This window comes from Oreochromis aureus, linkage group 10 (assembly GCF_013358895.1).
Source record: "Oreochromis aureus strain Israel breed Guangdong linkage group 10, ZZ_aureus, whole genome shotgun sequence".
In the NCBI taxonomy this organism is placed as follows: domain Eukaryota; kingdom Metazoa; phylum Chordata; class Actinopteri; order Cichliformes; family Cichlidae; genus Oreochromis; species Oreochromis aureus.
Window position 1 is genome coordinate 8,114,086 of NC_052951.1, and position 132,394 is coordinate 8,246,479.

At 39.7% G+C, this 132,394-nt stretch overlaps 9 protein-coding genes and 1 long non-coding RNA gene across 18 annotated transcripts in view; 7 read left to right on the forward strand and 3 right to left on the reverse strand.

The window, feature by feature from the left end:
- The first annotated feature begins 12,184 nt into the window (after positions 1 to 12,184).
- On the forward strand, positions 12,185 to 16,381 carry znhit3 (zinc finger, HIT-type containing 3). The gene is made up of 5 exons (XM_031741602.2): positions 12,185 to 13,718; positions 14,380 to 14,411; positions 14,525 to 14,590; positions 15,053 to 15,130; positions 15,251 to 16,381. Exons 1-5 carry the CDS (start codon positions 13,651 to 13,653, stop codon positions 15,442 to 15,444), a joined length of 438 nt encoding a protein of 145 aa, XP_031597462.1. The 5' UTR covers positions 12,185 to 13,650; the 3' UTR covers positions 15,445 to 16,381.
- On the reverse strand, positions 16,112 to 32,103 carry LOC116321695 (unconventional myosin-XIX). 3 transcript variants are annotated; one of them, XM_039618655.1, is made up of 24 exons: positions 31,606 to 32,102; positions 30,295 to 30,442; positions 29,128 to 29,276; positions 28,750 to 28,863; positions 25,969 to 26,101; positions 25,813 to 25,882; positions 25,620 to 25,722; positions 25,410 to 25,506; positions 25,205 to 25,281; positions 24,556 to 24,646; positions 24,251 to 24,416; positions 23,955 to 24,028; positions 23,748 to 23,869; positions 23,211 to 23,324; positions 22,295 to 22,471; positions 22,053 to 22,190; positions 21,838 to 21,945; positions 21,654 to 21,724; positions 21,494 to 21,567; positions 20,138 to 20,280; positions 18,754 to 18,883; positions 18,378 to 18,463; positions 17,942 to 18,265; positions 16,112 to 17,862 (listed from the first exon to the last, which is right to left on the reverse strand). In XM_039618655.1, exons 1-24 carry the CDS (start codon positions 31,663 to 31,665, stop codon positions 17,749 to 17,751), a joined length of 2,883 nt encoding a protein of 960 aa, XP_039474589.1. In that variant the 5' UTR covers positions 31,666 to 32,102; the 3' UTR covers positions 16,112 to 17,748. The 3 variants fall into 3 exon arrangements, with proteins under 3 accessions (XP_039474589.1, XP_039474588.1, XP_039474590.1); XM_039618654.1 differs by having other exon boundaries at positions 16,112 to 18,265; positions 31,606 to 32,103; XM_039618656.1 differs by lacking the exons at positions 16,112 to 17,862; positions 17,942 to 18,265; positions 18,378 to 18,463; positions 18,754 to 18,883 and having other exon boundaries at positions 20,149 to 20,280; positions 21,258 to 21,567; positions 31,606 to 32,103.
- Positions 32,104 to 32,291: 188 nt separating this feature from the next.
- pigw (phosphatidylinositol glycan anchor biosynthesis, class W) lies at positions 32,292 to 37,969 on the forward strand. The gene is made up of 2 exons (XM_039618659.1): positions 32,292 to 32,418; positions 36,216 to 37,969. Exon 2 carries the CDS (start codon positions 36,219 to 36,221, stop codon positions 37,683 to 37,685), a length of 1,467 nt encoding a protein of 488 aa, XP_039474593.1. The 5' UTR covers positions 32,292 to 32,418; positions 36,216 to 36,218; the 3' UTR covers positions 37,686 to 37,969.
- Positions 32,293 to 45,694, forward strand: ggnbp2 (gametogenetin binding protein 2). 3 transcript variants are annotated; one of them, XM_039618657.1, is made up of 14 exons: positions 32,293 to 32,418; positions 39,182 to 39,289; positions 39,481 to 39,561; positions 39,685 to 39,938; positions 40,173 to 40,271; positions 41,801 to 41,914; positions 42,026 to 42,235; positions 42,334 to 42,508; positions 42,595 to 42,783; positions 42,868 to 43,000; positions 43,126 to 43,251; positions 43,331 to 43,479; positions 43,584 to 43,796; positions 44,923 to 45,694. In XM_039618657.1, exons 2-14 carry the CDS (start codon positions 39,197 to 39,199, stop codon positions 45,124 to 45,126), a joined length of 2,040 nt encoding a protein of 679 aa, XP_039474591.1. In that variant the 5' UTR covers positions 32,293 to 32,418; positions 39,182 to 39,196; the 3' UTR covers positions 45,127 to 45,694. The 3 variants fall into 3 exon arrangements, with proteins under 3 accessions (XP_039474591.1, XP_031597467.1, XP_039474592.1); XM_031741607.2 differs by lacking the exon at positions 32,293 to 32,418 and adding an exon at positions 38,257 to 38,382; XM_039618658.1 differs by lacking the exon at positions 32,293 to 32,418 and adding an exon at positions 38,430 to 38,449.
- Positions 45,695 to 45,917: 223 nt separating this feature from the next.
- On the forward strand, positions 45,918 to 69,794 carry dhrs11a (dehydrogenase/reductase 11a). 2 transcript variants are annotated; one of them, XM_031741601.2, is made up of 7 exons: positions 45,918 to 46,298; positions 66,182 to 66,391; positions 67,162 to 67,256; positions 67,762 to 67,891; positions 68,501 to 68,593; positions 68,683 to 68,748; positions 68,830 to 69,794. In XM_031741601.2, the coding sequence occupies exons 1-7, from the start codon at positions 46,167 to 46,169 to the stop codon at positions 68,869 to 68,871; spliced, it is 768 nt and encodes a 255-aa protein (XP_031597461.1). In that variant the 5' UTR covers positions 45,918 to 46,166; the 3' UTR covers positions 68,872 to 69,794. The 2 variants fall into 2 exon arrangements, with proteins under 2 accessions (XP_031597461.1, XP_039474608.1); XM_039618674.1 differs by lacking the exon at positions 45,918 to 46,298 and adding an exon at positions 53,306 to 53,359.
- Positions 69,795 to 69,873: 79 nt separating this feature from the next.
- Positions 69,874 to 77,533, reverse strand: si:ch211-283g2.1 (sodium- and chloride-dependent GABA transporter ine). Its single transcript, XM_031741604.2, has 13 exons — positions 77,343 to 77,533; positions 76,791 to 76,925; positions 76,505 to 76,709; positions 74,221 to 74,353; positions 74,003 to 74,137; positions 73,773 to 73,876; positions 73,569 to 73,693; positions 72,523 to 72,635; positions 72,295 to 72,435; positions 72,092 to 72,191; positions 71,780 to 71,880; positions 71,507 to 71,674; positions 69,874 to 70,547 (listed from the first exon to the last, which is right to left on the reverse strand). Exons 1-13 carry the CDS (start codon positions 77,515 to 77,517, stop codon positions 70,395 to 70,397), a joined length of 1,788 nt encoding a protein of 595 aa, XP_031597464.2. The 5' UTR covers positions 77,518 to 77,533; the 3' UTR covers positions 69,874 to 70,394.
- Positions 77,534 to 81,473: 3,940 nt separating this feature from the next.
- On the forward strand, positions 81,474 to 103,819 carry LOC116321690 (flotillin-2a). 2 transcript variants are annotated; one of them, XM_039618873.1, is made up of 11 exons: positions 81,474 to 81,683; positions 85,134 to 85,215; positions 88,105 to 88,195; positions 96,258 to 96,381; positions 96,586 to 96,704; positions 96,837 to 96,950; positions 97,082 to 97,201; positions 97,284 to 97,498; positions 98,273 to 98,456; positions 99,062 to 99,211; positions 100,625 to 103,819. In XM_039618873.1, exons 1-11 carry the CDS (start codon positions 81,635 to 81,637, stop codon positions 100,673 to 100,675), a joined length of 1,299 nt encoding a protein of 432 aa, XP_039474807.1. In that variant the 5' UTR covers positions 81,474 to 81,634; the 3' UTR covers positions 100,676 to 103,819. The 2 variants fall into 2 exon arrangements, with proteins under 2 accessions (XP_039474807.1, XP_031597458.1); XM_031741598.2 differs by lacking the exon at positions 88,105 to 88,195 and adding an exon at positions 88,699 to 88,789 and having other exon boundaries at positions 81,475 to 81,683.
- Positions 103,820 to 108,922: 5,103 nt separating this feature from the next.
- LOC120442309 lies at positions 108,923 to 110,454 on the forward strand. The gene is made up of 2 exons (XR_005614660.1): positions 108,923 to 109,947; positions 110,070 to 110,454. It is a non-coding gene; the product is annotated as an uncharacterized LOC120442309 (long non-coding RNA).
- A 926-nt stretch (positions 110,455 to 111,380) lies between these two features.
- On the reverse strand, positions 111,381 to 120,955 carry eral1 (Era-like 12S mitochondrial rRNA chaperone 1). Of its 2 annotated transcripts, none has more exons than XM_031741609.2 (11): positions 120,719 to 120,955; positions 117,089 to 117,247; positions 116,788 to 116,915; positions 116,622 to 116,699; positions 116,484 to 116,530; positions 116,330 to 116,391; positions 116,081 to 116,193; positions 114,062 to 114,358; positions 113,810 to 113,959; positions 113,292 to 113,372; positions 111,381 to 111,818 (listed from the first exon to the last, which is right to left on the reverse strand). In XM_031741609.2, the coding sequence occupies exons 1-11, from the start codon at positions 120,822 to 120,824 to the stop codon at positions 111,696 to 111,698; spliced, it is 1,344 nt and encodes a 447-aa protein (XP_031597469.1). In that variant the 5' UTR covers positions 120,825 to 120,955; the 3' UTR covers positions 111,381 to 111,695. The 2 variants fall into 2 exon arrangements, with proteins under 2 accessions (XP_031597469.1, XP_031597468.1); XM_031741608.2 differs by lacking the exon at positions 120,719 to 120,955 and adding an exon at positions 119,638 to 119,828.
- A 4,644-nt stretch (positions 120,956 to 125,599) lies between these two features.
- fam222ba (family with sequence similarity 222 member Ba) overlaps positions 125,600 to 132,394 on the forward strand; it is a 36,238-nt gene continuing 29,443 nt past the window's right edge. Inside the window, exon 1 of one of the 2 annotated variants that reach the window (XM_031741614.2) lies at positions 125,600 to 125,739. The gene's annotated coding sequence lies outside the window, so the exon portion shown is untranslated. The other variant, XM_039618346.1, reaches the window with a different exon arrangement.

Sequence of the window (132,394 nt, forward strand, 5' to 3'; positions counted from 1 at the left end):
CAGAATGCCGAATCAGAAAGGAGCGAAAAGGGGACTGGAATGTTCCAAGTCTAAGATAGCGCCTGAGAATGCTAACGAGGAGAGTGCTACGCCCAGCAACGTGCTAATGGATAGCTTCCATAACTACGCAGCTACTGCGGTGGCACTCACGTTAGCCGAAGGAGAAATGGATGAGTTCCCACCTCTCCCTGTTACACCTCTTAAATCGCCAGCTCCGAAGAAGGTGATGTACAAACGCAGCAGCTCTGACCCAGTTGATGTAAATCAGATAATTTCTCGTCTGTCGGCACTAATAAACACCAGGTCTGATAACATTGAGAGCATAGTTAGAGAGAACTCGAACATGGTGAAAGAGAATACGCTCCAGATTGAGGGTCTCAAAAAGACGATTGATTTTGTGTGCACGGAAATGAAAGATATGAAGGGGAAAGTTTGCGACCTGGAAAAAAAAGTAACTAAAGAAGAAGGTCGAGTGGACAACTGCCAACAGAGAATATCTGAGTTGGAAAGATATTCCAGGAGGTGGAATCTCAGACTACATGGAGTCAAGGAGGCTGAGAAAGAAGACGTAAGGGGAAAGGTGATTGAGATATGCCAGTCTGTTCTGCCAGAGCAAAATCATAGGCTGCCTGACGTCATAGACACCGTACACTGACTCGGAGCCAAGCGACAAGGTAGCACCAGACCTAGAGGCATCATCGTGCAGTTCACTTCCCGAATCTACAGAGATGCTGTATGGAAAGCAGCCAAAACATCCTCCTACCTGCAGGACAATCATTTGAGGTTCGCTGAAGACCTGTCCAGGAAGGACAGAGAACGTCGTGACAAACTGTGGCCGATGATAGACAAAGCCCGTAAGGAGGGTAAGCCGGCTTATTTCGTGGGAGGCCGAGGATTCATCGGTGGATCAGAAGTTTTCCCTCCTTCATAGAGACGCTCATTCAGTCTTCGAAATGGCATTTCTGTAAGCTTGTTTACATGGTGAACTTGATATTCTCACCCTCAGGTTAAAGTTTTATTTTGTGTTGAAGAGTGTGTTTATCTATAAAAAGCTATATTCAAACCATAGCAGATAGTTAAATACTATATTTTTATAAGCTTAGTCACTCAGGGTTTTTACTGTTCTATTACCTAAATTGTGCAGCACCCGGTCCCCTTATTCTATAGATCTATTCTTAGCTGTAGAAGTTTAGAACTTACTTTTTCTCTTTATCTTTTTTCTAATAACTTTGTCTTTTTCATTTGTTTCTCTTAATACCAGGGGGTTAAGACAAACATGTAACTGCAAAGCTTTGTTTTTGTTTGCCAAACAATTTAAAACAGATTTTTGCTTTTTCCAAGAGAGTCATTCCACATCTGCTGATACAAATTTTTGGAAATCACAATGGGGTAATGAAGTCTGGTTGTCCCATGGCTCTGAGCGTTCTGCTGGAGTTGCCATGCTTAAAAATTCTTTTTCTGGGGATGTGTTACATTCTGACTGTGACAGCTTAGGACACTACCTCTGCTCAATAATCAGACACAATAACAGTACTTTCATTGCAGTAAATATATATGGTTACAATAATAAAACTGAAAATGATAAATTACTTGACTCCTTAGAAGAAAGAATTAATTTCTGGCTCTCCAAATACCCAAATTCAGTCCTCTTAATTGGTGGAGACTTTAACATCGCTTTAGACAATGCGGTTGATAGGTGGCCTCCAGGGCAGCAGTCTTCATACAGTGCAAACTTAAAAAATTTTATGGGAAAATTTAATGTTGTGGATATTTGGAGAGAAAAATTTCCAGATGATAGACTTTTTACTTGGAGCAATAAGACAGGATCCAGGCAATCACGTATTGACTTTTGGCTTGTTTCTGACTGTATTGATAAAGATAATATTACCATTAATATACTTGCCACCCCCCTCACTGATCATAGAGCAATTCACATTAACGTCCAAATGTTTACACTGGATAATATACCTCATAAATTCTCTTATTGGAAGTTAAATAATTCTTTACTAAAAGATAAAATGGTTAACATGCAGATTAATAAATTAATTGTTTATTATTGTAATAAAGCTAACAGAGAGAAGTCCTTTTGTACCAATTGGGAACTTTTTAAATTTGAAGCATGCAAATTCTTGAGAAGATATGGGAGTCAAATTACTAAATTAAGGAAAGCTGAAGAACAAGAAGTGATAAGCAAAATTGCCTCTTATTACCAGAAGTCCCCAGAAGAAATCTCAGATGAAGATAAATTAAGTTTACTAGAACTTCAAAATAAATTGGACGGTTTATATCGACGCAAGGCTGAGGGTGCTTTTGTAAGATCCAGGAAGAGGTGGCTGGAGGAGGGCGAACAAAATTCTGCTTACTTTTTCAGGCTTGAAAAATACAGATCAAAAATAAACTCTATTCATCAACTAAATATTAATGGCATTGTCTCTGACAATCCTAGAGAAATTTCACATTTCTGTGCCGAATTTTATTCTAAACTATATAACTCAAAATATAATGATGTTGTCTCAACGCGACTTTTCAATAATATTAAAAACCTAAAAACTATTGTTGTGGAAGATAGGAGTTATTGTGACAGCCCTCTGACTGTCGAGGAAGTCTGTAATTCCATTTCTGCACTTAAGGCCAATAAATCTCCCGGCACAGATGGTTTGACTGCAGAGTTTTATAAATCATTTTCTAATCTCCTGGCTCCGTTTTTACTGCAGGTTTTCACAGAAAGTATAGAGAATAACACCCTCCCTCCTACTCTTACTCAAGGTCTCATAACACTTATTCCAAAACCAAACAAAGACTTACTTTTTATTGATAATTGGAGACCCATCTCCCTGCTCAATAATGACTGTAAGATTATGGCTTTAATACTTGCTAACAGAATTAAAGAGGTCTTGGACACAATTATCGATGAGACACAATCAGGCTTTATGAGAAATAGACACATTTCTAATAACATTAGACTGGTTTTGGATTTACTTGATTACTCTGATTTGGTACCTGACAATAGCTTCATTCTCTTCCTGGATTTTTATAAGGCTTTTGATACAATTGAACATCAATTTATTTTCCACTCTTTGGAAAAATTTGGCTTTGGAGAATTTTTCTGTAAAGCTGTCAAAACCTTATACACAAATGGCAATAGTTCTATTAAAATGATTAACGGCTCCACCCCGAGATTTGACCTGAAACGTGGTATTCGCCAAGGATGTCCTATTTCACCATATTTATTTTTACTTTGTACACAAATTCTTGCAACTAATATTTCAAACAGTGTTGTACAAGGAATCACCATAGCTGATAAGGAGCTCGTCATCAGCCAGTTAGCCGATGACACCACACTCTTCTTGAAGATTGCAAACCAAATCCCTCCAGCCCTTAGTGTGATTAGTGATTTCTCTGAGGCCTCTGGTTTATGCCTAAATCTAAAAAAGTGTGAGTTACTACCAATTAAAGGCTGCCCTGCAAATACTATCTGTAATATTTCTGTTAAACAAGAAATCACATACTTGGGACTGTTAATATCCAAAGACCAAAAATCAAGATGCTCTTCAAACTTCACTCCAATTATACAGAAAACCCTATAAAAGTTCAACCAGTGGCTGCAAAGGGACTTGTCTTTGAAAGGTAGTGTTAATTACTAAAGCTGAAGGGATATCCCGATTAACATATGCTGCTCTCTCCTTACATCTGGATAAGAAAATTAGTAAAGATATTGACTGTATGCTCTTTAATTTTATATGGAAAAACCGTACGCATTATATTAGAAAAACTGTTGTGATGAATAAGTACGAGTCAGGTGGGCTTAACGTCTTAGACTTTTCTACTTTAAATAACACTTTCAAAATTAATTGGGCTAAACATTTTCTTAAAAACCCTACCTCTATCTGGAACTTTATACCATATCATATTTTCTCTCGTTTTGATGGCTTTAATTTTATTTTAAATTGTAATTACAATGTTGAGAAACTCCCTGTAAAACTTTCATCCTTCCATAAGCAAGTCCTCTTAGCGTGGACCCTCATTTATAAACACAACTTCCCACCACACAAATACCTTATCTGGAACAACAGAGACATTTTATTTAAAAATAAATCACTTTTCCTGGAAACTTGGGTCCAAAATGGGATCCTATTGGTGGCTCAGCTGGTTAATAAAGAGGGACAACTTCTTACTTACAACGACTTTATTGCACTATATAATTTTCCAATCAGTGTTCAGGAATTCTCAATGGTGCTTGGTGCCATACCCTCAGGGACTTTAATGTTATATAAAAACACTGACAGCTGAATATCTACCTCACTCACACCATATTTCTCTCATTTTTTTAAGGATGTGGAAATGTACATACAATCAATGTCAGACTCCACCAACAAAAAGGCTCTCAAAACAATATATATCTGTGAATTTTTGCGTGTATTCATATAATTATTACTTTTTTCTTTTTACCCCTGGTCTTGTGTGTTCATGTTCTGTTCTTTTGTATACTTCATCTGTTCGCATGTTGTATACTCATTGTTTGTTAAATAAAGTTCTTTATTTAAAAAAAAAAATATATATATATAGATATAGATATATATCTATAGATAGATAGATAGATAGATAGATAGATAGATAGATATTTGAATGATATGGTTAGCGCCCAGTTAGCTCCTAGCAATTCTCAACAGCTCTGCCTCCTTTTCGACTACCAGGACATTTAAACTATGGATAATCCGTATTCAAACAAATTCATGTTTTTCTCCTCAACAGAGAGTGTTCCCCGATTGAACAACAGCGCCGTAAAATAAGAAGAATGGCGCCTAATTACAGAGTTAATAATTTGTAATATGTCACGTGAAGATTCAGCAGCCAAATGAAGTGTTTACTGACAATTGACAGTGATAGCGGACACCATCATCACTATTCCAACAATCCTCTCCACACAGACAAGCATAAAGACACTCGACTATCAATAAATCAAAATTAACACACGTTTGTAATGACGCTAATTCAGTTTACAATAGGGTTCATTCGCTCGGTCAGCAGGTGGCAGTATCCTCGAACACTGGGGAGTAAACTGCCATCAAACGAACAGCAGAAGAAGAAAACCCCTGCACATGCGCAGTAAGGATCGGGGAGTCCTGATCCGTCACTGGTCGTGTCCAAATTCATGGGCTGCATCCTCTTTTTTTTTTTTTTCCTCCTTTAAACTTTATTTATCACATTTTACACATACAGTCAAGTAAAACAGGAATCACATAAAGTATAACAATACGGTATTACAATGAGGAACAAAAAAAGTGACAGGAACAGTGAAACAAAAGTGAGTACAAAAAGTAAAGTAAATTAAGGGGAACACAAATAAACAAAAGTTTGCAAGAGCCAAAACCAAGTTAGCAGTTTCAAATGGTTACAGATGTTAACAGTCTTGAGAGCCTTAGTGTTTTTTGATGAGGAGATTGTCCTTATATATTGTGCAAGCTCCATTTTTAATACAAGAAGTTCAGGCTTTCTGCCGAGGACTTTGCTTTTGTGTATGTGAAATTTTGCCAAAAATAAAACCAAATTTATAAAGAAGAAAGCATCATTGTCCTTGTCTTTAAAATTATAATAGCCAAAGATAACATCCTTATAGTATAGTTGAAAATTAGGGAGAACAGAGTCAGTAATAAACTTGTGGAAGTCCTTCCAGAATTTACATGTAAATTTACATGCCCAAAACAAATGAGAAACTGTTTCAGGTTGCTCTTGACAGAAGGTACAATTTACATTTATTTTAGCCACAAATTTGGACAAATATTGTTTGGTGGGGTAAAACCTATGAATCAACTTAAAGGAAATCTCTTTAATTTTGTTCGTTAAGAAAAACCTTTGTGGTAAAGTCCACACTTTTTTCCATTCAATATCTGTTACAAAATTGGCCCAATAAAATATGACTGATGGAACAGAGACCATTGCATCCTGAAAGAGAGATCTTATTCTGGTATTTATAGACTTATGAGAGGAAAAGCAAACATTGCCAAGGGAAGAATGTAATACATCCGGGGGAGTGATCTGTAGTCGAGCACTGTGGGAGCTTCTGAGTAACATGGACAGACCAGATGGGATGGCATCGAACACTATTGAGAATTCTTTAGGCGTTATCGGTACATTGTATCTCCTGAGGAATTCAGAGTAATTATATAGGAGTCCATCTTCTTTATATAACTGACTAACCAAGATTATTCCATTATTAAACCAGTTATTTAAAAAAAGCATTTTATTTTTATAAATAATATTGCAGTTATTCCAAATAAAACAGTTTTGTGGAGAGAAATTGTGTTTGTAAATCAGTGCCCATGCCAAAAGAATTTGTTGATGAAAGTGAGAAAGTTTCAGTGGTATTTTTGGAATACTATAATTGCAGAGCAGTAGGAAGTTAAGGCCGCCTAAATTAGAGAAGACATGATGTGAGATAAAGTTCCAGATAGAAGTGGGATTTTTTAAATACTTTTAATCCAGTTTACTTTAAAGGTGTTGTTAAGAGCACCAAAATCAATAAAATTTATACCTCCTTTATCATATGAATTTAAAGCTACTGATTTACGCAAGTAGTGAGTTTTATTTTTCCATAAAAAATTGTATAATAATTTGTTAATTGACTTACAGGTTGTATTATCAACATGTAGTGACTGGGCAGCATAGGTTAGACGGGAGATGCCTTCAGCCTTCGATAGCAGAACTCTTCCCTTCAACGACAGGTCTCGCTGTAGCCAATGATTAAAGATTTTTTGGGATTTATCTATAATAGGAGCGAAGTTTGTGGAACATCTGGATTGCTCATTTTTTATAATTTGAATTCCAAGGTATCTTACTGAGTTTCTTACAGGTATTCCATGAATTGAAGTTGCTAAACAACTTTTAACTGGTAGAAGTTCACATTTATGCAGGTTGAGTGAAAGCCCGGAAGCTTTAGAGAATGGCTGTATATTGTTAATGGCCACTGAAACTTGCGAGGCGTCTCTGAGGAAGAGAGCTGTATCGTCTGCCAGCTGACTTATGAGTATTTCTCTGTTAGCAATGACCAGGCCTTTTAAAGAACTGAGTTTAATGTGTGAATTAAGGAGTTGCACAGAAAGAAGGAATAAATATACGGATAGGGGGCAACCCTGCCTCACTCCACGCTTTAGAGAGAATCTTGGGGAAGTACCAGTGGCAAGCTTCATGGAGCTGTTACTATTGGAATACAGTGTCCGAACGGCATTACAGAAGGATTGACCAAACCCAAATTTATTTAAAACAGTAAAAATAAACTCATGCTCTAAGGAGTCAAACGCCTTGTAAAAGTCCAAAAAAAGAATAAGACTATCATCCTGTACAAGTTCTGGGTAATCTATTATGTCTAAAATTAATCTTATGTTGTTTGAGATATGACGATTCTGCATGAAACCAGACTGACTCTCATCAATAACTTTATCTAATACAGGTTTCATTCTATTAGCCAGAATTTGTGCCAATGTCTTATAATCATTATTCAGTAAAGAGATTGGTCGCCAATTGTCTAAGAGCAAAGGATCCTTTCCTGGTTTTGGAATGAGGGTGATCAAACCTTGACATAAAGTGGGAGGGAGTGCACCTCTATCCATACTTTCCTTAAAAACTTCTAAAAGAAATGGGGCTAAACTGTCAGCGAACTGTTTGTAAAACTCAGCAGTAAGGCCGTCAGTTCCAGGTGATTTGTTAATCTTTAGATGTTTTATAGCATCTGCAACCTCGATCAAAGAAATTGATCTGTCGCAAAGCTGACTATCCTCCTCATTCAGCTGAGTAATTTTGTCTAAAGAATTAAAAAAAAAGTCAGACAAGCTTCAGGGCAATTACTAGAAGAATAAAGTTTGCAATAAAAGTTTGAACAATATTTTGCTATGGTATCCTTATCATTAGAAATTGTCCCATTAATATTTAGTTGTAGGATGGAGTTGGTGTTAGATTGATGCTTTTCAAGTCTGAAAAAATAGGCTGAATTCTGCTCTCCTTCTTCGAGCCATTTTCTGCGAGACCGAATAAATGCTCCGTCAGCTTTGCGTTTGTAAATCTCATCTAACCTATGCTGCAAGTCAACCAGTTCTATCTTATCAGATTCACTGAGAGTGTCTATTGGTTTGGAAGTAAGGCATGTGATCTTTTGTATCACTTGCGTCTCATCAGATCTTCTTTTTTTTACCAAATCACTCCTATATTTTCTAAAGAATTTTCCAATTTCATATTTCAAAAGTTCCCAGTTGCTACAAAATGTATTATCTGTGAGAGCTTTATTCCAATAAAGTTTAATGAATCTCTGAACTTCACAAATCACTTCTTTATGCTCAAGAATGGTACTATTTAGCTTCCAGTAAGAGGTTTTAGTGATTAGGGAGGATGACAACGGGATTGATAAGCTAACCATTCTGTGGTCTGAGAGTGGTGTAGGATAAATATCTGTTTTAACTTTTTCTAAATCTTTTGAGATAAGCCAATAATCGATACGTGAGTGCCTGGTTTGAGTCTTATTACACCATGTGTAAGCTATCTGAGATGAATGAGAATCCCTCCAAGAATCGACTAAGTTAAATCTTTGTGCAAACAGTCTTATGAATGAGTTAGAGTCTGAACGTCTAGAAGGCCATCGGTCCAAATAGCTGTTAAACACTGTATTAAAGTCTCCACCAAAAATAATAAAAGAATTGGGATATTTAGATAACCAGCGCAGTAGGCGCTCCTCCAACCTATCAAAATATAGTTTATTCTCCCTCTGACAGTTAAAACCATACACATTGACTAAAATATAGATAGACTGAGCAGCCTCAACTATTAGAAAAATGTAATGACCATCTTTATCTATGTCAGAATTCAAGATTTTACCATTAAATCTTCCTTTAAGTATGCAAACACCAGCAGCACGCTCTGTACCATGGGACATCCACAGATCATCTCCCCATTGCGATCTCCAAAATGTTTTTTCTTGTTCTGTTGAATAGCCTTACGTTTAACATTGTTTCTTAAACCTCTTGCATTTAAAGAAATAACAGACAGAGACATAAGGATAGTAACAAAAATTAAAAGTGACAAATAAGAAAAACCTTAGACCAAGTAAATGAAGAAAAGTTGAATTGGGAACCTGGTCACTTAAGAGAGTCCTATATAAGATGAGAACTGCAACCCCTGAGTAAGGAAATTGTGAACTTGAATAATAATAAGAATACAATAGCCTAAAACAATAAAACCAATGTGGTAAAAAAATAAATAAAATAAAATAAATAAACGTTTCACATATGGGCATTGAAAGGGAGCTTATTAGAAATTTACTTGCTCCATTTAAATAACTAATTATTCAAAAAGGAATAAAAAAATAAATAAAAAGAAGCTTATTTAGCTTGCTCATAATAATTACAGCAAAAGTATTGCAGCCAAACTCAAGACCAATAAACTTACAACAAATAAACTGTATCAGTTTAACTCTGATCGTTTTATGAGTCCAACAACAAAAACAAACAAACAAACAAACAAACAAACAAACAAACAAACAAACAAACAAAAAAAGAACGGCAGTGAAACCAAGTTAATCTTAAGATACTTCAGTTTTCACCTCAAAATACCTTGGATCACATTATAGGGGTGGAAAAATCTCTTTTCCCTCCACGAATGCAAACGTAAATAAAGTCTCTGTTCACTGTGTGTAATATATATTTTAAGAAAGGCCAGGTTCGCAGAGCTCAGCGATACGTGACTGCTCAGAGCGCCATCTTGGCTCCTCATCCATGGGCTGCATCCTCCTGAGGCCACATTTGTAGACCGATTACGTCACAGTGACGCGCCGAAGGCTGTCCAAATTCGTAGACTCCTCCGAATGCAGCCGACAAATGCGTCCTCCTTTTCCCCGAATTTGAAGGATGGGTCGGGTGTGTCCTTCGTGGCCCACCATATCCCAGAATTCATAGCACGGCCCAGCCAAACTCCAGTTTCCGGCAATGGCGGCCGCTACTAAGTTTTAAAATTATTTTTATTAATCTTTCTGGGTCACAAAATAAACTTTTAACATATTTTCAGGCGAGAATCTAGCTGTGTAAACTTCAAATATCTGCTCGGTTTATCAAGGTATTGCATATTTGCAAAAGTGCTAAGACGTTTTCGGAGACGTCTGTTACCCACCAGCTTGATAGCTAACCGAGAGCTCGAGGGTCACTGAAGCCGCCGAGAACGGCACAACTCCCGGCACATCATTTTCAGATCACCGCAGACTTTCGCTACTCAGGTTAAACGTAATATATAAGTCACTTAGACAACCTAAAAAGGATATTGTTTGGCTTTTTTCAGTGTTTTATTTGTTTGTGAGTAAATCGGTTTGGCTGAGATTAAAGATATTAGATTAGATTAGATAAAATAAAACTTTATTAATCCCCGGGGTGGTTTTCACACAGCTGAATAAACGTCAAACAGAAAACTGATTAAACAGAAGTGTGAGATGGTCGAGAATTTATGCCAGTGTCCTGTTATATTTTACATAGCAAGGAGCAGACGGCTGAGTTTATTCAACTCCACCGAGACAGAGGTGACGTTAATCAGGAGGCTAGACCGTCCAATTTCACAGCCGTTTACTTCCGGCCTACCCGACCTTCTGAGGACCCGGCCCACGTAGACCGCGAAGGCCGGGTCCTCAGGAGGATGCAGCCCATGAATTTGGACATGACCACTATCTTTTTATTTTTTTGTTGTTGTCTACATTATATTAAATGTTTCATTATCGGAAACATTTTAAGAGATACGTATTATTCTTAACATCATAACAGATACTCTGACCCGTAACTATCGTAAAACGCTTCGACCGGAAGTAGACACCTTTCGCGCATGCGGGTACAGTGTTTTGATTTTGTTGCCATTCGTACCCACAATGCAATGCGCGAAAGTCACGTGGTCTGTCAATCTCTGTTGCTGCTGGCTTCCTGCCTGAAATCAAACTGGCGGATGCCGTAAAATGGCTCATGGTGCTGCGATGTTGCTAAATTTCACAGAAATGTGTTTACAATTGAAACCCGGAAATATCTATATAAAGCATATTTAAATTATCTCAAACGTGTCTAGCAAAACTGTTTGCGGAATGTAAATGTCGCGGGCTAAACGTTGATTCATCCTGAACTACCTCGCTAGCGCTCCCTTTGAAAACGAAAGTCCAGAAAGGGGGTGTTCCCTCTAAATTTACAAACTCTGGTATGTCCGTGCGCTCGCCTCAAAAACAGAAGGAAGTGGAACAGCCGTGGTCACATGACTGCATGTATATAAACACGGCGTGACATCATATGTTTACTCGCTGCAAGAAACTGTCTGCCAAGAAGTGCTGCTCTTTGTGTCCAAATGGCGACAGATATTGAAAGATTGGTCTCTTTCGAGGAGGCCTACTACGATCAGTACGACTACTACAATCTGCTAGAGTATTCGGCCCACGCTGGCGGAAAAGGAAGATCCAAGAGGGAAATCGAGCTGAACACAAACCGCCATTGCCCTGCAGGGCACGAGAGGAAGATTGCAGAAAAATATCACAATAGCCAAATGAAACGCAGGAGAACCAAGAGCTCGTCATCGTGATGGCTTTTTTCTGCGATGTTTACAGGTAGCTATGGATTGGTGTCGTCTGAACGTTGTTTATGTTGAACGGTTGTGATAGAAAAACAATCCTGCCTGGAATTTGTACAGCCCAGCCAACGACGCCATGGCAAAACAGTTCACACCCATAGAGGAGCGACAACACCTGCCTTTGTAGCAGCAGTCAGGAGATCGCGATCCGTCCTTGAAAAAGGCGGAGTAAGTGATATTGTGCATTGTGGCCTTCAGAATGGACTGAGCGTCCCCACAGCTCAGGCTAGCATTGGAGGAAAAAACATGTTATCATTTGTCAATAACTAGATCAGTTAATTTCTCTTTAGCGCTATTTTTGGCTGCTTTGAGTTTTCGGGCTGTTTGTCTGTCAAAACAAAAATTAAAATATGCGGGGCTTTTTGATATGTCATAGAACAAACTGCTCATGTATAAATAAAAAATACCTGTTGCGCCAGCCTGCCTTCTTTTTTCCCCTACACATTAAAAAATTATATATCAGCAAACCTAAATTTAAAAGGGAAACATTAAGTTTGTTCTTTGTTTTACTAAACAATGTATTTATGTTTCTTTTTTTTGTAATTCTCCACACAGATTTCGGATTTCTGATGTTGACCATGGCCAAGTGTCTCTGCCTTCTTGATCCAATGACTGGAGTGCTGTGACACCGGGAACGTGCCCATCAGTCACGAGGCAGCCCTCCATTCCATAGGTTTCCCTGTAACAAGACCCCCCTCCCCTCAAGTTACAGCTGTGCAAGAATAGTTTGTGTTAAGCTATGTAGGTCAGTGAATTGTGTGCTTGAAAGCTAAATGTATAAATATGTATATCCATTGTGGGTGCAGGAGATATGCTGATTTTAAATCAAATAAAAAGTTGATGGTAATTAAAGTCAACAGGAGTGTTTAGTAACTTCGGTGTCATGTTTTCATTTGAAACATGGTTTGATTTCCAAGGCTCTGTTTCTTCTCCTGATCAGTTGAACCAAATCTTCCTGTTCTATACACAGGAAGAGTGGCTGGGGGCCTGCTGCAGTGCTTATTTGTATATCAGAACGCCAAAAGGACATGGTACATGGACATATCATATCATAGAAGGGGAGTATAATTTGCAGAGCAAAGACATTTGGCTGGTGCTTCTCTATTTAAGGTTTTTCTTAAATGCTTTTTATTAACAGGCGTTTTTTGCTTTATAACATAATAACAATGGATCCATAAAATAAAATCATAATTGAACATATTAGGGATTAAGGAAAATACACAACAGTCTGCTGTTTTTCAGATAAAATCTCTTATCAATAGAAGTAAAACTTTTTATCTAAATAAATGTATTAATATAAATAAAAAAATATCTGTATACAATTCACATACCAAATTTGAAGTTCTTTCTCAAATAAGGATGTTGAAACAGGTGGTTGGTTACTATGGAGACATCTTCAGTACCCAAAAATAGTTTACATAAGTAGGTTTCCTGTGGCGGCATGCCATCCTTTTATTATATCACAAGTGTGTGTAGCCCACAGTATACATTACATGTATATCATAAATTTTTAAATGCATTTTTATGATTTGGGGATTTTACTCAGCAGACACACATCTGGTCCCATCTTTGCTTGGCTTATAAAGCACTATCTACCTGGGCAATTGGAAGCTGTTGAGTGTCCATCAATAATAGCCTTTGCTTTAGTTCAGCTCGTAGACACCAATTGCTGTTGGGATTGCGGATAAACATTTTACTATAATGATCCCATAGTATTTGCGTGCGTGTGTGCGCGCGCAATCAAATCAGAATGTGTATCCGCAGCGGAAATTTGTTTGAGTTGCTCTAAATATGAAACGAAGACAGATTAAAAATGGACCTGGAGACGCGCGATATTTACCGGGCGTCTTTGGATTTTATTTTGTACTTTGTTTCTACCGGAAAGTCAAATTAACATGTGATGCTTTTATTTTGAAGGAACAACTAAACAACCGGAATAGCGTCATTTTTTGGTACCTACCACTCATTTACCACACGCTAACAGACTGTTTTCCCTCATAATTTATTCTTTCTCCCTCAAAAATGCAGTTATGCAGTGTGTGCAGCGAACGGACTCCAAAATACCGATGTCCAGCCTGCAAAATAAGATAGTAAGTAAACTTTAACTGAATGTTTGCTAGCGGGCTAACCTATAGTTAGCATTTGTTTTGCTGAGCTACGAATACCACAGATAAACTTTCAGGAACAAAGACTACAGTAGTCAGTTCTTTCATCTGATTTTCTGTAATTAGAAAGAAAAGCTAATAAGCAGCTTGTCTACCGAAAGAATGAGAGGTACATTACTTTTGTGACGTTGAACTTCACTGAATAACTCGATTCTTGTTAATCCGGTTAATAAAAATCAAATATATTTGTATTCACAGATTGTCATTTAACAAAATGTGTGTGACGTTAACCTAGCAGTAAGAAAAACATTGTTTTTACTAATACTGTGTACACCACATGGGACGGTAACCCACTCAGGTCAAATAGTGCTAGTGCAGTTTTTCTTCTTTGTGCTGTACCGCCGGTTGACAAAAGACAAACTGGCGACATTGCTGCCACCTGCTGGCATGGTGTTTGTCACAATCTGTGATTGGCATCGACATTACCCGCTCGTTGTCATGTTCCCGTTGATTGTTTGACTCTAGAGTGCGTTTTAAGTTTGTAATAAATGCAGATGCGTGTTTAGAATAATCACATGTGAAATGTGTTAAACAGTGTTGAGGACTTCGATATGCTTGATCCTTATGAGTGTTTTGGCTCTTACAGTTGTTCACTTGGCTGTTACAAGAAGCATAAAGGTAAATTAGCTTGTTCTAAAATTTTCATTCACTTGTTTACATGAGCTGTGGCTTTACTCCAAAGAAATGTTTCTTATCATATCAATAACAATTTTTTCTTTTCCTGTTCACAGATACCTGCCTTCCTGTTGACAAGCCTGCCCCTTCAAATCCTGAAACAAAGGCTGCTGTGGGCACAGGTACAGTTACATTCCTCTCATCAGCACTGGGGTTATATGGTCTGTTTACTAAATAAGTAATATTACAGCTGCATTTAAAAGAAACATGTTTGGAGTATTACATGATTTTGCCCTCATCAAAAGGGTAATATGCTTTTTCTTGAGCACCGTTTTAGATTTCAGTGCAATTAATCTTATTCATTTAGTCAGAGTTGTGAAATAATACCGTATTTAGAGGTTATGATCTGAATTTAAAAAATATTTACATTACAGTGACCACAGCACAGACACAGGCATACAATCATTTGGGGAAGATGAATTTATACATTTGTCATAAATATTTGTCCTAAAGTTTCCAAATAGTTTCTTTTAAGCATAGCTTCACTAAATGAAATCATGCTACGGTCTGTGACAGTACTCCTGTCGGCATTACGAGTAAACCTAACACCTAAAAAGAATTTCCCTTTTTTGATGTCTTTGCAGAGCCTTGGAGTGTCGACGATCTTCTGCATGAAGATGACATCACTGACAAAGTTCCTCTGCAGAGGCTCCAGATGTTAGGTATTGCTCCAGCACCCCTTCTTCACTTTTTGTACTTGAAATTAAAAGTTTCATGCAACAGCAATGGCATGTTAACACAAAGTAGTGTGTGAGAGTGACTGCTGTTTTCTTTATCTCCAGGCCAGTCAAAAGAGCTAAAGGACCTGCTCTGTAACCCTCATCTGAGGCAGTTATTGTGCTCTATAGATGGTGCAGAGCGTAAAGAGGATGCAATGAAATCAGCCATGCAGGAGCCGCTGTTTGTGGAATTTTCTGATCAGTGCTTGAAAATTGTAGAAAATGACGCAAAATCAAGTGAAGATGCTGACTTGTAAAATCCAGCTTGCATTTTTTTAAATATATTTTTGTAGTGTTGTTGCTGCAGTTTGTGTTGTGACTTCTGAAACGACAGTATGTATATAATGTTCAAATAAAAGCCAACTTTTTCAAACTGTAAAAATTCCCAGAGTCACCACTAACAAGACTTCACATGTAAAGAGTTCAAGGGGAAAGCAATGACTGGAAATCCAAACATTTTAAAATTGACATTTATTTCAACAAAAACATTTAAACATACATACAAGTCAAGTTTGTATCCGTAGATACCGTGGTACTACTGACAGAAACAGAAGAAATAAAACGGAGTTAAAATACAAATTCCATATTATAACTTCTGATAATAACCTGGAGACGTTTACATATCCAAGTCATGAAAATGTGTGTGGGTAAAACGAAAAAAGGAAATTTCTTGAAGTTAAAGTGTAGAGTGAGAGGCTCCAATGATTTCTATGATTGTTGCTAATGTGTTTGTTCAAAGTTTAAATATCAAAGCTGATTGTGATAATATAAGAAAAATCAAGTTTGTCATACACAAACACTGTAGTGTAAAAAGACTTTGGTATATGTTAAAGTACTGCATTGCTTTAGATAAAAAATTCACACAGAGTGGTTCAGTCATATTTTGCTGACGTGCATAAGACAAAGAGCAGCGATGTAAATAAACCTGGGTTCATCCTTGTTCACATCAGTGAAGTTTCTGTTATGCAGGGTGTCTACGGCTCCTTGAAAGCTCTTCAATACTCATCAATATAAACCCTTAACGTATTAGTGTGGATGTGTCTGATGTGCTTTTACTCAAGTTACTGAGAATTTCTGGCACACTATTCCACTGTTTTTGCTGCCTCAACATAGTTAGATCATATCATATGACTTTACTATTTGTACAATAATACCCTTGTTTGCCTGTTTTCATAAAAATACTGTCGACCACCAGTGGTTCCTCTCAGTTCTATAGTAGACACACCTACAGTATCAATTTCAAAATCCTATGTCATGTTGTTCTCAAGTTTATTGCGTTGAAAAGGTTTTCAGACAACTTGCTCCGACCTTGAGGTCGAGGTCACTGACATACAAACTTGTCCAACATTTTTAGTAGACACACCTATGGTATCACCTCATTCTCCAGTTATTGCATTCACAAACTTAAATGTCCGCGCTGCCTGCCTGGTGGGGTGATGACGGTACACCATCAGCCTTTAGCTGCTCAGGGGCAATAATAAAAAGGCTAATGATTAACTAATTTTAATGGTGTTTAAAACAACTGCCTCAAAAATATAAAAATCCCTGAAGCCTCAGGCCAGCAAAGTGTAAATATGCAGGATCAATCTGTTGATTACACTGCTGGACACCCTGAAGATATCAGAGCCTGCTCATCAGTCAAGATAAAGATTCTGGGCTATTAAAATGGTATGAGAATGAAAATTAATAAAATACATTTTACCTGCTCATGCCTGTAGACACCCTGTCGTGTAATCTTGTTGATTACATAAGAATGTGCATGCTTTCAAAGTGCAATATTCGCTTAACATGTGCAATATTTGCTCGATTACCATTTTCCTCCCAGCAGAAACCACAAAACTAAACGTGAATCAGAAACACAAGACTGGAAAAATTAAGTCACAGATAAATAATCAGCCCAATAAATACATGTACAGCTCATATGTGGTTTGATCGTGGATTCTAAGAAAGGCACTTGTCTCGAGGCCTAATACTCTGATCATCTATCAGGAGACAAAAGCCTGCAGCCCTGGTATTTTTTTTTTCTTTAAAACCCCCCCGCCAAGATTATGCCTTAAATTTTCAGTTTTACAAAGATTTCTTTTAAAAAGAGTTAGTGTTTATCCTGCATCGTCATAATCCCATCTACACCATGTGCTGAAAGAAGAAGAAAGGGGTACGTTATCTTAAATGCAGCTGATGATTGTATCCACTCTCCTGACTCAGATTTGGAATTTTAGGTGATATATTTATATATATTTTGTCATCTCTGGGGCCGCAAGGCAAATGGAGGTGATTTTTAGCACTGCACGAGCTTACATAAACACTTCTGATAAATAATCATTATGCAAGGATGCAGGTTTTATAATTCTGTTCATCCCTGTAAGACGGGGTAAGATCAGTTTCGACCTTCGTTTAAAAAAAAAGAAAACAAAAAACAAACAAACATGGCAATTAGTGTTTTAACCTACATACACAGTGGCAGCATGAAATAATACCATGTTTCCTGTTTCCATGTTTCATGTCAGATTATGGAGAAGCAGTTGCTTCACTGCAAGTAGTGTTTTCCACTGAGGGAGCGGTTACAGAGTTTTCTCTAGCAGGATCTCATTGAACCCCGTCACGTCGCTCTTCAGGTCCGGCTGCCTGTCAGCGTAGAGAAGTGGAGATCGCTGACAGTGCAGCTTTATGGATCCCTGTGGAGAAAACAAGAAAGAGAAGATCATCTGATGAACAAAATGACAGAAAGTTTCTGGAAGGTGTTTGTGTCCTCACCTTGGGCTGAGCCCTTATGGAGGCGAGTTCCTCCGTGTACTGGTTGGTCTTCACCTGGTACTCTCCCCTCCTGGATGGCAAGTTGAGGGAGGCGATGACAGATATCATCTTCTGGAAGCCTGTGGCTGTCAAAGACACAGTCATGGACGGTGCAGAGGCTAGAGCCAGGCCCATGGGCCACCCTCGCACCGCGACGGGCTCCGGGATGATGGAGAGCTGCACTGAGCCCCGTTCCCTGACGACAGGATTCAGTGCGGGTGCATCCTCCTCCACCAGGTCCTTTGCATCGTCAAGTTCTGCTTCAGCCAAGGATTTCAAGAGTGACTGCAAGAAGATGTAAAAAAATAATAATAAGAGCAAAGTTATTTACAGATTCACACAATGAAAAAGCAGTAAAACTTAACACATGAGGTTAAGCGTTCAAATAAAATCTCACCCTCCACTTCCTCCAGGTGCTCTGGATGACTCCAGCTGCTCTGTTCCATCTTCGGACCCGATTCCTGACCAGCCAGGACCGCACCGCTGCAGGCAGTTTAAAACGAGTTACGTATTCTAAAGGTTTGTTTCTCTTGCAGAACAAGAACAAAAAATAAATAAATAAAGCACCAGCGATAATAGAACATCTGTACTGAACAGCTGAAGTAGTTATTTGTGATAGGCTCTGTCGTTAAAGGGATAAACAGCCTGAAAACAGAATGTGCAGACACCGCCAGCTGGTCACCGTTGGCCCGGCAGTCAGGTCAAAGCCTGCAGAGAACCTGTGGGAACAGGGCCACAATTTGCATTACTTCACAGGCTCATTATGAGTTCACCTGCTTGGATCAAAGTAGCAGACTGGCGATGGGTGTGTCGTCTGCGCCGCTGGTACCGCAGCCAACAGCACTGAATGGTAAAGGCGCAGTGAGACAGGATCTTCTTCCTCTGATCTTCCAGTAAATCTAGCTGTGAGACAAGTCAGACAGGTCAGTGTGCTCAAAAAGAAAAGAAAGAAAACTGGAACATTTATACCACTAACTACAGACTGCATGAGCAAACAAACAAAATACAACAAAAAAACTAGAAAAATTTGCATTTCCTGCGAAAATGCTGTGTGGATGCCTCAACCCTGAAGCTGTCTGCTGAAAAAAGCTAAAAAAGATAAAAAAAAGTTGTATGGTGGTGAAGAAACTGAAAATTCTGCTATAAAAAGGTGCAGAAGCAGAACTTTTTGCTTAAAAGTGGTGAAAAGCAAAAAATTCTACTGAAAATGGGTAAAGAAGCTGAAATTTGTACTGAAAAGAGGTGAAAAGAAATGTTGCCACGAGCAGGATTTGAACCTGGCCTCCAGATCTCAAGGGGGCTACTCATCTCACTGAGCCAAACTCATTCTCACAAAGAAAGAGGTGGAGAGACTGACAATTCTTCTGAAATTAGCAGAAGTTGTTGAAAATTGTGCTGATAAGAGGTGAAAAGGCTAAAAATTCTGCAGAAAAGAGGTGAATCAGCAGAATTTCTGCTGAAAAGAGGTAAAGAAGAAGAACACTGCAGTGAAAAGAGGTGAATCACCAGAATTTCTGCTGAAAAAATGTATAGAAGCAGAAAATTCTGCTGAAAAGAGGTTTCTGCTGAAAACACCTGAAAAAGATGGGATTTGTGCTGAAAAGGGGTGAAAAAACTCACAATTCTGCTGAAAAGGGGTGAAGAAAAAGGTGTTGGGGTGTTGAAAAGAGTTAAATAAGTTGAATTGATAACTGAAAAAATTGTTGCCATAAGCGGGATTTGAACCCGGGCCTCCCAGTCTGAGAACAGCTGCTCAGCTCACTGAGCAGCTCATCCCGGCAAGCAAAATCAGTGACCCCATGGATAATGTGGAATAAATGGGCAAAAAATATTGCATAAAAAATTCAATATCTTAAAAAGTATAGAAGTGAGGACCACCAAAAGTCATAGCAGGAAAGAGCAGAAAGGGGCAGAATTTTTTTAAGATTTGAACGGTGTAAATAACTACTCCCTCAGTTTTTGTGCTAAGTGCCAAAAAACGTACGGAAGCAACTAGAAGATGAAGAATAATAAAGATAAAGAATAAAGAGAAACAGGAAGAGGAACTCAATAGTGTGGATGCCTTTGAGGCATCCACACAATAAGAAGCTGAAGGAATTCTAAAAATAAATAAGCTTGTTTGCTTGTAATGAAACACACAGATTTTAAATGACTGACCATCACTTGTGTGAGAAAAACTTTAGTCCTCCCACAATGCACCAATGTACTGCGCTCTTCACTCAGACGGCGGTGTTTCAACGCCACACCGAGGATCTTCTCCACATGTCGCTGAGGACAAGTGTCAGCTTCCAAATCTAACACTGAAGGCAAGCACGAGTTAGATTAAGTGATGCACTACAGATATAGTAATGTTCACAGTTGTGCAGCACTCAGACTGTGAGACTGAGGTTTATCACACAGTAACAGCATGTGAGGTTAAAAAGTGTAGCGGGTGAAGAACAGCAAGGGAGCAGGAAACACATCTGAATCAACAGCACAGCTTCCATAGCTGCTGTGCTGTGAATTCAACACCAATTTTTTATCTGTTAACATGCACACGGAGAGGAACACAGAGGACATATGAACTTTTATAATAATACACAGCATGTTGCAGCATTCAGGTTGTGCATGCACGTGCTAAGAGGTTACAGACGTGACAGCAGCTCTGTAAGTCTGTTTAGGCATTTGTCCAACAGATGAATCACTAAGGCGAGCCTGCTTGCTTACTGTAAGCACATTGCTCAGCGGTTAGTACTGCTGCCTCACAGCAGGAAGCTCCTGGGTTCGAATGCATTTCTTTAAACACTCTGATCCACCTTCGGATCAGTCTGTCAAAATCCAGCTATTAAAGTGACCCACTAAGATCTGAGGAACATTAATGTCTAGATCAGGTGTTATGTCATCCACAGGTGGTTCTTTTGACCTTAATAAATCCTTGCAGTCTCACACAGCACGCAGAAATAAAAAGAAAGCACTGTGCACATTTACACAATTACACACTTTACATTTTATCACATTATTTATGATGTGGGCTGTGAAAAAAATGGCACTAAAACAAGTACAATTAATATTTGAGATCACTAAAATCCATCTAATGTCAACTCCATGCTCACACTGGACAAAAAGTTGGGAGATTTCCAAAACCATTTTTGACCATCATCCTTATACTTTACTAACTAAAAAAAGACAGCTGAACACAGCGGTGAAGCGTCAGTGAAGTGTCAGTTGAAGCATAATAACTGAGAAAAAAAATAGAGAAACATGCAAGGCAAGCTCCAACAGTCATGCATGCATTTACCTGGAAAGTTCATAAGAGGCTGCAAATTTTGTTTGTTATTTTGTTTTTAATGCACCAAGTTAAAAACGTTCCCAAGGAGAGTAGAGTACTGAGGATCACGTTTACTAAGAGGGCTACTGAAGGAAAAGCATAATAAACCAGCAGACCTAAAGAGAGGAGAAAAAAATCACTATTTTCCCCAAACATGAAACATGCCAAACTGACCAGAAATGGATTCAGCCACAAGCTGTACTCACCAACACTGTGACCCCCTGAGTTTATGTGTTTAGCGATCAGTGTGTAACGTTGCAGGAAGCTTTGGAAAGGAATCCTGTGCACCAAAAGACAAGAAGTCAACTAACATCCAGCAGAAATGAAATGGTACATTAGACTGATATAGACAAAAAAATGTTTCACCTTATTGGAAATCCAGCAGCACTAATATGGATGGTCTCCACAATCCCGCAGGCCTCTAGCTGAATGATAACCTGAAAACAATCAGCAAGGATCAAGTGAAACCTTTGCCTTTTGTTCAAACATGTCAGTGTTGTATTTGTGGTGTTAAAACACAGATTATTAAACATGCAAGTAGACTGTCTACCTCCTCCTTTTTGAAAGTCAGTGGCTTGCACTCAGGGTTTGGCTTGATGCAGCGAGTGTAGTGAGGAGTTGTGGAGTGGAGGATTTTCATCAGGGTCTCCAGTGAGTTCTACAATGAGATATTAGCAATTACCAGTGCCAGCACTAAAGCCTCCAAACCATAAAAGAGGCTGTGCCCTGATTGCCCTGATTATGAAGGGTAGAGCTGGATCCTACCTTGAACTTGGAGACCACAGTGGTTTTACCAGGCCCCTTTTTAATCTGACTCTCAGTTTCATTGTCTTTGAAGATCTGGTGAAGAAGCTGGTTGTTGGACTTTTGAAGCAGGCTAATTAGCTCTGGTGGCACTGGGTCCTATAAATAAATACATAAATAAATGAAAATCAGTATCTAAGCAGAAGTGGAGTGAAGGAATACATGGTCAGCTTATGTCTGACACAGTTAAAAGCTTTTCTCACCTTGTTTTTCTCCGCCATGCCTTCTATCTGATAGCCAACTTTGCCGGCGTAGTGGGCCACAGTGAAGTGCGGCACCTTGCTGAACTTGTCCCAGCTGATGTTAGCATTGTCACATAGCTCCTTTTCCAGACGAACTCGGAACGTTTTTGCATCCGAGGCTCGATTTAGATGACTCTCCTACAATATGTAAAAACACAAAACAAAACATGGTAACATAAATTTGCACGTTAACACTTCCTTACACAACTATGCAGACTGATTTCTTGTGTTTTTAGGATTCAGAAAAATCGTTTTCAGGAGTTTAGGTGATTATCAAAATGAGTCACACTTCTTTTGATTTTACCCCCATACTGCCTTTCAGTGAAGACCAACCGAAAGGTTATTTAGAATGCAAAATCTAGCTAATGATAGAAGGTCTGATTTTGGTGGCTTTTTACAGTCTCCTTTAAAAAAAAAATGTATTTAATTAATTAATTTATTTATTTATTTTGGAAATTCCATTTGTGTTTTGTGGTGTCTGTCAGACAAATAAAACAACAACAAAGCCCTCACATTTACAGACATCAAAGATATTAACAAGAAAGTGCCCCAGTAACATCGCCAAAAATCAGACAGTTATGTGCAAGTGACACGTCTATCATACATATCACCTTGATTTATTCAGGTAAGCTACAAAGTATAAAAGACCTCTGGTCATGAAATGTCCACAAAGGTGGTATTTTGATGGTAGTAAGTTGTATTCACTTTGCTTATCTGGCACATTTTTTCTTAAATGTCCTAGTACTAAAAGTAGACAAGAGAATAAATGGTGTAAAATTAAACCCAGCTTGGTAAAATGTTGGAATTTTGTTTTTTTCAGCTTTTTTTTGAGTCTGTACGATATTTCCTTCTGTTTGTTTCTTGATGGCCAGCATACCTCATTAAGAAGAGAGAACACACTGATGGGGCTTCCCTCTAAAAGATCGAGGCAACTTTGATTGTCTTGGTATTTCACAAAGGACCACTGCAAACCCTCTGACACATACTCCTCCTGGAAAAAGTAGTGATTAAAAAAAAAAGAAAAAAAAGAAGTTCAATATAGTCAGGCTTTCTTTGCATTAGCTGGTTTGACCAAATGCTCCCTATGAGCGCCACCTACTGTAGTCAAAGGCATTATCAGATGATGGTGATAAAAATCTATGTAGAACATACAAATTAAATAGCAAAATGAAATACTAAAATGAATGCTGCAGGAAAAACAATCTGATGATCTAGCTGCTGTTCATGTCTAATATAACAGTTCTGAAACTTTTCTCCAGATACATTTAAACATCTTATTATCCCATAGCCTAATAAAGGAGATGTTGAAATCGCTTTAGTTTGTTGACGGATCAAATCTGAAATCTGCTTAAGCACTCAAAATTGCAGCCCACTGAGAAATCTGAACAGATTATCTTCAGGAAAACAAAACTACCTGCTGAGCTCTGAGATAATGAGCCACAAAGTGCTGCTGGAGTTTCTCATTGGCGTAGTTGATGCACAGCTGCTCCAGGTTATTGGTCTGAAAACATTCAAAGCCGTACACATCTAGGATTCCTGAAGATTACAGAGGAGTTCTGTGAGCTTGGCTATAGAGCTGGAAATTCATGTTCAGCACTATCTGAGAAAGTAATGCTTTTACCTATGAAGTTGCACCACGTTGATTTATCAGCACATACGCTGTTGTTGATGAATGTAACCAGCCACTCAAATAACCTGGTGGGAAAAGTCACACACTTGTTTTCAAGCATGGAGATGCTATAATGATTGTAAACAGACAATATGTTTACTGTAAACAGAAAACAGCATGACGGTTTCACATTTAAGTCTTTGACGACAGCAGAGTCTTCCACAAACACGTTCTCACATCATCATCCATTCTAGCAACAGTTTATTACAACTTATAGAAGTTGTTGATGGTCAAATGGAAATTCTTACTGGGCGTAAATGACTTTGGCTAGACAGTCTCTCCTCACACTGCAGTCTGCCTGCGAGCACGGCTTGAGCACGCTTTGCTTCCCCGCCTTCAGAGTCCTTACTCTTAAACATGTTTGAAGCTCCTCAGTAGGAACACACAGCAGCTCAGCAGCCCTCTGCAAGAAGTCTAAAGGCAGGAGACAGATGTGGTGATGTCATGGAACTTATTACTCAATCCAACAAAAAACATGGAAATGTAACTACCTAATCATTCATTATCTGGAAATGTTTCATAACAAATGTCAAAGCAAAACAATATCCAGTACCTTTAGATTTTGCATCAAGGTGACAAGGTTGTGATTCATCTGCTGAAGAGGAGAAGCTGACATTTCCCAACTGGAGAATTCCTGCTAATATCTGTAATGTGTTACAACAACAGAGAGAGGGAAGAAAAAGAACACTGCACATAAATCACCCACGAGACCCCCCCCGCCCCAAAAAAAGTCCTACAGCAGATTTAGCCAGACTGACTCAGTGGACTGGCTTAAAAACTTTCTAATGGTCCAAACGTTAACCTGAGAGGAAGTATTAGAAACTCAGATTTTGCTTTAGAATCTCCATCTGTAGACAAGCACTTCTTAATTATAGTACAGCAAGATTATATGACCATAGCTAAGGGATGCAAACCCCAGACCACCCTCTGAGAAGCACTTAGAGCCCACTATAACGTAAGTAGCAGTAAGGAAGTGTTTATTAAAAATGCATCACATAATACTTGTCAACAACTTTTACTCCGAGGTAGAAGATCTAACAGCACTTGTTACTTGAATAATGCATTTTGGTCTGTGGCCTTCATCGAGAGCTACATTACAGACTGCACTTTAAATAACATTTTAAAACATCCAGTACATCTACCCACAATCCAGTCAACAGAGTGAATGCAAAGAATGCAGAGTAGAGGATATCCTTTCTTACCCTAAATATTTCTCCTTGCCTTTCTGCATTGATGCCCAGATGAACCATTGCTTTCACTGTCTCATGGAAACAATCCTCTATTAAAAACAAAATATATATATAAAAAGCTGTTACTAAAAAAACAAAAATGACCTGGGTCTAGAAATGAAATAAAATGTAAAAATGAGTGTAGACATGTGCCTTTTACATAAAAAGGGACACCAACCCTCAATTGTTTTCTCAGAATTTGGCAGCCAAACAAAACTTTGGTCATGTGACATCTTCCACTCTTTCCGCTGCTCATCTGTGGCCCCTCTCATCATCTGAAACATTAAATCGCTCGCTGTTCAGCTGTTCTTGTATGTTAATACTGAAAAGAATTACTACATATCTGGAGTAAAAATCTCTGAGCTGTAGTGCAGGTCTGTTCACTCGCCTGGTAAAAGATGTGGAAGTTTCTTTCATTAGCTGGTTGGCAGGCCACCCTGGTCTTCTCCAGTAAATATGTCTGTACAGTAGCCCCAACTAAGAGCTGACACCTTCAAATAAAAACGACACGTTGACAGCAAATGTGGGAAAGTAAGAGAGAACACAGAGATGATGCCACTTCAGGTAACATTTGTAAGTACCTGTCCAACTGTAGCTGAATGTACTTTCCGAAGCGACTGCTGTTGTTGTTCCGGAGTGTGCAGGCATTCCCTAAACGAAACATACGCTGATGATGATGAGCAACTGTTTACGGGATTCAGTTTTCACATTAACAGAAACACCTCTCTTTGTCTTACCAAAAGCTTCCATTACAGGGTTGGAGTCCAGCACTCTCCTCTCGATCCTCTCCACTGTGTCCTGACTCTTCACCACCGAGGAGACGGACGCCACTGTGACATAGTATTTCATCAAGCACCGAGATGTCCACGTCTACAAAGAAACAAATCATTAACAGACAAGCAGAGTTTTTTTAAGCATATATTAAAATGAGACAAAAAAACAACTTTGGGCATGGTAAAAATAATTTTAAAACAAATAGTAATAAAAATCTGTGATTGGAAAGAATGCATGAGATGTTTATGCCAGCCAAACTACTGCAGATACCGGCATACGACTTCCTGTGGGATGGTGAATTTGGGTTGTCTAGACTATAACATGTATGATGAACTGCAGTAAACAAGGAACAATATTTTTGGGGCATTAATCAAAACAGATGTCAGATTACTAAGAGCCAGATCTAATAAACAGGGTAAAAACTGTGTCATGTTGCAGTAGCAAAAAATGTGCTGATGGGAGTAGAAAGTTCTGTGGGTGACCTAACAATATGCTAAGCTGTCACTCTGTTAATGATGACTACTTACTACTTACTTTGACACCATTTTTTTTCTATTCTCCAGGCTGTGTGAGGCTGTGGGTGGGGAACTCCAGGCCTCAAGGGCTGGTGTCCTTCAGGTTTTAGCTATTACCCTGGGTCAACACACCTGAATCAAATGATTAGTTGCCAGGCCTCTGGAGAACTTCAAGACATGTTGAGGAGGTAATTTAGCCATTTAAATCAGCTATGTTGGATCAAGGACACATCTAAAACCTGCAGGACACCGGCCCTTGAGACCTGGAGTTCCCCCACCCCTGCTCTAAAGTAAGCTCAATTCAGTAAAACTCCGCTCTGCCACATTAAAATATCTGGATTACTCTATAGCAGAAATATGTGTTACACAGTTATATGACAGACTTCTACCAGTCTGTGGTAGCAAGTGCCATTGTCTGCTAGCAGGATAGGATCAGTCCCAGAGAGGCCAGCAGGATGAACAAACTGATTCACAAGGCTAGAAGCATTGTTGGCCAGAATCTGAAGGTGTTTGAGTCAGTGAGGGATAAGAGAACAAACTAATCTGCATCACGGACAATTAATCACACACTACTGAGGCAGCAGAGCTCCTTTTCCCTCAGACCAATTCAACCTCCCTGCCATAAAGAATGCTTCAGCATGTCATTTGAGTTTCCTGTGAAACTGTGCCATAACTCTTCTTTCTTTTCCTTCCATGACAGGTGAACACATCGCTCAGGCATGAGACTGCACACACATATTTCTGCATCACACATTGTTGCAGCAGTTTCTTAGATTTAAAGTGTACATATTTATGAATCCCATTTGCACTACTCTATTGAACAATTTCAGTCTCACTTTTTATTCTTCTTCAACTTAAACACATTTTTATTTTGTTTTTGTTGTTTTGTATGTAATTATTTGCCCTCTCACAGTATAAGGCCCTCACTATGCACCTGTGGCTCTTTTACCTTTACTATGTTGTTTATTTATTGTAGACTGTACCGTTTTTCTTCTTTATCCTCCCACTGTAACACAATCATTTCCCTTGTGGGATCTATAAAGTATCCATCTATTTTTTTTATTTTTGTCTTATTTACAAACTCCTTCCAATTATCTCTGCCCGGTCATTCCAAAAACCACATATGTGTGATTCATTGAAATATTCTCCTCCCAGAATTTTGTGCTCTGAAAAGGAAACTCTTGCACTCATCTGGAATAACGCCAGCTGCAAAGGTTCTTGTGTCTACACCTTTCAGTCTCAAAACTAACACTGCACCTCTTTAGTAAATCCCGACAGCAGCTTTTAAAACATCAAAAGAGGGTTTTGCCACTAAATCTGGCTCTAAGTGTCTAATCAGGTTAGTCCATATACAGTAAACTGGCTCATACTCCCACTTGAGCAGTTGATTTTTAATGGTACTGTTTAACCTAGTTTTCAAAAAAGTTGCTAAGCTAAGTAAAATATAAATAAAAACAATGTCTCTTTCCAGTAAGATTTGACCTGACAGTTTTCCATTTCACCTCAGTCCTTCTTAAACAAGCTCAGGCCAAACCAAGGTGGTGTCACTGCTCAATATTATTTGCATAACATTACAGGTTTTTTTGCACTGTACAATCTTAATTGGCATTTGTGGAAGCAACAATGAACTGTGCTCACTGTTAAAGGATTTTAGAAGTGTATGCAGTGATTTCCACCACACAACTGTGCCTGTTTTTAATGCAGTCTCCACCTGAGGGCCTGAATAGGATGGCTTTGACACTGGTTTTTATAATTGCCCCTTGCGTAGTGATTTCACTTCATTCAGTTTTATGATGAGAAACATCATTCTGAACTCAAAATTTTCTTCAGAAAGACTTAGCCTCTTTGGGGTGCTTTTAATAATTTAAAACACAAATTATGTTAATAATCTGTTACCAGCTGATCTAAGTTAACATTCAATATTTTTTGGCATCACACCACATTTCCAGACTGTCATTGCCCTTGTCCCAACATGCTGCATATATCAAATTCAAATGAGTACATCATTTGCACAAAACATTTGCCATTTTTAACATATGACAGCTTGTCATTGTACTATTTTCAGTTAACTATCGTCTATTAAGGATTTGCAATTCAAATCATGCAAAGTGCTTCTGTTTTGGACAAACCGTTGCAAAAAGTAACAACTAAGTTGACATTCTGGTTCATTATTCAGTGTAGCAGGGTTAGCTTGCACTTTAAGCTTAATGCTGTATGTGACTGGTTTACCTTTCCAGCACCGCTCTCACCACTGACCACCAAGGACTGGTTCACCGGCTCCAGCTGGCCCCGAACATTCCTGTAGGCTTCTTCTGCCACAATAAAAATATGCGGCTTGAACTCCTGCAGGCGAAAATGTCCAGATTTATTAAATGTATGGTCATACTTACTGCATGCAGAGCGCCCAATAGCTTAAAGACCTTCCAGGTGTTAATAAAAGCAGTACTTTTGAGTTTCACTGAGTAGGTCTGCATCATTGGATGGTTTGAAACCATCACTGATGGCACCACTATTCATCTTCTCCCATTATAGCACAAATCTACAGAAATATATATCTACATATGCTAGCCAAATAAAAAAAAACAAATGGGAGACTGCTTGAAATACCTGGGGCTGACGAGCATAATGATACTCCTTCATCACATCCAGAGAGTAGAGGTCTGGAATGGACTGGAAGGGGTTAAGAGCCACCAAGGTGCAGCCAGCATGGGTGTAAAACACCTTCATGCTGTACCTGCCCTGCAGGCATTTCAGCACTGCCGGGGAAAGAACAAATATCATCAGACATTAAGTGGGAAAATTTGCATTGTTACAGATGTTTACAGATGCACCTACACAATGTTTTAAAAATAATAATCTGTACTGTAATGTAGTTTCCTCAAGGTTTTTTTGACATATGATCTATAAAATAGATCAGTATGACTACACTTATATATCAAAACTTGCTTAAATAAAAAGAATGAAAACGTAAGTAAAGGTGTGTCAATGGAAAATTGTACTTAGTAGTCAGTATAATCTTTTAATGATATAAGTTTCCATATATGCTTAGAGATGTATAATCGATTGTGTAGTGATAGGATGTGTGATCTTTAGTAGGCTTTGTGTGCATTCCAGGGTGTTCTGGTATTCAAACCCACATCCTGGGAGCATGGGAGAGGTCATACCTTGTCTTATTGTTTTATGATAGGATAAACGTATCTATGTCTGTTTTAGGCTAAGTGCATTTTGTTTAGATGAACTGTTGGACTTCCAGACCAGCAGGTCTAGGGAAGTCGTTTATAAAGACCACACACACACACACACCTAAACATCCACATTCCAATGTAAGGAACAAACACCCACTGATGTATAAATAAAGACCAGGGCAGTCTCAGAGCGCGTGTCACAGAGCCCTGCTCTGTGCTGCCCTTGTATACAAGTAAAACTGTGTTTCTCCTCTCTGATTCTCAACTGAAGAAGTGCTTTAGAATACATCTCTTGACAAGGTGTAATGAAAAAGCTAAAGGTATAACACTGCATCACAACACTACATCAGCAGTCATTCACACATTAACATTTTATCAACCATGCAGATTTTATCTTGATGTGGACAAATAATACACTGCCAGCACTGCAGATCAAGATTAGGGTGCCATACAGTGGAAAACACTGCCTAAACTCAAGTTTAGTTAAGTCATTTAAATACGTCAACCAGCAGGCACAAGCATGCCCTATTACATCATTGTATTTACATTATCAAGTGATTTAAAAGATAGGGACATTAGACATGGATACCTGTCGCTGGGGTCACTGGGTTGACTTTGGTGAGGTCATCGTAAGTGTGAAGTTGGTCTTCATCAATGAGGAAGGCCTGAATTTCTCCCTCCAGTGAATCATTAAGGGACCGCTGAGGAGGATGGACTTTCTGAATTAATCCCTTCACCTGAGACAAAACACGAGACATGAGAAACATGAGAAAGCATACATTTGAACTATGCTGAAATATTACTTAACATCTCAAGTTAAGTAAATGCCAAAGGTATGAATAATGGTTAGTCATTTCCACATACAGAGTAAAGTGAAAGATAATAAACAAAATAAGGGAAAATACTTATTTTATCTATGAATATGGTTCAATTTTAGAGAACTAAAGGAATCTAGGGATATTAAATATATTAATATTCTATTTAATCATTCAATCACATCACCTTGACCTTGGCCTCCACTTTATCTTGCCATTAACTCAAGGCGTGGGCCTACAGGCTGCCCGACTGCTGTCAACAGTCTGAGGTGTGTACAGACAGGTTTAATCCAACAGCAGGTAGCCTACATCCCATCATTCTGCAAGGCTACTTTTAAACCACGTAAATAATGGCATTAATTTAATGCCCATTACTACACGACTAATTCCCTGGGCACATTGACTCATAGCAGGTAGCCTACATGAAATCGCTGTTAGAGCAATGTTTGTCTTATTAAGCTAGTTAACCTATAAAATATAATTACAAACATAACATATAGGAAGACAAATAATAATAATAATAATGATCAATAATTTGCCAATTTAGCGAATGATGTTTATATACATTACATACTTGCAACCTGGCAACTACCTACATGTAAAGCACAGTGTACAAACAACGAGCCACTGACCGGCCCGGGGCATCGCACTCTGAAATATACTTAACGCGTTCAAAAATGGCACAAAACACGTCTATTTGACCATCTCGAGTCACGTTTCACAGTGCTACCATACTTTTGTGTTATTAATGTCAACAACAACAAAAAATGCGCAGCTATTCTTTTATAAGTGTGGCTTCGTTTATGTCTTACACTGCATGCACTATTTTCATCTTCATCATCATAAACGCTGCATAACGGAAATGTTATTAAGTCTCAGGTATATGTGTATTAATAAAATACTCCAAAGAGAGTCCAAATTAGAGCCAACCAATCAAAAAATTGAGGACAGGTACAGCATCATTAATGTTCTCCTAGTCAAGTTACCTTTAATTTAATTTATTTATTTATTTAATTTACAAACCAAAAAGGCAAATCTCTTAAACAGAAAAACTGTGGACAGGTCATACTCATGTCCCAACTCACCGTTGCTCCTCCATTTCTATATCCTTCTCTAACGTCACGTCGGTCGTCCAGAGAGCTCATTGATTGACCGTTACCCTTGTGTCTCTCATAAAAGTAAGCCGAAACACTACTTTGACAAAAAGCGTTGCTTTGTACTGATTAAGTTGGTCTTTTATTCTAATTCTCAGACCTAAAATTCAATATTTCCATTACTGTAAGAAATTCGTCAAGGACAACTTTCGGCTAGCCTGCTGTCCCGCTTGTCTGTCTGACCGCCTTGCTCCCGAGCTCCCAAACCACGCATTTATTCCCGCCCTCTTCCTGTTGATTCACGGACCCAGATGTACCTGTGATCCAGCATCGGCTGGGATTTCTATGAGGAACATGTTCCCTAAAATTGGGATATTTATAACCTAGCAAGATTAATTTTTTAATGACCAGCCAATTAGATGTTATAATTGTTATAACAGTTTTCTTGTTACGTGCTCCAATATGCTTCCACAATAAGGGCCCAATAAATTACTTCTTTGCTGTCGATGACGCTAAGCCTCTTTGGTGGTGAAATCTAACATCTAACAAATCGTAAGTAAATACCTTTTTTCAATCGTTTAACTCAACATGCACATAAGTGCACCGTTATCATTGGAAGTTGCCAGAAATCCGAGTTCCCCTGAATGCGTCAAGAGAACCAATACGGAAATGAGCAAAGGCACTCTCTGTAGGTGCAGACATCATGGTTGGGTTAGTCTCCTGGCTTTCAGCAGTTGTAATTAGAAATGCTGTAAAACCGGTATATCTGTAAGCTATTTCCAGTCCGTAACAGACAAACCTTGGGTAAGTTCTTATAAACTGTACATAATCTTTGTAGCGTGTAAAGGACGTAGAGCAGGCGAGAGAAATGAATTGATATCTCGCACCGAGTAAGCACTGGTGAAATTATGTTTGTACGTTCAAATGGAAATTCATATCCAGCTGATGATCTACGTACATTGTTTTTCCCAGTACTTCGTTAAATGTCAGTGTCTACTAATAAAGGCTGCTTCGCCTGTATGTCCGTGACAACTCTGGACACGCTCGGCTTTTATTCGGAAAGTCTATCCTTATCACCGCGGTCAAGTGAGCCCTCACTTACGAAGTCACAGTCAAGCTAGCCGCCCCGCCAGCCGCACCTAAAATGTGGTTGCACTACTCTTACGTATATTACGGTACGGATGAAGACCGGCTTAGAAACGCAGTCTTTTGTGTCCTGACACTATTTTACTTCAATATCCACTCCCAGTTTTGGTTCATCTCAACTTTTCACCCCATGATCCACAGACAAAATTACTGTACGATTCAGCGAAAATTAACAATAACATTTACCCAGTACTGTACTTTTAATATCTTCAACTTTGACCTCAGATTACAGGAAAACTGTACGAGGTGACGCAGATATTTCACTGGATTCTGACTCTGGGTGACCCCCACTCTTCACCCTGTGATCCACAGCCAAATTTACTGTACGGTTTTTGAGAAAATTGATATTAAACTTTGCTCTATTTACTCTACTGTACTCTATACATTCTCATCTTTGACCTCAGATTACAGGAAAACTGTACGAGGTGCCGCAGATATCTCACTGGATTCTGACTCTAGGCAACCCCCACTCTTCACCCTGTGATCCACAGACAAATTTACTGTACGGTTTTTGAGAAAATTAATAGTGAAATTTTTCCATTTTGCTTTACTGTACTCTATATATTCCCAACTTTGACCTCAGATTACAGGAAAACTGTACGAGGTGCCGCAGATATCTCACTGGATTCTGACTCTGGGTGACCCCCACTCTTCACCCTGTGATCCACAGCCAAATTTACTGTACGGTTTTTGAGAAAAGTGATAGTAAACTTTGCACAATTTACTCTACTGTACTCTATATATTCCAATTTTTGACCTCAGATTACAGGAAAACTGTAAGAGGTGACACAGATATTTCACTGGATTCTGACTCTAGGCCATCTCCACTCTTCACCCTGTGATCCACAGACAAATTTACTGTACGGTTTTTGAGATTGCTGTGTTAACAGAGTATGACAGAGGCTAAGAAAATATACGGCCTACAATAATATCAAATTTAAACAACAAATTAAAAAATTTCCACATTTGCTGTCATTGCCATGTGTTCAGTAGAGCATTAAGTAGTCAAAAAAAAACATCTTTGAAATATCATCAGTAAAAGAAATACTCTCACTATGTAAGACATGTTAGCAAATTCAGTTAATAAATACTGTATCAAATCTATACAGATGTTTAAAGGCATAATGCAAAGCATGTTTGTTTCTTATGGCTCACAAATGTGTTTGCCTTTAACATAATTTACATTTCATTTGTACAGTTTCACAGACAAAACAATAAAATAAGTTTCCTGAACTGTTCTTCATGGCCAAGATTTTGAATCCTTTTGAGGGTGATGCATTATCCATGAAGGTGGGCAATTTGTTCATTGATCTCTGACCCTCGCTGACTCTGGCACCTCCTAATTCTGCTTCCAGCCTTGATGATTAATTTGTTCTTCCTTTTGGCATCCCTGTCACTGATGCTGTCACCAGCTGTCCACCAGTCTAATCTGCAATTCCGGTGAACCCAGAATTACCTGTATCTTTGTAATGTTTCCAAAATATACACTATATGTTGATGGGCATTGTCCCACTTTTTTTTTCCTTTACAAGTAATAATCTCTATGGTTTTAATGACAATTCATATACAGATTGTGGAGGACTTTTTATTCAACACTAAAATAGTTCCTCATCAGCAGACTGTAGTACAATTTCAGCCTACCGTTAAAAAACCCATCCAATGCAGCGTTATCAGACAAATTATGCAAATGATATGTTTGTATGTACTAGTAATCTATTTATCATTTACCATGATTCCTGCTCTGATGATTACTTTCTTCTCCTTCTGTAATTTTAATAGATAAAGGATGTTGAACATTAAGCTCCAAACAGGATGAATGAGGAAGACCACAGAGGAGAATCATGGATGTAGTGAAAGAATACATGCAGATGGTTTTTTTCATGGTCGAGAAGAGTGGGGGTCACCCAGAGTCAGAATCCAGAGAAATATCTGCGTCACCTCGTACAGTTTTCCTGTAATCTGAGGTCAAAGTTGGGAATATATAGAGTACAGTAGAGTAAATTGAGCAAAGTTTAATATCAATTTTCTCAAAAACCGTACAGTAAATTTGGCTGTGGATCACAGGGTGAAGAGTGGAGATGGCCTAGAGTCAGAATCCAGTGAAATATCTGCGGCACCTCGTACAGTTTTCCTGTAATCTGAGGTCAAAAATTGGAATATATAGAGTACAGTAGAGTAAATTGTGCAAAGTTTACTATCACTTTTCTCAAAAACTGTACAGTAAATTTGGCTGTGGATCACAGGGTGAAGAGTGGAGATGGCCTAGAGTCAGAATCCAGTGAAATATCTGTGTCACCTCTTACAGTTTTCCTGTAATCTGAGGTCAAAAATTGGAATATATAGAGTACAGTAGAGTAAATTGTGCAAAGTTTACTATCACTTTTCTCAAAAACCGTACAGTAAATTTGGCTGTGGATCACAGGGTGAAGAGTGGGGGTCACCCAGAGTCAGAATCCAGTGAAATATCTGCGTCACCTCTTACAGTTTTCCTGTAATCTGAGGTCAAAGATGAGAATATATAGAGTACGGTAGAGTAAATTGAGCAAAGTTTAATATCAATTTTCTCAAAAACCGTACAGTAAATTTGTCTGTGGATCACAGGGTGAAGAGTGGGGGTCACCCAGAGTCAGAATCCAGAGAAATATCTGCGTCACCTCGTACAGTTTTCCTGTAATCTGAGGTCAAAGTTGGGAATATATAGAGTACAGTAAAGCAAAATGGAAAAATTTCACTATTAATTTTCTCAAAAACCGTACAGTAAATTTGTCTGTGGATCACAGGGTGAAGAGTGGGGGTTGCCTAGAGTCAGAATCCAGTGAGATATCTGCGGCACCTCATACAGTTTTCCTGTAATCTGAGGTCAAAGTTGGGAATATATAGAGTACAGTAAAGAAAAATGGAAAAATTTCACTATTAATTTTCAGGAAAACCGTACAGTAAATTTGGCTGTGGATGACAGGGTGAAGAGTGGAGATGGCCTAGAGTCAGAATCCAGTGAAATATCTGTGTCACCTCTTACAGTTTATATGTAATCTGAGGTCAAAGATGAAGATATTAAAAGTACAGTACTATATATTGGGCAAATGTTATTGTTAATTTTCTCTGATTCGTACAGTAATCTTGGCTGTGGATCACAAGGGGAAAAGTGGAGATGAACCAAAACGGAGTGGATTGTGAAGTTAAATAGTGTCAGGACACAAAAGACTGCGTTTCTAAGCCAGTCGGCATCAATACCGTAATACGCGTAAGAGTAGTGCAACCACATTTTAGGTGCGGCTGGCGGGGCGGCTAGCTTGACTGTGACTTCGCAAGTGAGTGCTCACTTGACCGCAGTTCCTTATCCCAGCAAAATCAACACATAATGCTTTAATCTTCCACTGTCTGTGTTGCGTATTCAATGATTTTACCAGTAATTTTCTTTCAGCTTCTAAAATAATGAATTCAAATGTGTGCAGGCCATGGCTCAGAGGGAACTGAAGGAGGCATTTGTCAGTAATCTCAATGGGACCAGCCTGGAGGAGGTGGCCCTGGGCTCGTTCCTCTCCCCAGTGTGTGTTGTCAACAGAGGGCTCTTTTTGATACTTTACTATCAAGCCAAAGGAAAACTGCCACTACCACACGCTCTGTTTTTTCACCTGCTTCTAGACCTCTGTGCTCTCATTGTACCCCTTGTCCTGTCGTGCACTGTTCTGAGTAGCGTTCTTCACCAGGTCGCCGTGAGCCTGACCTTTTTTTCGGCTTGTGTGTTCTGCTACATCTGCCGTGGGTGCCCGAAGAACACTGTCAGCGCCTTCCTGCAGAGTCACGTTGAATTCAACCAGGTTCCCTTTGTGACTCTCTTCAGGGTGTTTGTAAATGTCAAAACAGCCATCAGCATTCTGGCTGTAGACTTCAGTGTCTTCCCAAGACGATATGCTAAAACGGAAACCTATGGCACAGGGGTTATGGACTTCGGAGTTGGAGCGTTTATCTTCGCAAATGCCCTGGTGTGCCCTGAAGCACGGAGGAGGAACATCTCAGGGTCCAAGATGAGTCACGTTGCAAAGCAGCTCCTGTCTGTCTGGCCCCTGGTTGCTCTTGGCATGGGGAGGCTAGTGAGTGTCAAAATGACCAGCTACCACGAGCATGTGACAGAATACGGCGTCCACTGGAATTTCTTCTTCACACTAGCCATCGTCAGAGTTGTGGCCTCTGTGCTTTTAGTTGTTTTACCGACCAGTCTGCTGTGGATCTTTGCCCTTCTGATCAGCGGATTTTATCAGTTCACTCTGGAGACTTCAGGGCTCAAAGCTTTTATCATTCACAACAGTGACAGAGAAAAGGACTTTCTGCACGCTAACAAAGAGGGCCTGTTCTCTATATTGGGCTATGTGGCCATCTACCTGACAGGAGTTCAGATTGGACTTTATGTGATGCAGCCACGAGCCAACGTTAGAGAGTGGCTCAGAGCACTCGTTAGCCTCTTGTTGGGAAGTTTCGCCCTGTATGCTGCTTTGCACGCATGTCAGACCCTTGTGGAACCAGTCTCTCGCCGCTTGGCCAATTTCCCTTTCTGCCTCTGGAGTGTCGCGCAGTCCTTGTTTTTCCTGTCCTGCCTCGGTTTGGCTGATATAATTCTGTTGTTTTCTAAAAGAGCATCCGGCTGTCACTTTGTTCCTTCGTCATGGAATTTGTACAAAAAGCACTACGACGGTGACAAAAAGAGCGGTGAAATAGGGAGGCTGTGCCTCATTCAAGCTGTCAGCAGGAATCAGCTGCTGTTTTTCTTGCTTGCCAATGTCATGACAGGATTGACCAACTCAGTTGTGGACACGATTAGTTGTAGCACTTATTTTTCACTGTGTCTTTTGCTGCTTTACATGTTCATAAATTGTTTTGTGATATATGTATTACATTTCTATGGAATTACAGTCAAATTCTGGTAATTCTGTGGACTGAAAAGGATTTGTGTTATTTTAAAGGTTGTTTAAATGTCTGTTACTGCTGGAGTGACATTTGGCCCCTTGAATAAAGCTCAACTCCATCACAGTTGTTTCACTGTCAAATCTGACTGTCAAAATGAGCTAAAATTATGGCCTAACCCTCAATGTAACATGCAGCTATTAACCACCTGTTTCTTTTTCTCACAGTAATGTTCTACTCAAATCTCAGTGGTTGTTCTAGTTTATACAACGAAATATGACAATAAAATCTATGCTTTGTTTAATCATTTTAAAATTATGCACTTTGTGCATTATCATCAGTCTATTCCCACCATCTTCACAAACGTATGAGCTATTTGGCTCTCGGAACATAAAACAGTTTATTCTAAAGAATCCAGTAAATTACAATGAATAAATTTATTTAAGTTTAGTTTTATGTCTGAATTGCCACGAACTATAATATGATATACTATACTCTATGATACACTAAGATTATGGTTTGTTTCAATCTACACTTACAATGTGAACGTGAATCGACTTTTTCCTGCCAACATAGTGCCCTCTGTAGGCCGCACGCTTTAAGACGTCAGCGCCTACGTGAGCAGGGCAAAGGTGAAATCAGTAATGAAGATTCCGCCACCGTAGCAGCTTCTGTCACTGTCGCAGTTGTTTATTTCTTTAAGGAGTCTTTCAGGAGAGGGTAAGTAAAATCAATAGTTAGTTGTAGTCGTGCGCCTTTATCTGCCAAGATTATAAAAATCAATAGTGTAAGTGTTGGTAAGAAAAACGGACGAAAGTGTCAGTCACCCAGCTGAACTTTATATTAGCCGTATTCACGTTTGCTAACGTTAGCTTTGTAGGGTTAGCGACGCTGACGATCAGCAAACGGATAACTTAACCAAGTTTACTCGCATCGACAGGGCGTAGGGAAACTAAAGCAACAGTGTAACATATAAAGTATTTGTTAAGCTGTCATACACTCCGTTATGAGGAGAACATTGCGTCCACAATACGCCGACTGGCTTCCTCACTTTCTAAAAGCGCTTTGGGAAATGAAATTAGCCAGCATGCTAATGATAACCTGCTACTCGCCGGTTACTGGTTTATCCTGCTCAGCGATAAGAATGCCAGCGCCAATAAATACGTCTTAATGACTGGAATTATTTTAGTCCAAACTTGTGCAAATAGATATAACGACATTAAACGCAATACAGCTCTCGTCATCTGTTGAAGCTCTCGTTTACCAGGTTGTTTTGCTAACTTGGCAGGATAAATCTAGTTCGGTACAAATCTGTATCCAAGTTTCTCTATCTGCATTTGCAGCGTTACACATGTAGTTAAATTTAGCAAATGGCTGATAATTAGCACCCTTTGCACCAGGTGATTTGTCAGATCGCTTGGTCGTGTTGTTGGCCGGTAGTAACCTGCACCAGATTAGCATTAGCTCGTTGTAGCCTGTGTTCAAATTGATCAGTGGGTTTGCTGTGTGTAATCTGCAGGTAAAACTGGAAGTCATGGCACGCCTAGTAGCAATCTGCAGGGAGGGGGAAGAGGAATACCCATTTCTGGCAAGACAGATCCCCCTGTATATCGATGAAACACTCACGGTGAGAAAGTTGTTGTTTTGTTTTTTGGTATAGCCACAGTAAAAAAAAAAAAAAGAAATGTTAATGAAGCTAGCATGTGACTGCTGTGCCGTTAAAGTGTCAAAGCAAAGAGGCAGTTTTGCCTGTGATTATGCTCATTTGATATACAGGAATACGGTTAAGCCTTACAGTTACCTCGTGTCTCTCATCAGATGGTAATGGAGTTTTCTGACAGTGTAATGGATTTTGACAGTCACGAAATAAACACTTCACACTTGAAACAGTTTTCTGAGGTGAGTTTTACTCCTTTCTTCTAAAATTAAAAAACAAAAATGCTATTACCTACACAAGCTTAGCTTAAAAGAGGTAGCTTGCCTGCTGTTATTTGCTAACAGTGGTGATTCTTTGGCTCACAGTATCACTCCAAGTTGAAGCAGCAGGACTTGAATATTGCCCTGATGGTGGCATCCAGAGAGGTGTACAGTGTACTAGCTCAGCTGGTGCCATGCGTGGGCTGCAGACGAAGTGTGGAGCGTCTCTTCTCACATCTCGTGGAATCGGGAAACCCAGCCCTGGAGCCCCTCACCGTGAAACCCACAGGCATGCTCTCTGTCACCAAGACATGTTTGGCAGATGTGAAGAAACTCTACACGCTCTTCTACGTCCATGGGTAAGCTGGAGAGAAAAATACAGTGCTTTATTACAGGTCAGAGTGTTAATCAATATAAATTTTTAACTCTTATATGTAAACGCAAGGCTTTCAGGTTTCTAGCAAGCAGTGACACTAGCTACTGCCACTTTTCCAGTTTAGTGTCAGAGATGATAGTATTGTACTCACACTAATGCTGTATTTAAAGACGTTATAATTTTTACATTTTTTATTTTATTCTATTTTTTTTAACAGGGCTAAATTGAATGACATGATTGACGCTATTCCGAAAAGTAAAAAGAACAAACGCTGCCAGTTACACTCCTTAGACACACACAAGCCGAAACCTCTAGGGTGAGTAATGCTCCTACCTTTATCTGTGTGCTCATTAACATGTTCTTTCAGATGTTGTTTTTCACAAAATGAAAGAATTAAGAGAATTGTGACGGAAGACAAAACACGGTTTTCATCTGTGTTAACATGATCAGTTATTCAGGTAAACTTGTTGAAAATGGCCCCTGTACACATTAGGAATGGGATTTGATAAGAATTTAGCAATTCCGATTCCATTATCAATATCCGTTATTGATTCCTTTCTTATCAATTCTCTTATTGATTCTCATTGGGTTCTCTTTGGCTCTCTTTTGAGAGTAACCACCAAGCAGCAACACTCATGCGAATTAATTGAATGCTGTGGGTCAAATGTTTGTACATGTTTGTTGAGGTCTTTACGCTGTTTGTTGTGATCAGTGTTGGAGTCGCACAGTGCAAGAGTAAAAGAGGGGGTTCTGTAGCAATGAGGGGAGGTGTGAAAGTACACAATTTTGTTTTGCTTTTTATATGCTGTAAGCAAAATCTTCAGCACTGTTTACCCATTAACATGATACACATTTTCAAAGGATTATGTTTGCCTCTGCAGACTCAAATCACTATTCCTCATATTACACATAACACTTTTCTTAAAAGTAATGCAGTTACTAGCTTAGCGTTAGCATGCAGTCTGTGCAGATGCTTGCAAAGAACCGAGGTGGTGTTAGCAGCATAATGTGGTTGTTTCTGTCCTGGATGCAGTTTTCCACTTTACCATTTATCTTGTCCTTTTGTGCAAATTAGAAAAAAAAATGTCCATATTCACACAACTTCGTTGCTGTTTTCCTCCTCTGACACACAACTGAAATCAGCTGATTGTAGTGCTTCAGGTTTTATTAGTGATGCTAAACCTTTGCGTGACAGTATAAGTGACATTGCATTGGTACTGTGCATATGTTGTGGCTCTGCTGAAAAAGGCAACTGATGAGTTCAGTGTTATTTACCAGCAAACTAGTTAGCAACATTTCATGTTACTGTGTTACCTGGTTACACCCATATCTTTCATTCAGTTGTGTTGTGTTGGTATTGAAGAGCTTGAAGGTGGTTGTTAAGTTTGGTCAGCAAGTTGTAGAAAACAAAACAGGCTAACTTATGCCAATCCCTCTAAAGCTGATAATAATGCTGTTATGTGAATCAAGGTATTAGCATGTTTGTCTGTAAGCCTCTCTGTTTGATATTCACGGCAGTATAGCATTTTTCATAATATGTATACTGGCAATAGAAATCAACATAGAGCATTTAGAAGCCAAAGAGCTAGAGATTTCCCTTTTATGAAGCTCACTAAAGAGAGTTAAAATAACTGGCCTCAGATATGACTCCTAATGATGATGATGAGACATGTATGTATCTGCTGTGTGTGTAAATATCCAAACTGTTATAACGTGTAATTTAAAATGACATGTCAGTATTGGATAGACTTTATCTCCACTGTTTCCAAAACATCAGTTTCTGCAGGTTTAGGAGCTGATAACTTTTCGCTGGAATGACATCGGTGCAATAACTGTATGTTACAGGGGAAGCTGGATGGATGTGTGGGAGCTGATGTCTCAGGAGTGCAGAGATGAAGTGGTACTGATTGACAGTGCCTGTCTTCTTGAGACGCTGGAGACATACTTGCGTAAACACAGGTAATCTTTAACTATCTTAACATTTATTTGTAAAATTTTCTTTTTTCCGTCGTTAAAAGGAAACTAATAGTGTGTTCCTCTTGTTTTTTTTTTTTGTCTTTATGTCCTCAGGTTTTGCACAGACTGTAAAAATAAAGTGCTGAGGGCATATAACATCTTGGTTGGGGAGGTGGACTGCAATAAAGAGAAGGGGTACTGTGCTGCGCTGTATGAGGGACTGTGCTGTTGCCCCCATGAACGCCACATCCACGTCTGCTGTGAAACCGACTTTATTGCTCATCTCCTCGGCAGGGCAGAGCCCGAGTTCGCAGGAGGATACGAGTAAGTCAGATTCAAATTCACTGTCATTTTGAATAATTTTCTACCTTTTGATAATTTCTGATTTCAATTGATTGTTATTTATTAACTTTTTCCTTAAGACGCAGAGAGAGACATGCAAAAACCATTGACATTGCACAAGAGGAAGTCCTGACCTGTCTGGGTATTCATCTCTATGAGCGGCTCCACAGAATCTGGCAGAAACTCCGAGCCGAGGAGCAGACCTGGCAGATATTGTTCCATTTGGGAATTGATGCACTACGTAAAAGTTTTGAGGTACATATGGCTACGTGTTTATCAGGTGATAAATACACTGTGGCTGTTGCAACTCTGAGGTAATGTCCCTTTCACTACATGCATAGATGGCAGTGGAGAAGATGCAGGGCATCAGCCGGTTGGAGCAGTTTGTCGAGGAGCTGTCTGAGGAGGAGAGAGCCAAAGAACTGAAGCAGGAGAAAAAGAGGCAAAAGCGAAAAAATCGACGCAAAAACAAGTGCGGATTTGATATATCTGAACAAGAGGGAGAGGACAAGGAGAAGAATCTTGATGAGGTAATCATGCTCTAATAATCTGGCTTTCCTTTTTTATTTATCTTTGTTGTTCTGCAACTACATCTCTCTTTGCATCACTCCCAGGGTTCTCTTGAGTCTGTGGAGAGCAATTGCAAGGTCTGTGGTAGCCACGATGAGGAGGATGAAGCCGGCTGTGATGAGACCATCGCCACCAATAGGAGCACTTCCTGTCGTTGCCCAGACAACACCAAACAAGGTAAAACAAAAAACAAATGCACACAGACATCAGTCCTGTATTTTTAAGGAGGGTTTTGCATAAGTAACACAGGTCTTAGTTAGTTTGAAGCTGGAAAACAGAAATGTTCTCATCCATTTCTCCAGATTTGTCAGCACACAGCAATGGAAGTGACTGCGGCTACTCCTCAAGTATGGAAGGCAGTGAGACAGGATCGCGAGAAGGCTCTGACGTCGCCTGCTCCGAGGGAATCTGCAACCACGATGAAGCTGGTCCGTTTTGAGAAGAACAAAGATTCATTTTAGGATATTGTTCATACATTTTTGCCTCACGGTTCTTTATCTTCTGAAGGAGATGACCCAAACCTTCATCACTGTGCTGAAGACAAGGAGGAGGATGGAATAGACAGCTGTGTTGACTGCTGGCCGCACTCTGAGGAAAACGAACAGTGCAAGAGTAAAAAGAAAAAAAGGAAGGGCAAGGGGTTCTGTAGCGATGAGGTGAGGCGAGAAAGTACACAGTTTTGTTTTGTTTTTTGTTTTTATATGCTGTATGTAAAATCCTTAGCACTGTTTACCCACTAACATGATGCATATTTTCACAGGCTCAGAAGGGTGAAGGTTTCATGTCAGATGGGAACACAATAGGCCACAGTCCGCCTTCAACGCACACATGTCGAACCAAAGAAATCTTTTCCACCTTATGTGGCGATACATTTGCCAGTATTGCACTACGGTTACCGTGGACTGTACATCAGAAAAACCTCAGCCTTCACATGAGGCCTGCAATGGCAAATATAAGTCTTGTAGAACTTCTGGTAAGTGAGAAATATGTTAACAGTAGAGATGTAATAACTACTACACAGGAACGTCCTCAATACCATTTTTGAGCTTTGGAGACTGGATGGTAAAAACGTACAGTCAGACAGTATGGTGTGAATAAATTATACACAAGTGCTGTGCTACAGTTGCTCAGAGCAGCACAATCTCTCTCACCCAGTGCACAAACTCTGACTGCTGCTGCTCTCCTCACTCCGATCTACAGCAAGAGCCTCTGATGAATGATCAGAGGTGCAGATGCAAAGTTTGCAACACTAATGTGAACTGCAGATTTGTTATGAGTGTTGTGAGTGAGGAGACTGTCAAGAAGATGAGCCTAGATACCTTATATTCCTGCTGCCTGACAAAATTATCACACATGCAAGTTAAAGTTAATGAATGTGTTCTGATTTCAGGTATATTTGCATAAGTTTAAAACGGAATACCGGCACAATAAATGATTATCAGTATGAATATAAAGGATTCAAGGATGGCCCAGTTAAACCTAAGCACACCTACCTTAAAAACTGGCTGGGAAGCTGGCTTGTTTTCTGCATTAAGCTACATATGAGGTTTTTAAAATTAGAATTAATACAATAATTCTGGACCGAGTCCTTCTTGAAGCATATCTTACCACTCGGCCACTATGTCTGCAGCAGCCCCACATAGTTATTCGGACATTTATTTTTAAGCTTCTGCAAGAGATGCATAACTTTAATTTCCACAAGTCACCAGGATGTAAAAGTTGCATCTACAGGACATACTTTTTCCCCAAAATAGTGGATTTATACTTGTACATCGAACACTTACAGTACCACTCATGTAATTATAGCATTCATAGTATTACAGCTTTGTATGTGGCTCACTACCAATGTCATGCAAATTTATCTTATGGATATGATTAACTGAGAAAAATAAGTTCACTTACCTAAATCTTAAATTACGGAGAGATACATCTTCAACCACCCAGTTAAAACGCTTGGTACGTTTCTCAGCTCTTGATGAGCTCTTTTTGTTACAGAGATGGGACAACAAACATCTTTAGTTATAGTCTAAAGAAGCTCACGACTCTGTTCTGGCTCTCACGTTCTCTCGTTCTCTATTCTGCTCGTGTTCCTAAAACAGGATGATTCAGAAGTGACTTCCGATGAAGAGAATTGTCTCACGCAGGATGAAATCCAGGCGTTTCTAGAAAGAAACCAGTCTTTCTACAACAACCGCCACCAGTACCGACAGCTCCTGAAAGAGAAATTCACCAACTACTGCCGTGCCACCAAGCGGAGTAAGCCAGTCTGTGGAAAGTGGTTTGCCACAACTAGTGTCAACTAACTAACTGCACTAATAAATCTTCCTACTGCGGGAGAAAAAAAAAAACACTCATGACCACTGCTGCAACATTGTTAGAAAGATTTCTTGGAGTACCTTTTGTGTCTTGTTCAGTCACTTCTCCTTTATGTGATTCTTATCTTCTCTTTGTCATCTCTTTCTCTCTTTTGCACACCAACACACGTCTCATTTCTTGGACACTTACTTACCTGTAGCTCTCTTTGACCAAGCTTAGCTATTTGTTGGTCTTCTCTGGGGGAAATCAGGGTAAGCACAGTGGAATTAATAATCAAGCTTTGCAAGCTGTGACGGTAGGGATAAAGTTTAGGAATCTTATTTTATGTTTGGTTTTGTTGGGGGGTGGGGGGTTCCCTTTCTTTTTTTTCTACTTTGTTTCTCTTTGGTGACACCTCAGTGTAGTGACGAAAGTTGTACCTTTAAATGTGTACAGAAATTCTAAATATGAAATTTTACAGAGAATAAACATCCATTTATAAAAATGATTTGGGTGTGACATTAAAGCGCAATGTGCAGACTTTACTAAATAAAGATTATTTATTAATATGCAGTATACATTTTGTGTGGTGTGATTTGTTTGGTTTTTGGTTTTTCTCGCATGGTTACCCTAACCGCGTGAGAGTTCCAAAATTAAAGTAAAAACTTTGATTTGCAGGAAATACATGAAAGCAACATACCTTTGTTGTTTTTCTAGTAATGCCCGACAGGGGGCGGCATTTAACCACAAAAAAAAGTATAGGCCCCAGGGCTGAAAAAGAAAGTGGGAGGTGATGTGAACCAAACATTTACTCACGCCTGGACTTTTCATATTTCGGCCAGAGGAGCTCGTGGATCCGGGTTTACGCGCACTGGTTACTGCTGTCCTGGATGCTTCAGACTGATACAAGAGCCTGAACTTACTACAGCCCTAATTTTAAACCTATCGCACCTAATAGCTGCAGTCCCAGCTGTAGGAGCTTGAACTAAGCAGGTAGAGGTGCAGCATAGGGGCGGCTGTTTTGTGTAGCTACAGTGCCGGTGGAGAGATGGAGCGGTGGAAAGGCAGAGTGGCCCTGGTGACCGGCGCCTCGGTGGGAATCGGAGCCGCTGTAGCCCGGGCACTGGTCCAGCAAGGCATGAGGGTTGTTGGCTGTGCCAGGAATGTCGACAAAATAGAGGTGGGTGATTTTAATGAAAAATATCAATTAATGTTGTGAAACAAGTCGGCTCGACTCAAAGGAGAAGCTAGCTCTGTTTAAAGCAACAACAAAGTAGCTACAGCTAGCTAACATCAGTTTCAGCTAGAAACCTTTAGCCCCAGTGTCACAGCTAGTTAAATCGATATTATTTATTTGGTAAATTTAAAGACACTGTTTTATAACCGATTGTGCCGAAATTCAAATTAAAATGGCCAAACGGTCGTAAGAGGGAATAAATAATAGCTAAATTCCGACTAGCTAATGTTGCCAATTTTCCATTTTACTGCTGGGACATTGTTGTACTTTGGACTTCCACTCAGAGAAAGTACCACCCATTAAATCAGACGCCAGTGATGCTCCTATACCTGCACCCCCACCCACCACATAGCCAGCCACACCCCTAATTCATTACGTTTTCCATTATTATTTTCCCTTTCCCTTGGTTAATCTTCCCCAGCGACGTCAGTCAGAAGCTTTTAAGTAAGAGATACTAGTTAACTGACTATTGTGTGGGACAGAGCCCACAACAAGAAAAGCACTGATTCAAAAACAAACAAACAAACAAATGACCCATATTTTCTTCTTACATAGCCAGAAATAGAGTTTTACAATCGTATTAACCGCCAAATTCCTATTAAACGTTAATTTTACATAGATTACATAGATAACAGTGTAATAAGCCTAATGTAATAAGCATTTTTCAGTCAAACATGAATAAAAAGTAAATCCAAAACATAGAAACCACCAGCTTTACACCCCTCAAGTTGCTGTAAAATGTGTGTGCAAGTATTGTCTCTACTTGTTTAGTTCATTTTAATTTAGCTCATTAGATTATGTTAAACAATATAATAAACAAAATGGATGGAAAATGACAATGTTATTAAAAAATAAATTCTGAAAAAGTTCCACTGAAACTTTTCTTTTTGTCTGTCTGGATGCACACACATTTTGCTTAATTACTGGTATCACAGAGGGCTTACATCACCCCCACTATGATAGTAAAAGACTCATCCAATTACTATTTAAGTCCCCCTCTCATAACTGAACGTAATTAGTGTTGTGAGTGATTATGTTTGAACTTACATGAACTCTTTGAACTGTGTCATCTGCTTCTCGAACCTGCCAACTTACAGTTAATTAAGAAATGCATTACACTATATTAAAGTGAAGATTTGATTCAAAAATATTTCAGTGGTTGACAGAGGAACAGGCAGAAACTCTTTATAGTACTGGAGTAACACCCACGTTTCCCCAGAGGCAGGTGTTATAGGCCCTGTCCCACTAACTCTTGCTTAACTGTAAGGCGGTGCACCCTGCTTAACCTGTCGGCCAATTATTAAGCTTCACGTCTTGTCAGCCCACAGATTCCAGTGCTGTGCTGCAGAACGCCTACTGCATTCACACATCGCCACCTTTTAGACAGCCAATGTGGTGGTGTTGTTGTTTGTTAACTCTGTCATATGTGTATATAAAAGGTGCTGTACTGTATGTATCCTTTAAGTATGTCAGTATTTGTATTCTTTTTTTTTTTCAACATTATGTTTATTAAAGTTTTACATATATACATATATAAAGTACATACACAAACAAATTTACACAATAAACGAAACACAAGGTACATTCAATGAAAGCACTTGAGTCCATGAGACTTCTGACAGATTTTAAAGAATAATTTCAGGTTGCAGCATATGGTTGTGGTCCTGTACAGGGAATAGTTAGGCTGTCCCTGTCTCACGCAGTAAACCAGATAGATCTTTATTCTCAATATACTGGATGTAGCGCCCCCAAATTTTCTGGAAAATTTCTTGTTTATCTTTTAGAGTATATGTAATTTTCTCTAATGGTAAACATAAAGACAATTCTTTGAACCAATGTGAAATACTAGGTTTGCCAAGACTTCTCCACGTTAGAGCTATCACTCTCTTTGCTTGTAGTATTCCCATGTTTATGAAGATTTTTTCAAAATGATTTATGTTACATCCTACAGGATATAATCCCAGTAGGAAAAGTTTGGGATCCATCACAAGTTTAATTGACAAAATCTCCTTTATCATTACTCTAACCTCTTCCCAAAACTCCTTTATTTTTGGACATGACCATAAACAGTGGAGCAATGTGCCCTTATCTTCTTCACATCTATTACAGATGTCAGGGATCTGCATATTAAATTTGTTAAGTTTTTCTGGTGTTATGTACACTCTCATCAACCAATTAAATTGTAGCAATTTTAGACGTGTGTTCCCTGTCTGTGTTTGGGCTAGCTTACATGCTTTACTCCATTGTTCCACTGTCAATTCCTCCTGTAAGTCATACCTCCAAGCTTCAAGCTTAGCAGCAGATGAATCAGGAGAGGATGTCATCATCAAGTTATATAATTCAGATATCATTCCTCTACCAGTGGGGTTTTTGGTTAGGATTTTCTCTAATGTGGACAGGGGGGGAATTTGTGTAAAATCATTATGATAAGACCTGATAAAACTCCTAAGCTGTAGGTATTTGAAAAAGTGCTTTCGGGGAATATTAAATTTAGAGATTAGTTGTTCAAAACTTAAAAGTCTTCCATCACCCCCGAAAGCATCTTTCACCAGTCCCAGCCCCGAGTCTGCCCATATTTTAAAACCACCGTCCGCCCTACCTGGGGCAAAATAATTGTTGCCCCAAATCGGGCTAAAAACGGAGAGGGGAGATTTTACGTTTAAATATCTTTGAGTGACATGTAAGATATAAATCATGTTTTTAACTATAGGATTAAGCGTAATGTCTTTGAGTTTATTATATTTATCAGAGTATACATATGTAGGAAGTGGAAGCCTAAGAGAGAGAGACTCGATAGTTCTCCATGCGGGGGGCTTTTCTGCAGCATAATAGAACATTATAGTTCTTAACTGGGCTGCCCAATAATACCATACCATGTTAGGACATTGCAGCCCTCCTGCATCAAAGGGCAAGTATAAAAGTGATAAGCGAAGTCTGGGACGCTTATTATTCCATAAAAACTGATTAAACAGTTTTCTTATTTTAAGGAAAAAGTCTGAGGGAGGTGGCAAGGGGATATTCTGAAACAGATACAGAAGCTTAGGGAGCACGTTCATCTTTAGTATATTTATTCTACCAATCAGTGAAATTTGGAGACTCGACCATCTCTCCAGTGATTCGGATATGTCAGTCATAATTGGACTATAATTATGGTTCACCACCTCTTCCAATTTCGAGACAATCTGAATACCTAGATAAGTAAACTGATTCACATTTCTAAAATGGCAGGTGTATTTAGGTGGATTCATCCTTTCTTCTGAGTTCAAAAGCATTATAGAAGATTTTGATTTATTGATTTTATAACCAGAAATATGTCCAAATTTTCCAATTAGGTCTAAAATGGCTGGAATAGATTTTCCCAGATTTTTAAGAAAGAGGATCACATCGTCAGCATAAAGAGCTATTCGATGGTCGAGCCCTCCGATCTCTATACCTGTGATCATACCGTGTTCTCTTATAGCAATAGCAAGTGGTTCAATTGCAATTACAAATAAAAGGGGGGATAGGGGGCAACCTTGTCTACAACCTCTTCCAATCTCAACTGGTTTTGAGATAACATTATTGGTAATTATTTCTGCATATGGGTTATTATATAGAAGCTTGACCCAGTTACAGAATCCCTCTCCCAAACCAAAGCGACCAAGAATCTCAAGCAAATAGGGCCATTCCACCCTATCGAAAGCCTTCTCGGCATCTAGTGCCAAGCCAAAGCTGTATCTGAAGACCCCCTTGCTCGTGTAAAATATTTAACACTCGTCGAACATTATGGAATCCCTGACGCCCAACCATGAACCCATTTTGATCGTCCTTGATGATATCTGGCAAAAGGCACTCCAGTCTCTTTGCTAGAATTTTACAGAGTATCTTTAAATCTGAGTTTAAGAGGCTAATTGGGCGCAGGTTTTCACATTTATCATTCGATTTTCCAGGTTTGGGAAGAAGTGTAATTAAGGCCCCTCTCAGAGTGGGTGGGAGTATCCCCTTTTGAGCAGATTCAGAAAACATTTCCAAAAGGGGTGCCTTTAATTTGGATGCAAACTTTTTATAGATATCAATTGGCAGACCATCTGGCCCCGCAGCCTTTCCAGAATTCATACTCATTATTGCCTCTGAGATTTCGTCCAGAGTCAATTTAGCCCCCAGTCTCAAGGATTCCTCTTCTTCTATTCTGGGGATATTCATATTGTTAAGAAAAGAGAAAAAATTTGGGTCTGGTTCACCTGGGTTTAATTCAGAACTGTATAACCTTTCATAGTAGACCTTGAAAGAGTCACTTATTGCAGCAGGGTCAGAGATCGTTTCCCCTTTATCATTTTTAAGTGCAGTGATTGATCTTTCTAATTGGAATTGTTTTATACGCCAAGCCAGAATTTTACCTGATTTCTCCCCTTGATCAAAAACGGACTGCTTAAGTTTTAATAAGTTAGCTGTAGCTTTTGAAGCTGAGATTTCATTATATTGGGCTCTTAATAACAGCAAACTTTGGTGCAGCTTGGGACAGGGGTTCTTAAAGTACATATCCTCAGTAGCTTTAATTTTTGATTCCAGTAATTTCAGCTTTTGTCTGGCCTTCTTAGATTTTGAGCTCATGAAGCTAATTATTTGGCCTCTAATGAAGGCTTTGAATGCTTCCCATCTAATACACGGAGATGTTTCAGAAGTATTGAGCTCAAAGTAATCAGTAATTTGTTTGTCAAGGTACGCCATTAGGTCTTTGTCCTTTATCCATTTTTGCTGAAATTTCCATTTTGGGGGATCTCGTACTAGCCCTGGATCCAAATAGACCAGACTGGCTGGGGCATGGTCTGAGATAAGGACACTGCCATAATCACAACCGTTCACTTTATAGGACAAACTTGCTGAGATTAAAAAGTAGTCTATTCGTGAGTATGATTTATGTGTGCTTGAATAACATGAATATGTCGATACACCAGGATTCCTGTCTCTCCATATATCCATAAGATTTAATTCCTTAGCAAACTGAAGAATGGTTTCCTACTCTGGCTATGAGATTTGTCTAAATGTGATGATTTATCTATACTTGGGTTCAGAGTGCAATTGAAGTCTCCGCTAAAATATATTGACCACTAAGTGCTGACAGCGTGCAGAACAAGTTATTAAAAAAAGATGGTTCATCCTTATTTGGGGCATAAATATTAACTAAAATCAGAGGTTCTGTATAGAGAGTACCCTGAACAATCAAATACCTTCCCATCTTATCTGCAGTTACCTTACAAACATTAAAGGGGACGGACTTGTGTATTAGAGTCAAAACCCCTCTCGCTTGGGAGTTAAATGGTGCTGAAAATACCTCTCCCTGCCACCTCCGCTTAATCTTTAAGTCCTCTTTTCCAGTAAGATGAGTCTCTTGGAGAAAAATTATTTTGGAATGCATATCTTTTAACCTTCTCATCACTTGTTTAACTTTTTTAAGTTTTTGCAGCCCTCTACAGTTCCACGATGTCATCTTAATTTCTAAAACATTGGACATAGCTGCTATTTTCAGATGATCTTCTCATGCTAGTATATAGAAGTGTACCTTTAAACAACCAAAACATTGCAGACAACACAGATGTTTCTAACTGCATCAACCATTGAACACAACCCCTCTGACCTAAAGGCCAGTTCCCCCTTCTCCTTACTACACACTCCGGTAATGCTAATGACCAGTCCACAGTTATTGAGGAATGATCCAACATTATTGATATTGACTTATCCTAAACTTAAACACTCCCTCCATTGTTAGCTTTTACATACAAATAATAATTGCTTTGCCAGGAATATATTGCTATCCCAAATATACTCATGTAAATAAATTAAATGTTAGGGGTCTACTGTGCTTTAACTCTATTTAAATGTAACTATAACTCAGAGAGTACTCCTGGAAAACAAAAAGTAATCGATCCCCCAAAATAAAAAATAAATAAATAAAAAATAAAAAATAAAAAAAAGGGGGGGGGGGGTATACTCACAAAACAGGTAATCACCAGCGTCTTTAACCCCCGTACGGATATAATGGAGGCATGTACAGATGTTCAGTGTGAATATATTTCAATGTTCAGTTCACAGTAGCCCCAGGAATTAGCTGCCAGGCAAAACGTTCAATTATTTTACCAACTCTATCCGTACCGCTATTCATCCCGCTCTGCTTGGATCCGCGTAACGAAAGACTCTGCGTCCTCCGGTTTGCCAAAAGTCAGTGTTTTATCCTTGTAGGTCACCAGGAGCCTGGTGGGGAGAAGCATCCCGTGTCTTATCCCCATGCTGCGGAGCTGTCGTCTCACGGAGTCGAACTCTTTCTGCATCTTATGTATGCCGGCTGCCATGTCCGGGTAGAAACGCACCGGTTTGTCCTCGTAGAGTATTTGCTTTTTGATTTTGGTCGCTTTCAGCACCAATGCCTTATCCCTATCGCTCAGGAATTTCATGATCAGTGTACTTGGGGGGCCGTTTAGGTCGTTTCTCGGGCCGATTCGGTGCGCCCTTTCCAGGAATGGCTTTGACTTCAGCAGAGGGATGTCCAGCGTCTCCGGGATCCAGGTTTCCAGAAATGTGCAAGCATCCGTTCCCTCCACCTTCTCCGGTAAATTCACCAGTCTCAGGTTAGCCCTCCTGGCCCTTGTTTCCAAGTCCATTACTTTGTCCCAAGGGCGTCGATTTGGCATGGACGGAGGGGACACGTCCCCACCAATATCCAGCGATTATTGAATTGTCCCCACCAATAATTTGATCGGTTCTTGTAAAAAAAAAAAAAAAAAAAAACGATAGAAAGAAAAAAAATCGATCTGTCAGCGTCTCAGTCACCCAGCGGTGCAGAAAGAGTTAAATTACGTTCTCTACTGGAGTCCGACCTCATGTGACAAATATGGCCAATGTGATTGGCTGAGCTTTTCAGGGAGCTCTGTTTAGTTTCAGCAGCGGCAAACCTGCGCTGCGAGGAGGAGAGGAGGATGGCAGCAACGAGGAAGAACGTGCATATAAGAAAGTATTTTTCAAAGAAACCTGTAAGTCACTTAAAGCCAAGTTCACTCATGAAATGTGTCCGTCATAATAACGTTACAGGCTATGCTAGGCTTTGGCCCACATCAGTCTAAAATTGTATGCAACCATGAATTACGTGTTTTGGACACTAACTGCACAACAAGCAGCTCTATTAGTTCTCCCAGTCTCAGAGCAACATGTCTAATTTTGATTGAAACTGTAAGAAAAAACGGCAGCCTCGAGCAAGCCAGGATATTAGTTTAAAGAGGCTGTTAAAATTATACGTTAAAATGTTGGTGACACAATAATTTCATCCTAGTAGCATTGACATATTCATAGGGTTAATTTTTGAGACAAAATATCATGAGGTAGTCTTGATTTTGCAAATATTCCATACCACTTATTGTAGTGCAGTTTGCACTACAATTGTTTAACTGCTGATGTAAATTGATTGATTAGTGTAGATTTGACAAAGAATCTGAATTGTCTCACTTTTTATATGGCACGAATCAATGTGTTATTTTATCAATATGTCCTAGTGCAGTCAGAGGGGAAAGGCAGGGCCAAAGGTGAGGCACATCAAGCACAGAATAATAATTTTGTGGTCATCTTAGATGAGTTTTATGGACAAAAACCACCAGTTCATTTAGTGTTCTCTTAGTGCTAATGTATAAGAGAAGTTGGTGTACTGTAACTGAAGTAATCGTGTTAAGATAAGATTACCTTTCATTTTGTCACAGCAGAAAGTGGACAGTGCAAAGTTATAGCAAGTTATATAGCAAAAATTAGAATACAATAAGAATAATATACTGTACACAACTGTAAAGAATAGAATAAAATAGAATAAAATATACATTAGGATAAAAATAGAATACAAATGTTATATACACCTGAGTAAAAATACAACTTACAACGTCTTATGTGTGTTTGATCAGCTGCAAAAGTCTTTGTTGTGGAGTCTGACAGCAGTGGGGAGGAAAGACCTGCGAAATCGCTCCATCCCACATTTAAGTCCTTAAAGTCATATTCTTTTATTGTCTTGACTGTATTTGAAGCTATTTTTATTTTTGTATGATACCTGATTTATGTGGAATATGGCTGAAGTAAACTAAAGTCTAAAATACTTAGTCAGTGATTTGTTTAATAGTAATTTAACATTATATAATTCACATATAAAACTATGAATTGTAATTTTACATGTTTTAATAGCATGTAGAATAGCATATGTAGGCAAGTATATTTGTCCTTTTTTATCAAGAAGCAAAGACGAAAAGGAAAAAAAAGAAAGAAAAAGGGCGGGGTTCGGTGGTTGAAACACCCGTCCCCACCAATGCCAAAACCAAATCTACGCCCTTGCTTTGTCCTCCATATCCCTGGTTTTCTTTTCAAGACTCTGGACTTTTCTCTGAAGGCTATCGACCGTGTCCTCAGTGTCGGAAATGCGTGTCTCGACATTTACAATACGCTCCTTGCACTCTCCGACCTCGTTTCTCACTCCCTCAATTGCAGCCATTATTCCGTCAAACCTGTTGGAGAAGTCGGTTTTCAAGTCTTTGATAGCTTCAAGAATCGGAGCGTGGCTTGGTCCTTCCTCTTCAGCACTAATTGACTCTTCCGACATGGCGCTAGCTTTAGCTTTTCCACTTTGTTTAGTTGGTCCGAAATCAATTTTAGGTTGTGAGGGTTTACCACGACCCCTGCCCGATTTACCTGGTGCAGACGACATAAAAGAGTCCTAAGCGTGGATACCGTTAGAGTTTAACTTCAAAAGTTGATATTACGTTAGATGTCTTGGCAAAGATTTACGGAGGAGGGAAGTGTGCGTCTAGCTAATGCGCCGCCATTTTGCGCCCCCAGTATTTGTATTCTTAACATTTTCTTTCCTTTAACATCAGTCAATTCCAGTAAATTAAATATTGCTATGCAACATTCCTTTCATCCATTAATGAAAATGAATGAAACTGAATGACTTTTAATGCAACTTTCAAAGATGAGAACTTCTCTGGCCTTCTCGGTTGCTTCTAACAGCACATTGTGAAGAACTTGGGTTAAAGCGTCTTGATGCATTCTCAATCATCCAGGAAAGTGATTGATTAAGGAACTGACCTCACAGCCCTTTGTTCCTTCAGTGCGCTGGTTTCAGTCATTATGCAAATGTACTGTTTATAAGGTTTGGGGAAACCTGCAGTCAGCTGAGACTGAAGAAGTCACTTGGATGAGTGACGAAACGTTTCTCCCACAAAACGCTACGTCCAGATGAACAGATTCAACTTTTGGAGAAACTTGGGTTAAAGTTTCAGTGAAAACTAAAGGATGTGACAGTTGCTCACTCCTCAGTAACTTGGTGCTTTTCTTCTGCTCCCAGCATCAAAATGTTATTAATCACTGATGTTAGCCATCAGTTTAACTGATGCTTCCAGCACAACCAAGGTTCAAACATCTAAGAACAACTAAACCTGTACTGATGCGGGCTTAGGTAGTATTTTTTGCTAGTGGCAACATTAGTGAGAGAGCAAGCAAGCATGCAAGTTTAGGTTAGCCAGCTAGCTGCTACGTTGGATATCAAGTAATTTCTCCACTTTAGTACATAAACAACCAAGTGGCATTTTAGCCATCAGGGTGAAAACTACAGTCAGCATCACTGGAACCTGTTTGTTTTTTGCAATCACATCCAAGCTTGAGCTCTCAATGTGCTGGCTAATGCTAGCATGCCCGGTGTAGATCTTAGCTATCCAACATGTATCAGGTTGTCATAATTACATTTAATTGCTGGTGTCTTTATACAGCATACAATACATGCAATCATGTGTTATAATGATATATGACAGTGTTATGTGTTTCTCATTGCTGTTTTATGCTAATGTAGCTCACACATGGTGTGAGCACGAGCTGCATGCAAACACGAGCAACTGAATAATGATTGGATGTCATTTAAGAGCTGGTGCTGGGATTGATAACAATGGTTGAGTTCCTTTAAACAAAGAGATAAGATAAGAGATAAGAATGTGCCTTTTTTTTAATAACCAGGTTTGGTACATCTTACTACGACTGACTTTTTATGTTGAGGCCAAAGACCTCCCAGTTCAACCTATATTTCTCAGTAAGGGGTCACTCACATGTTTCCTTGTGAGAAATTAATTCTTAACTTTGCATCAACCTTTTTTCACCATAAGGCCAAACAGTTTGCTCAACAGCATTGTGGCCGTTACAGCAGTTTCTGCATCTCCACAGTTTGCATTAACACAGTTTCACTAACCTTTACAGGATTATTGTCGCAACATGGGTATTAGGAACTCCAAAGGCCGTGTTGTTGTGAAAGTGTGAATTACAAGGAGACATATTGGTGTTTTCAGTCTTTTTTCATTGTTTGTGTTTGTGACTCAGAATTGCCCATAGGTGTGATTGTGAATGGTTGTATTTCTCTTTGTGTTAGCCCTGCAGCAGCCCGGGGACCTGTCCAGGGTGTACACTGCCTCTCGCCCTATGGTAGCTGGGATAGGCCAACCCCCCCCCCCCCCCCCCCCAAATTGATTTGCATTGCTTTAAGTTACTTTTTTTTAAACTGCAGTTATTGCACAAAAATATCAGCTGATTCTGAGGGGGTCAGGTGGAAGACACTCATTGGTTTGTCCACTGAGTGACCAAGCATTGAAGCACTTTTTTGTGGTTTATAGTACATAGATACAAGCTTCAGCTAATAGTTTTGTATATGAGGGTGTGAAGATTGAAAGGTTTCTGTCAGATTAAGGCAGAACCATCACTCGTACAAGACTTCAGAGTGTGTGTGAGTTGCAGGACAAAGACAGTATTGTACTCTCCCTGCTGTGTAAACTGGGCTCTTGCTGTAGAGCTGGTATGCTGCTAGTGGGAAATGCAATGTATCACAAAGCAATTGTTCTTGAAGTCACTTCAGTTTTTTATTCCTTTTACTCTGGGAAATAATGTTGCTATAGTGAGTGTTTTTAACAGCTGCATTATCCCTCGTGTTAGATGAGATAAAACAATGAGTAAAGTGAGAAGATTTTTTTGTTTTCTGGGTAAGAAAACTCTGAGAAAATGGAGTGGAGAGTAGTGGCAGCACTATTGGTTTGTTGTCTGTGAAACTATAGTGTAGGCAGTAGGGGAGCGGCAAGCTGAAGGGAGACATGTAGTCACCATGGGCTTTGTGCAGGAATGGAGACCGCATCCAAGTAGAGGAAAGACGACTTCTCATTTATTCCTTTGAAATCTTGTAAGACCAGTGGGAGAAGCTTTTATTTTGTTGGAAGAAGGCTCTTGTAAAACGTGTCCATGTGTTTTTTGAAGATGCTAAACATTTAGAAATGGCGTGCTTGCACTCTTTACATATGCCAAGAAAAGCATGATGCACACATCATGCAGGCACTGCATCATAGTAGCGTAAAAGAAGGGTGTGAGGAGGGACACAACTAAGCAGAATTGTTTTAGAATGGTTTAGTTTGGGCTAACATCTGACACCAAAGAAAAAGTGCACACTTGCTGATTTGTTCATCTTAAGACCTCTGAGTCACTCAGGCCTGCACAGCCTGTATGTGCTTGTTGTTTCTGCTTACGTGGTATATTAGGAGGCAGTAGTAAACACACGTTCATAGGAGAATGAACATGGTTGCTATTCATCACAACGTGAAGAAACAGTCATGGAAAATCTGAATATGATCTCTAGTATGCCTATCCCAGAAAGTTGATTCTGTCCATGTGGATGTTGTGTTTTCAATACAAGTTTCTCCCACTGAAAACAACGTCCAGAAGTACAGAATCAAATTTGTCGGATTTCCTTACCTAGACAAATTAAGCGTGCATCAAGATACTCTACTATACAGAGTTTTATTTTATTAGGTGACTTTATATTTATTAGTTAAACTTACTTTTGTAAGTTAAATGTTTTGGTACCTTTTGGAGCATGCTAGCTGCAAGTATATGAAAGTGATATGACTTGCTGTGTGTCAGTCTCAGAAGTCTCTGTTTTAATCTCAGTGGCTAAAATGTTTGTGATAGATTTGTCTGTTAATTAACACTAATTACCAGGTAACTGTGTCTGTGTCTGTTTCCCCATACACTGTTAACGTGACTTCTTAAACAAACTTTAAACTTTTTTCAACTTGGCATCCAATTTTCTCATAAATCTGTCTACTTACGGACCCATAGTGTGCCCAGAATCCAATTCTAGAAACCAGTAAATGACATCATGATAGTGATCTCTGCCTCTTACATAGTCATTGTTCTTAATCCACTCTAATTCCAGAAAGAACATTTGTCTTGTCTCTCAGACTGCTAGCATACTTGTGTTTCCTGTCCTATTAAAAAAGTAGAATGGGAGACAGAGCCTTCAAATTTAAGCCCCTCTTCTGTGGAACCAGCTCCCAGTTTGGATTCAAGAGACAGACACCCTCTCTACTTTCTAAAAAAAAAATCCTGTCCTGTCTAGCCTTAAAGTTTTCCTTTTTGACAAAGTATATATTTAGCACTGAATCAGGTGACCCTGAATCTTCCCTTAGTTATGCGACAGTAGGCCTTCCCATGACGCAAGTGTTTCCTCTTCACTTACCTACTCTGCATTTAATCATTAGTTGTTATTAAACTAATGACTCTTGTAACTTTTGGCCCATCTCCCTCCCCTCACTCCCAAGCAGTCGTGGCAGATGGCTGCCCCTCCCTGGGTCTGGTTCTGTCTGAGGTTTTTTCCTGTTAAAAGGGAGCTTTTCCTTCCCACTGTCACCAAGTGCTTGCTTATAAGGGGTTCTCTGATTGTAGGTTTCCTCTGTATTATATTAGAGTCTTTAACTTGCAATATAAACTGCCTTGTAGCGACTGTTGTTGTGATTTTTCACTATATAAATGAATTATGTTGAATTGAATTCTTTATTTATATATAAAAATATATATTTGTCTGTACACAGGTCCATTTGAAGCAGATGAAATCAAACCCAGACCTCCAGCCTGCTTTTGAAGCGTTGGACAAATGAAGCGCATGTCAAAAATCAAAGCTTTGGCAGCTGCAGTTTTAGATCAGATAAATTTTGCAAACATCATTTGCGGCTTCTAGTGCTGAACAGATTGATGCAGGGTTTTGTTTGCAATAGATGCCACAGGGATTCTGCCTAAAGTATGCCCAAAGGAGATAATCTAAGATGAAAAAAAATTTCAGCTCAGCAAAAGAAAACATTCTGGGATTAGAATACTGAGAATATGAAATACGAAAGGCAGATTATGTGTATTTCCTCATCGAGACTGTCAGTGGAGATAATAGCCCTTGAATAAAGTGCTTTTATTCATTTTTATGACTTCGTCCCTGTGATCCAACTCACTTTATTCAATGGGCTAATAACAAACAGACGTCTGACTCACCGCTTGTAGCACAAAACAGTAGCCTCTGGCACGGGCATCTTTTATCTGCGTGAGTAAATCCTAATTTAAAACTCAAAGCTCTTGGCGGGTGAGCCTGAAGTTTAATTTCAGGCACTGGCTGACCTGCTTCAGCATTGTGCTTATTCTGAAGGAGGTAAAAGGTGCTCAGTCATGCTTCTGAAGCTGAGGTGGCACAGTAATAAAGCAATCTACGTCTCTCTGTCTGCAAATCTGAAGCTGTCTTGACCACCTCCTCTAGGTCGTGTCTGAGCAAGCTGTCCTGTTGTTTCACAGTGAATAGATTTTACTGCAGAAAGGATGTGAAGTGGGTCAGGTCAAACAGCTTTACCCATTTGTCTAAAACCCTCTGCCTCACTTTACATTTTGGCCCTGTTTTAGTACAAATTCTTCTTTCTCCTTTTTGTGAGTTTTAGGGCAAACCGCATAGTTAGATAGCTGTTTGAGCATTTTCTCCAAAGCTCCCATTAGTAGCAGTATAGTACTAATATATTTGCTGCTATCTCTCCTTCCACATATCCTTTTTTTCCCCCTCATATCAAATTTCTCCTGAGCTCATCAGGTTACCTCACAGCTCCTTCAGCTCGCTTTTGTCTTACCCATGCAGAAAGCATTTCCACTGACTGCACGCTTTCCACTTGAGCTGTGAGCTGACAGCGACGTATACCTAATTAATAAACTGTGTTTCCATGGATTCAGTCCCCAGCCCCCACCCCTCCCGAGAGGAGCAACATTGACATAGGCACAAAAAATAAGAGCATTTTCTCAAATAGGAAAGCAGCAGTCCAAACTGCATGTAGATGCAGATTTCTGACACTGATATGAAATCAATTTCTACTCTCTTACTGAAGTCAAAAGTAATCATTAGTTTGAAACTTAATTTTCACTGATTGCATACTGGCAGGCTTTTGTACAGCCTGTGAGAGGAAAGCAAGAGACCTTTATAACTCTAATACATTATTAAAGCATTACTGAAACACAAGTAGTATTCCTGCATTTTTTAATTAAGAGCAACCTGCTTTTCACTGCTCTGTATAGATTTTTGGAAGCTCTAAATGGTCTTAATTGCTTCACCATTAGTTGGGTCTGAAGCAGTTAGAAGTCTGATAGATTGAGGCAGCTCAGTGACCCCTACGGGCCTTTCTCCCTGCACCACCGCTGTGCTGTCCTGTCTGTGCTTATCATCCTTCCAGGTGTGAAGTTTAATGGCACTGACATTCCCTCCCCGGGTTTCCTGCTGTGATAGGTGGAGCTCTTCCTGTCCTATCCTGTTCTGTCCTGTCAAAGACTTGCTGGAATCCAGTTTTCTTCCTTTTTGCATGTATGATATGTGAAATTGTGTGTGACAAAATGTGAAGTGCAGAAGGATTGAAATGTCTTGAATGCTGTAGCAGCAGGTCAGGATCTTTGAATAGAGTTTTATGGTGCTATGTTCTTCAAATCAGCAACGAGTTCACCAAGTTCCAGCCTTTTTTTGAGGCTGTGGGGTGGAGGTGGGCGGGTGAGGGGTGAAAGAATGCAAATTGGATTGTTTTCACTTCATCAGCAGCCAAATTGGATTTGTAATTGGGTGTTTGTCTGACATTGGAGACGTTTTATGGCTACTCTAGACTCACATGTTAAATAGGCCAGGCTGGCCCACTTTGAAAGTTTTTGTGTTGGATCGACTGTCCAGTGTGTGGGGGGGTTTTTTTGCTTTGTTTTTTGTTGTCTCCTCCGGGCTCAAGTCATCAACAAAACTTGCGCAGTGATGTGGTTCATAGCCAGCATCAGGGTGGCAGTGAGCGCAAAGTTGCCGTAACGACAGCCACAATCAGGTGCACAAACAACCCATCACATGAGCTGGTAAACCAATGTGATGCATGGAAGCTTCACCCCCTCAGCATGTTTCAACTACAAACAGAAGAACTGGAGAGCCATTTTTTTTAATCATATGATGCCCTTGTGAATGTAAGAATAAAGGCTGGATTTTGTAGTTATTTGTTATTGAGACATAGTTGAAAAATGTCCCCATCAAACTCTTTTCAGAGATTTAAAGACGTGTGTCTACATTCACTTGGGCATTATCTCTTGGTTTTTCCAAAGTAAAATGTAACCACACTGGTTGCACCAGTTTGTTACACAATACCTGGCTGCCTGCAGCGCCTTTAGCATGTCAGAGTTATAAAAGCATTTCTTTGGAGCCAGATACATATACCAGGTGAAACTGGTTATGCACATGTAATCATTGATTTTATATTTGTATGCTAGTGTGTTTGAAATCAAAGTCAGTGTGCGCACAAATGAAAGTCATTTGTGTGCACTGTGACATTTTTGTCAAAGCGCTGGGAGGCATTTTCGCCTTCTTCTTGATCCCTCGTTGCTGGGAACTCCCCAGCGTGTTGGTGACTTACTAAGAAAGGCTGTAATTATTTTCCGTATCTCCTTGTCTTGATTAGAGTGTTCTATGAGAAAAGCACAATAAAACCACACTGTTCAACCTTTAGACCTTTTAGTGGCAGCATGAACACAAGATAATTGCACAACCGTCCTTCCTACCCTACTGCAATCCTATTATACAGCCTACTTTCACCCTTGACCCTGCAGTCAAACTGTGAGTGACACTTGAGTGCATTTTCATGTCACAGAATGATAGTTGAGCTGAAGAGTGAATGACACAGCTTAGCAAAATTAAGTGTCTTAGCCCGATCTGTGGCTACAAGTTTTTTAAAAATATTTTTATAACATATCCAAATGTTATTTTGGTTCACTGTTTTGTGATTGCCCTGACTTTTCGTTGAAGCTTGCACTTGGCATCTTGTGCTTATATTCTTCTGCCTTCCTGTAAAGCATACTGAAAACTGAGTGTGTTTTGATAAGCTTTATGCAGCCTGCTTCAGGATGCATTTTCTCTTTCTCTCTCCTTCTGTTTCACTTTCTGCCTGCCAACACGCTCTCCCTCCCTCCTCCTGAACACTTTTTGTGATCACTGGACAACAGCCTCTGTAATGAGGATGAAAATGCATCGTGACAGGCTAAATTGTTTTGTGTGTCACCCAGGTACTTAAAAGATGGGACAGGAAGGATGAAAAGGGGAGGGATCACTGACTGAATTATGGCTGCATTACATCTTTTGGAGCCACAGCGCCCTATAACACAATCCACCCCTTTTTCTTTTCTTTTTTTTACAAGAGAACTATTGAGTCAGCCTGAGACTAATCTAATTTCTCAGTTCTCTCAGCTCATGGCTGCTGCTTTGTGCTATTGATCTGGCTCACCACTTATAGCTTTTCTGCCTTCAGCACTTTGGCATCTTTATTTTTATCTCTTCTAAGCTGCTTTGCTGGTGTGTTTTACACCAGTTCCACATGAGTGAGTGAATGATTGATGAACGTGGTGTGGAACAATGATGGCCCTTCCTTGCTTTGACGACCAGCCTCCTGCAGGGCGTACAGGCCGCGAATGTGACTATTACATGTACATGAGACTGCTGCAGGGCACTTTGTAAATACATTACTCTAATAGTCTGTTATATCATATTTTGTTGTTTGAATTACATTCACCTCCTGTGTTATCAGTTACTGTACTACTATTTGATAGGCTTTTACAAGACAGTCTAGTCTCAACAGCAATTTTCTTGGCTGATTTAGATTTTTATTTCCCCAAAGCGTGACAGGCTAGTAAAGATTCTTTTTTTTATGTCCAGTTTACTTTTCTACTTTTCTTCTCTGCAAATTGATATTTTCATATAAACCCAATTACAAAAAAGTTGGAATACAATAAATAGCAAGTCTCATACCGAGACTTCTTTCCTCATACTGAGGCTGCTGGCTTGTGGCTGGCTCTGATGTCCTTGTTCAGCTCGGTGAAGATGATTTAGGTATCTGATTAGATTTGTTATTACAAACGTTTTTGTGGTGGTCCCACCACGGTTTACTTTCCCAAACCTGGTGTCTTCACTCAAGTGAAGATCTTCCACACTAACAGCAGGTTAGTGCATGGCTCTGACCGTGCAAGTGATTATTTGCCTGCGCAGCTGTCTGTGTATATGTTGTGCATGCCTGAAACATACACTCATAATTAGACATCTATGAGATTGACCAGCTAAGTCAGTCCCTGACCAGTTGGTTGGTAGATCTCTAGTAAAAGCGTTTAAATTTTGTGAATATTGTCCAAAGAAACATACCACCGCCAGGACACCTTGCCCCCAAAATTCTCGGCTTTCATTGTGTTTTGCTATTTAACATCACTGCTGGTTGTCATTGTCATACGGCTTTTCTAGCCTGTATCTTTAAAGTTCTGTTTCACAATACGCCAAAACATATTTCATTGGTTTAGTTTGGATTGTGATGAATGAATCTTGGATTTTCCAATTATGCTGCTGTTGTGTTTTCAGGCCTGGTTGCTTATCTGCAGGACAGCATGCTGTATTGCTGTAGGTGTGGCCTGTATGAGGTCTGGTAGTGACTACAGCGGTGCATCTGGTGCCAGAACACACCTACATACACAAACACACAGAGATTCACAGCCTGAGACTTCCTGTCATTGGACCGAGATCACACCCGGTTTGTTCTGCTGCTCCCACTTCAGCCACAATAACACAACTAATTCCCCCTCTCTAACAAAAGACTGGCCCTGCTTCCCCTTTACGTTAAACTCCACAGAGCCTCTCCAGCAGGCTCTCTCCCTGCTCATTTGTGCCTGAGGGCCAGTCTCTAAACGGACTCAGGCAAGTGTGAAGTAAAGAGGGCTGGTCTAAAGGCAGCTCAGATAATTGACTTATTGTAGTGAAACAGACCACACTTCACAGCTTACCACAGGTAATGTGCATAAAGGGAGCGGTTCACCTGTCTACAGCACGAGCAAAAGAGTTGCTTGTAGTGTTTTCAGCGGTTTAGCATTTTAACAGCTTTGTTCGGGTAATGCCTTCTTTCTGGATAATCCAAGTTAAACAGCTTAAAGGACGAACAGTGAAATCTGCATGCTCCCACATGTAAGATGGGGGGTATTCTCTCTATTATACGTTTTAGAGAAAAACGTCAAAATGATCCCTCAATCCAATATTGTCCTGATTATAAAAACAGGCTTTAACGAGTTCTCTAAAGGGGTGGCTGCAGAGGAATCATGTTCAGATTGTAGTGTAGATCAGGTGCCACAATATAGTCATATAGACATTGTAGATAAAACAGTATGTGCTACGTTTGGTGAGTGACAGCCAGCTCTGTTCTGCTGTTTTTAATCATTTATATTCTTGCTACATCCTGCTGTGCCCTGATGTAGGTGCCTAATGTAACAACAGCTCAACACGAGTCATTTCTCTGATACGTTTGATCACATTTTTGTGAACTTTGAACAATGAGAAGATGTGTGTCTTATCTTTACAACATGCTCTGCTTGTAAAACGGGGTTCATTTGCAGGAGAAGGGAGGGATACGGAAAGGTGATTAGGTCTTTATTAGCTAATGATGTGTTTTGGGCAGGTAAACTCTCTTCTGAGTGTCGGGGCCATTTGAATAAATCATCACTCTCTCAACATGTTGTGTGGCCGCTCTGCATTTTGGGTCTCTTATCTTTTCTCTGGGGCACAAGTTGGCATCTCTGCCAAGGCTTTGATGGATTGCTTCTTGCATGCCTGGCCAGCAGTACAAAGGGACTTACCTGTAAATAATCCCTTTTTGTTTTCTTATGTGGGATTGAGACCAAAACCAACATTTACTGTTGATTGTTCACATCCTGTCATGGACACTACTACAATTGCTAACCAAGCTAGCTAGGATGGTTCGAGAAAGAGTACACCCTGGACAGGTTTCCAGTCTGTATTTTAGTGTATGTCGTCTAGCACTTATTAGTAGATACCTACTATACCTGTATGATAAACCTGTAACAGTTTATCAAGGTATCTTGCTAACCAAGCTAGCTAGCGTTGGTTAATAACTTGGCACTCAACCCTCTTGTTCAAATATGGTAATTTCTGGCTTCTGTGAGGTGACTCGCAGTGTTTGTCTTTTATATGCAGTCTATGACAAATTCTAACATCGGTGCAGTTTGAAACATTTTATCCTTGACATTATAGTGCTGTGCATCATTTTGGTGTTCCACCTGCCCCCCACACCCCTGCTGCCTCTGTCTTAGTGGCACCCAGAGCGAGGCATCAGGTGACTGGCCAGCTGACCTGGTTAGAGTGCAGCCTGCTCGACCTGTAGCGAGCTCAGCCTGTCCGTATCAGTGCAAAAGTGGCGTCTTCTTATGAGGGGTCATGATTATGATTTTGGTCAAAAGTGGAATTTCGGTGTGTGCTGTGTGTTCTCCATGCTCTCTCCACTCTCTCTCCACGCTCTCCTGAGTGGGTGGGTTGTTTGATGTAATCTTAATCGTGGTCTTGAAAGTTAATCAGTTGGTCATTAACAGCACTTGACATTTTGTATTGATTATTCTTTAACAAATATATCAGTGCAGTCAAACTGGGTGTGATTTGTGTTTTTCAGAAGCTGGCAGCAGAATGTCAGAGTGCGGGCTACAGCGGCACGCTGATCCCTTACAAATGTGACCTGTCCAATGAAGAGGAGATCTTGTCCATGTTCTCAGCAATCAAGACACTGCACAAGGGTGTTGACGTATGCATCAACAATGCTGGACTGGCCCACAATGAGCCTCTGCTCAGTGGCAGGACAGAGGGCTGGAGGAACATGATCGATGTGAGTTGGATTGCTGACAATAATATTAACGCAAAAAGGGGAAGGTTAGAGCTTCCCCTTATGTGATATTGATTACTGTTATTAAACAGTGAAGCAGAAGGAGGATGGTTGCTCACTTTGAGTCCAAGTCTTGTTTTTGTGTTGTTCAGTGAGTAAAAGCACACATACACCCTCCCTCCCCTCACAAAGGCCGCTTCATTGGCTCTGGGGAGAGACTCTGGCACAGTAGAGGCCTGCTAATGAAAGCCAGCACTATGTCTCTTGTTGAGACTTTTGATTCATTGAGCTCTTGACCACTGGAGACCCCCCTGCGCTCAACTCTCTGTCTCCAGAGTCCAGCATTTCTAGCACTTGCTCATCTGTTGTCATGGCAGCCCACGTGAACGTGTACAGCAGTGTATTTTTAGCCTGTATTTAATCTGCACACTGACCTTGTTTGGTCACCTCCCCCTATCTTGCTTGCACACTTGTGGTAACCTGCTCTCTCTCAATGTCACTACGGAAGCAGTTTGGAGGCTACAAGCTGGACAGGAGCAGCAGGTTCAGATGGTTTAACACACTGACCCAGTGAACATTAGCCAGCTTTCATCATTGGAAATTCTTTACAATAAAGTACAAGCAAATTTCACAAATGATTCTCATTTTCTGTCTTTTTTTTTTCTTTTCTTTTTTTTAAGTTCTTGAATGGTTCATACACCGATGTGTGAATACATGCATACTGTAGGTTATTTTAAAGCTAAAGAAATGTGCTGTGTTCACCTCTGCTGCAGGTGAATGTCTTAGCCTTGTCCATCTGCACCCGTGAGGCATACAAATCAATGAAGGAGAGGAATGTGGACGATGGCCACATCATCAATATTAATAGGTAATCTATACAAGGAACATACAATTCTAGGAACAAAGCTATAGATTAATGTGAAAATACCTCAGCCAGTTTGTTCTGGGTGATTTTAATCCTGCAGGCATTAAGTAAAGCCAATTTTAAGCCCCATCTGGCACATTTTGGATGTAGAGCAATGCAAAGAACACCCACATATTGAACTTAAAACTGTTTATAGATTTGTTGTATTAGCATTTATTTTATCAATATAGGTTTTTTTAGAATTGCCTTAATTGAAAATGGGAATTTAAACTTTGACACAAATGTTGTTCAGAGCTATAGCTCTGTGAGTGTTTTAAGGCTATAGAGATATGTGATATTAAGTGATACAGAGTTTGAAATCTAACAATGCAGTGGTTAAGCCATTTAAAAGAACACCACAGGAAATTCAGAGAACACAGGGATTGGCTACTTGGTGTTGAATCGGCGTTGAGCTACAAAATGCAATTACTGGCTCATATATTTTTCTCGTCTTTCTCATTTTCTACAGTATGGGTGGGCACCGAGTGGTGCCAAGTGCTGATGAGCACTTCTACTGTGCCACTAAATATGCTGTGACTGCTCTGACTGAGGGAATACGGCAAGAGCTTCGAGAGGCAAACACCCACATCAGAGCCACAGTGAGTTATAGTTGCATTATAGTGCAAAGGTTTGTCTTTAGCCTGGTGAAACATGGGATCACATAAATCCAGCGGTGTCCAACAGTGTGAAGAGGACTCCGAGCAGACAACACAGAAGTAGTCCAGCATAAAGTGGGAGTGTTAAGCCTAAAAAGCCTTTAAAAAATCTGATACTGTGTTGAATTCAGTTTGGATGAGTCTGAAATGTTTGTTAAATGTACTCCCATGGAAACACTGAGGATGACGATGATAAAGATTGGCTCGCTAGCCTGCCTTCTCATTAGTCTGCAAAATCGGGACGATTCCAGTCACAAATGCCTGGAAATGTAAAAATAAACTGCACAGTATGTTGAATGTGTAACAATCATAATTTTGTTTTCTCTTCACTTCAATAAAATGCGTTTGAAAGCATGTTTTGAAGTTCAATCAGATACTTGATTTGACCCTGCTGTTCATTTTTAACTCACACACGTGTGTTTACTTACAAAGAGTCGTATTTATTGTATATGTGGTATCTTTAAAAGTTTTCATTTTGACATCTTCATATTTGTAGACACCATGACCCTGTATGTAAAGAGCACATTTGTCATTCATTTTCCTGCCCTGCAGTGTATATCTCCTGGAATAGTGGAGACAGAGTTTGCCTTCCGACACCACAACAGCGATCCAGAAAAGGCAGCTTCAGTGTACGAGAGTATGAAAGTAAGGCTGTGCATGTCACTGAAGTCAACAAATGTGAAATTATCAACCTGCTGTTGTGCTAATAAAACCTTTTCCCCTCTACTTTGCAGTGTTTGAAAGCAGAAGACATAGCCAGTGCAGTCACATTTGTCCTCAGCGCCCCTCCTCACATCCAGGTATTTCTGTCTGTCTGGGACTGTTACAGTACTGACTTGTAGTTGAGTGGTAGCTGATTCCTGTGTGTTTTCTATCCTCAGATCGGAGATGTGCAGATGAGGCCAGTAGAGCAGGTGTCATAGCAGCAGAAGAGTGAGCTGCAGGAGGAGCAGACAGACAGCACCACGGTGACTCCTTAGCAGCCTCTGCTGGGTAAAGATGGGGGGGGGGGGGGTGGGATGGTATTTAAAAAATCAACTACAGCTGTGTCAGGTCTGCAGGGGAGGTGGTCAACAAAGGCGGAAGGCTTAAGGAGGCTGTGCAACAAAATGAAGGGCATGGACTTTGGAAACCACCTCAAAAATACTACTGAGTGCAGCAAAGTGGCATGTGTGAATTGTTGGGCTCAGGGCTGAACTGAGCCAAATCCAGACTACAATAGGAACAAATAGAGAGTTGCTGCTGTGCTGTGTGGTCATCTGCTTGGCCATCACTTCAGAGGAAAGCGTATGCCATTGATTGCACGATTTTATTTCTTTTTCCATTTGTTTTGTTTTTGTAGTTTATATGACATATCTTTTTGAAATGAAATTGAAAGAGTAATTGCTGTTTATAAGAGAAGTTTTTTTTTTTCCATTTCATTTTTCTAATAAATATTTTAACCTTTGATTAGAGATAGATGTGGGCTCACATTAACTAAAACCTAGACATGGCTAAATAAGTCATACCGACAGTAACCATAAGCAGTCTGTGGATCCTGCCACCCTTACTACCTTTGTTTTCACAAACATATTTAACACATTCATTCCAAACACATTCATATTCAGCATATTCCATTCATAAGGAGAGACACCCTTTGTACGTGAAGCATAGGGGCGTCTCCCTTTTTTGCCTGTATAACTTCAGATGTTCTGCACTTTGTATTCATTTCTGAGTTACAAGAAGGACACACTGGAAACTTCTGTAGTGGAGGAAACTAACTCTGTGCACGTATATTACTAGAACCATGTACCCTTCTGTTGGAACTTTCTCATTAAGTGAATAAATAAAAAGTCGCCCATAAGTAGTTATGTTTCTGTTTTCTGTAGACGTTGAAACTGCTTTTATTACACCTGACATACAGTGGCATGACCCCTGCACTCACAAGTGAACTACCAGCATTTAATCATTTTTATCATTGGTGTCCAGTCACATATCAGTCTGCAATAATAAGCTGACAGTGGTTTAAGTTGATCAAAAATGTCACTATAAATACTGTAAATTTAAAATGACAGTACATTATTACAATGTAAGTATGGCTCATGTTTGAATTCATGTGGCCAAAAGATGGCAGTGTTAGCAAAGTTTCCATAAACGAGGGCAGTGAAATGTGCGAAGTCTACTCCTTTGCCCTTTGGAGCTCTTTCACAAAGAAGTACACTGAAGATACACACAGTGAGAGCTAATTCTAAACACCGTCTTTCCAGAAAAAAAAGAAATTCTGTTGCATTAAATGATCTGCATAGCAGATATGGATCACAATCATGTAAATTCTTGTAACATGTGTTGGTTAAATTTGACCAGAAAATTGACAAAGATTGAAAGCATAAATCTGTGATTAGTTAAAGCTTAACAGTAATCTGCCACTGTAGGTGGCCAGCTAAACATTGTGCAAAACACTGAGGCATCAGAAGTACGTCTCAGCAGGACGCTTTTCAGGTAGATCGAAGCTGGGGCTGATGACAGCGATGGGTGGATTTCCACTTGGTCCTCCCCTCTCATAGTACGGCATGTTTGACTTTTCATTCAGCGCATACGGTGTGAGGGACAGCTTTAATTTCTGCACGAGAAATGAAATAAAATTATTTCCCCACACAGCTTGATTATATATGAACATGTGCGTCAGTATTACACTATATTGCTAAAAATATTTACTCATCTGACTACACACACACGAAACGAGTGACATCCCATTCTTAATCCATAGGGTTTAATGTAAAAGATATAACAGCTTCAGCTCTTCTGGAAAGGCTTTGCACAAGGAATGTTTATGGGAATTTTTTGGCTGTTCTTCCAGGAGCACATTTGTGAGGTCAGATACTGATGATGGACGAGCAGGCCCAGCTCACAGTCTCCGCTATATTTCATTTCAATGCTGTTCTATGAGGTCAGGACTCTGTGCAGGCCAGTCAAGTTCTCCCACACCAAACTCACTCATTCATGTCTTTATGGACCTTACTTTGTATACGCAGGCATGTTGGAACAGGAAGGGGCCATCCCTAAAATTATTAGCATGAAATTGTCCAAAATGTCTTGGTATGCTGAAGCATTAAGAGTTCCTATTGCTGGAACTCAAGGGCCAAGCCCAACTCCTGAAAAGTACCCTACACAATAATCCATTGCTTGGTGCAATGCAGTCAGACAAGTAGTGTTCTCCTGACTCTACAGACAGTTGGTGACCTCTGAACTATGTGCCTCAGGTCACCACTCTGAGTTTACGCTGCCTATTACTTGTTGCTATCGTTCCCAATTGCTTCCACTTTGTTGTAAGACCACTAACAGCTTTAAGACTGGACTCACTGCAGAGGTGGCATCCTGTCACAGTACCACACTGGAATTCATGGTGCTCCTGAGAGCAACCCATTCTTTCACAAATGTTTGCAGAAGCAGCTTGCACTCTTAGGTGTGTGATTGTATACACTTGTGGCCATGAAAGTGATTGTAAGACCTTGAATGATTTTGATGAGTGAGTGAATACTTCTGGCAATATAGTGTACATGAACATGATATGTACATCACCTCCATGATAGAGCCAGGCAGCACCCACAGAGTGTGAATGGCACCCAGAGGAATCCAGATGATGGAAGCCAAAGCAATTATCCAGCCGACCCCCTGAGCCCAGGGAGGGAAGACGTACTCGCCATAGCGGGCAGGTTTGAATTGAATGATGGAGAAAATCAGGATGACCTGTATGGAGGAGCAAACAATTAAAATTTGGATTTAAGTTTTAACTATTTCAGATGAAAATCTACATTATATTCATGTGAATATAACAAACGCCCGTTAACATACAGTGATGAGCACAGGAGCAACTATAAGCCAACACAGTCTGAAGAAGATGTTTGCTTTGTTTCCATTCATCTCCTCCAGGTTGGCTGAAAGTCTTTTTACACCTGCAGATGGAGAGGTACTTTGGACCAACCTTTACTTGTCAATAAACATCTGTGCGCATTTTATTTGCATGCTAGCAGATTAGTGACTCTAATCGCTGTTTGATTAGAGTGAAACTCAGATACTACACATGGCCATAAAATGTGTTAAGATACTGCCAGAGAAAAGTGCTACATCATTCTAAGTGTGCAATGAATGAAACACGTCTCTCACCATAAATCCAACAGATGGCCATGACCTCAAAGAATGCCAGAAACATGATGGATACTATGGCGGTGTAATGATCCAGCAGCTGGAAAACATAGATTCCCACCTGGACAAAGGCATACTCTTTAGGACAGCAAGGAAGGGAAAATGAGCACCCTTTAATTTCTTTTTTATTTGGTTCAAATTCAAGCAGAAAATACAGTTCGTACCTGCATGACACAAGGAATTCCAAAGAGGCAGGCTACGAAACAAACTGCAAGAACAAACAGTTCCTTTTTCTTGAAAATGTGAATCACATCTTTGTAGAATTGATCCATGAGGCTGGTCACCATCACTTCAACCATTGCAAACTGCAGTGTGGGAGTGGGGACATAAGAATTTCATTATGAAGCACTATGCAAACATGAATTTCCATCCTGAGGTTACCAGTAAAGTACCTCACTGTCCAGTCCGAGGCAAAGCAGCATAAAGAAGAACAACACTGCCCAGAGCTGAGCCACTGGCATGTTGGCAAAGGCTTGTGGGTAAACAACATAAACTAGTCCTGGACCTGTATAATAAGACATGTAAGATGTCAGAGCAGCATTTATGATTGTACAAGCAATTCTTCTTAATCACAGATGACTGTGACTTTATAAAAATGTTTCAATCAAATGTGTGTTACTGTAACATTATTGTAACATATTGTCCAGATCAATAATCTGTAAAGACAAGCCAATCCTTCCTCAGCTCCAACCCTACTTTATGTCCCCATTTACCTACACTGCTCCCCCCCAAAAAAAAGAAAAAAAAAAAAGAAATCAATGAACACTTTAATCAGAGTACAGAATCATAAAATCTGGTTACTTAAACTTCTGAGAGATTAATCTGGTCATATAAGTATCAGAGGGGGTGTTTATCAGTTTCAGCTGCTTTGGTATAACTGAAATTAACAACAGGTGCACTACAGTGGCAACAATGAGAACACCCCCCCCCCGCCCTCACTGAGGTTTTTCTACCTCCTTATATTTTCTCACTGATTTTTCCCCCATTTTCTATTTGGCTACGGTCAGTGTCACTACTGGTTGCATGAGGCAATGCCTGCACCCTACTGAGGTTTCACAGGTGTCTCCTGCAGGATGGCACATCAATGCGTACCATTTCCAGCAGGTTTGCTGTGTTGTGTTAAATTCTGCCCTCTGTGGGTTGATAATTTTCCCTTCAACTGAACGATGTGGAATCCTTTCATTCTTAACACATTACCCAGTCCATATCAGTATCAATATCTAGCATAATTTCTTGTTCCCATTGAGGTCGGATGTGTTTTCATAGTGTTCCTTTCATTTTTTTGAGCAGTGTATTTTCTTATCACTTATTCCCAGCTGACATTAGGCAAAGTGGAGGATAGACCCTTTGAGAATAGACTCATTCACTAATTAAAAAAAAAAAAAAAAAAAAAAAAAAAAATCACTCACAAACAGTCATCCCTTTTTTTTTTTCTTACCATCCACAGCCAGATCACTGACAGGAATGCCCTGCAGGTATGACATGTACCCAAAGGCAGAGAAAATGACAAACCCTGCCAGGATGCTGGTTACGGAGTTGATAATGGATATGCTCAGTGTGTCCCTGTGGGGAGAGAAAATGTCTTTTAAATCACTAACAAGAAATCACAGCCATTTTCAAGAACTGGCGGTCAAGAATTTACTTCAAAATGTTGTTGTTGAAGTCATTGTAGCTGGACATTGCCATGAGCGAGCCAAAACCAATCCCAATGGAGTTAAAGATTTGAGCCGCGGCATTCACCCACACCTGAAACACAGACCACTCCTAATCAGTGCCAACACACATCATCAATAATAACACGACCCTCCCCGCTGCTAGAGCAGTTAGGGTACTCCTCCAAAGCTACTACTCATTTCTTCTCTTGTTTCTTACCTCTACTGAGAGCAGCTCATCCCACACAGGCACAATGAAGAACTTTATCCCCTCTAATGCTCCAGGAAGCTGTGCATTATTGATCAGCAGGACAATCAGAATAACATACGGGAACAGGGCAGTAAAGTACACCACCTGCACACAGAAAACATATGGTATTAACTGTGGTCCAGTGCTCCACTTTTTTTTTTTAGCTTAGGTCTCAGTTTCTCTCTCACCTTGCCTGTTGATTTCACCCCCTTAAAGATACAAAAGTAAATGAGGATCCAGGCCAGAATGAGAATGAGGAAAAGATCCCACCGGAGCACTCCTGTATCCTCTACTCCACTAGTCTGCTCCAGCATCTTATATCTGCAAAGGTGCCACAGTAAAAGAAATTAGAAAAACATTAATATGCTGAGTGCCCAAAGGCATGCCTTAAAGCTAAACACATGGGCCAGATTCAAACGCACTGTCTGTCCTGTTGTGAAAACACATTCAATCCAATCAGATGTCAGGAAGTTATTAAAATAGACCTTTTGACATTTCTGATTCACAGTGTTTGCAGTTTCTTGCTTTTTAACCATACAAATTATTTTGATATCCACTATAAGTATGCATCTTCAGAACAGTTTGTTATTTCTCTACAAAAGGTAAAGATGTGCATTCATGTGGAAAATTCTACATTCAGAGGTTAAACAATATGGGTTTGATTTTTCATGCATGCGAATATTTTTCCTACTTTTACACTTTTATCTCACAAGTTACTTTCCTGTAGAAAGAGCAATACTGCATAGTACAGTTGACACACACATTCAATTCAGTTCCATTCACTTAACATGGACTCCTCAGATGACCTTCTAAGAGGAGGCACTTGGCAACAGTGGGAAAGAAAAACTCCCTGAACAAGGCTCAGGGAGGGGTGGCCACCTGCAACGACCGGTTGGGTTTGAGGGAAGGGAGACAGAACAGAAGAATCAGTGTAGAAGAGTTTAACAATAAGTAATCATTAAATGAAGGATGGTGTATAAACACACAATGAGTGAGTGAAGAAGAAACATTTAGCGCATCATGGAAAGCCACTAGTAACCTAGGCGGATTGTAGCATAGGTAAGGGAGGGTGCAGGGTCACCTGATCCAGCCATAAGTAGAAATTTTATCAATATGGAAAATTTTAAGCTTAATCTTAAAAGTATAGCGGGTGTCTGTCTCCCAAATCCAAACTGGGAGCCGGTTCCACAGAAGAGGGGCCTGAAAGCTGAAGGCTCTGCTTCACATTCTACTTTTAAATACTCCAATGCACATGTGCAAATACTTTTAAATAAATAGGAACTACAAGTAAATTAGCCGTCTGAGAGCAAAGTGCACTTTTACCTGATTATTCAAGACCTTGTATATTAGCAGACAGTTTTGAATTAAATTGCAGATTAAACTGTCATGACTGTGTGCTGTGCAGGTAGGCAGGATTGGACCCAAACGCAGGACTCACGGAGGCAGAGGTGAACTTAAGATACTCGGTTTAGTACAGGAAAATAAGAAGCACAGAAAACTAACTACACTCGGAAAACAAATAGACTAACAGGCAGGCAAACGAGAAAACGGAACACACAGTGAAAATGAGGGTGCACAGCCGTTAACGACACAACAGAAAGCAAAGGAAAACACAGGGCTTATATACACAGGGGAGTAATCAGGGAATGTGAAACAGGAGGGAGACACAGCTGGGAGAGATTTGGGCTAACGAGACAGGGGGCAAGTAAAACTGAACACACTGACATCAGACATGAACCTTCAAAGTAAAACAGGAAACAATTTACAAAGACGCAGACTATATACCAAAATATAAGAAACTGAAAAAGCTGGGTCAAAATGACCCAGATACGTGACATAAACAAGGAGCCAGTGAAGAGAAGCCAATACAGGAGAAATGTGTTCTCTATTTCTAGTTCCTGTTAGCTGCAGGATTTTGGATCATAAATTTAATAAATGGTTGACAAACACATGGAAATTAAAAGATTCAAGTAACTTGAACCCACATTCCTTTCCTACACTTATCCATTAACTGGAGTGAAATGAGTTAATGAGTTTATGAGTAAATCTGAAAATGTGAGGTCTTAATCTGCTGTTTACTGCAAGATTTTCACTGTAAGTTAGAATCTTTCTGAGAATCTTTCCCTTGCTTAAACTAGAAAGTGAAACAGATCAAAGCCAATAAAGGTGACATGTGTCTTAAGATTTATCACACTTCAGTAAAATCATCTATCAGTTTGCTCATTTCTTATCTGTGACCTTCACTTCGATATCTCTCACGTGACTCTGATAGGTTGTACATTCAGTTACATTTGTTGTTGTATCAAGTTTTTTTTTTGTTTCACCTCTGACATAATCCCCAGAAGTTACCTTGTGTAACCAGTTCAGTCTTTTTTAAAATTACTTTAATTTTATAATGCTGTTCAAACTCAGTCATTACTTAGTTGGATTTAATAATCTGCAGAAACAGTGATCACATCCAATGAAACATACTTGAAGAACTCTTGGCTAGCTGTGGAGGAGTAGCTGCTGTTGGTAGCGTGATTGGTGCAGTTAGGTGTGTTCCAAGTATTGTTGCAGTTTTGCCATGGTAGTGGTGCCTGGAAGGAGCTGAAGAGGTAATAGAGGGCCCAGGTGATGACGACATTGTAGTAGGTACACATGATGAAGGAGATGGCCACTGATGCAATTCCCACTCCTGAGGTCAGATAAAACGTGTCAAAATAAATTTCTCCACTGTACATTTTTAACACTGGACACCAAAATTTAGTCAAAGCACCTTTTAACAGTGGGCAGACAGTAGCCAGAGCAAGTACAGGCCCTCTCCTTGTGTACTGCCCCACAGTCAGCTCCATGTAAAGCAGAGGGATCCCCAACACCACCAGCATGAGCAGGTATGGCACCAGAAAGGCACCTGCCAAGAAGTGATAGTGAGTTAAACACAATTTCAGAAAGAAGGCCAAGACTGTGGTAGTTTTATGACATCATTTAAACTTTAACTTTAGCACACATGAATTACTGTCAGGTAAAGCTTGACCCCATACAAATATTAACGGTTCTGCAAAATTTGCACGCATAAAGCCAGATTACAGTATAGGTTTATGAAGCATCATGCCTCATGTGAGAGTCACACCAAAATCATTTTAAAAACAGCAACAACAAAATAAAAACTAAATAAAAAAAAAAATAGTTTGAAATCACACTCAGTAACAACACAACACATACAGTCAACCTTTGGACCCCGTTTTTAGACCTGTGTGTGCAGGGATTACAGAGGGCGGCACATTACCACAGTTCTGTTCGAAGATGTAACAAATGTTTGATTTCTCACCTCCTCCACTCCGGTAGCAAAGATAGGGGAACCTCCAGACATTGCCCAGACCTACAGCACAGCCGATGCCGGCCAAAGTGAACTCTATCTGTCTGCTCCACGTTGGCCTGGTGGGCTCTTGATCTGCGTCTGCTCCTTGTGTCAACATCGTTGCTCGCCTGGGCCCAAACTCCATGGACAGCTGAGCAGGATTTAAGTGTCTCTGGGTGATATAACCTCCCTTTTTTATAATCATTAATGATTAGCTTAGCAGAAACACTTCAGTATATAAAAGCTCCGAGGGCTCAGAAAGAGAGGAAAGTTTGACATTTGTTAATAAGTGCATGCTTTGATTGACTGCAAAACAGAAATGGAGGCAAAAAAAAAAAAAAAAAATGCAGAATTTTATTTTCAAAAACTGAACTACCTGAAAAACACCTAGCCAGCCAATGTATACAAATAAATCCAACTCTTATTTATGGATGTGGACTCACTTTATATTTTATTTAATATCTACATGAGCTCTTATCTTATCTCTTATCTTACTAAATAAAATATAAAAAAAATAAATAAATAAAATGTGAACAAAAAAAAGTCTTCTGTGAAGATTTTTACATGTGTAAATTATGCAGCACACGAAACAAATGTTGAGGAATTTACATAATTTATTCTCAACAGTATGTGCTCTGAAACAGATTTCAAATGGAGTCATGAAGGCCAAACAAATCATGTTCCTGTACACTAACCTTAACCCTGCATAGTCAGCACACAAAGCAGTGATGGCCTGAAACATGTAATCATTCACAAAAACAGCAAGCAAAATCACACAGCTTTCCAAAAAAGAGCCTTCTTTCTTACACCCGTGTGCCAGTTAAATGTTGATTGAATTCCTGTATTTTCCCATGTTACTCATGGAAAAATATATTTCTAATGTTGACATTTTAAAGAAAACATGTTCTCTACTTGTGTAAAGTGGAAACAAGCACCAAAATAGCATAGAATATACAAACATGAGTCTCCTAACAAAAGCATTTCAAGTGCTTGAACATTAAACACATGCTCTGCCGATCACAGTATAAACACTACTATGCAAGCAAGATTTATTGCATCATGTACAGACAGTTGGGGAAAGAGCTAGTGTGAAGCATCCCCCAGGGATGTGGGTTAAAGAGAAAACACATCCTGCCTGCAGAGAAGGGGTGCAGCAGTAGGCATAACTGGTCCACAAACCCTCAACCTCTGGGGTACTGCCAATCTGGAGGCAGGAAGATGGTGCAGTGTTAAGCAGTATCACTGCAGAGGACAGAGAACACATACACAGAAGCACAAACAGATTCTGTAAATTATTTCCTGTTGTGATGACATACAGAGAGTTTGCAAAAGCACAAACTTAAAACTGATGAAAAGTAATTCCAGGATGTCAGGCATCAAGCAGTTGCAGGCCATGCTAGTCACGTTTGGTTTTATTTTTATTTTTTTGTAATTTATTTTCTTATAATTTTTGGTTTTCTATTTTCACTCATATTCAAGAGTAGCTTTAGTTTATTTTCACTTCTGTTATTTAAAAAACTTTATTTTTCATTGGTTCAAATGTTTGTTTGTTGTTTAGTGTTTAATTGTACTGGTGTCTGTGTAATTTCAATTTATCAGGTTATGTGGGCAGGCTATATACCATGCCAATGCCTAGACAGGAAAAGAAGTCAGGGCTTCAACAGTAAAAAGGCAACCCTGCAGGGCAAGTTTTGGTACCGTTGTACTTCAGTAATGCTCTGAGGTATTGCAACAATCTTCTGCAAGGGTGTGGCATACATGCTATCTCTATGGTGGTTGTGTAAGGTCAGCACTGCTTGTGGCCTATTTCCAGCCCCAGAGAGTTAGTACCCTGTGAGTCTGCCCTGTTCTTTTGTATTGCAGCATAGTCTCTAACATGTATGATAGCTATATGGAAAACATACCAATGTGAGAAACTTAAAAGTTATTCTAATTAAATGTATCAATAGCAGTTACAAATGAAACCTTAGTGACACTAAGATCAAGCAGCATTATTCTTTTACATTAAACCAAAGGTAAAATAGGCCTTTTGAGGAAGCCAGTTCATTTCAGACTGATGAAATAGTATCTTACAATAATACAGTGGAATGGCTTCTTTATTACAAAAAATAAAAAATAAATAACTAACCTTGACAAGATATTACGATAGGACTTCAATTTTAAACAGGCAAGCAGGAGTAGCAACTGTTATCTGACGGCACCTACAGGGGGGATTAAAATACTCATGAACTCTTATACTATGAGCATTTGGTCAATTAAGTGATTTCTCAGAGATGATAATCTCAAAGTGCTGGCTGAACCTGCAACTGTTCAACTTGCCTGTTTTGTTAAACTGTAGTTGAGGTCTCCTCATCATCTTCAAGGTTTTCCTTGCTAACATGCTAGTGAAAACTTTTTCACACTGCATTCCATCTTTTCTATATCACACATTATTCAAGGTGGTCAAGTAAAGTAAAACTTATATTTGACCTATGATGAATCACAGAGACTCATCTAATTGCGATTCCTATCTCTGTTTCCACATTTAGCGGGGCTCCTAATTGATCTCAGAGCAGTGAAAGTAGAGCCAGCGGCATATTGCAACAATGAACAAACAACCATAAACTGCTGCTGACCATCATTAATGCGAGATAGACACGCCTGTGAAATGAAGCCAGTACAGTGTCCAGTGGAATCCAAGGCAAGCGGCTTCCATCGACAACAACAAACTACAGTCACAAGATGGCAGTGATGTAAAAGATAGACGAAAACAGGCACAGGTTTTATGACAGAGCATGAAAGGAGAGGAATTTTTTTTTAACTTTATTAGGTTTTTGATGTTTATTTTTAGATTTGACAAGGCAAGCACTGCTTGTCCTGTTTTTAGTCTTGGTGGTCCTTGAGTATTTCCTTCTCAGTACTGGTTATTTCCTCTTTGACTTTGTATTTAATTTTCTGTGGTGTCCTGTATTAGCTTTACTTCCTGCTTGCCGTTTCCTGGTTGTTTCCAGTTTGCGTGAGAAGACATGTAATCAGGTTTTTCTACAAAGACCTGATACACAAGAACAGAACTAAAAATCAGACACAAATTTGAAACTTATTGGTTGAAATCATCCTCAGAGGTATAACTGTCAATGCCTAACTGTAATACACAGTGGAGGCTCTTTCATGGTTTGAGGCAGCATTTCAGCCAGTGATGCTGAGGATCCTGTCAAAACTGATGGAATTATGAATAAAGAAAAGTACTTTTAGATTCTAATGCACTGTGCAATCCCAGCCGAAAAGCATCTGCATGACACTGGCTTCACTTTTCATAATGATCCCAAATACACTGCTATTGCAGTAAAAGAGTAAAAGGATACATGCACAGCAAAAACACACAGTGGAGCTCTATCAGTAATGGCCTAAGCCTTCCCAGGGTCCATACCTCAACATAACTGAAGCAGTGTGGGATCATCTTGGCAGAATGGACCAACATTCAACAGAGATGTAATATAAGGTAAAAATCATTTTACCTTATATACTACAGTATATATTTGCAGATGTTTCATTGACTCACTGCTCTTATCTGTCATTTTCCAAGAGCTTTTTGCACAGTACTGCAAAACAGTGGAGGGCAGCCTCCACCTCTGCCAAGATGTAATCATCTTCATCCATAAAATGTTGCTTTTTTTTAATGAAGGTTGCAGGGATATATAGAAAGTGCATATATTTTAGAAGAAGAAATGACCAACATAATTTCTTGGTTGGCTTCTGCTCACGTGCCTGGATGTGATATCATGTGACATGGTCACCCAATATGAGTGTTTCTTGCAAATTACAGTGAGTGTTGTTTTGGTTATTTGCGTGAGAAGACATTTAAACAACCACGCCTATAGTGTTATGATATCGCAATCCGGAGAGGAGGGGCCCTAAAGAAGGCAGGGAGAGCTGTGGTCACGTGAGTCAAGTGGCAGCAAAACAAGCACATAAGTAGAGAAAAGTAATGTTCAAAATAAAACCAAATGGCCAATTTAAACCGGTATTCACCACACAGGTTTGCGAACATGACTTTATTTTGGAAATTCATCAGCGGAAGTAGTGTGTCTCATTACGTTTAGCATGACGCAACTACAAAGTAAAAATCTCCATTTTGAAAAAAAGAAAAAAGGAATCGTCGGTAGGGGCGTGAGAGAAAAATTTTATAGATAGTGGGAAAAAAGGAGCAAACGGTGTTTCAAAAAAACTAAGTGAGTTTTGTATGCGTCGAAAACGTGTGGATACACGTTTTTTCTGCTGCTGAAATGGGAAACTGTCATACCGTTGGACCAAACGAGGCCCTTGTGGTTTCAGGTAACGTAAACGCTTCATGGTCGATGTGTGTTTAGCTGCTTGGCGCTTCAGGGTCGCTGAAGTAGAAGAAACGAAAAAAGGTTTAATATAGCCATTATACGAAAAGCAACTAATAGCTTTTATTGTGTGCATTATAAAATAGAAAATAACGTGACCTGTAATGTCGCGGTAAAATCACCATTTGAAGCGCCAAAGCGGGCGACAGCCCCGCGATCCGTGCCTCGAGAGGAAATCAGACGCATCTCCATGTTTTCTTTTCCCACATGTTGACGGGAGTACATGTATCTGGACAGTTAAGTCGAATTGTGGTAATAAGTGGACGAGCCAGCGTGTGTGTCTTTCTGTATTTTTCCCCAGATAATTTATATTCTAAGTCCGCCGATTTCCTCTGTTAATACTCTATTATTGCAGTATTTCACCCGATTGCAGTGACGCTTGTTCAAGTACGATTACTAGTTTGTCAAGCTGCCTTTAGATGGTTTTGGTTTCCGCTCTGTTTATATTTCGGTTTCTACATGTGTGCTCACGAGTCTGGCTTTATATGATCATTTTAGTAAGAGTCAAACAAGCGTAATGTAACAGTTTAAGTGTAGGAACAGGACCACACGAAGCTGGACTTGTATGTTTATTTGCACTGGTGGCTCACTGGTACTCTTGGCCTACAGGACTACAGCAGGATTAATTGAATTATGAGGGATGGGCTTGTGCACGCTCCTGGATTTGCAGACTGCGTCTGTCACCACTTATGTTATGTGTGCCCATAACACAGGGCACACAGAATATAGTCCTTAAAATTTTAAAAGCTACTGGCCGTGTAGAAAACAAAACAAAAAAAATTATTAAAACCAGATAATAATAATTTCATGCATTCGCTATTGATTGTTTGAGAATCCTACTGTAGGTCAAACTACGGTTTGGGAACGTGTTGCAGGAAAGATGTCCAGCACGCCTCTATAACTGAATCGTTAAGTGCCGTTTCCTGTCTCGATTCTCTTGTGATGAACAAATAACAACTTTGGGATTTTCCATTGTGCAAAAACCAGCATGTAATTCATCACTTCGAGGAATGTTGATTAAGAGCAAAGTTGAGTGGGTGTGAGTTGCACATCCTGATCTTATGACCCGATTAGTCTCGGATGTTGAAAAGAAATAGCTTTGCTGTTTACATGTTTAGGTGCCAAAACACAACGTACATTTCATGGACTCAATTGTATATTAATGCCACCATCTCTCCATAGTGTGAGTCAGAATATGCATTACTTTTTGTCAAGAAAACTGAAGCTGGTAAAGGATTATTTTGGGTTTTCGTAAAGTGTCATTTATTGACGTGGTTTATTGACCTGTAGAATGAATGCATTAAGAGGATAGTTGTCGCTTCAGAATTCCTCCATGAAATCAGTATGTTGATAATCATGTGAGGTTTTTTTTTTCAATTTAGTTTTTATTTTTATTCCATTTTGACTTTTTAAAATCAGTTTAGTTTCAGTTTGTTACCAGATTGGATTTTTTTTGTTTCAGTTCAGTTTTTATTGTGTGAAAATGTTTAGTTTAGTTTAGTTTAGTTAGTTTCAGTGTTAGTTTTAGTCTATTTAGTTATTATTGTATAAAGAGCATATGTCAGAGGCAAGATTTAGGAAAATCAGTACAGGTATTACAATAAATACACTATTTTTTGAAAGCCGTTGACTTGCAGTCTTTTAGACATCCAGAATCTCAATAAACATAGCCAACAATGACTCGTGTAATAAAATTAATAATAAAAGATAATAGTAATAAAATATGTAAAAACATTTTACTTAACTAACAATTACTAAAACTAAGACTATTTCTCTCTATTTTTTCATTTTAGTTAGATTTAAAAGTTTACAAAATTGTTTCAGTTAGTTTTATTTTATTTTTTAAAATGTCAAATTTTTACTTTTTAAGTCAACTAAAATGTTTTTCACATCTAGTTCTAATTTTACTTTAGTTTTAAACTATAAAAATCTTGACCTCTTGTTCAAATTTAATTTAATTTTAAAGTTTTGAGGTAAAAAACGGTAATATTCAGGTAACCTGATGTCCTGCATTGCAGACAAACTTAGTTATGGTATCACAGTATTCGCAGTTTTACCAAGGATAGTGTGTACTTTTTCTGGTTTATGTACACAAGTGCTGCTGTTTCCTGTGGGATGTTAGTCAGTCAGGCAGCAAAGTGCACTGTTGTTGGAAGCTTAAAGGCCTGCTGTGTCATAAAGGAAGAGGTCTGCTACAGACTTATAATTTCAGATGTTGAATGGTTTACTAAAAGTATTTGAGTTAGGGAAGTATGTGTTAATAAGGATAGTCCACTCCTGGCCCTCCTCCCCTTTCTGTCTGTTATCATGTGACAGCTGAGAATGTCACACTAATCACTCATGATTACACCATGAGGCTGAGGCTAGTGAAAGGGGCTGCCTAACCTAACTCAGTCTCATTTGGAAACTCTTGTCAGTGTCATTTTTAGAGCTTGGGAGGGTAATGGCTTATAAAATATTGAAAATAGTTTAAGAGTGTATTGAAAGAAGTATCGTTCCAAGTTTTATTGGTTCTGCAAACTTACTGATGAGGTGGCTCAACAGGTTATATTTAATCAAATGAACAACTGCTATCAGAGAAATCACATGCTTCACCACATGTGCATCTGTCCCTTCATATTTTAGTCTCTGTTGTTTGGATCAATATTGAGATCTTACATTTTCAACATGATTGCTGGATACATTTATATCTTCAAAACAAAAAAATGTATTTTTATGTAAATGTATTTCCTTGCTCTTAATAAAATATAAACTAACATTCAAGTGAACTAAACAGCAGCCTGGCAGAATTTGGACTTTTCCGGTGAGGCAAAATGAGAGAGAGCTTGTGCTGAAAGGCAAAACAAGAGAATTATTGCAAAACAGAAGGCATCACAATAATGATGATTATTATTGCACAATTAAAACAGGATGATAAGTTTTAATTGTCCTTGGAATCCACAGTTGTAATAATAACAAACCCACAAAATCAGAAAGAATGGTTGCATGAGGCTGATGTATTTAAATGAGAGCTTGAGTGTTTCACCCTTTACCTGCTTTGTTTTGGAGAACTTTTCTCATGTAGCTGCTGTGGGTGATGTGGTTGGAAGATTGAGAGAAGGGTTTTTGGTTTTCTGTCTTAAAGCTACACATGATTCTGTTTAGAAACTGAGTGCAGAACAGAAAACTGGGTCACTAATTGATCTTTTTCAAAAGAGTGATACTCATTTGGGTTTACAGTAAATTTGCTTCTAGAGTTAGAAGTGTGCATTAGTATGAATTCAGGTGGTTTGTGCATAAAGTTTAAAAGAACCCAGACTGGATGTCATATTGAAAAAGTCGCGTACAACAGCATGTGACCTTTTGCTACATTGATTGCAGCCATGTGATGTGTTTTATATGTGTTGCTCCAAAGGTGGCTGCTGTGGCTCAGATCAGAAGACTTATGTCGTGGGAGGCTGGGCTTGGGGCTGGTGGCTCGTGTCTGACATCCAGAGGTAAGATCCGTCTGCTCTAGCTTTAACCCAAACAAATGTGCTCACAAACTCAATCAGGAAGCTTTTAAGATGAGGGTATCTGCAGGTCCCCACGAAAGGTTCTATAATATCTTTATGTCCTTATGGTCATGACTCAAGGTTTTTTAAAAGAACAAACACAAAATAAAGATCTATGAACCATATGAAGAGCCATAATCAAGCAAGTTATGAGGTCATTTATAAATATTGATGAATGGTAACAGTTGTATAGAATTTTTTTTACAGGGTTTTGCTGTTCAGGGATCTTTTATGTTAATAAATTCAAGAGTTTGTTTTTCCCACCTTACACTGTGAGTGAGTGTCAGTCAGATAATTTTAACAAAGACATGGAGATGTAGTATACGTCTCCTGTTTATCTCATGAGATTGTGTTTGCCTAGACCCCTTTTATTAGGACACATGCCCCTGTAAGATCTCAGCTTTGCGTTTTGAGTAACAAGGGCTTGTGTTTGGATTTTCCTTATTTGTAGTTGACTTAAGTCATTACTTTTGTTGTTCAGTTGTTGTTATCATTAAGAGGAGAAGAGTGCAAATGTGCAATAGTTTATCAATTCAGTCTAGTTTCCTAATAGGTACGTGCAGGCTGTGATTTTAGCCCTAAAACATACTGAGAATGTAGATATTTTATTAATATTCCTACATTTTTACCTTTTAGCCATAAATTCCTCAGTAATTGTTAATGATGCAGCAGTATTGCAGTGACAGTAGACCAATAGTGAGCTAAGTAAAGTTAAGAAGTAAAGATCATACAGATTTGTATGTTTTCTTTGGGCTTGCTCTAAACAACTGTGTTGTCGACTTTGTGTTAAAACAGAAGCACTAAAAGAGATTTTGTGCGTCCTCATTCGAGTAAGGATTTGGATCAGTTTGTAAGAATGATTGTTAACGGGTAATCATGTGACAATCTCAGATGAGCTCTTGTGCAGTAATTCAAAAGTAATGTAATATGATGTAATGTAGTAATGTAATGAATTGCCTTTATCGGAAATAAGTAATGTAATGCATTAATTATCAAAGATGAATAATATATATTGACATAAAATTATATGAAGCTATAAAAAAGTTAATAAAAAAAACCTCAGTTTAATTTTTTGCAAGTCATTTTGTAACTTTATTTTATACCCTGTGTGTGTGTGTGTGTGTGTGTGTGTGTGTGTGTGTGTGTGTGTGTGTGTGTGTGTGTGTGTGTGTGTGTGTGTGTGTATACACACCTAAACATATTCCCATACATATATACACACACACAAAACAGAAGACATTATTCAGAGTTTAGTGATGAATAAATAAGCTATTTGTGGCTAATAGAAACACACAGCTTTAATATTAGAAACTAGTGTTTGACAGATTTGTGAGAATTGCAGCTGAGTACAGTCTGCCTTTTTCCAGCCCCAATGAAGAAGCATTAGTGGAAAGACAAACAGATGTTTCATAATGGTGAGCTGAGGGAGAAGTACTAACAATATTTGCAAAACTACTGTAAACTGAAAATGAACTAAACTCCTGTTCTGAAATAAAAGCCATCAAAGGAAATATAAACCTGCGAGAAGCTACTCGCTAATGGTTTCATAATGAGCTACACCAAATTAAATTTGTGCCTCTTTGTTTCTCTGCCAGAAACCGAAAACAAGCTCTTTAGATAGCTCTTGTCCATGTATTCCATATCAAGAAATAAAAAATGCTCCTTTTGTTTTTGTTCAGACATCATATGCTGTATAGCATAATCCTGTAAAAAAGCAGCATTGATACATCTTGTCTGTGGAAGTCCTGATATTAACTATTTTTTGTTTGCCTGCCTCTTTTATTTCAACTCTTTTATTTTGCTAACTTGCTTTGCTTTGTGTCATATTGATCTTGCCTCAATCCCTGTCTCAATCCTTGTGTGCCTCCTTCAGATTACCCATTTCGCTATAAGTGCTGCTCATTGGCTGTAGGTGCTAGGAAACATAATGGCAGACCTTAAAAACAAAATGCAAAAGTTGAAACATGTCTGGATTTATCTCCATTTAGAGTTAAGCTGTCTCAGGAATCCCTTCTTATATTTTTAGTATTAATTTTGATCAGCATTTCACATGCTTCCTCAGATATTGAGAGCAGTAGAGAGGATCTTGTGCCACTCAGCGTAGTAGTCATCATGTCTGCTAAAAGCCCTGTGTGCATAAGCCAGTAGCTGGACAGCATTATTATGGTGGTGGTGGTGGTGGTGCTGGTGGTGGTGGAGGACTTCCTGCTTGTGATGCAGTAATCTTGTTAATGTTGAGTTGAGGCTCCTCACTCATTGATCCAGTTCTCTTGGAAAGAAAGGGAGGTGGAGCTGTTCAGCAGAGAGTCTCTGGTTCCCAGTGTTGCTGCAGTCATCCTCCCATGTCTTTGACTGAAGCTGACCCAAACAACTAGGTATGAAAGTAGCGTTTATCATAATACAAGGGTGGTAAGCCTCTTTTATCTCCTCTGAAACATAGTCGTATGTAAACAGTTCAGTGTTGAAGCACGGGATATGATTGTTTGTAATGGATATTCCTGTGTATTTGTGATGCAGATGTAATCTTAAAGGATCAAGGATCCTGTTAACACTGGCTTGATTCCATTAGTGATGTTGTGTGTTATCACACTTCATTTAAATTGTTTATAACAGCGACTATGACAAAAATGATGGTTTTAAAAGCAGTATCACCAGCAGCACATCATATGTAAAACAGGCTTAAATCAGCAAAGCAGAAGGGCAAGTTTTGTGTTTTGCCCCTTCTCTCTTTTCTCTGCCTCTTGACCTTGATTACTGATATTCCTAACAGCTGTTGTCCAACTTACTGTTTTGCCTTTGCTATCCCCGCTGCCTGCCTGCCTGCCTACGTAGAATGTCTCTGGAGGTTATGACCATCCTCTGTCGCTGTGAGAATATCGAAACCTCGGAGGGTGTACCCCTGGATGTGACAGGGGTGGCTCAGGTAATGCATTTCAGAAGGCTGGAAAAAAGAAAAGAAAAAAGCAGTGGCTGGTGTTTGAGGCCGAAGGAAGACAAAAAGTGATGGTTCAGCTAATCGGCTAACATTGTCTGTGTATTTTCATCCTCTTTTCTTCTTTCTTCTGCAGTCAGAGGAGACAATCAGCTGTTAATAACTTTGCTATAATGCTGTGCTCTGAGTCACCTTCAGCAACGGGGCCTCTAAATGAATGCTATAGAAATTAAAAAGACGATATCAGAAGTCCAGAGACCAATCACAACTAATATAATAAGGCTAATTTTTAAATTAAATGCAACTCCTTAATGCAAAATTGATTGGATTGTGGATGGCATCTCATTTTGCTCCGTTGTTAGTGATCTGGAGTCCTTGGGTGACTGGTTTCACTTTGTCTTGTTTTTCTTTTCTTGTGTTCTGTCCCTTCCCCTCTTTTGCTTTTCCTGAGAACATGTCAATTTTTATTTTATATTTTTCCACATTCTTCACAGGATAACGCTTGAGATTATGACCCTGCAGCCCAAGTGTGAGGATGTAGAGACAGCGGAGGGTGTAGCTATTACTGTCACTGGGGTGGCTCAGGTAAATCACCACACATTTTTGGGACTCCCAGTTCAGATTTCACTAACCCCTCCAACCCTTTCTCTGGCATCAGCCTCTAATTACAGCTGAGGTGGTATTTCATACAGCGGTCTCAAGTGCATATGTGTAACATAATCTGACCAAGCTGGAGTCGGATTGACAATAGCACTGTGTCAAATGCTTCCTTATTTATTTTTGTAAAACCATAGGCAATATTATACAACTTCAGCTGGTATTCTGTGTCTGAGTCTTCAAACTTGATTTTCTGATTTGTAGTTTGTCACCCAACTGCTCCCTGCAGCAGTACACCCCCACCAATTTATTATGCTGATGACACAGTGTTATTTTCAGTCTTTCAGTGAATTAGCATGGCACACTAAAATGGGTCTGTGAAAAGCCTAATTGGTGTTTTGGGGTTAATCTCAGTATATTATGTTATGTTTTTTTTATGCTGTTTATTTCTGCTTTTTTTTTTTAATGATTTAGTTCTGGGTCTGTCAGAACACTACCAAAACATCTGAGAAGCAGTGTATCATATGTTGGATCCATATTATTACACTAGGTGTAATTGGAATTTGCAGGGCAGTTTTTAAATAGTTATCTTCTTGCGCGCCTCCAGACTTCTTCCAGTGCAGCTGCTATTCTCAGAGGCTCTGTGGGAATTGTGCTCTTATCTTTTTCATTCGTGCCTCTGTAAAAACTCTGTTGCAGACTCTACATTTCATATTGATCTCTGTTAGTAATCTCACTGAGTTGCCACATCGGAAGTTGCAGTTGACAATATGAAGCTCTGAGTGAGGATGTGCAGCATAGAGCACATTTTTCACATTAGAAAAATGACACGGCACACCACCAAACAAACCGTCACAAAAAGCATATTGATCATTTTTCCCCGCACACCAGGTATAGCAGAATTGGCTCGGTTTGTCCCCACTATAACTTTTTTTCTTTCTTCTGACCACTACTCATGCTATGGCCTTCATCTGGGTCGGAATTTTCTCCAGGACCCAGATTGATTACTTTTTCTTTTCAAATATTTATCTATTGCTATTATGTGCTGCGTTGTCTCACTCGCAGCATGACTACGTCATTTGTTCTTCGTCTTCTTCTGTTTTACTGGCAGTTGGCAACTCATTTAATTGGAGCAAGAAGAAGCCAGTTGCTTAGAGTACCAATCAGGAGAAACCAGATAATCTTCCATGACACCTTGATCATTTCTCACGGCACACCTACGTGCTGCGGCACAGTGGTTGGGAAACACTGGGATAGAGGGGAGTAAATGTTGTGGATCATAATGCAAGCTCTTACTACCAGCCCAGATTTAGGCCTTACTGCCAGGCGTGAACATTATAGATTCTTTCATAGAAAAGTCCTCTTTAGTCTGTGGATCGTAGGACAAGTTCCACCTTTCAGTGGTCTGAGATGACAGTCATGTCAGTTTTACAGAAGTTGATGTTTTCTGTCTTATTAAACTACTTGAAGTCCTCATGAAACTGCAGACACACCTGAAGTTTCTTTGTTTGTTTGTTTGATTTTTTTTTCAATTGTTTTGATGATGTAAATAATATTTGGAAAGTGGTCAGAACAGGACCCCCAGGTACTGAGCTAACAATAGCAGCTGCAGTGTTCCAAAGGTGCCCAAGGAGACATGCTTCAAGGGTAAATTGTCTAGATTTATATCATCTCTATTTATTTATTCATACTTAGACCCCTGTGTTAAAACCACGGAGTCAACTTTTATTATAAGACACTTGCCTTGCTCTATAGCAAAGAAAAAACGTGAGCACTTTCCTGTTACACCATCCAAATGAACCAACAGATACCACATCAGATTTTGTTCATACCGTTTCAAATTATTAATGTACCAGGTTGAAATTGTCCCAATAAGACTTGAAAAGGTGACAGCCCTTTCTGAAATGTTAAAATTAAATTTTGAGACATGTTAAAGAGAAAGGCCACCATAAATCACATCTTTTTGTACATCTTCTCCACTCACAATAAAGATATGGACACTAACTAATAACAATGTTTTGCTTAATATAGAGTATGAAGGAGAAAAGTATTATTAAACATTTTTTAAAAAAATCTTTAAGCAGTAATAGTTCTTCATCAATCATAAAAATGCTATATGCTTACACCATAGGTGCCCTCCTAAAAATCGTACTGCACATCAGGATAACAGTGACTTCAGCGATACCAAGGCTACAAGACTGATAGTTCAGCATTGCCTCTACACGTGCCTAATGTTGATTGGCACTGTTTGTTGTGAAAATAGAAGCAAACTGTCTTATCCTCTGCAGTTGTCTCTTTGTTACTAGAAGATGAAAAGGAGGAGTAGCAGGGCTACAGGCTGACTTTTTAACAAATAGCTCCTTTATGCCCTACTGACAGTTTTAGGTCTGCCATCGCAAACTTTAGCAGCACCATTTAAATCAACATTTCACATTATTTTTGCTGTCTTAAATGTATTACTTAAAGCTACTTTCAGCTGCTCATTTATTCACAAGTGCATGCCACGTAGCTTCACATATTTGATTTGACAGATTATTTGATTTGTTAACCCCAAAGGGATTTGTGTTTCCTTGAGATTGAACCAGGGTTCTTTCACTTAGTAAGGGAATGTGTAATCTACACTGTGCTCTACTCTGTATCGCTAACCGTATTAGTAAGTTTGCAGAAATAACAATGAGTCATTTCATTTTACAGTCACAGGTCATTAAGTGAAATACTACTTAGGAGAAAAAAATAGCTTGTTAATTGATGCTGCATACAGACATAAAAAAAACATTCCATTATCTGAAGTTCTTTCTCGTATTAAGTTTGGTTTTCCTCTTTTTCAGACCAATTAGCTGACTCCTGGCCTGTTGCAGGCAGTTATCAGTTGTAGAAGGATTATGCCTGAAAACCTGAAGGTTTTACTTGCAGAGCAGCATGTACAGGATTTTTCTTTCCCCAGTTTATGATGGCAAAAACTTCTTGTTGATTCTTCACTCTAATCACTCTCTGCTTATTCATACCAATTCTAACTGCACCCTGGTGTGTCAGCTTATGATCATTTAAAAATAGTAGAGAATAGTTGCATTGGCGAAACTAAATACATTTTTAATGCAACTAATTATTTCATGTAACACAAAGCAAACCTCATAACCTCACTTAAAGCAGTGCATGAAGTAAAGTAAGCACAATATTGCGCAGCTGTTTTCATTCTGTCAGTCATATTAATGCCACAGATGCTAAAGTACAAATCAAAACCCATGTAGCCAGGTAGCGATCCCTGGCCTTGGACTCCAGAATGTCTTATTTTGCCTTCCAGATACTTTTTAGCACAAATGTTGACGGAGTTCTAATTTGTAATAGAAAGTATTTTTTTTGTGGATTTTCTGTTTAAGAAAATGTACATATCATCACAGTGTTTTGTGCATTTTCATATCTTGCTCCTAATTACTTCCTAATTTTTTTTTTTTTTTTTTTTGCCCGCATGCCAGTAGTTCTTTTGTTTGAATGATGATGCCTCATTATCAGTTCTCTGTTTTGACCACCATTTTGCCACAGTATGTTCCTCTTCTCTGTGTTTTTCTACATGTGTGCTGACAATGAGGCCACTGTCTGGAGTTGAAAACCCCCCACTCTCACACAGTTAACTTCAAGCAGACTCATAATGGTGTCCATTTGATTGGTCCAATCTAAGCCAAAGCCACTGTGAAATTTGTGTCCCATGGCAACAGCAATTGTATGTCTTTCCTAATTCAAAGAGACAAATTAATTAGACTTGGAGGGAGACATCTATTTAAAGGAAATGAGCAGAATTTCAATCTAGCATGTGCATTTCATTTCTCTATTGAATTCTTCAATCATATTTTGCCTTGTTACTTTAGGTAGGACTGTTTTTGAATCCTTCGATAACTTAATAGTCAATTTGTACTTAAAACAAATCAGTGGAAGGACCTAACAAGTTTTTAAAAACAAAACTGTCCACTGAGATTTTTTTTCTGTACTGTCTGTGCATTTAGAGGAGGCAGGAGGAAGGGTGGTGTTAGAAGTTGGAGTGGGGCTAGGTAGCAGATTAAGAGCTCAGGGCAACAAATTAAAATTGTTAAAGTCTTTATTCCAATGTCAGCCGTTGCACAGCGCCCCCTGCTGTCTGTTAGAGCTTTCCTTGGCTGTCTTGTGGCCTTTTCTGTTTTCTGGAAGTAACGAGTCTTTCCTGACTTTGTGTTGCCCTTATTTCTGTTATGAGTGCATGTTGTAAAACATACCCATATGCAGACCTCTCGCCTAAGGACCCAGCTCACTCTTTTGTTTTTTTCTTACAGCTCCAATGGACAACAGTTTTACCCCAAACCTTTTTAACCCCTTTTTTGATTACATGACTGTCTGTTTGTAAATGATCTCTCTTTCTATCACTGACTGTTTTTATCTTTTAAACCTCAGGTCAGTGACATTAATTTTTCTTTGTTTATTTCTTGTCGTTGTTGTTTTTTTTAAATGTTACATGTCCATCTGATTTTTTTCCCCCCCGTTTATTTCTATATATTTGAATTAACCTGTGCAACATTGATGTGAAAAATTAAGTCCTTGCATTTAAGAAGAGCAAAAAATCTAAAAGCAGAATACTGACTTTGTCTGACATTAGACAGAGATGCTGTAAAAAATGATTTACTCCCTTCCCAATTTCTTAGATTTTTGCATCTTTATCATGCTGACATGTTTCAGATCATCAAACAAATTTTAATATTAGGCAAATATAACTCGAGAATGAGACAACATAGGATTTTCAAATTGATACCAAAGGTGCATCTACTAAAAATCAGAGGTCAAGTTTTCTCAAAATCTTGTGAACATAATAAATCGAGAATGATGTCACCTGTGATTTTCAAAATGATGAGAAAGGTCAGTGTAGTAGGAGGCTGACAGGTAGCACTGGCAGCCAGTGGCATTTTTAAATGATTTCATTTATTAAAGGAAAAAAGTTATCGAAACAACCTGGCCCCAGGGCTCGCAAAATTTCTAAATCCCTGGTAGCCCTTCGGGCAGGGACTCTTCAGTTTTTGGTAGCCCAAAATAAATTTAAGTTATCCGAATAAAAAAGAGAGCAATTTTTTGATTGATGTTTTGTTTCCTGTTTTGTTTCCATTACAATATTATACATTAAAGTATAATATTGTAACGAAAAAAACATTAATCAAAAAATTGTTGAAACACAAATTACAACATTGTACAAAAATTACAATCATCAACTCAAATACTTGGTTCTAATTGAACAGAAATTTCTATGACCTTGTAAGAACTGTGTAGAACATGGATCAGTCTGTGTCAGGTCCTGAATTTGAAATTTCCACTGAAGTCACGGGTAAGAGATAAGTGGAACCAAGATCTAGGCCATTTTTTTTTTTAAGTTTGCAAAGACTGCTAAATTTTGCCAATGGTAGTTCACTCTTTCCAACATAGTACGCTGTTCTAAACAGATTTTTCAGGTTTATTTTTAGTATGTTCTTTGCAATTGGTGTTTGTTCTGGGAAAGATATTGCAGACTGAGCAATAATGCATTTCTTGCATTTCTCATGGGTTCTAATGGGGGTCTTTCTTAAAATTACTGGTCCCAGTAACAAAGGCGCTTATCGACTCAGAAATCGAGGGAAAACCAACAACACACCCGGCAGAACATTATGTTATTTACAGGGGTGCACATAAGTGGTCCGCAGGTGCGCATTCGCTGTCAAAATAAAAGACGCGCACCAGATAAGAAGTTGCAAAGCGCGTTTGCGTACATATAAAAGGCACTGTTTTTGTCCGCTAGAGTGGGATTTTCACGGCACATTCTGCATTTGTTTGAAGCCAGCTCACCTCCTGCAACCACTTTTCCAAGAATATGCGCTTCTTTTGCGGTTCGGACTCCTTCTGACATTTCTTTGGAGGTGGAGGAACACCAAAGTAATTGCTTAAAGGAGCTTGCTTCTTCGACATCTTTAAGAGTTTTAAACAAATGTCTGTCCTCCTCCAGAAAATCTGGAGGCGCGCGTTGCAACTTCTTATCTGGTACGCGTCTTTTATTTTGACAGCGAATGTGCACCTGCAGACCACTTATGTGCACCCCTGGTTATTTAGCTTATCATATTCCAGCCACAGAAATTCTTTTGTCCATGAAACCATAAAGCTGCACTTTCTTTTTGCCTCATAGTCTGATTTGTCATAACTTTTCCATTTTGTGGTCGGCTTTTCTTTGGCTGTCCCTTCTTCACCCTGACCTGTCTTATTTGGCTCAGCAGAACTAAAATATATATCCTGCTGCTTTTACACACGCACTCACATAACGGTCAGCGATTCTCTGCGCAATCAACCTCTCACATGTTTAAGCTTGCTGTGGGAAATTTCACTTGTCAGGTCTGAATAGTAAGCTAATGAGTGATAAGATGATGTCAGAGGAATTGGTGCGCAATTAATCGTCACTCACCAATCAGTACTCCCGCTCTCTATACACAGTTCGCGCGATCGCAAAGTGAAAGCAAAAAACAAGCGCAAATTCAAACGCGATTTCAATATGTCACATATTGACAGTGACTCACCGATGCCAATGACATAATTACTCAGCTACATTTCTGAAAGAATGCAAAAGCATTGACATATATTTTTCCTTCCTATGATAGCCCGATGGGCAGGGCTGAGATAGATTTTGGTAGCCTGACTGGAAAATTCGCTAGCCCTGGGACGTCGGGCTAGCGATTTTGCGAGCCCTGGGCCCTATGTGAAAAATGTATCTCAGGGTAGGGCAGGGTATCTTTGTCTAATATTGAAATTGGTTTGATCTGAAACATGTAAAAAAAAAAAGGAAAAAAAAGAAAAAGAATTAAATAAATACTTTTTCACGGCATTGTATTTACTCTATAAATAAATATATAAATTACAAGAAATTTGTTTAAATGAAATGTGAGTCATGTGGATCGGCTTTATCCAAAGGCAAACTAAGGAAGTATTGTTGAACATTTGTTTGGCCATGTCAGTGATGGCTGAAAGTTTTTGCTTCCTCTTTTAGGTAGGCTGACAGCATACAAGATATTCTTCAATGCTGATTACTATGTCCATAGTTCTTTTCATGTGTCAAAAGCATAATGACATACATATATCCAACACATACTGGCATAATAACAATAATAATAATAATAATGATAATGATAATGATGATAATGATGGTGGTGGTGATGATGATGATGATGATGATAATAATAATAATTTGTTATTATTATTGATATTATTGTGAATTTTAGGCTTTGTAATTTCAGCTCTTTGCATTACTGACGCAATGAAGGTGAACAGAAAAACAAAGACATTCTAAGTAAAAGGATTTTAAAAAATCTTTGTATAATATTAAAAGCTAGTATGTGTTGTCCTTCTGTGTGCCATTCATTGTGCCTGTGTTTGTGAATACACAAACACAGGCACAATGAATGATCTCTGTCCATGTTGGCATTAGGTGAAGGTGATGACTGAAAAAGAACTGCTCGGTTATGCCTGCGAACAATTCCTGGGAAAGTCAGTCATGGAGATCAAGAGTGTTATCCTGCAGACCCTAGAGGGTCACCTGCGTGCTATCCTTGGTGGGTAGCTTCTCCAAACCATATGGTGACTCTGTGGTGTTTTATTGTTTTTTGGTATCTGCTCCATATGACTATGACAGTGATTGGAGGATTTTTTTTCCCCTCTTGACATATTGGCCATATTTGTCAGTGTGTTTGGTTTTATTCAAACGTATTACAGGACCATGATTTTTGAGGCACTAAACACACTGACCGATCTTCCAGGCACGCTAACTGTTGAGCAGATTTACCAAGACAGAGACAAATTTGCCTCCTTGGTACGAGAGGTGGCAGCACCTGATGTTGGCCGCATGGGTATCGAGATTCTCAGCTTCACCATCAAGGTAGAAGAAGGAGAACGTCAAGTTCATGTTATTCTGACTCTATTTTTTGAATATTTGTTTGTTTGTTTTTTAATTTCATTTGGTTAACTGCCTAGAGTTGTGTACATCAGTGTTAACCTTTCTTCCTGACAGGATGTATATGATAAAGTGGACTATCTGAGCTCGCTGGGTAAAACTCAGACAGCTGCAGTACAGAGGGATGCAGACATCGGAGTAGCAGAGGCAGAGAGAGATGCTGGCATTAGGGTAAGAAAAGCTTTAAGATGAAGTTAAAACTTCTATCGTCTATTGCTAATGGCTATTATTACATTAAGAAACCAACATACAGCACCTGATCCATCTCCCTGTCATTAGTTGTTGCACTCTGTCTTTTACAGGAAGCTGAATGTAAGAAAGAAATGATGGATGTCAAGTTCATCGCAGACACCAAAATGGCTGACTCCAAAAGAGAGCTGGAGATGCAGAAAGCTTCTTTCAACCAGGAAGTGAACACAAAGGTATGAAGTTGTGTTTGTTGGGATGAATGTGTCAGCAACAATTCTGAAAGTTAAACCTTTAAAAAACTTTGTGCTTCTGTAGAAAGCTGAGGCTCAACTGGCATATGAGCTGCAGGCAGCTAAAGAGCAACAGAAGATCCGTCTGGAGGAGATAGAAATTGAGGTGGTGCAGAGGAAGAAACAGATCAGAATTGAGGAAAAGGAGATTGAACGCACTGAAAAGGAGCTCATTGCTACTGTGAAGAGACCTGCCGAGGCAGAAGCCTACAAGATGCAGCAGCTGGCTGAAGGCCAGAAGTGAGTACTTTGCTGATAAATCCTCTTATCAATCAAAAGAAATCACTTTTATTAAGAGGGGGAAAATGTTAAAGGGCCATTTCATTTATTTCTTAACTGAGACTGTCATAGCGGTTTGCTATATTTAAAGGCATTTTTTTAACCACATTATGGATATAATGTTCAGTCTCTTTAGGCATAATTGAATAACGCACCACTGTGTAAATAACGCTTTGTAGATGGAGGAAGTGTGCAAAATATGTAATACATATACATATATGTAAAACATAATATGGGCTACTCTTGCTTGTGCTGTTATTGGTCCGTCAGCTGGTCGTGCAAAAGACAAACCTACAAGAACTGAACTGAACCCGAGTGTTAAAAACAGTGAAGTCTCCACTGCAGCCACTGTCTCTGCTTTTCATGCTGTATTTTTAATCTTTGAACATTTTTTTCCACACTTCTCCCATTCCTATTGAAATCCGCTGTTGCTCCCTTCCCTAAAGCAGAGCAGCTGATTAGTTGGACACTGGGCCCCAATCTTTATCAATATCTGAAATCATTGTGTTTTTCTAATGCTAAAAAGATGCTACGTATAGCTCAGCACCCAAGAAACGTCATAGTAATATTTGTTATACTGATATTTATTATTCATTCTCACATATACCACATGTAATGTGTAATGCCTGTTTATGTCTGCATGTCAATGGTCGTGTGTCTATTAGTAATGAGATATTGGTTATGTAAACCAATAAAGAATTCTTTTGCTGTCCTTCTAACACTGATGTCTGTCAGGATGAAGAAGGTGCTGACAGCACAGGCAGAGGCTGAGAAGATCCGCTGTATTGGTGAGGCAGAGGCTGCCTCCATTGAAGCTGTGGGGAAAGCAGAAGCTGAGAAGATGAGGCTGAAGGCCGAAGCCTACCAGCAGTACGGCGATGCTGCCAAGACTGCCTTAGTCCTGGAGGCTCTACCCAAGGTTTGTGATACAGATTTATAAAACAGTGCTATTTGTGAAGTTTTGTTTAGTGTTTTTTGTTTGTCTGTTTTTTTACAGTGTCTACACCATAAGAGCTTTGAGTACCAAAGTGATTTTATGAACATTTTCAGACTGTTTAGCAGATTGGACTGGCAGGTTCTATGGTCTCTGTGATCAAGTTTATGACTTTTTCAGAGTGGACTGCTTGGATAGCAGGACAGCCTCTAATATTTTTGTTTCATCACAATTCAGTTATGAGGAAGAAATTGTAGACATATGGTTTCTGGGTTTTTTTTTCTTTGTGATATAAACCATTAACAAGCAGCTCAACTTCAGGATTAGTTTTAGAACCATTACACAATTATAACTAACATTTCTGTCTTACAAATGCTAGAGAAGCATTAATTGTCTCACATGTACTGTCTTTCCCTGATAACTTTGAACACAGACTTTGTTTAACATTTAGCATTTTTACTGAACAGAGCTGCAAAGGATTTGATCTGTTTTTATCACATGATTGAGTACTGTCTTGGAAAAAAATAAATTAAAAAATCAGTCCTCAGTTATCGAAGGTCTCAAACTGGTATTCACACTGTTTTTTCCAGATTGCTGGTAAAGTGGCTGCACCTCTGTCCAAGACCAATGAGATTGTCATCCTGAGTGGAGAAGGCAGCCGTGTAACTGGTGAAGTGAACCGTCTATTAGCTGAACTCCCGGTCTCAGTCAATGCCCTCACTGGGGTGGATCTCACCAAGGTAAGAAGGCACTGTACTGTTCAGAGCTCTCTGCTGAATCTGAAACATAGTACAGAGCTTTTGTCTCCCCCTTCTGTCAATGAAAGTAATTACACAAACACACTTACCATATGTTTATGATGCGTGTAGCCAATAAGGAAAAGTTAAACCACTAAGTAATCTGCGTTTGTAAGTGTTATACGTTTTTCCGTCATACTTTGAGATGCTGTAGCCCATTGTCTATCTCCATTGCAATCACTAATTGCCTTTTCAGGCAAACATATTTATAAATTATGACACTGGCTTGTTGGGTCCATAAGCCTGCAGTTAGATCCCGAGAGACTTAATCATCTTATGTGGGTTTGTTTTGAAAGGGCTTTAGTGCAGCAAAAAGTCACTTCTTTTTCTTTTTTTTTTTACTGCTATATGTCATCTTTATGGTTAGTTGTATATTTGGTTAATGTTTGCTTATAAATAAAGTCTCTGAATACTTTTGGTTAGACATCAATATTTTTTCTCCCCATCTGCAAGCTGCAGTTTCCATGCTGTCAGCTCATTATTCACTTCTTAAGAGACTTCCCAAAAATGTAGCACAGGAATGCTGTGCTGTTTAGGAACCGTCTGGGAAATCAAATGGAGAATTTCAACACCCACATATGAACAAACTCTGACAGTTATTACTAAACACTGAAACTCTTGTTGTTTAAATAAGGAGCACTTTGCTAACACAGCCAGAGTTGTATTTTTAGCTTGTTCAGCGGCTCTCGAAGTAAGAGAAATCAAGGCAGCTTTAAGAAGCAACAGATGCACTGTACTGTGTACTGTAGTTATTAAGACTTTACATCTTTTTTTAAAATTACTTTTGTTTATTCGTGTTACAGACACAATGAATATATTTATAATGAATTTCTGGAGCGGGACCACAGATGCCCCTTCCAGTTCTCTGTCTATATATGAACCCCTGCACTGCAAGCTGTTTGCACTCGTTTTCATGCCCCTCCCTCCCTTTTCCAATTCATTCTCATTAGTACATGAGGATCTGCCAGGAGCCGCCACCAGTCCCCACTGAGGCCTTCCCCAAACCGCAGCCTCAGTTCATGCTCACTCCATCTGCTAGTATCTACTAGAAATACTGTCAAACCTAATTGAAGATGTGGTCTCAGCTAGTTAATTCTTTGTGACTACATTTTTTTGTAATTACAGAAAAATATTTTTAGACATACTCAAATTAAGTGTTCATATTTGATGTGTGAATCTGTACTGATGAGTTAAATGTCAGCGACTTCCTCAGAAATACTTTTTCTAATTAAGACCTCATCATGTCCAAGGGAACAGTTGCTATGGCAGATTAATATAATGTACAGCTGTGCTGTGTGAGCATGAAGGATGTCTATTAAACACTGTTCTAATGTGCTAATCATTCTGATCACACAGATACCTCTGCTCCAGAAGATGACCACCCCACAGAGCCAAGCAGCCTTCTGATGAAGCAGGCCTGGGACTCATTATTCTCAATCATTTGCTGTGTATCTGCCTCAAGCATGAAAACTTTGTTTAGCCCTTGACCCCTTATGCAACTGCCTTTGACCAGAAACACTTGACACCAAATCAGAGGGTTTTTTTTATATTTTTAAGAGGTTTTTAATTTTCTAAAGGAGAAAATAATGGGGCCTTACCTCTGAAAGATCAGACTGTATGTATTTTCTGTTGTTTTGAGTTCTTGTTTTAAACACGTTCACCCTTAATATTCTGCACTAGTTAGCCAGGATTATATGCTGCAGTTCTTCGCAGTCCTACTAAGTCCTTTATAGATTAAAAAAGTCCAGACGCAAAGTAGGCAAGAGAAATTCAGACACAGAGAACTAATCAGAATACTGTACTCCTCTCCAGAGCTGTCTAAGTATATGCCTGGAATTCAAGCATATGTTCCTGTCTGATGTTTTGACATTCATTGACGATTTGAAATGGAGCAATAGGTGCAGCTCCTGCCTCTTAATTCCACAGTCATTCAATGCCCAGTTAGTGAAGTAGTTTGCAGTAGACTGAACAGAGTGTGTAATTCCCTCTTTGCTTTTAAACAGACTTCTTAAAGATTAGCGTTTAGATTTTCAAACTATTGTTGTACTCACCGTGATTATATAGATACAATGTCACGTTACCTGTTACCAGTCACTTGTATGATAAGGCTTACCTCGCAGAATGTTATGTTGTCTGTCTTCTTGCTCCGATGTGCAGTGCCTGTTCACCACTCAAGTGCCCAAACCAGACAACAGCGGTTTGGCTTTAGTTGGATTTCTGTCTGACTGTATCACTGTTATAGATGGATGTTGTTTGTTCTATGCGTATACTGACAGTAGTGCTCCCGCTTCTCTTTTGTCAGGTGTTTGGACATGTCAGCATAAAACAAAGCCATATTTGGAAATGATTAGCCCAAACAGTGACCCTGCATGCCCACCAAGGCTACTGAACAGTTCTGTATTACCTCAAATGGCATGTGGTGGACATTCAGGATCTGAGCTTTTTATGTGTGTGTGTGTGTGTGTAATTTCTTTTGTCCTGTTCCCCCGCCTCAGATAAACTGTTAGTCTTGCTAACATATTTCCCAGATGTCACTTGTTGTGACTATGTTATTTGTAATTTAAGGAGAAACTCCACAGTGATGAAGGAAAAGCGCCATCGCTCTGGCCTCTGTGGGTTAAGTTCCCAGTGCAACCACACCCAGTCTGTGATAACAAAGCAGGAATTTAATGTTACAGTCAGTTACAAGTCGGGAAACAAGCAGGTGATTTGATTGTAAACACTGTACGCAGTGTTTGTGCTCAGGTTTGTTCTCAGTTCGATGAAAGCAAAGTGAAGTTCATGTTGGGTCTGAGCAGCTGGATCTGTAGCTGTTTCTGCTGCTGCATGTCAAAGTAAAACATGAATTGTTTTCATGTCAGATTTCTACTGTAGTCTGTTACTGTGATAGAAAATTAAACATTTCTTTAAACATGTTCCGGTCTTGGCAAGTTCTGCGCGACCTTGAGATGATAAACAATTAAGAGTTTCACAGGTTTAATCATTGCTTGTAGATTTGGTTACCTTGTTGTAAGGTTATATAAATTAATTCACCTTTATACAAAAGTCAATGTTCAAAGTAATTGTTCAGTATCAAAGTTTTGACATGTACTTGCAAATTTCAACCTCTAGATGGCAGAATCTTAGCAGGGTTTGGGTCTCAAATGACTCTTTTGTTGCTACATGTCCTAAATCTAAATGATGTATTTTTGTACCATCCTTCTCTGTTTTCCCAAACCAGCTTATTGTGCACAACTGGCCTGCTCACCTCTGAATTAATTTTTGTGCCTCTCATAAATAATATTGTGAACATTCATTAACCACTTTTCCAGATCTGTAACCATAATAGGTTTTGGGGTTGGTTTTTTTTGTTTTGTTTTGTTTTTTAAATTGCCAGTGATCATTTATCATACTGTTTCTCTTCTCTGTGAAATAAACACCGTCCATGTGGCTCTTTTGGTCTGTGGCAAATTTCATCTTGTTTCTGTTTTTTCCCACATTAATGTTACAGTTCCACCTATTGTTAAAGTGTTGTATTTGTGCCTGAAACACAGTTATTTTGAACCTTTTGATGTTTAATGTTCCTACTGTGAGAAACAGCTGTTAACCGCTATAGGTCATTCAGACCTGTCAAAGATCAGCTTATAATGGATTCACTGTCCAGGGTTGGAGCTGGAGTGCAGATTTCACTGCAGCGTGGATGAGTGAGAGTCATTATTTTAATTCAGCTGGACAGCAGATGACTGGCAGTTTTCTTCTTCACTCAGGCACGACACTGCCTCTTACTGCTGGTCATACGGCTAAACATGGTTGATCATGAAAATTGCCCAAATTTCACCAAAAGTACTCACCTAAAAGTAGAATGTCTTTTATTTTATGTCTGCTTCAGTCAGCAGGTAATGGAGGTGTTACATGCAAGTTGCTGTTGAAAGTCATATGTCTGCAGAAGACATTGTATCTGAACAAAATGGTTAACAACTTCTTATTCTTTGCATTGCTCCTTTTGTTTAGACAGAATTCTGTACACAGTGCCTTTGTTGAATAATGTTGGTCTACTTAAATGTGCAGATAGTTGAATATCATTCATACACTTGGAAATACTGACAGGATGATTTGTTATACTTTTGTTTTAGATTATATTATTATACCTGTACTTTAACATCTGTCCTACTAATGTATATTGGAACACACACACAAGTATGTATGTATGTATTTAGATGATAAATGAAGCATTCTAGCTTTCTTACTTTGTAACCTGGACCTCTTGAAGGTCATTATTTTGGCCATTGTATCTGTGCCAAAGGAAATGATACCTACATTTGCTTTGTCCTAACAATGTAGTGACAACCTCTGAGTAGCATTTGAGAGGAGAATGACCAAACATTATGCCTTAACTCCTGTCTTCATGTGAAGCATGTCCATCTGTCAGAGATAATATGTAACTTCTATAAAAATGATATTGTGAATATACTTCTCATGGTACATTGGTCTTGGATCCAGCATGGCATTTTAAGCATGTGTCCATGTTATTCTGCGTTGTGTTCCACCCTCTAAATAAATGTTTTACCACTTCCTGTTGACCTCACTGTCTCAGTTAAATTAGGAGGGTTTCATCTCACACTCAGTGCCATATGCTGTATTAGTGACGCCTGGAAAGAAAGAAAAAAGAAAAGTTATGGAAATAAAGGATTTAGCATATTATTTAGGTGAAAATTCATTAGAAGTGCAACACAATTACTAATATTGTTAACTTACAAGGTGTGAGTGAGTATTGAGATTACACAGAAATTTAACCCTCTCAAGGCAGGCGTTGCAGATTTGCAACAGTTAACACACTAACAACCTGATTACCCCACATACATATTTTATGAGTGTTTTTTTTTTTTGATAATTTTCCCCAAATATCAGATTTTTCCTGTAACTAAAACTTAATTTGAGCCTGAGAGGGTTAAGCTTCTATGCAGACTGTAAAATGTAACTAAAGTTACATCGATGCAGATTTTAACAGTATTGTGCCCAAACGTTTGTTTGTGAGGGACAGCCAATTAATGTCCACTGAGTTATTTTATGCAATTGTTTTAAGAGACACTGCTTTTGTTATTTATCCTAAAAAAAAAAAAAAAAAAAAAAAAAAACAGGCTGTGACAACAAAATATTTTTGGTGTTGGGACCTTATAATGCTGCCTGGCATTTTCCTTGACCTGTGTCAGTGTATGTTGGTGGTAGTGGTGGGGCAGGTTACAAGTCTCTTCACAATTTTACATAATTTTCCAGGTCTAATCACATGATACATATAATTGTTGTGCAAATGGTCCTTACAGGATACATGTTCCTCATGTTTCTCAGTGGTCAGGCCCTTTTATACAGTAGGCTACTTGAACAAGCAAATACTCTTTAAAATAGATGGTTACAGATAGAAGTGCACTGCTTTCCAGCCACTTACTCAACAAGCTTATCATTAACTGTTATAACTGTTTGTAGGTATTTTGTAACCCGCTGACGTTAGTTTACAGACTTTGTTCACCACTCAGAATTCCTTCAGCTGCAAAACATTAGAATTCTAATCTATGTTATTTTTCTTCATTAGATCTATCCATAATCCGTTTTAACCCACTTCAAACTTTACCTCAACTTTTGTAGAGTCAGTCTCACGTCATCTTAAAACACTCTTTGATATAATGAAGAGTTCATAATTAAATCAACTGACTGCAAGCATCAGACAGTCTGCTTTTGGACTACAGTTGCTGGGGCTGCCAGTCCGGGGCAAATGTGCAGTAGTTTTAAATCTAGACCATTTGTAGAGGATTTTCCCCACAGGGGGATCATTCATTTTAAATATATCATTTTATATAATTACCATTTGCCAGACTCATATGCAACCACATCCTTTTCTCAGAAGGCCTTCAAAGACTTAAGATCTCGGCACAATGACGCTACACATACCTCCGTGTCTATCTCTAACTTCTATCTGTCAGCTCAGAATTAGAGAATCAGAATCAGAAAGGGTTTTATTGCCAAATGTTGAGCAGGTTTACAACAATAGGAAATCAAATCTTTACCACCTAATCTGGAAGCCCTGATTCTAACGTCCTGATTTAAAGGTGTGACAAAAGTTTTATATTACCTATTTCTGTAGTTGCCTTTTCAAAAGGGATCTGATATTTATTTGTCCAAATGTTTTTTACGTATCACGCATCCTTACTCTGACCAAAATATCCTTCTCTAATGTACGATGCTGTTAGATTAACTATGATGCAAATGACCACGTACAACAGTGCCAAGATAGAGCTAGTTCAACAACATATACATTCAGGTACTTCACTTCTGTGGTTTCCAGTCTATGGGTCGGGCTGCAGGATTAAAAGGACTGTGGAACGATTAATGAAAGAAGAAAGTAGATCATAGCTCAGCAGTACACATTTCGATTCACTCCTGTAAATGTAATCTAAGAGGTCAAAAGCCAGCTTGGCTGGGAAAATAATCTAATCTCCAACAGTGCATTAGATTTAAGCACCTTAATGCAAAAACCTTAATCTGAAGTTCCTCCAAATTGTTCTCCAGTACTTAAATAAATCTCCCATCTCACCTTCTGGTGCTTTAATATAACTGAACACACAAATGCTAAACTTGCCAGAATATTTCAGCATGTCACGAACTCAATAATCACAGGGCAAGAATCTTCAGAACCTTTTATAATGAGTCAAACCCAAACAGAGCCCTGTTTGGAGTCCCATTTAGAAACCTTCAGTAATGTGACCACTGGCCAGATGTTTCATATCTCTGATGGAACTACCTTCTGTTCATAATAAAAATAAATCTGTTAATCTTTCAGAAAATCTCTCTATTATTTCCAAATTCCATTGCTGTTAATTAGCCTGCTTGCTGTATATCAAAGCAGCATTTACCATTGCATTGTTTTGGTGCACGGGACTGGGGTTAAACAGATTGAAGAGGGTGGAGTGAGACTGAAAGAAGTCAAGAACGTGTGTGTGTTTGGGATTTTGAGGGGGCATGTAAGGTTGTATTTTTACTTTACAATTTTCTTTGAGCAAATATTTTTATAAAACTTCCAGCAGATTTCCTCCAATCATGTAGAGATTCAAAACCAAATTTGTGGCACAATAAAGGCATCTTTCCCTGTTGTCCTAATGAGTGCTAGAGAATAAAAAAGCTTATCTATGCATGCAAATGCAAAGTTGTAGAAGGAGTAGAAGCATTTCTACAGCAGATAAAGAGCTCAAGGCAAAGCAAACCACCCAGATAGTAATACCTCCATCTTTATCTCACCTCTCACACCCCCCGCCAGATCCCACACCCTAACTAGGGAGTGTTTTACCATGGCAACTGTCACGTTCCACCTAACGTGGTCCCAGGGTTCATACACAGCGTGCACGTAGTTACTGAATTGAATGATTAGATTTGGTTCAAAATATTGTTGTATTGCAGTTGTTCCCTCTGTAGGTGCACATCGAGCTATGATAAATGAACCTGACCTTAAATAGGGGGTGAATAGTGTTTTTCTATATGAATAACTTGGTTTTGGAACTAGTGCTTTCACCAGTGCTGCTTGAGGAGTCCCTACACCTGAAAAAAAAAAAAAAAAAAAGCGGTATACATTATGTATTCCTGCGTACATCCTGCACTACATGACTCCCACCAGAGTCATTTACAGCTTAACAAGCTTTTGCACCAATTTTGAACTTGGAATTCAACGAGTTTCTACACGAGGAGTAAGAGACAGCTAAACTCCCCAGGAAGACTCATTTTCTCCTGAAAAACAGTCTGTTTTGAAGGGACGCGGACAAACTGTCAGGGATTAAAGACAAACCACAGCAGGCAACCCGCTCGATCACAGTCCAGCCATAATTTGACGCTGTGAATTTGATGTGCGGCGTGTATGTGGCATATCTAATAAAAAATTACATCTCAGCTCTCCATATTCCGCAATCTAGCTGAGCGCGAGAAAGAGGAATAGAGGCCGTTTAATAAGTCAGATAACATGACATCAGCTGACATATCGTGGCATTAAATTCCAAACCATTGCACATAAATCCAAAGTATATGAGATTCAGAGGATTGTAGAGATGGCGAGCATTCGATTTATTACCATGCGGAGAGATAAAGTTCCAAGCTTTTTCTCTTTAAAAAAAAAAAAAATGACAGGAAATACCTTGCATTGGCTGACTGCTTGAATTCTTGCAATTAGCCATGTGTGACCGAGAAAGGTCGAAACTAACAATTAACATTCGTGAGATGGAGGAACATTTGGGCAAATGAGAAATATGTAGTTCTTCTAAAAGTCCTTAAATTGCTGAAGTATATAATTGAAAGTTTATACTTCCTAGCGAGGAAGAAAAAAGAGCTTAACTTTTGAAACGTTGCAGTTCATTATGTTAGAATATAATTACACTTGTCTTTTGATTCTGGGGGTGAAAAATGTCTAGACCCATCATTGTATGACTGGGCTGCACAGCTTAAGTCTATTATACCTTTATTTTTTTTATATTTCATGTGCAATCTTAAGGTCAAAAACTACCTCTCCCCACATATTTAGACACAGAGAAAAGGCCGCAAATGCAGTGAAGGCAGAAAATATTTTAAAAAGCAGGACTCTTTGTCTCAAAGTGGGTAAACAATTTTCTTACCACAGGAAAAACCGCTGCTAAATTTAAACTTTAGTATTTCTAAAGTACTTAAAATGAGTCAAGATGTTATGATGTCCTTCAAAGAACTGAATCGAAAGCATTTTTTTAAAATATCCAAGTCAGAAGATCTTAAAGCAGTTTTTCAAACAGTCAACATAAAGTTTTATACGTCTGGACGTAATAAAACAAATGGTGTGGTCTTTAGCAGATCTGAAAATGATTCAGATTCAACCTCGGCTTAATTACAAAACACAACAGAAGCAATTGTTGCTGCTCATCAATCTGTTTTTAACCTTTCCAAAGAATTTGAAGTCTATCATTCTACAGTGAGAAAGATTATTCATAAGTGGAAAAAATTCAAGGCAGTTTTCACAGAAGTGGATGTCCCAGCAGGGTCACCACAAGGTCAGACCATGTAATGTACCATGTACCAACTCTGTTTGCAGGGCTTGCCAGGAGAAAGCCTCTTCTCTCTAAAAAGAACATGGCAGCACAGCTTGGCTTTGCTAAGTTGCACCTGAACAAAGTCCTTTGGACAGATGAGACCAAAGTACAGATGTTTAACCATAATGCACAGCACAAGAAAAACCAAGCATAGCAAGCATATCAGCACAAACACTTCATACCAACTGTCAAGCACAGTGGTGGAGGGGTGATGATTTGGGCTTGTTTTGCACCTGGGCACCATGCAGTCACTGAACCATTAAAACACCACAAACTCCTCTGTATACCAAAGTATTCTAGAGGCAAATGTGGGGCCATCTATCTGATTGCTTAGGCAGGTGGCACAGCAGCAAATTTACAACAGAAAGGCTGAAAAATAACAGAATCAAAGTGCTGCAAAGTCCAGACTTCAGCCTGACTGAATGGTGGTGTGGGACCTAGACAGAGCTGTACATAAACAAATCTCCACAAACATCAATGAAGAAAGCAACACTGTATAGAAGAGAAATGAAAAAATGACAAGAGACTCGTAATTTTAAGTTATTTCACTGCTTCTATATTTTGGGTTAGTTTTTAATAAATAAATAATGCCATGGTGTAATGCCATGAATTGCTGTTCAACTGAGGTTGTATTTACCAAATTTTCAGACCTGATAAGGACCAGATGTAGAATCCTAGAACTGAAAGAGGGTGCACTTTTTTGTCATTTGACTGTTAATGATATTCATCTTTTTAGCCGACCATAATCACCCGGTGAAATAAAGATGAAAAAAGACTGCTTAAGAATTGCAGGCGTCGTGCTTTAGAATCTGCTCACTAGAACATTTTAAAACTGAAATGTCAGCAGAGGATTGGACGTCTACTTGTGCCAGAGTTCATACCGCAGACTGACACACTATACCTGGGTAAAGTGAACATATGCTCCTGCCAAATGATATGTGCACTAAATGAGACTACTGCTTTTGCAGTGCAGGACATTTTGGCAAGAGGTCAGAGCAACATGTGAAAATGTGAAAATTATTTTAAAAGAAATTCCCCTGGACCCAAACCCTTGTACCTGGCTTATATCCAGCCCTTTGTATGTGTAACTGTGAAGAAAAATGAACCCACTGCTTTAAACGCCAAAAACCTAAATGCATTATTTTGGGACATTAAAATCCCTAATCCCACTGGACAAGACAATGAATGGCAAATGAAAGAATAACATATATTCTGAATAACTAATCAAAAATATTCAAGGAATATTTTTTGAAATATGTGGAAGATCTGGCAGAAAATTAGCCATAAAAGCTGTTGTAGACCATAATCTGTTTTTTTCCTTCAACAAACACTTGAATATATGTCACGTGCATTCTTCCCCTACTGTATGTTTTTAAAAGAAAAATAGTATTCGTGTGTGTTTTGAGTCCAGCTGGGTGTAGAAAGGGTGTGGGCCATCACTTGACAGAGGCAATCAGGTTGGAAAGAGATAAGAAAAAAAAAAGTACAGTCTGGTCCACCCCAGATGTCATCACAGTATGCTAATGAGGCAGAGTGGGGTCTTTAAGTGCTGGAACCCAACAGAGGGACAAGTAAGGAGACCAGACGATGACACACACTGAAGGCAAAGAAGTGAGTATGTGACAGAGATGTGGTAACTGAGGCCTGGAGGCTCTGCGACAGGATCCCTTTCTTTTAATTTAAATACAAAACAGATTTCATATTACAAACATTTTAATTGGTTGTTCTTGCAGGTTACAAACTACGGGGACTCCCTGCTCACGGTTCTGTCTTGTGCCCTGGACAGGATATCATCTTATACTGTAAGTTTATTAAAGAGACACTACAGTATAGATGATGTACTATCCAGGGTTTCATTCCCCCTCCGCTGCTATCAGCACACCAACACTTTAACTGACCGAAGCCTGAACACTCTGAGGGAGGCTGTCAAACCGTTACCATTACTGAGTTTTAGTAATGGTAAGGGTTCTACGGCCTTCTCTCGATGTCATCTAGACCGGAAGGACCAACGGGAGGAATCGCTGGAGACTGATGTGTCATTCACGAGCTCCTGGCGGATATTTCCTTTTTTTTTTAATAATAGGTGCATATGAAATAAAGCAGATGGTTCTTAAATAAGCTTCTCATTGTTTTTTTGTTCATCTCGGTGCAGCATATCAGCACTTTAAACTGATTGTGTTTGAGGGATTGCTTTCCTTCCCTGGCTGACGTGCATCGGTTTAAATATTTTCCAACTGCTGTCGGCTTGTCAAAGTGGCGATCTCTGCTGTGCAACGGGCTTGCCTAATCACTGGGATGCAGCCGTTGTAGAGAGCAGGGGGAGCTTGAGGGGCTGACACAGCTTCTGAGAGACATTCAAGGCCTCTCCCTCCCTCCCCTTTTCCCTCCCTCTGCGCCTCCCCTGCTTAAGGCCACTAGCTGGTTATTCATCAAGATGCCCCGGATAGAGTAACCGTCAAGTTAAATCACAGGCAGCAGGAATGAATCTAATCACCATTATCTGACCCATTTTAGCATCAGGTTAGTGCTCCATTTTGCCATCCATTAGGGAGACAATTCAGCCCTCAGGGGCAGAGCTGGGCTTTATAAGAGCCAAAAAAGCAGAGGGAGGGAGAAGTGGGAAGCAGAGCAGGGAGGTGGGGGTGGGGGTGGGGTGGGGGGGGAGAAAGAAGCAGAACAAAAAAGTGATAGTTGCAGGGATGGATGGCAACACTTCAAAGGCAGTGGAGGAGGCTAAAGTGATGTGGGAGTGGAGGGAACAGGGTTGGATGGTAGATCAGGGACATTTGAGTGAACATGACTGCGCAGGTCCCGCTTCAGTTTATCTACAGCCCGTGTTTGCACGAGGCGCCCGCCAAGTAAAAAGCTCTGAGAGCCAAAGATAAACCATCGGCTTTTTCACAGCTCGCCAAACCTGCTCAGCCATGAGCACACTGTCAAACTTGTGTCAAAACACTCATTTGATGGGAATCTATGTCATGTTTGTTACTGAAAATATATCAGTGCTTAATAAAAAGAAAAAAAAAAAACACAAATTCGGGGGGGGGGGTTCTGTGGCTTGTGTAAGCTGCATTTAATCAACACTTTTTTTGCAGAAAAACTAAGGGGCTCTTTGCACTTCAACATCACTCTGTGAACCGCATTCTGTAACATCTCTATGTAAAAGCTTTAATAATGCACGAGATGAAAGGAGGCTGCAAAAGTCACAATTTATAGTACAATTCCTCTTCTTCAGAGAGGTGTCAGGTCAAAGGAGTTCTGGGTCTAGAATATTTTATATGTTAAGTCACAGCTCCATATCAAACTCATGATGAGAGGTCTGTCCTTTTCTCTTCCTATTGCAAGTCCTTCATCCATTTTCACTTTTTCAGCTTAACTGAGAGCTTCAACCTGACTTCCCTCAGGTACACTCTGCTCAGGTCCTCGCTCGCTTCTCGTGCGATCCGTGCTACCATCTGTCCAGCTGTGCCGATCACCATCCTCTACACACACAATAGAAACAGAAACATTAGCATCAGGCACCACTGAGCACATGAAAGGTTTTATTTCATTTAGAGAAAAATAGTTTCCTTCAGGAAAAGTTTAGACGAGCATCATAACCTCAGCATCATATCAAAACTGCAGGAAAACGAACTTGGCAAAGATGAAACATTTGCGATTAAAGATGTTGATTATTTATATCTTTATATCGTTACCTTATTTGATTAAAACCTCTATAAATCAGTCAGTGTCCTTTATATCTCTGGTCTTTGTTTCCACCCATGTATGGTTGCATGCATGGGTAAAAAGTAGCTTTGTGTCAGGAAAAACACTAAATTCAGTGTTTACTGGTCAGTTACTGATTCGAGTGCTACCTCCACATTTCTTGAATCATTCCTGTGTGACATGCAAACTGTAAAGAACAGCGATGATCTGCATAACTATTCTTGGAGGTCACCGACCTTGAAACATTTTCGGCACAACAGACGTAGCTTCAAATATTCTCTGTCGTTAAAAATGCATGGCTTAGAAAGGCTGCTCAAATATTTATGAGTTAAAAACACAAGGAAAAAGAATTTTTGGAGAAATACCAGAAGCCATCAGAGAGGCTACAGGTGTCATTAAGAGAGGAAAAGATTTCTCTTCTTTCAGCCCAGCAGCCACTGACACTTCAGAATGGCAGCCTATCATTAAATTACATATCCACACACAGAAGGGGAAATAAAGAGTTGATCCTAGTAGTGGGCAGCACAACTGCAGTCACCCCTTTGACCCAAAGTTGGATAAAGTGTTAAGAAAACAGATGGATGGCTGTCCTGGCTATGTGATTATATGGGTACTGCAGTAGATGTAGTCACACCACTACACACAAAAGTACTTTCAAGGAATTGACTTCCCATCAATACTCAAAATATGCAATTCTTGCAAAAGCATGCCAAAGCAATTGAATTTTATTTACACAGCGCCACATCTCAACATCAGTTGCCTCAAGGTGCTTTATATTGTAAGGTAGACCCTACAATAATACACACAGAGAAAAAACCAACAATCATTTGAGCCCCTATGAGCAAGCACTGTGGCAAAAGTGGGAAGAAAAAACTCTCTGTTAACAGGAAGAAACCTCAAAGCATGTCAACTGGATTCAAGTCCACACTTTGACTAAACCACTCCAAAACCTTCATTTTGTTTTTTGCTTTTTGAGACATTTAGAGGTGAACTATGGCAAATTATCCAGCTGTTGAAGCAGAAAAGTGGCCCCAGACACATCACACTACCGCCACCATGTTTGATTGTTGGTGTGAGGTTCTTTTTATGAAATACTGTATTAGTTTTACACTAGATGTACACTGATTTCAAACAACTACATGGACATACAGCACGTTTACGGCTGTCTCATTTGGTGTGGAGGCTAAATACAGCACTTCACTAACACAGATGCACGTGATAAAAGCCCAATAATGAGTGAGAATGCTTACCATGTGGGTTTCTTTCTTTGTGTAAAGTTTCACAGAAATATCAAGCTCTCCATCTTCTCCATCTTGCCAGAGTTCAACAGACTAAAAATAGAGACATTTTAATCTTAGAAATGTATTCTTCACACATCAGGCGAATAAAGTTTTTAAAAATGGCAGTAAAGTCAAAGCAAGAGGTGTGGCTGCTAGATTTGAGCAGATAATAGATTCTGTGCGGAGAGAAACTCATGTCACATAACTCCAAGAGCTGCTAATAACTGATCAAGCCCACAGTACGCCTTTGACATGGTTGTGTGATTGTATAATGACAGATTGTATAATGATGTATTCAAAAATGACCCTCAGGGTTTTCAGAAGCAGCAACAAACAGCTGCATCAAGCACATGTCAACATGTAGAATGGAGGCAAGTATGAAGGGCTTTAAATAGGCTTTAATCTGTGCAGCCAGATGTGACGAGTGCAGTTTGCTGTCAGCTTACGGTCACATGTGACTTCAGAGAGTTCACTGGTTCATTAGTCACCTGTGTCATTGAATAGGGCACTTCCTGGGGCAGATACTCCAGAAGCTTCTCTCTGATGATGTTAGTGCAGACCTCCTCTGGACTTTGGTCAGTCAGGACTTCACTGTGATATTGCCATGATCCTGGCTTGGCAGCAACCATGAAGTAGCTCTTTAAGAACAGATAAACCAGAACACAGCTAATTTATGTAAGAAATAATGTTATACCACATGAACATTACAGTGTATCTTAATGTGGTCATATAACATTTACCTTCAGAGTGTCCACGTCCTCTCTGTCCACTGACGACAGCATGAACACGTCCTTGAAATGAGGCCAGCCCTGCTGGTTTCTCAGTGTCTTCAGCTGTTCTTTGCTCAGCGCAGAGGTCGGCTCACTCCCATCCTCGGGTGCTGCGTTTTCCTCGTCCTCTGAAGCCCTTTCTGACCTTTTCTCTGCCCACGGGGGCTTGATCACTGGCCTGATCCGCATTTTGCGTCCATTCACCACTCCACACGTCAACTGAGCCGTGATATCCAGCAGTCTATCTTTAGCCTTCACGAGGTCCACCTTAAAGGAAAAGAAAATATGCAAACATTATCGCCTTTTCATGCAGGAACTATTTTCTTCATACCATCACGGTGATGGAAACTGTAAAGGCAGCCACATGCACACTTGCTTTGCTTGGCAGTTGTTGCTCTGTAGAAAGAAAGTAGTTCCTACATCCAACTCCGACAACACTTGAAAAGTCAATTAAAACTTTTAATTCTTGCAGTAAAAGAGCATTCTATCGATTATTTAATTGAGTAATTGGGTAAAAATACTTTTGAGCAATAATAAATACTCAAAAGAGAAAAACATAGCTCTTTTAAAATGAACTGCTCACTGGTTTCTATTTTAGACTTAAGTGTTTTAATACTTGCATACAGTATCTATAAAAAAGTAAAGCATTTATGTATTTACCTGCCATATTAAAATCATATTAAAAACAATCTTAGATGCAAAAATAAATAAATAATCATAAGTAATGTAAAATAAAATTAGGTATACATGCAAGCTAAGCTAAACCAAAAAACATAAAAACAAAAAACATGAACATAGCCATTCACCCTGCTTACACAAGCAGGAGGTAAAAAGATTTGACAGTTTTTTATCTCCCGGATGAGGTAGATTTGATATCTGTTTTTGTGTGTGTGTGTATATTATATATTATATTAACTAAACTAAATTGAACTAAATCTGCAAAACAGTGTTACTAAAGTCTTGAAATAAATATGGTCTCGTACACCCCATGCCCCCCTTTAGACTCACCCCTGCTTATGTACACTTTAACTTTTGTAGCTTTACTTCAGATATTCTCTGTGTAAAACAATCAGCGGAGGATGAGAGCAGCTACAAAGCTCGCTTTTCTTCACATTGGAGCTTGTTGAACAGGCGGTTTGGTTAAGGACTCACGCGAGCTTTTTCCCAGTAAAGGACTTTATGGCAATTACAGTAACAAGCGGTGCTATTTTGTACACTAGAAAACCCTTTTCTTTCACTCCACCTGAGCTCACGGTCTCCGTAACAGCTCCACCTCTTTGCTCCAACTGAGTGCTACAGAATCGTGGATTACACAAAGCACCAAACAAAAAACTTTGCATTGAGGATTTTCTATTATTGAGTTATTTGAATTAATGAATCACTGCAGTGGGATTCACTGCAATGAATCCCATATTATTCCTTACTGTGGACAAACCTAATGAAAGGAACAAAGCTGTAGCATAAACATGTATTGGCAGCAATATTGTACTTAGTGACCTTTCCCTGCTGCTGTAAATTCTCATATTTTCTTTTTTCATCATCCTGTGGGGTTTGGGATGGAAGGCCACTGACATGATTCTGAAACTACAAACTACTGTGAGATGAACTGATTTGGGGCTCTTTATTTGATTTGTTGACAGTGACACAAACACTGAATGATGCCAGCTTTAGCTTTTAGCTTCAACAATAATAATGAATTAGGATGTTATAAGCATAGGCAAAAAAGTGCTTCTTGTAAAGTGTACAGTACATTAACTGCTGGTATCCCTGCAAATACTGCTGATAACACTTGTTTTAAATAGTTATAAACAAGCAGGTGAGGTGGTATAACTACAGTTATTACTAAGTACTTGTCAAGAGGTTGCAATATGAGGCACTCATACAAGAGAAAGGCTACATTACTACATAAGCTTTTATCAATCAGATTTCTTCCTGCCTTGTAGTTTCTGCTTTTATAAATCATGCGAAACATGCACCAGCAAAAAGTACCTTATTCAGGACTAGGACTGCTGGAATATCTGGGTGCTGGGCCAGGCATTTCAGCACCTCAAAGTCAAGCCTGCTGGACATCCATTTGTCTGCCACATCCACCATGACTACCACTGGAAATGTAATTATAAGCATTTAAAGGGGAGCACTGAGCACCACTGTTCACATTAGATCATCACAAAGAATAATAAAAAAAATAGAGATTGCTCAATTGTGGTTAATAAATGACCCAGAGTGAATATATCATACTTAGGTCAGCTTCTTTGACCGTGTTCCAGGGATCCACAAGCAAAGACTTCTCCAGCTGGTGTCTGTGAAGACAGAATTTTTTCATGTATTACACAGCAGAATAAAACCAGAGGGAGACAGACAGACTTGAGTAATATCTAAATGGGAAAAGCACCTTTTGACCTTTGATGGAGTAGTGAGACCAGGAGTATCAAGCAAGATCTACAAAAAACAAACAATTTATTGACGAAGGCATATGACTTCTGAGCAACATTCCTGGATTAAAACAGAAAGGAAGCAAAAAGGTTCGTACTATCTGTGTGTATTCCTCTGTTAGGACACCCAGTGCACGTGACCGTGTAGTGTGTACTTTCTTGGACACGGCAAACACCTTTAAGACAAGATTACAGATTTTAGAAGGTGAGCAATACGACAAATATTTTACAGAATAAAGATTTTTAAAAAAGAAAGACAAAAACCTTTCTGCCAAGGAGCTGATTGGACAATGTGGATTTCCCAGCATTTGGGGCACCTATTATTGCCACTTTCAAAACCTTTGAGTTTTCAGGTTGATCTGGATGTTTCAGTAACAGAGACAACTGTTCACCTAAAAAGACACAACACTAAACATTAGACAGACCATAAACATGAGTCTGACATCGGAAACAACATGAGATCAGATTGACAGAAGGATGACATGTGCAATTTAGGGGAAAAGGCTGAGTTGGAATGATCAGGCAAATTTAGAGATGTAAATCTCTGAAGCAGTGGTCTGGTTACCGCTGTCTGGCGGAACTGAGGCTGGAAGGCGATAAATGTTGCCGTCTGCCTCTGCTGCTTTGCCTTTCATCAGTCTGCTGAGAAATGCCTCTGATGTAATAAAACAAGCAGGAGTGAAGATAAATCCATTCCCCCCTCCACGGCTGCGGGCAGCATTTCCTGTAAAGACATCAAAATCTCCATCACTTCGCTGCCAGGAGGCCCGCAAGGTGACTGACTGATTATTCTTACTGGGATGTTAATATGACACAGCATAGTGACGCATTCAGATTTTCTTTGTCCAAACCCCCTCCTGCCTCCCCCAAAGAAACAGTTCACAAAATAAGCCATACATCATCACATAACTCCAAGAATTTTGTGCTGTTTTACCCCCAAAACTGCAGCTTTTGAAAGTCATTTTGGATAACAAGTACTGTTATGGAGAAATGTGTTAACAAGCAATTTGTTTTTACTTTTGCAGAGAATTTTGAGCCTTAGTGGAGGTATAAAGTCTCAGGCTGCTCCTGTTAGCACTGTGCAGGAGAGAAATGATTCACTTTATCTAGCAAATATAAATGTAATCAATTTATGATTTAAACTACTTTTAAAATCAGCTTTCCAAAAGTTTAATAAGAAAGGACTTTAATAGTAAGAGGAGAGCAAAATGCTGAGGAAAAGCCACAGACAGAAACACGTCTGCTTCCTTCAGCTGCTAAAGGAACACTTAGGAAACACATCAGATCACAATTGGGAAAAAAACATGCTGGATATCTTTACTGAGATGGACTGGGTAATGTGTTTCATGTGATGAACTCACAGGAGCCCAAAAATCAAAGTGAAAAAATGATGCTGCAGTACTCAGTAGTTTGTATGGTCCCTGTCCTGGGGGTTGTTTCCTCTTGAGCTGGACCAGGGCATCACCGGGCTCCTGGACAGTATGAGGTGCAACCTGGTGGTGTCGGATGGACCGAAACATAATGTCCCACAGGTGTTCTATTGGATTTAGGTCAGGCGAGTCTCAGGGGCAGTAAATGAAATCAACTGGATCATCTTCCAGGAACTCACTGCTCTACTCTCACTACATGAGGTCGGGCACTAGGGCAGTAGGGTCTGACAATGGGTCCAAGGATTTCATCCCGATACCAAATGGCAATCATGGTGCCGTTGCCTAGCCTGTAGAGGTCTGTATGTCCCTCTATGAATATGGATTCCCAGACCATCACTGACCCAGTACCAAACTGATTATACTGAACGATGTTACAGGCAGCATAACGTTCTACACGGCTTCTCCAGACTCTGTCACATATGGTCAGGGTCTGCTCTCATCTCTAAAAAGCAAAGGGCATCAGTGCTGACCTGCCAATTCTGGTATTCTGATGGCAAAATCCAATCAGGATCAACATCATAAAGACCAACAGAGGATGTCAGTACTCAGGCCACCTTATGAAGTCTGTTTTTGATCGTTTGGGTAGAGACACTCACACCAGCAGGCTGTAGGAGGTCATTCTGGCGATGCTCATCCTGTTCCTCCTTACACAAATGGAGCAGATATCGATCCTGGTGATCGCTTATTCACCTTCTACAGCCCTGTCCAGTTCTCCTAGAGTAACTGGTTTTCTCCTGGACTCTCCTCTACACTCTTAAGACTGTGCTGGGAGACACAGCAAACCATCCTGCCATCCTGGAGGAGTTGGACTACCTGTGTAACCTCTGTAGTGTCCAGGTATCGCCTAATGCTGACAGTAGTGACACTGATTCTAGCCAAATGCAAAACTAGTGAAAAAACTGTCAGAAAAGATGAGGAGGGACCTGTAACACCATTCTGTTTTTGGAGTTGTCTCACCGTTGCCTCTTTAGTTCTCCTGTTGTTAATTTCATTAACACCAAAGCAGCTGAAACAGATTAACAGCCCCTCTACTACTTAACTACAAGGATCAATATCTCAGAAGTTTAACTGACTTGATGATGTACTCAAAAAAATCAGAATTGGTTGGGTCTGGGATGTGAAACAGTCTAGGTAATTTGAAGTAAATTTTACAAAAACGTATCAATTAAAAAAAATTTTGACAATGTAATCCAATCAGCGTGAAACAAATACAGTCAACTGAGTCTACTCGACACAGTTGACTGCCAGCTGGTTATATTCCTGTAGAAGAGGAGGGTTGCTCAGCACAAATATATTACAGGGTGTATCAGAAAGAGTCATCCAATTACAAAGCGCTTTAACCTTGCAGCTATTTAAATGGTAAATGGCCTGTATTTGTATAGCGCTTTTACTAGTCCCTAAGGACCCCAAAGCGCTTTGCACAACCAGTCATCCACCCATTCACACACACATTCACGGCAAGCTACATTGTAGCCACAGCCACCCTGGGGCGCACTGACAGAGGCGAGGCTGCCGGACCTCTGACCACCACCAGTAGGCAACGGGTGAAGTGTCTTGCCCAAGGACACAACGACAGAGACTGTCCAAGCCAGGGCTCGAACCAACCTTCCGATTATAGGGCGAACTCCCAACTCTTGAGCCACGATCGCCCCAAACTTTTACTGGTAATGACCTAAACATGTACCTTTAGAAAAAGGGGATTCAAGAGTTTTTGTGCGTGCTTGCCGGTAGGTAACAACAGGTGACAAAAACAGCAGCTCCAGTGACACCAGACACGCCTTCTTGTATGTTATTACCAGGGTGCACATGTGGGCCGCAGGTGCGCATTCTCTGTCAAAATAAAAGACGCGCACCAGATAAGAAGTTGCAACGCGCGTTTGCGTACATAAGATTTTCTGGAGGAAGACAGACATTTGTTTAGAACTCTTAAAGATGTCGAAGAAGCAAGCTCCTTTAAGCAATTACTTTGGTGTTCCTCCACCTCCAAAGAAATGTCAGAAGGAAGCGCATATTCTCGGAAAAGTGGTTTCAGGAGGTGAGCTGGCTTCAAACAAATGATGAACGCACAGAGATGTGGTGCAGAATATGCCGTGAAAATCCCACTCTAGCGGACAAAAACAGTGCCTTTTAAATGTACGCAAACGCGCGTTGCAACTTCTTATATGGTGCGCGTCTTTTATTTTAACAGCGAATGCGCACCTGCGGACCACTTACGTGCACCCCTGGTTATTACTAACTTGATCCCAATCAACTGCAGACTGATGCCAGACTGACTCAGTCTTACAGCGTCATGGCAGGTTTTAGTGACGTGTTGGAGAATATCTAATTTTCAGCCAAAAAACAACTGTAGTGAGAAAACTTTATCTTGTTGGATAAAACAGAAAGTGACAAACCGCAATGTGTTATTGCAATACTCAACATATCACAGCATGTAAGAAAACCCAGGTGAAGTATTGGATAATATCGTATCGATAACAATAGCTCATCTTCTCCTCCTCAAATTATCAGCCATATTTTCTGTCTGTTCACGGTCCTTTACATGGCGTCTATACAGTTAATGAAAGCAGCATAATAAAATCTTCATCCATGTAGATGTCATTATGATGTTTATGGTATTAGCATACGGTCTCCCTCACAAACATCATTCCGAGCTACAGGTGACATTTCACTTTTCGCCATTTGGCATTAACCCCGAGCCTAAAATATTTCTCCTTTCAAAAATGAACAAAATAAACGATAAGCAGAAAAATAATGTCTCCACTGACCCGCTGTCAGAAACCATGACGCACTTTCCTGTCGAGTAGACACGGCGAGCCGCCTGGAGAGGACAGCCGAGTCTCTGAAAAAGCGACCACACACTCTGAGAGCCATCTTACTTTGATAAAACGGCTGCTGTGTTTTAGCTAATAAGACGATGTTTGTCTGCAAAGAACTGGGTCGCTTGTTTACATTCACATTGCCTACAGTGTGAAACCATGTTACTTTAACCAAAGAGAGGTATCTTCCGCTCTGGAGAGGATCTGTATGAGTGTGCTTGTGAAAGCTACACCGCCCCCTAGCGGCCGCAGGGTCAACTGCATCCCTGACCATCCTACTCACATTCATCTGAAATGTTATGGTCCTCCGAGTTTTTAAAGTCAGACAGCAAATTAATCACACCCCACTGATTAAACTGGTTTTTTCAAGGCAAATAAAACTGAAATATTTATTGTTTGACATGACTTGACAAGATTTACATCATAATATCCAACTACTCTCCTAATGACTCAGTAAAGACTGTACCAGTTGCGTACTCTTCACTGACTAAATCGAAAATGACAGTTCATGGTCTGAGTGACTGAAAATGATTGCATAAGAGCAGAAACAAGGAAACAAACAAATAAAGGCTGAGGAATGAGAAGAGAGATCACTGAGTTTGGAGGAACTATGCGAGGGAGGAAATTATTCGAGTGGGCACAACTGTTCTCTAGACCTTACTTCTACATAAGTAACAAAATAATATAACTGTTGTGCGTCATTTTGCAGCAAACCCTCTTTAACTCCCAGAAGCCCCCCGAGGCCCCAGCTTAGGAACCACCTGTCTACAGCAGGAAGGACACAGACAAGCTGAAATCAGCCGACGGCAATCCCAAATCAGCTCATCACAATGCACAAACGCGTCAGCCAACATGAGCAACCTGCAGTTTGAAATGAATGACAGAGCTCAAAGGGACTTTTAGAAGAGGTGATATTCTCTAGATTACTTTGTGAGCAATGCTGCGCCCACAACCAGAAATCAGATTGCACTGCTCAGACATTTTCTTTCCCTCTTGTCCCATGAGTGCACACAACAGAGCTGATCCCCGAGGGTGCTTGAAGCACAATTTTGACAGTTCTGTTGAGGATATATTGAGCATGGGTGACCTAGAGCAGCATACTAACCTGAAGAAAACATGCATGCTGACAAACTCACTCACCTCCCCGTAAGATTTAAGCACTAATTCACGAGGATGAGCTGATATAATGGCCTGATAACCGCAAAGTGCATGAGGTTAATAGTCGGACTAAAAGGACGCAGTTTGCAGGTGATTGATTACTGTAACACGTTGTTTTCAATCTGCAAGGGAAAGCCAAGCAGAGCAGATGTCTCCCTGTAGTCCATCAAGCTCACCAGCTGTTTGTTAGTCCTGGAGGACTTGCTCAGGGTGGAACAAACACCTCCACTGGGGAGGATGATGAAGGATATCAGGTAGCTCACAATCTGTCATCATCTAACTCTAAAAGCTCAGCAGCAATGGAGGGGCAACAAAAATGGAGCTTTTAGCAGACACTTACTGCCGAATTCCAATTGAACCAGAAACCAAAAGGATATTTGAGGATCAGTAATGTTTGAACTTCCCCTCTATCTGCCTTTCTCCCTCTCTCTCTCAAATTCATTCAAGGCCTTTTCTCCCTCCGGGCTTTCCTCACATGGCCACTTCACGTGGGAGTGTATCAGAGTCTTTCTATGACTGCATTAACTTTGGCCTTCAGAAAGAGCTCTCTCCCTCACTCTCTCTCTCTAAAAAAAAGGAAAAAAAGACAAAAAGGCTTTGCCTGCAGACCATTTAATCATAAGCTGTAGCCCACTTCGGTATGTGAAGTGCACTTGCCAATGAGATACTGCACGGTGTGATGGAAAACCTCTCTCTGCTGCGGCGATTCAGCATGCTGTTGATTCCTAATCAATCTTTATTTTCTGTAATTCAAACAGAACACGCGGCACTGACATTGAACGAGTCAGATCTCCCCGAATATGCAGAATTTTCTGCAGCCCGATGTGGAGATATTCTCCAACTTCTCTTTTTGATTTATTAATAACGCTAGCTGGGATTAGATGAGCAATAACTGGCAGTTTCTGCGCTAATAAGGAGAGCTTGCTCCGCATGAGGAATAACAAAGAACTATAAGCACGAGCCACGGGGCATGTCAACAGGGAGCAGAGGTGGGGGAAAAACAATCTGTCAGTGCGTCAGAGCATCCATCACTCCATCACCGCTGATTGCAGTGAGAGGCGTGATGGGGCACAGCCGGCTGACTTTCTTTCAAACTGCCGCTCCTGAACTTTATCACGCTGAGAACTCCAGCACAGATCGGCTATTTGCGAGGGATCCCACAGATTAATGAACGGATGGATGAATTTCCACATGTGAGAAATGGGAGAGCAGTGAGATTCAGCTGTTACATTTTATGTGACGCCCTGAAGGTTCTCCAAGGTCCCTCAATTCAGCAATCACTACTCGAGACGTCCTTGCTCTGCCTGCTTTTTTTATTTTTTATTTTTTTTGAAGAGGTGATTTAGCTCCTAAACTACCCATATAGGTCACACTGATACTCTGATTGTACAATCTCTCTCTCCGTGGGGGAGATAAAGTGGGGTGGAAAAAAAACCTTTTATTCATTCCAGACTTGCAATCGATGGGACTTGTCTGTGAAGTGGATCAATAATGCCTCCCTTTGAAATCATCAATCACGTCAGTGGTGAATTTAAAAAGCGTAATTAGGAACAACGTTCTTAAACATCCTGTATTGACGTCTTCTTTGGTATGGAGAAAGACACCATTCTGCATCATTAACTTTGTATTATTGCCTGATGGAGCCTGCTGCTGCTACTTCCCCACCTGCTGAACTCGGAGCGCTCTGTGTGATTGGGCTTTCAGACCAAATTCTCCCTTCTTTCACTTGCTGATAGGGGGAAGTGAAGCTTGCAGGCCTAAATTGGCTGAAGTATTGTAATAAGCCCGGTCCATACTGGAGCTCAGGCCGCGGCTTCACAACGCTTTGTATCAGAAATGTTTGCGGGACTGAGCACGTGTAATTTTCTCTATAATAATCTTATCTGATTACTTTTGCGGAGGCTCCAACGTGAGCACACATTCTTAAGCTTCCACAACTGGCCACGGTCTTCAGTGTTGTCGGTCTGTCTCTCTCTCGTAATAAAAACGGTATCAATACTGCAGAGAGGGCAGGTGGGCGATTGTAATGGAGTAATTTATTTTAGTTGTCACAGAAAAATAAGTCTTTGATTAGGGAGCTATACACATCAGGCTGCACAAATAGAACCTTTCATCAAATCACAAAGCATGTGACACTATTGACCAAGAGTCCTCTATCTGGGTTTTTATCTTCCCCAAAAAGATTCATAATACAATATGTGAGCAGCACAATGAGTCAAAATGCAAGCAGAATATAGCATAATATAGCTTATGCTCAAGGCAAGTCATGTGCCATTCTTCCAGATGAGTAGTAAATTTTGGTCAGAGATGCGCACAAAGAAGTTTAGAGGTAAATGAGCAATATTCAATATTCAAGGTTAGAATACTGATTATTGAAGTTAAATGGCAGGTCAAAACATCCTCACCTCAAGGCTGCTCACTGGTTTTCTTTTCATGAAGTTGTCCGGATTACGCTTTAAATTCATAAATGAATTTCAAGACATCTAGGAGGGAATATACAGATGGGTGACTGAACTTTACTTGAGCTACATGTCCAAAAATATGAAGCATAACACCTATACACATTGTATATACCTATACATGTACTGACATGAAAATATGTACATTGGTGAGTATGAAATCATGCCACAGTACTTAATGTCAGGGTCTCAACCCTGACTGACAGCTGCTCTTCACAGCAATCCGTGAAAACATTTGTGCTGCCTTAAAAACATGTCATTCAGCTTTTAGTCTCCGTCATGTTCAGATGCTTACAGCACTGCAAACTAGAGACCTGTGTCAGATTAAAGGAAAAAAAATACCTTCAATACATTTTCAGTGGACTGATGCATTGTTTCCCCGAGTTTCTGCACTCTCTTAAGCTTACATTTTATTCCACTCTCACACCTCTTTCATATACTGAGTTGTTACTGTTATCAGGTATGTGTTTAATTCTGTTTGATTTTGCTTTAGTGAATTTTAGATCATTTGCTTTATTATTGAATTGAATTATTACTTGTTTTTTAAATTTTGATTTGTACCCATTATACTTTATTGTATTTACTTTGTTTTTAGATTAATTTGGACTTTACAGGGATTTTTGTTTGTTTTTGTTTTTTGTTTATGTCGTATTTGATTTTATTTAGCCATACACTATTCTGATTATTTAAGCTATTTTGATATGGGTTGTGTTTAAGTTTTCCAACTATTGTAACAAAAAAATTTCCAATCTTCTGTGATGAATAAATTATAAATCTAACTCCTAGGAAAGGTGTCTCATTTCACTCTGTACTGTACCACTGTGCATGGTTGAAATGACAATAAAAGCCACTTGACTTGACTTGAATCCCATAGCACATGATTTACACTATTTTCACACACGCTTGTACCCTTTAGGGTACTGTCATATATGTAAGTCTAGTATTTAACATAATATGTTTAAAACCTTACCACAGCTGATGAAGCTGCTGTTATTTTGTCTACAAAGCTTGTTAACCAAATCTAATTAGACTGAGGAAAAAAGACAGCTAAAGGCTAATATTTATTTACTGGCCTATATAGGAACTAGTTTAATGTATTTCACTAATTTCACGTCCAAATATTCAGCCGTCCAATCGCGCTTCAAGTTCACTGTCCCTTTAAACCACTCGGGCGTTCTGCGCAGCGTACGGCGCAGTCTGGAACGGTCCCAGCTACAGCGCATGCGCCGGAAGTTGCTGCCGCAGACAGCAGCAACAGCAGTGATTCGGCAGCGCAGGGCAACGGGAGAAAATCTGTCCGTTTTAAACCATGGCGACGTACTAAACGATGCCTTTCGCAGAGGTAAACGGAGAGTAAGTAGTTGTATCTTTATAACACGCCTGCTGTCCGACACCGTGTGACGTCCTCCTAGAGTGTGGCGTAAATATTAGGAAAGGTTGAGAAGGCAACAATGGGACTGTGTATGTTTCAGACTGGCTGGCTAGGTTAGCTAGCCAGGAGCCTGGGCAGTCAGCTGGCACACTGACTGGCAACATACAGGTTTATAGCTACTGTACTGCTCTCCTGCATTGGCTGTGTATCTACTGTAAAGCTCCTATCAAAGGCTTAAATCTCTCTGATACTCAACTATGTTTTAGTTTAGTGAAAAGAGTCATAAATTCTCGATTAGAGCTGATGATAACTGTACAAACTGGGCTTATGTTGTGTTTTGTTCAGCTGGTTAGCTAGTTTATATTGTGCAACGTGACGGCCACCAGTGTGGATTAAGCTGCGCTGCATTTGCCTGCTAAAGTATCATCGTCATCATCATCATCACGCTCGTATGTTCACTCATTAAAAATGTCATCAACAATGATGCAGGTAGTTTTGCGCCTCATCTCAAGCAAAATCGTAAGTGATTCTCCAATAAAAAGCTAGTTGCGGATGAAAGTTACAAGTTAGGTTATTTTATACTGCTTGCTACCTTCAAAGTTGTCTCCCCCTGGCTAGTGTCCGATATAATCATGAAAGCGTGCAACCATTTGCCAAGATGTAGAACCTCGGCCGTCTCCACTCGACTGTACAGATGCTGTGCGCCCTCCTTGCTCTCCAGGCGCGTCTGCAAATGGCACCTCTTAAACATAACGCCACGGGGAAGTGTTTCCACCTGCAAAAGCAAGTGTTAAAGGTGATAACAAAAGGTTGACGTCACCGGGCTCATCCTGATCCTGCCGCACAACCTCGACCGCTGAGGAGGTGGAGGAGGAGGAGTGCAGGAGGAGTAGTTTCAGAGGACGAGAGCAGCTTCTTTTTTTAATGCTAGGACGTCTAATGGTTCGTGTCTGGAAGGAAAAGGTCTATCTCTGATCAAATTTCGGGTATCCTAAGGGCGCACTTAACTAATGGGATCCTATCGACGTTTCTCCCCCTCCGAGCCCAATCTTTACACGGCGGAATGTTAATGTTGCCACAGCCTGTCCGTGTTGTCTTTGGCTGCTCTGGTTTTATTGCTGTAATCGGTCTGCAATGTCATGGAGCTTGTGACGGATTTGATTAAAAGGCAACTCTTCTGTTCTATGACTCGCCGGACTATGGAAGTTATCTGCTTTGCGCTTCACATGGTAAGATGATAAAACTGTGAACTATCCAGCGATATAAAAAAAGTGTTTTGTCTACATTTGCATGCCCGTTTTGAATAAAATTTTATATATATATATATATATATATATATATATATATATATATATATATATATATATATATATATATAAATAAATTCTGTCGTTATGTAAAAAGCCTTTATCTCTTCTTTACCACGACAAAGGTGGGACAGTCTAGTGCAGGGGTCCCCAATCTCAGTCCACGAGGGCCGGTGTCCCTGCAGGTTTTAGATCTCACCCTGGGTCAACACACCTGAATCACATGATTAGCTCATTACCAGGCCTCTGGAGAACTTCAAGACATGTTGAGAAGGTAATTTATCCATTTAAATCAGCTGTGATGGATCAAGGACACATCTAAAACCTGCAGGGACACCGGCCCTCGTGGACTGAGATTGGGGACCCCTGGTCTAGTGTATAGCAACGAGGGAAGGATGTGCTCTGTGATATCCAGCGCTTACTTAAACAAGAGCCTCACATTACTTGCCCAGAAGTGCAGTTTTGCAATGTAGCTTTCTTCCTCTATATGTTCCAAAGAGCGGATAATTAAATTTCAGACCTTGTTGTCGGGGAAACTCGGGGGGCCCTAAACTTTTTTTTTTCTTTTTTTTTTTGTGCAATTATCGTGTAGCAAGAACCCTTTTTGCATTGGGATGCTGTTTCCCAGCACAATGAAGCTTAATTGGGGCTCAACAGCAAATTAATATAAGGCCTCTGCCCATCTGTAAAATGCAGTTCACCTCTAATGACAGCTGTTATGTCAGTGAATATATCTGTGTGTGTGCATGTGTGTGCCACTGGGTATGTGGTTGCTTCTATTTAGGTCTTAAAATGACGTGTTTGCTCTAAGTTACAGAGGCTGCAGATAAGTCTGGATGTCATGAGCGCATGGTTCATTCGTTCATGTCACGCTGGTCAGCTCTGTAGAAAATTACAGCGTTCCAGCAAATTGAAATACCACTTGAACGTATGTGTTAATTAGATCTCTGCGTGCCTTTTCAAAAGTGTCTCTCCTCCTCTGCCCATGAGTCATGTGCTGACTCTTTGACCTGTCACCACAAATCCTGAGTCTTTGCTGAGGGCAAACTGACAGAAAAGCAAAGTTTTTTTTTCTTTTTTTTCCCCTTCCCACCCAGCCACTGACAAATTTGAACATATTGATCTACACTGTGGGCAGAGGAGGGCAATTTCCTCTAAAATACTTGTGCAGCATCTTGGCTGCTGTTGCCTCTCAGTTTCCTGTGGCCCGCAGGTGACGTAAAACTATGGCATGGGGGGAAAAAAGCTACATATTGTAGAGAACACATACGATTAGAGGCTTTAGAGTAAGTTGAGTGTGATTGTAATGCACGCCTACACAGTTTTCTAGACGCTATTCTTACACGTTGTTCTTGCAAACACATGGCAAAGCAGATATTAGTGAGTGATGACTAGCTTCACAAGGTTCAAACCAATCATTGTGAGCACCTTAAACTGAAGTCCAGATGGTTTTGTGTTGCAGAAGGTTCTCCATTCGACAGCCAAACTGTCTGATTCCCAACATTAGGCTTGTTTCAGACAGCAGTAATAAGAGGATAACATCAAAGCTCTGCTTTATTTCTGAGAGACTTCAGAGCAAGACTATGAATAACAGATCACAAGGTACAAAGAGTGAACCAGAGAACTTGAGCAGCTTTTATGTTTCAGCTGTTGTTGGGATTCACGGGGAGCTCATTAAAACACATTGATGAGGAACAGTCCCGATTCTCTGATTGTTGACTGTGAAATTGCTCAGCTAACCAACATATTTTTGATGCAATGATTTTTCTGTGCCGAAATGAGCCTCTTGGCTGATGCTCATTTTTTGGTTTATTCAAAGCCAGTGATTTGATGTAGCATTTTAGAGACGGTACTTGAAATGGAAATGTGTAACCGTGTGCTCTTCCCCCAGTGCAATACATTTGTACCTTTCTTTTTTCTTTTCCTGCAGGGTCCTGTGTATGTTTAATTGCTCACAGGTGTTGTCAGTGAATTTTATGCCCAGCATATTTTTTATTTTCCACACCCGATCATTTTAGATGAGAATGATTTGTTGACTATCATCCATTTGCTAAATAAGGCTGCCCCCCTACCCAGGTGCCAGGCAGCAGGACTGAGATTTCCTAGGTACCACTGATCTTCCCGCCATCTCCACCTTTCAGTCCTCCCATCACCAGGGCAGCTGTCAGCCCACACTCACCCACTCAGCCACCCACCACTTGGAGAAACTCTCTGAGGCCACCCAATGTCTTCTCAGCTGAATGAGTCTGGTTTCAGACAGGGAAGAGATCTTTGGTAGCCTCTGTGAGAAAGTCAGGAGACTCAGTATGTGGGTCAAACGCAGGTCAGACTAAGCATAGAGAACTGCAGCCACATGATACATCCAGATCAAGTGTTTACGGCATGATGGGCAACTTCTGGATATCTCTGAGAAAAGAGACTCAACTGCAAGGCTGAGGCTGTGGGTCAGCTGTTTGCATGGTATTCTGTTTGGCTCACGTGGGTGCTTTTATTTTGTGCAGTGACCACAGGCAGTAGCCTTCATATGAAGATACAGTTTGTTTCTTTGTTTGCTGCATTTTTGTGCATAGATTTGCATGCTAGCTGGCAGGTCCAATTAGGGTAACAAAAAAAAAAAAAAAGACTCTTGCTTGGTAGTTTGCATAATCAGCAAAGCCGAGCCCTTAAGCCAGGGAGTGATGTTACAAACACCAGGAGCAAAGGGCTTTCTGAAATTGTTATGTCTTCAGCTTGAGGGTAATCATGGACAAATCTCTAAGCCTCACAGTGCCATTCACAGCAATAACAACAGTTAGTGCAGCAGGACAAACGGGGCTAGGTCTAGGAGAGCATCTGTGTGATCAGGCTTGTCAGAGGCATTGCAGATGACGGGGTTGTTTATCCACCTCCATCTTCACAGGAACAGCAGAAGAGCAGGGCAGATACTGTTATCTGTTTATGGCACAAGATAAGGGCGTCTCAGTTGGATCACTGACCCTCCACTGGCACTCTCCGCCCCCTAGTACCAAGCGCTGTGTAATAAGAGGTCGCCAGACAAGTCCCATATCACTCTTAAGTGATCCTAATAGATGCCATTAGCATGTCCACGGTTATTGCTGCAGTTTTCCAGTGACCATGCCAACTGTACATATCAGGGCATCATTATCCACCGACAGGGAGGCTCAGAGTCTGACCCAAGTCTGTGGGGTCAGAAAGAATGCCACAACAAAGCACCGGTGAAGCTGTAGAGGATATCAAGTGGTGGGGATAAAGGGGAGAGTGAGCTCAAAGTGTCATAGTTGGCGCAGACTTTAGATAAAGCTAAGCTGTGAGAGGATTAGAGAGGGAGGAGATGTAAAATGCTCTCGGCTAATTGGGCTTTATTTTTAATATTTCAGAGGGTTCATTAGACACTAAATTGGTGAAGTATTTCAGTTCTGTCTGTTGCCTGAGAGCCTTTTTTGGGACAAGCTTTACAACCTGAATAATGACATATAATTTTTGTTAAGGCCTGGTCATTGAAAATAGCACACTGGTATATTAAAATTCTCCCTTTTCCCCTCCTGTTACAAGGTTAGATTACATAATTTTTGCCCAAATACAAGCTTAGTTGCAGGCCTACATCTGGGCCAGTGCATTCTGACTTCATCTACTTGACTTTTTGGTTTTTTTCTCTTTGTAATTTTGAGCAGGTCACAGTTGCCAGAAGGATATACTTTAGGGTATCATACAGTTGTCTTTCAAACTGACAAAGCAGTGAATGACTTTGACAGTGGGTATGGGGCTCAGAGGCTTGGTCTGGGTGTTAAGCTCTGTGCTGGAAAGGGACGTAGGCTGTGCTGAGAGAGCTGTCAAGGAGAGCGGTCAGTGCACAGCACTTTGCCATGACCCTCCACAGCTTATCATCAGTTACACCACTTCTCCGGGCCTCAGTGTGTGGGTGTGTTTTTTCTGTGTCCGTGCACCGTGCTGGAGAGCGAGCGGTGCTTAGAATGGGGTCCTTTATAACCTCCTAACCCTCTGGTCCTGTTTGCTTCCATTGTTGGCCACAGTGAATGGTATCTCCGTGCCTTGAAAAGTAACCAGATGACATTCTTCCTGTTGTTCAAAAGGGCCCGGGGTTCCATTGTAAAAAGCATCTGAAAGGATAGGCTAAGACTGTGACCTTCAGAGGCTAATCTCTGGCATGTCATTCAGTGCCTGTTTGAAGCAAATGCAGACTTTTCTCCCTGATAGAACGCACCAGTTCAAACAAAGAAGGAATTCCTCGTCAGTTTTCAACACTTAGACTTTTAAAAGCAGTCAAGATAGTTTTTGGGGTTTTTTGTTTTTTCCCAGAACCACCTTCTTCATAAAGGAACCAGAGGATGTTTTGTAGCAGCTGAAGTGAATCGTTATTCCAGACAGGCAGTGTGTCTGACACCTACATTGTCCAAACAGTCTCTTCAGCCTGTGACTGAGCCCTCTGTACACAGACCCGTGGCATCAGCAGCCCCTCTGTACTGAATGCTGAAATACCGCTGCTGCTGTGAAAGCAACGGGGATGAAATGCACTTAGTGAGACAGTAAACATCGGTGGAGCTCTCAAACTATCTTGCGTTGTTTATGTCTCCTCCTCCTCCTCTCCGGTGTATTTGCTGTCTTCAGCTGGCTGAGTTTCCTGGAATGTGCAGAGATGCAGTTGTAGCTCTGTAGGGGGATGTTGGCTTTAATCACGGTTCATAGTTCAACTCTGTAGTTGGACTCAACTGAGCAGCAATCAGACAAGAGTCACATTATTCTTCTGAACTGGAAGACCACACTTGATGTAGCTGTTTTATTATGAAGTTTGCTCTTTGCTCAACAGATTCAGATCATTTTTTCCCCTCTTGTATATGAGGAGCTTGAAAAATGAGCTATTTAAACTTTGAACCTCAACTATTGCATTTCTGACAACACTTGAAAGGGAGCAGCCTTCACAGCATAATACGGTACTGCTATTTAGTTGTAAAAATTTACTTTTCATGACTCCCTCTTTAACAGATGCTTTTAGTCCACACCTAATGAGACTTTACCATTCATCTATTCAAGGGGATTGCTTTTCAGCAGATTCATTTTAGTGGCATTGAGCTGTCTTTGTGCTTGTCTAAAAGATCTCTGAGAGCAGGCCTCCCATTGCAATGTTTCCTCTGTGCTTCATGTGTACCACCTGTATGGGGTTAAGACTGGGGTCAGACCTCTTGCAGAAGTCCGTTGTCTGGGTTCCCGTTTTAAGAAGCTGGACTGACATAAAAAAGGAAAAAGCTGTCAGGTTTATAGGGCCTCTTTTGTCAGGCATCTTTCAACAATAAATAATTGGCATATCTCCTGC

Excerpts from the sequence above, each read along its gene's own strand:
- LOC116321695 (XM_039618654.1), bottom strand. The coding sequence starts at position 31,665 with ATGAGCTCTCTGGACGACCGACGTGACGTTAGAGAAGGATATAGAAAT. Across the intron at positions 25,507-25,619 it reads ACTTCCACATCTTTTACCAG|ATGATGAGAGGGGCCACAGA; the intron begins GCGAGTGAACAG and ends TTAATGTTTCAG. Across the intron at positions 25,282-25,409 it reads TTCTGAGAAAACAATTGAGG|AGGATTGTTTCCATGAGACA; the intron begins GTTGGTGTCCCT and ends TGTTTTTAATAG.
- pigw (XM_039618659.1), top strand. The coding sequence starts at position 36,219 with ATGGCTCAGAGGGAACTGAAGGAGGCATTTGTCAGTAATCTCAATGGG.
- ggnbp2 (XM_039618657.1), top strand. The coding sequence starts at position 39,197 with ATGGCACGCCTAGTAGCAATCTGCAGGGAGGGGGAAGAGGAATACCCA. Across the intron at positions 39,290-39,480 it reads ATATCGATGAAACACTCACG|ATGGTAATGGAGTTTTCTGA; the intron begins GTGAGAAAGTTG and ends GTCTCTCATCAG. Across the intron at positions 43,252-43,330 it reads CTGCAACCACGATGAAGCTG|GAGATGACCCAAACCTTCAT; the intron begins GTCCGTTTTGAG and ends TATCTTCTGAAG.
- eral1 (XM_031741608.2), bottom strand. The coding sequence starts at position 119,761 with ATGTGCACCCTGGTAATAACATACAAGAAGGCGTGTCTGGTGTCACTG. Across the intron at positions 116,916-117,088 it reads CTCAGTTCCGCCAGACAGCG|GTGAACAGTTGTCTCTGTTA; the intron begins GTAACCAGACCA and ends GTGTCTTTTTAG. Across the intron at positions 116,700-116,787 it reads ATCAGCTCCTTGGCAGAAAG|GTGTTTGCCGTGTCCAAGAA; the intron begins GTTTTTGTCTTT and ends CTTGTCTTAAAG.
- znhit3 (XM_031741602.2), top strand. The coding sequence starts at position 13,651 with ATGCAGTTATGCAGTGTGTGCAGCGAACGGACTCCAAAATACCGATGT. Across the intron at positions 13,719-14,379 it reads CCAGCCTGCAAAATAAGATA|TTGTTCACTTGGCTGTTACA; the intron begins GTAAGTAAACTT and ends TGGCTCTTACAG. Across the intron at positions 15,131-15,250 it reads GCAGAGGCTCCAGATGTTAG|GCCAGTCAAAAGAGCTAAAG; the intron begins GTATTGCTCCAG and ends CTTTATCTCCAG.
- si:ch211-283g2.1 (XM_031741604.2), bottom strand. The coding sequence starts at position 77,517 with ATGGAGTTTGGGCCCAGGCGAGCAACGATGTTGACACAAGGAGCAGAC. Across the intron at positions 74,138-74,220 it reads GGGTGAAATCAACAGGCAAG|GTGGTGTACTTTACTGCCCT; the intron begins GTGAGAGAGAAA and ends TTCTGTGTGCAG. Across the intron at positions 71,675-71,779 it reads TTGCTCCTGTGCTCATCACT|GTCATCCTGATTTTCTCCAT; the intron begins GTATGTTAACGG and ends TCCTCCATACAG.
- LOC116321690 (XM_039618873.1), top strand. The coding sequence starts at position 81,635 with ATGGGAAACTGTCATACCGTTGGACCAAACGAGGCCCTTGTGGTTTCA. Across the intron at positions 96,382-96,585 it reads TCACCTGCGTGCTATCCTTG|GCACGCTAACTGTTGAGCAG; the intron begins GTGGGTAGCTTC and ends CCGATCTTCCAG. Across the intron at positions 97,202-97,283 it reads ACCAGGAAGTGAACACAAAG|AAAGCTGAGGCTCAACTGGC; the intron begins GTATGAAGTTGT and ends GTGCTTCTGTAG.
- dhrs11a (XM_031741601.2), top strand. The coding sequence starts at position 46,167 with ATGGAGCGGTGGAAAGGCAGAGTGGCCCTGGTGACCGGCGCCTCGGTG. Across the intron at positions 46,299-66,181 it reads GGAATGTCGACAAAATAGAG|AAGCTGGCAGCAGAATGTCA; the intron begins GTGGGTGATTTT and ends TGTGTTTTTCAG. Across the intron at positions 66,392-67,161 it reads GCTGGAGGAACATGATCGAT|GTGAATGTCTTAGCCTTGTC; the intron begins GTGAGTTGGATT and ends CCTCTGCTGCAG.